Here is a 102109-nt window from a genome sequence, read left to right as displayed (position 1 = left end):
TTTTCAGTGCATAAAAAGAAAGAAAGAAATATCATTTTGTTAGGACTATTCACTATTAAAAGAGTGGAAACATTGTATGCACTATAGTCTTTTCCCCTTACTAACTGCATGCTGAACATTTGTAGATTCAGAGAAATTCTCCTGATAGGTTTTGTTTTATAAGACTTTTTCCCAAATTTATTTTAGCAATGAGCCTGTGCACCTCATTTAACAGCAATGCACACTCAGAAAGCCTTGTTAGAAGATGCTGTTCCTGCAATGGTTACAGTGGTGCTGGAGGAGGAGGTGGGTGCTCTGAAGATCAAAGGATCCTCTGGGTGATGACCTCTGTGTAACACTCACAGCCCACGCTCCCATTATGCTCTCTAATGAGAACCTGGCCTGGGCTCCCATAGGGAAAGCAAGGTGGATTCAAATAAAAACAAGAGATATTTGTGCATTGGCATATGTATTCCAAAATGTTCTTAGTTTGATGACTTAAAGTTTAAGGTTAGAAGTCTCTAGACCAGCACTTTCCAGATTCTGATTACAAATAAAACAGCAATCATCGCCACGCAGCAGATGCTCTGACAGAGATGCTGTGACACTTGAATAGCTACCCTCACATAACAGTATGAGAATCAACAAAAGTCCGTGGCTCCAGAGGCCTGAAGCAATTGCAACTCCAATTTTGAGATCCTCAGACTTATATAAACTTAACAGTTTTACCATCATTAAAATTATACTGTAAGATTGGCAGCATATTAACTGCTATTTTGAAATCTGGAGAAATGGCAGTCTTGGGAAAACTAAAAGACATTTATCACTGGGAGCATGATAGTTAGAATTACAAAGGAAGTTTTCATTTTACTAAATGTAAAACAATTCTATCTTCACTAGACGTATTTGAGGCATGTGTCAGTTTATCAGCAGGCAGGCGGGTGAATACTGTAGCGCTGTACCTCACCAGACACTCCTCATATATCACAGAGAAGACTGAGCATAGAATGAGACAAAAGCCAGAAGCAGGTTTTATTATTTGAAAATTAAACCTTCCTTATCTAAATAAGATATTTCAGGATTAAACAAAATCTTGATGCTTGGTACTGGCTTCTCCTAAGTGTCTGGACTTTTGTGTGCCATTAATTGTATGAAGACTACACCAACAATAATTCTTAAAACCTTGAAAAGTTACAGGTTTTCTTATTAATTCATGTGTGGGCAATTTTATAAAGAACTTAGCATTGCTGTTGTAAACATGACTTTGCCGTCCACAGTGTCTGTGCAATGAAGAGATTTTCATCTCCACACAAACCAAGCTAAGAAGCAGAAATTGAAATTTACTATCAAGGTAGCAGGAATGTCAAACCTCATATACTGGTTATTAAATGTTTAGTCCTGGAGATATTTTCCTTCTTTTCCTTTTTGTATCCTTTCTCCCTCATTCTTTTTAAAAGACATGTGCTTCTGGGACTACTTTTGAAATAGCCAGATAGAAATGTGTAAGGTAGTGAACTTATTGTTTCTTAATATCAACACAAAACAGAACAGACTTAATGTCAAGATCTTAGCTTTTTCCTATATTTCAGAAAAATATAGAGCCCTTTTTTCTAGGCAATATGCTTCTCTTTCCCATATTCTCTGCCTATTTTATCTCATGAATCCAGTAGCCTATTTTTCAAGGTGTCAGCCATCCCAATGCAGTTCTAAACCAAGACTCTGATCCAGTATTCAATTCATGGATATTTCAGAGGGAAAAATGGTTCTCAAACGTAGGACATTTCCAATCATTGGACACTAGGATTTCTCACCCCATGTAGCATCAGTACCAAGACAAGGGCAGAGCTCTGAACCTCTCTGCTCTGTGTATTTCCAAGTTTCCTGAGAATATGCCTCATAGGTCTGATTTTCACAGAAGGCTGAATGGTGTCACCCAATTGTAAGAATTTTTGTGTGACTTCATTTGGGAACATTATTTACGCAATGATTCATCAGCATATATAAATTAAATGTTTGATTATTTGCTGTAATACAGACAACAAAATTTACATTAAAATGAAAAGCATGTTTCTCTTCTTGGACTATTGTAGAGAAAGCTATATTCTTTAGAGTACATCGGTATCTATACTTGGTATGTTCATAATAGAAATCTCTTATTTTATTCTTTACCTTACTCATTTGAACTCTGTCCTTAGACACAGGAAACTAGTGATGAAGGGCACAGCTCTCATCTCAAATGAACAAAAGAGATGGTATATTTTAGGCTGAATTTCAATGATTGTTGCACAGGAACACCAGATCAGTTCCCCACATATTATGTTTTAATAAAATAGAAATTTCATGTGCTGATTTGTAATAGTAAAAGAGCAAAGGCAGCCACAAATATAAACACACTTTTCAAACATACCGATGGGTTTAAAATGTAGGTAGGTTATCAAAAGTGGGGAAAACTCGGCAGTAGGTCTCTGATACTATCTGTCTGTCTGTTTAGCTCTTTGGTTAATGAACACAGAAAGTCTCTTCTATTATTATTATTATTATTATTATTATTATATCATTATTATTGGTTATTTTATTTAAAATGTTCAAAATGTAATATTCAAATGTTATCCCTCTTCCTGGTTTTCCCTCCACATGCCCCCATCCCATCTCCTCTCCCCCATCTTCCATGCAGGAGCTCCCCCACTCACCAACTCCTGCCTCACCACTCTAGCATTGCCATACACTGGGACCTTGAGCCTCCACAGGACCAAGGCCCTTCCCTTTCACTGATGCCTGACAAGGCTATCCTCTGCCACATATGCAGCTGGAGCCATGGGTCCTTCCATGTGTACTCTTTCATTAGTGGTCTAGTCTGTGGGAGGTCTGGAGGAGTTTGGTTGGTTGATATGTTGTTCTTCCTATGGGGTTGCAAACGCCTTCAGCTCCTAAAGTCTTTAACTTCTCCACTGGGGTCTCCATGCTCAGTCTGATGGTTGGCTGTAAGAATCTGCATCTGTATAGGTCAGGCTCTGTCACAGCCTCTCATGAGACAGCTGTGCCAGGCTCCTGACAGCAAGTGCTTCTTGGCATCAGCAATAATAACTGGGCTTAATATCTGCAGATGAGATGGAACCCTAGGGAGGGTAGTCTCTGGATGCCCTTTCCTTCAGTCTCTGCTCCAATCATTGTCCCTGCATTTTCTTTAGACAGGAACAATTGTGTGTTAATATTTTTGAGATGGGGAAGTGGCCCCATCCCTCAATCAGAGGCTGTGCCTACCCACTGGATATGTCAGCCCAGGCTACTATACCCAGCAAAACTCTCAATTCCCATAGATGGAGAAACCATGACAAAACCAAATTAAACAGTACCTGTCCACAAATCCAGCCTTGTTAAGGATAATATGTAGAAAACTCCAACACAAGGAGGGAAAGTACACCCTACACAAAGCAAGAAAGTAATCTTAAAACAAACTCAAACAAAAAGAGGCACACAAACATGATTCTACCCCTAACAACAAAAATAACAGGAAGCAACAACCATTGGTCTTTAGTATATCTTAACATCAGTGGACTCAATTCCCCAATAAAAAGACATAAACTAACAAACTGGATGCATAAACAGAACCTAGGATTTTGCTGCATACAAGAAACATACCTAAGTGACAAAGGCAGTCACTACCTTAGAATAAAAGTCTGGAAAATTTTTTTCCAAGCAAATGGTCCCAAGAAATAAGCTGGAGTAATCATTTTAATATCAAATAAAATTGACTTTCAATGAAAAGTTATCAAAAAAGATAAGGAAAAACACTTCATACTAATCCAAGGAAAAAAATCTACCAAAATGAACTCTCAATTCTGAACAACTGTTCCACAATTGCAAGGGCACCCACATTTATATAAGAAACTACTAAAGCTCCAAGCACACATTGAATCTCACACAATAATAGTGGGAGACTCTCATCAATAGACAGATCATGGAAACAGAAGCTAAACAAAGACACAGTGAAACTCACAAACATTATGAACCAAATGGATTTAGCAGATATTTATAGAACATTTCTCCCTAAAACAAAAGAAAGTCTGTTCTTACATTCCAAAGTACTTACTCAATGGTTAGCAGGATGTTAGGTCATGTTTAGAGGAGGGAAAATTGGCTATTGGGCCTAAAGATGTTCCCAGATAATTTGTCTATGCCCTTGTGACATTCCAATTTCTCGATATGACTGACATTTTAATCAGTCAGTCTTTGCCATAGGTTCTTTCCAAGAATTCTCAGATCACTGACTTTCTGGCGACATGATGGGATGTTGTCACAGATATACAGAAATTTTATTGTCCTTTCAAAGTGAAGTTATAGACCAAGCCAGCTGTTGATAGTCAGGAGAATCTTAAAGCCCAACCACATGGTTTAAATGAACTCTTCTGAACTCATTGAACATGGGATTAAAGAAACATTTTTCCATGTTGCTAAGCTACAATCTATATTTCATTAAAATGGATTATTGATAACTACACACTTGGATTCTTCTAGTAAATGAGATAGCTTTTGCATAGCAAGAACTCCAGATTACAAATGCTTAATGATTTTTAGTGGATACACTAATGTACTTGATAAAAATCTAGACCTAATAATTACTCAACTCAGAGATAGCAAGTCTTCCTTACCAACTTGGCATTGTATATCATTTTTTTAAAAAAATTTGCTCATTTTCCCAGCCTTTCTTTAAGTTGTTAGGCAAATTCAATTAAATCCCACTAGAATTGTGCTTTATTTCCTGGTTCTTTTCCATTGACTTTTTTTCTTAATTATTATCCTCAGATAAAAGATAAGATGACCTATCAAAGAAAGAACATGGTGAAGAGGAATGTGAGCCCCAATGTTGGCTGAGCACACTTTGTTCTAATTAGATGAAGTTCACTGCCTTTCACCCCAGTCATGGAGATTAATCTTTAAACTAATAGAAACAAGAGGAGGACGTGGACAGTCCAAGGAGGAGGCTGGTTTCAAGTACAGCTAACCATGGCTATGATGCTTAATTCAGACACGCAGACACATTAATTCAATGGCAGAGAATTAGAGAACTGAAAGAAAGATGGCTTAGCATTTCTGCCCACTATGACATAATCACTCATTCATGGAACCCCATATGTCAGACCCGGAAAGGAGGCTGATGCTCTTGTAGCTCAATAACCAGTAACTTTCCTTTACAGAATCATGGATATGCCAAGAAACATTCAAGTTACCAAATGATGTGGGGCAGAGTTTGATAAGACACCTGTTAGCTCTACTAGTCACTTTGTCCAGTGGAACACTGTAAACACTTGAATAAATATGCGGTTTCCATCCACATTTTATTTGTTTGTATTTTATTTTTATATTTTATTCATTTGTCTAGGAAAGGAAAAAGTTTTATAATGCCCACCTTTTTGTTTTACCTCTATGTATTTATTAATTAGTACTATATATTTATTAATTAGACTTGTGTCTAAAAAGGAAAAGCTTAAGTATAAACATTAGTCCATAAGTAATGCGATTAATTCCCAGTGTTTCCATGGCATTCCTGATAATTTAGTTATAAAAATTAAAGATACCATTCAATTTATTACATGGTTAATAGAGTCAAAATAGAGGAAATCCTGAGCATTTCCGTAAAATGTTATCCCATGTGAGCTGGGTAGCAAGTAACATCCAGTGGTTATTTACTTTGCACAATAATCAAAGACCCTGCATATACAAAACTTTCGTCAGTCTATTAGAGAAGAACATGAATACATATTAAACTGTTTAATCATAAACTGGAACGCACAAAGTGTCTTGTGATTGATAGTAGAACAATTTACAACTCTTCTCATGGAAGAAAATGGGTTGTTTTGATGTTGTTCTTGTTCATCCTATTGGAGATAAATCATAGTTGGCTTTTTATGTTGAGTCCAATTCATGCATGTGCAGCAGGTAAGACAGGAAGTTAGCTCTTCCCTGGAAATGAGGAATAAAATTAAGAGGTACATTTTATATAATAATTAATGTCCTACACTTCTGGCCTTTAATGCTAGATAGTCAGTTTGGGAAGACCAAAGAAGTCTTGTCTTCAGAGCCAAATCATAAAGGTTAAAAACTGAGGGGGCAAAGGATACTTTAAAATTAATGGAAATGTGTTTTTTAATTTTAATTAACACTCTTGAGTAATTGTAGATTCACATGTATTTATCTTAAACAGTAGAGGGCCAACCACATCATTTTACCTAGTTACCTCAAGTGTAACAACTTGCAGAACTCTGATAGAATTTTATAAGTGGGAGAGTGAAGTCCTCGCAGTATAGGAGAAAAATAGCCATAGTACCACATAGGTCCCTAATGTTGGTTTTCAGAGACTCAGCCTGTCCCTCATCCCCATATAAGAATGACAGCAAAAGTAAGCTTGCTTTGCACTTGCACTAAAGTTTCCTAAAAAGTCACTGGGGTTCTTCAGGTCATAGAAATAAGTACTTGTCTTGTATTGAGATCTGTAATGGTTTTGTATATGGTTGGCCCAGAGAGTGGCACTAATGGGAGGTGTGGTCCTGTTGTAGTAGTGTGCCACTATGGGTGTGGGCTATAAGACCCTCACCCTAGCTGCCTGGAAGTCAGTCTTCCACTAGCAGCCTTCATATGAAGATGTAGAACTCTCAGCTCCTGCACCATGCCTGCCTGGATGTTGTTATGTCCCCATCTTGATGATACTGGACTAAACCTCTGAACCTGTAAGCCATCCCCAATTAAATGTTTTATATATATATATAAGACTTGCATTTATCTGTTCACAGCAGAATTGACCTAAGACAAGATCCAAGTCTCTCAAGCAGATCTGCTTAATTCTTGATTATCTCTAGTGGTGGAAAGATACTGAAGTACTGGCCACCATGGCAGACAACTCTGAAGAAGTGTGAAAGAAAGTTTTCAGTTTTCTCTAGTGCCTCTTTTAAAGAACCACAGTAAGATAGCCATGATCTCTCTCTTGTCATTGGCCGGAAGAACCAAAGAATCCCTGTGTCCCTCATTTTAAACACTGATCCTCAAGCCAACGTGCCCAAGTCTTTCGAAGGCCAAAGAAGTGGCCATGGTGATTGTATGATTTTCCAAAATGATTAGCTTCCTCTGTGATGACTTCCCAAAGTAAAACTATTTTACTTTGTTGCATCTCCTCCTATAAAAAGGAAAATACTATTTTTTAAGCAAAGAAACTTGAAGAAAAATGTAACAAGGATATGATAAAGTCTTGAGAGTTAATAATCATTTTATACAACAATTATGATTTGTGGGAAAAAAATCAATGACGGTTTTGAGCAAGTGAGGAATCAGGCACCAGACATTTGCATGCAGGTGCTGAAAAGGGGGGAGTAAGAAATGGTGTCAGTCAGGTATAGTGGCAGCACTTCCCCACTATTCATTTACTTAACATAAGTGAGACCATTTGTGAAATATTTTTGCAACCATATTGGTAAGCATTTATGTGTGTAACTTCTGGCATTTCTAGGAGACACAATCTCTCAGGAAATTTTCTGTTCCTTTGGCACTTACAATCTTTCCTCTCCTCTTCTGTAACGATCCCTCAGCCTTAGGTTTGGGAGTTGTGTTGTAGATGAATTGGTTGGAACTGGGCTCCACAACTCTGCATTTTGATCGGTTATGCTTGACTAATGCTCTCCACCTGTTGCAAAGAGTAGTCTCCTTGATGACAGTTGAGAACTATATCTATGGGTATAAGGATAAACATTAAGAACTCAGTTTTGGACTCTAGTGGTTTAGTGGTTTTACATTCTCCTCTAAGGTCCATAACTTCAATAAGCCCTGGGTATTTGGCTAGATTTCCACTACCAGGTATTAGTATGGTTGTTTGACCCTTAAGTACAATTAGAGAGCTTTTGATTACTGCCAAAGTGTACATGTCATTATGGCACACTTAAGATAATGGTGCCAGGCAGAGAATTCTTAATGTATGAGAGATACAGTGGCTTATCCAAGGTCACACAGGAATGGAGCAACAGGCAAAGGTTATGTTAAAATGTAATTTTATCACCTGGTGCTGCTAGGAGTATTCTTACACCTCTCATTGCCGTAGAACAGTCATGTGCATGTGACCATGTCTGGAAAAGAACGGCTCATGTCAAGCAACAGAAACTAGGGAGACTGCAGAAAGGAGAACATAGCATTGCTCAGAGGCATATGGAAGGCGAGGCTTTAAAGGAGGAGTTTATGGGAAAGTAGCAACTAATGCCACACCCAGGCTGCTATGAAGGGTGTGTTCCTCATTTCCAAAGGGCTATTTACCGTTCATACACTCGTGCTTTGTCCTCTGAATGCCTGGGTTCCTTCCCTGTTAATACTAAACAGTGTGGAGCAGGATGAGAAGAGACAGCACAGGCGTTAAAGGTATAAGATGGGGAGAGGAGCCTGAGCTGGTGGGCTCTCCCGTTGTGCATGATCCTCATCCCAGGTACCTTTGCATCTAATGGATGAACTAAGGCATCATAAGCTCACATAGTGAGAGGGTTAGAATGCCACATGGATTTCTGAGCCACATAAACAAACATTGAAATTTAAAAGAAACCACATTATTATTGAGCCAAGACTGTTTCTCCAATCAAGACTTAAGAACTCTCATGTGGGAGACTAGGCTGTCTGACTGTTGTGGGTGTTTGGATCCCTTTCCCATAGCTCTGCTGCACTGACTGGCCTCAGTGGAGGAGAATGAGATTAGTCCTGCTGTGACTTGATGTACCAGGGTCGGTGGGTATCCATGGAGGGCCTCGCTTTTTCTTAGGAATGAGAGGGAGGAATGGGGGGAGTGCATCCAAGAGTGGGAATGGGAGGAGAAGAGGAAGGGGGCCTGTAAAGTGAATAAATATAAGGATTTACAACACCCTGGAAGTGAGAGTTACAACCTGGCAGACCAGGGAACACTTGGCTGAGAAGCATGCCTCAACCTGCCTCCTTCAGAAAAGACTGGAGAGATAACAATGTTTACTTATAAGCCGCCTGTGAAAGGACAGCATGTTCCAAAGGTCAGAAAGAAAAGCAAAAGGCAGAACTGCTTTGTCATTGCAGGGGGGGGGGGGGGCGGGCAGTGTGTGTGAAGAGATTTCTGACCTCTGAGTGGGGCAGTAGGTGAAAAGTGACTGGGGAAAACCAGTAAGGATAGCAGATCACTCTCTGCAGTGACATTGTTACCTTCTCTTACTTCACTGTTTTGAGTCCAATTTGATAGGGAACAAAATACTAGATGTGATTTTTCACACAGATGGATGATGAAAATTAAGGGAGCAGGTTTAAAACACCCACCCTATGTACCACACTTTTATGTCTAAATTCTTTTAGAAGCAGTACACTGTGAGCAGCTGTGACATCATGGTGTCCAGCATTTACCAGAGATGCATTGACATCATCACTTGTACGAGTCATTCATTTCAATTAAACTCCCAGGCCATTTGGCCTGTGACAGGCTGTTTGTCAGAGTGAGGGGTTATAATAAACTGACCATGAAGTTTAACTCCTCCTACCAGAAACTGACAAAAAACCAGTCTACTAAGGCTTAAGTTTATGAATGGGAAGAGAGTTCATATACATTTAGTTCAAAGCTATAATTGTACAAATATAGAGGCTCTTAGAAGTTATGTAGACTGGCTGTTGTTATTTATTTATATTGCATCTATATTGCATTCACATTGTATTGCATATTATAAATAATCAAGACAGGATTTCAAGTGTGACAGAGGATATGTCCACATCCCACACTCTCTCTCTCTCTCTCTCTCTCTCTCTCTCTCTCTCTCTCTCTCTCTCACACACACACACACACACACACACACACACAAACACAATGCCAATTTCTATAAAGGACTTAAACACTGGTGTATTATATTATCTATAGGGTAAAACTGTATAAAATGTGAGTGACATCTTAGAGTTAAGAAAATTGCTGTCTACTAATTTCATTCACAGAGACTAAAATGTTCCTCATATTCATAAAACTTAATATAATATTTAGATGTCAAGTGCCATTTTCACATAATGACATACCTTTCATCAAGGGAACAATTATTTGTAAGGTTCAATTAGGAGTTTAGATCAAGTAAAGGCAGGGAAACTCAGCTAAACTCATCAGTTAAGTCTGGCATTTTCTTCTCCCTCATTCTCTTTCCTTGGCTACACATTTACCACCACCACCACCCCCCGAAATGACTGAGCCTGTTTCTCATTTTTTTTAGCTTGAAATCTGATTAGAACATAGCTTTGGTGAAGGGTGGAGAAATAATTTGCAGTTGTAAAATTCTCAGAAGGCTGAGACTGTTGTGATCTGGCTTTAGGTACTTTGAGTTCTATTGAGGGTACATTTTTTCTTCTGACATTTCCAATGTTGGGGTTCATGGTGCTCAGTTTCAAATGTCACCTTGACATACTTGAAATTTACCTGGAAAGAGTCTTAATGAGGAATTATCTATATAAGAATGTCACAGTTTGAAATATTAGCTTGTGGGTTATGTAAATCCCTGGTCTTTAGCTTATGGTACTGTTTAGAGATGCAGCTGGACTTAGGTGTTGGAACAGGGGCACTGTTATTGTCTCAAATAGTCAGCCTTCATTCTGGTCCATATTTCTCTGATTTGCAAAAAAGTAAAGAACCACCTCCTCATGCTCTCATCTATAGAGTGAGCAGATGCCACTGTCATAGATTCCCAGACATGCTACACTATAATCTCCTGACAGATCCTTTTCTATTTTTTATTATTTATTTTTATTTATTTATTTTTTGTTATCTCGATCTTGCTTCCTTGGCATTCTAACATAAACTATAGACTGGTCGAAGAATATCCTAGACTTCCACCTCTGTGAGCTATGTAACTACCGGATTCTCAGTCTCTCTGGTGAGCAAATATCCATTGTTGGACTACCCAAGGTCTATACACCATTCTCATAAATCCTTTCATAATATCTTTGACCCTTGTTACTCATTGGCACTGAGTTTATCATTGCAGACTCTGACTTACAGATCAGAGTTCAATGCCTGGAGACACATGCTGTCTATCTATGTGATAGAATTACGGGGACTTTGTTTTCTTCTTATTTATATCTCTGAGGTCCTCGGTCAGGGAGGTGACCAAGAGACAAAAGTTCTCACTCCACTTGGACTTCCATTGCTAAGCTGTGTTGTTTGTTACACCAGGTATATTTGTGAGGTTTTACTTAGGATATTTTCCATTTTCAATGGTTTATCAATGTTTATCAATACATCAAAGAGAGCCATATTTTGTCTGTATTGTTTCATGTGCAGCTTGGGCAATTACAGTTGACTCCTAAGTTGAATTCCTTTGAAGTCACTGGAGACATGCCCATGAAGAGGATCCTAGGATCCTGGTCCTTTTCCTCTCCCTCTTTGCTTCCTACTACTATGTGAACAGGCCTCTTCAACCCTGTCTTCCCACCATGCCATTCTGAACTATCATATACATAGCAACAGGCTCCACTAGCCATGAACTGGGAGCCAAACAAACCTTTCCTTATTTAACATGATCTCCTTTGGCCTTTGAATATAGAAATGAAAAACTAACATGAGATTTTCCAAAGCTATGTGTTTTTAATTAAATGTAACTCACTTTTAATGTACATTTTTTTTTGGTATAAGATACAGAATGGTAAAGATTTTTGATTTTTTTGTATTTCTTGTACCTCAGAGAGTTCTATGTTTATGGAATAAAACACAAAATTATGAAGGAAGGTGTTGGAAGAAGGAAGGAAGAGGGGAGGGAAAGAGGGTTGGAAGAGAAGAGTGGGATGGGAAGAGGAAGACAGAGAGTGAAAATGAAAGAAAGAATTGCTAAGAACATAGTCTGGGGGATGTCTTCATATGAGCTCAGGAAACATCATTTTCCACTCTTTGATATGTAGTGAACTCTAAACTCTCTCTGTGAGGAAACCATCTTTTTCCTTTAGAGACTTTTTTTGTACCCAGATTGGGGCATAGAACTCAAAGCAACCAAGATTTCATCCTAAATCAGAATCTTGAGCCAATGAAAGAAATATTTTCTCCCTCCCCATCTCTCTGACATTCCCACACTCAATCAGGAAATATTCTTTCTAGATGTTTGGGCAGCCTCGTCTATGAGTTACCAAAGTGTAAGGGGCAAAAGATGATAGTAATCCCTTTGGCTCATTTCCTTTGTCATAAACAAAAGTACAAATATTTCTGGATCTTTAATTACTTTTTAAGTCTAGTCCAGAAACCCAAGTGAAGGAAATGATAGCCTCTTCCTGTCAGAGTGGCTGCTGGTGTGAGAGCACCATGCCTTCAGATCAGAAACATCATCTCAGGCCTTGGGAACATGCTTTCTTTGACTCCCATTTTTTCTTATTTTCTTTTGGTTGGCTTATTGTCATTGTGCTTCATTTCCGAAAAAAGAGACAGGACAAGAGTGTAGAACAATGTCAAGAACGTTATTGACATTTGCCACTGAAATGTCAAAAATTGCAATAAGAGTGGATATTTATTAAATTCTGACCAATTTGGCATGGCGTTGCTAACTCTTTTCAGTATGGTAGAAGGACAAAATTTGTTCCCTTGTTCATAAAATACCTTGGCTGAGGATTCAGCAGAATCTGAAGCTGCCCACTATCACAGATGTTCTGACTTCTGGAAGCAGTAAAAACCAGTCACTTTGATGACATGTGAAGCCTTTTATAATATCCAAAAGATACAGGCATAGTAATAAATTCAAGACAGAATTTAAGCTGAAGTACCTCTAACTGCAAAGCCTGTGCTTTGACCTTTGTAGCACAAGCATTCCATGTTTCCTCAGGACAACTGTGCGGCTTCAGGTCAGAGTGTTCTCTCCACACATCATTCTCTAGGACAGGTTTAGCCCTTTACTGTGGAATCCTTGAAAGAATGTTTTAAAACATAACTTTGTAGGCCCTTTCTTTATCTTTGGATTGAACACTTGTAGGCATATCCACAGTACCAATGCCTGTGAATTCATCCCTTAGTAAGAGCTCTCAGACCAGCATGATGGGAGGGTGGTTGAAAACTGAACTTGAAAACAAAATAAGGTTGCACCCTCGCACAACATGGGCTGAGTAGCAAAGAGATCTACTAGCTTGTAGAGGTGACACTTCAGGCTTTGCGAGTCCTTGCTGAAGCAGAGGCTGGGCATGGCAGGATGCTTATCAATGTCTCAGATTTCTAGTCACTGCATGTTCATAGCACGTATCAGCTACTATGACAACCAAACTGTCTCTAGGCACTGATGAGCTAAGTAACCCCCAGCTGAGCATCAATGCCTACAGATATAGCTGAGGAAAGTGAAGCAAGCAAGCAAATAGACTATTAATGATGGATGTGATTTTAATAATAGAATATTTGCGTACCAATTGCTTTAGAAAACTCATCTTATTCGAATCTTAGTATCTTGAGCTATACAAAAGAGAATGTTTTCAATTTAATAGATAAGAACGTTGAGAGGAAAGAACTGACACTTGCATGAATGAATCCTACATATCTGATCGAACGATCAGTCCCTGAGACATGAAAACTTGTTTCTAACATGTTTCTATGCTTGCTCATTTTTCTCTACACATCCCCAGGTTGAATCAAGGGGTAAAAAGGGAAAATTTATGTTTTATACTTAGTTATATCCATTCATGAACACTGTAATTAATCTTGCCAGGCCTCATTGCTGCAGCTTATTTTGAATGATTTAGTCTGTGAGTCTTGCCTAGGTGCTCAAAATATATATATATTAATTCTGTGAAATAGGGTTTGAAACTCGATTCATCTTATTTCTGACAGTCAAGCTGCTTTCTATATAGGGCCAAACAGAAATCTCTAAACATAAGAAAATTGTTTAGTCATGACCAAATATAGCCAATTGTTTCTATTAAACTGTATTCCTACAACACATATAAAAAACAAACAAACACAAAACAAAGGGGTCATAAGGTGAGGGGAGGGAGAACATAAGATTTAGATGTTGTGTTCACTTTTAATAAATGAATAATGGGGACATTTAAGGATGAGACAGATATTTTCTTTTTATGTTCAAAATTCTACAATTTATTCCGAAACTTCAAGTGGAATGTTTTCTTTAGATACAGGGAATGATATAAATAGTCTATCACTGAGATGACACAGCCCTTGTTTTCCATTCACTCTGCAATGCAGTAGACCACAAACCCTTCTACTGGTGATCATTGTTATCTGTGGTCTTTTGTTTCTGTGCTCTGTTTATACCAGCCCCACAAGCAAATCAACTGAGTTACTGGACTATCACTGAGAGGCCATTACATCAATGTGATTCACTGTTGACAGTCCTTGGAATAAGAAGTGATAATACCAACTAGATATAGGATCACAGTGACTGACATGTTAATTCATAATTAGCATGGAACATTTGAAGGGCCAGAGAGAATCAGGATAGCATGGCAGGCTGCTGAGAATCAAATGTAGATAAGCATGTATGGTTATGCCATAGGTGCTCCTTGGGGCTATGTTGTGGTTTCCAGAAATTATTTTAAAAGTCTCTAACAGGTACCACACTATTTACAGGCCTAATTTAAGTTTCTTGTGCCCCTTAAGTGAGAGAGAAAAGAACATGATCTGCTAGTTAATGTCCTGCACTGAATAATTAGCTAACAAAATGCAAGGCAAGTTCTCTTCACTTTGTTGCAAATGACATTGGGAAGTAGTGTAGGAAACATTGGCTTGACAATAAATTCATTATGTCTTCTTCCTTGTACTACATAAGCAAATATAATGGCCAAATTTCAATTTAAACCGAAGTATATTTTACATATTTCTAGAGCATTGCTTCTCAGCCTTTTGGCTAAGACCGTGTGTACGTTTCTATAGCAAGGCCAAGATTTCTTCTATTTAACACACACACACACACACACACACACACACACACACATTTAAATATCTAAATATATATTTGCCCCATATTCTAAATGTTAAAATAATAGTCCTAGTGATATTATATGTATATGAAACACATCAGTTATTTCTGGTTCAGCCACCTGCTAAGCGAACAAACCTGTCTGGTTCTGAATCTGACAAACTCCTATTGTTAGGTCTACCCTTAACTGTTACTTAAAGAAATTTATTCACTAGCATCGTAAATAAAAGTAGTTTCCCATATCACTCATTCTCTTTTAAAATGTTACTTATAGCATTTAAAGAATTTATAGTCTTATATGTTTGATATTATTTGTATAATTGCTATGTCCCCTATATGTTCAGTTCCATAGTTGTTTATTTAACGGATGCAGTGAATGGGTGCAAATAATATTGACAGTGAGTCACTCCTATTCCTGGCAAACTCTAGATGTATTTTATTTATTTGTTTATTTCTTTTCTAAATCTCTGTGGCATTCATATTCTTTTTTCTTGAACCACCTGGAATAAATTTTTCTTTGAAGCAGAAGTGGGAGTCCTAAGTCATTTCCATAAATGAAGTCTTATTGGCACAACAATCAAATATGGTAACACACTGGTATCATCACATGAACTTCTGAAGTTTGACTCTTCAGTAAAGTGGTCTCTACCTCCACCTGGTAAAGACTCACTAGTCAGTACAAATAAGCAACAATTAATGAAATCAGAGGCAATAAATTTAAAAGTGCTTACACCAGGTGGAGTCGGAAGACAGATTATTAAAGGGGTAACTTTCAAATGTTTGGTTAGTGTTTGTCTTCTTGCAGGATGAGAACACTTGAAATCACTAGGGAATGCATCTCTTTTGTGGATGGCTCTGTGCTGATGTATTTTATGTTAATTTTGCTCTCCTAGGAGAGGTTGTCTGGAATGAGGAATGAGTCAGGTACTCAGGTAGCTTCTTGTGAACCAATCTCCTAATGAATAAAGGAGCCAATCACTGGGCGAGTAGGTGGGATTTCCGGGTTGGACAGAGGAAAAGAGGAAGCAGGAGAGAGTTATGTCCTTTTGGAATGGGACAGCAGAAGGGTAAGATGTAAGTGCTAGAGTTTCTCTGTGCAGATCCTTCACAGAGCAATCATATTTTCTTAAGGTACACAAAATTAGGTTTGAGTTGTTGCACACAGTTTGAGTTACCTTCGTTTTTGAACTAAGTTTGTGTTGCATATTCCTTGGGGTTGGCTTGTCTGGGTTCAAGAAAGATATGGTGGCGGAAGCGTGGGTTTGTGCACCACAAAGGCAGTGGGGGATTTGAAGCATGGGGCTGGCATGGTAGTGACCTTCCAATGGGAACCTAGGGAGCTGGGTGGAGAGATTGTGCAGTTCAGAGTCAGAATCTCCATGAGATAAATCTCCCTGGTCAGGCCACCAGGACAGAATTGGAGGCATGGGCAGAGGAACATGCCAGTTAAATTTTTTAATATTTCTACAACACTTCTCCTATCCAGTCGTCTTGCTGGAGCTTTGGTTGTTGTTGTTGTTGTTGTTGTTGTTGTTGTTGTTGTTGTTGTTGTTGTTGTTGTTATTGTTTGGTTTTGTTTCATTGTTATCATCATTTCTCTTTAACTGTTATGTTACTGTGTCCCCATCTATGACTGAGAATGCATTCACTGTGAATAAGAGGTCTCTCCATATATTAGAGAGTGGCTGCTGTCCAAAACCCCTAACAGCCAGGACACTTGTGACTGTGGGCAGGCAGGCTTCTATTCTGCCACATGGCCAGCTATGTCTTCTATGAATGGTAGAATGGGAAACTTCTTATGTATTGCTAAAAGCATAGAAAAAAAAATTTGATAAATATTAGTACTATTTGTACAATAATTACATTTCAGGTGAAAAGATAAAAGAAGAGAAGAGAATCTCTACCTTGTCCTTTTCTCTCTTGCATTTATTCAACACCAAAGAATGCCAGGAGAAGAAATAAAATAAAGAGAACTAAAAAGAAAATCAAAAGAAAGCTGGATCCAAACAGAAGCATTTATAAAAACATTTTCTGCCATATTCCCAAGAGCATAAAATGAATTTAAGCTTTGTTCGGGTGGAATGCCCTGCTCTTGCAACCTCCTTGGCAGGAAGAGACCTCGGTTCTTTTTCATTCCGTTTCAGAGTCAGGCTTAATATTAGTAAATTATCCCAGGAATTTCTTTGTCTTTTCATGGGACAAAGATAGGAGAAGGGGAAATACGTCTCCATTCCTAATCCAGAATCGATATCCAATTTATAACCACTTGCAAAGGAAAATTTAATTTCCTCAAATGACATCTCACTGCTGTTAAGGGCAGGCCGCATGCAGAGCAGTAGATGGCCACTACAAACATATTAAATAGCATCTTGTCATAGACTGGCCCTTAAATCCAATTGCATAATGTTGGTTATTCCCACAAGATTTGTGTTGCTGTGTGCATGTAATCAAGGTCTTACATAGTAAGTATACACTGACTTAATGAAAGGGAAGCCAGGCAAACAGCAAAGAGATTTAAGTAGCGATTGTATGGAGAATCCAAGGAGGAACATAGGTATGTGGATACTGCTGAACTCAACTAGTCTTGAATAGAAAGCTTTTCTTTTTCTTTTTTTTTTAATTTTTTTTTTTGCCACATATCCAATCTCCTATTTCTTTGACTGACACTGTGATAGCAGTTCTTAGATGATCTATAACAGCCATTTCCTATGTTAGTGCTAGGGCAGAGTTTGTATTTAACATCCACTCTTTTCCAGACCATACTTTAAAAGAATAGATACATCAAATAGAAGTACATATTTTTTTAATTTTTAAAATTTGAAATATTTTAAAGTTTCAAAAATGTTACAGCATCCAACCTAACAAAAGCTTTTACCTACTTCCTTGATATTTAATGATTGGTATTAAAAGAGTATGTCAATATAATATTATTAAACAAATAAAAAGACTTATATTTTTAAAAAAAATGAAAAGAAAAGGACATCATAATTGTTGTCACCTCTTGACCCCATCCAATTTGTGGGTCATAGATGAAAATGGCCAACCATGGAGAAGTGATATTTGCCAAGTGCATAGCAAAGCACACATAGCAATACAATGGAGAGAAAATAGAATTCAGGTTTGAACGAACTTGTAGGTCCACACATAAAATAGAGGAATGGTTTAGGATTCATTATTAACTGAAGAAAAGAACAGAGGGATGAAAAAGGAAAGAATATTTATAGCTTTACAATAGTAAGGCCTGGATATATTAATAAAATTTGAAGGATTTTATTGGCACCTCTACCACTCCCAACTGCCTTGAGTTCTTGAGATTGAAAATTAACACCATGTCTAGAGGGTAAAATTTTAAATCCATAGCTCTCACCTGGAAGAGGTCCCCAATTATATCCTTCTTAGCTTTCATTTCCTTTTTGCTTCTCTTTCTTTATGCCATCTCTCCATCCATTTATCTCCCTTCCTTTCTATTCTTTCTTCTTCCTTAACCCTTCCATCATAATTGTATGCTTTCTTTCACAACTATAGAACTTCTTCAAATGCTAGGAATGCAAATGGAGAGAAATACCTGCCCTTCTGTTGTTTTCACAGAAGAAACTCTATGAATTAAAAGTGAGTCACATTTAAAAAAAAAAAAAGCATTACTTGGGAAAAGATAATCTTAGCTTTCTGTGGTGACAAAAGATGCAGGAAAATCATCTTAAAGGAGTGGAGGGATTTTTACCTCCCATTCAGACCTATCAGTTCATGGTTGGTAGGATCAATTGCTGATCAGGTAGTAGTTCTGAACATCATGGTGGAGAATAAGGGAAGATGAGGCCTGTTCCTATCATGATAGCCCCAAAACAAAGAGTGACAGGAAAGGAGTAGGAACCCAAGGTTTCCTTCAAGGGTATGACCCAGTGACCATACTTCCTTCTACTAGGTTTTAACATCTAAAGCTTTAACCACCTCTCCATAACACCAGAGGTAGTCCTAGAGCATTCAGAACAGAGGTTTTAGGGGAACATTCCAGATTTATGCCATGACAAGGAGATCAAAAGCAGATAAGGATTATGGAGAAGTTGGAAAAGATAAGGGATATCAGATCGAAGTAGGGGTGACTTGGTGACTTTATTTGGGTTTTTCACCATTGGCTTCTGAGAGACATTGACATTGGGTTAAAATCCTAAAGGTAATGGAGTAATGTCATGAACACCATACTGGGAAGACTGATACACTAGAATTGTCATTGCTAAGGCTATGGAGTACATGGAAAATACAAAGACAATTTTTGTGAATGGAATGGATGAATTAGTTTGTACGTTAACTTGGTTAACTTTGTCCACTTTGGTTGTAGAGCTCGGGGTAACTTTACCAATTGAAGAAAGGCATTCAGGTTAGGAGACAAGTATAATGAACCAAGTAGCAAATAAAACAACATGGATTTCCTCATTTTATTCATCATTTGTCATTTATCATTTATCATGATGTAGCACATGGAGAAGCATATGTCAAGTGGAAAATATTCTAAATTAAAAAGTGCAGACATACATCAAATGTAATGCACACCACAGCTTAGCAATGGAGCCCAGTGCGAGGTGAGGTGCATTTTTCCTCATGGTACAAAACTGACTGAGGATACATCTTGTTCTTGTTAACCACTACATAAGAGCTGCTTCCCAGGACCAAATGCCTATGGAATGAATGACACTCAAAAATCCCAGATATTGTCACTACTGAGTGTGCATTTTCACACCATTGGCAAGGCAAAGTGTTTGTTATTAGTATATGATAAGCAAGTTCTAATGTAAAAATTGCAGCTCTGTCTCTCTCTAAAAATAGTTTATGCTGGAATACTTTTGAATAATCATGGCCCAAGAACACATATTTACATTACTCCAAATGTAGAGTCTGTTTCCTAATATATGACAGAGTAAAAGAAGGTCACATATCAATACAAGTTTAAGACACATTGCTGGCCACATCAGAGGTGGTTAAAGCAAGATGGGAAAACTTTCTATAGATCTAAGATATTTTCTGATGACATAGCTAGCTTTAGGCATCATGGGAGTTAGTGATCTGCTGAGTTAATAGAATCCAAAAGGTTTCAGTTAATAGAATCCAAAAGGTTTCTGTTATTTACAAGGTATTAGTTAAGGCATGGTGGTGGTGGACACACATAGCTGTTCTGGTGGGCTAGAGTGACTCCAAGACAAGGGAATTAGTTTCTGGACATGCAGCATTCTAATCCCTCCACAGCCCTGAAATTCTAATCAGTCCACCAGTCTCTACAGACACTTCTATGCAGCAGAAGTTTTCATTCACACAGTGAATATTCTTGATATCTATAGAGGTTCTGGAGGCTCACATTCTAAAGATATTTTGCAAGTGGATCAAGCTTAGCTTCTTTTTATTGTTATTAGAGACCTGAGACATAAAGAGGGAAGAGTTGTGGAAGAGTAAAGTCAAGGAGGTCAGAACTGAGTTTGGATGTGAATTTCTCAGAGGGAAAATTTGCTGATGAAGTTGGAGCCATGCCAAGGAACCAGCTCTGAGCTTAATAGACGATATTGAATATGTAAATTTTTAAATTCCTGATTTGTTTACAGATAAAACATTTAGAATCTTCAACATAAAAGAACAGCTTTGCTATAATGTCTTCCCTGACTGTTTCTTCTTTCTGGTTAAGTTAGATGAATTGCCTCTGTGGATTTCACAGAATTTAGGTTTTTAGTTATATATATATGTGTGTGTGTGTGTGTGTGTGTGTGTGTGTGTTTATGTGTATAATATATATGTATATAGATGTATATAAATAAACATTTATACTTTACAAAAACATTTATCTACCTAGTATAGGTTTTATTTCAGTCTCCTTTTTGTTAAAGCACTGATTACTTACAGAATTGCATGGTATATAAAACCAGACTCAAAATGAAGTTTGTGAGTGTCATCAAGCCTATCAAATTTCTTTTGGGGAATTACAAAGAGCATTAATAAAACTTTTCTAGGGTGTTGGAGATACTTAGTGCTAAGTAAAATTCTTGCTGCATCCCAGGGCAACTCATAATTTGAATCTCTGTTCTGATGATACTTATACTTTTATATTTTTAAATTTTATTTATTTTTTATTTAATATACATTTTAGTTTTTTTATTCGATATATTTTTATTTACATTTCAAATGTTTTCCCCTTTTCTGGCCCCCCACTCCCCGAAAGTCCCATAAGCCCTCTTCCCTCCCCCTGTTCTCCCACCCACCCCTTCCACTTCCCTGTTCTGGTTTTGCCCTATACTGCTACACTGAGTCTTTCCAGAACAAGGGGCCACTCCTCCGTTCTTCTTGTACCTCATTTGATGTGTGGATTATGTTTTGGGTATTCCAGTTTTCTAGGTTAATATCCACTTATTAGTGAGTGCATACCATGATTGATCTTTTGAGACTGGGTTACCTCACTTAGTATGATGTTCTCCAGCTCCATCCATTTGCCTACGAATTTCATGAATTTATTGTTTCTAGTGGCTGAATAGTATTCCATTGTGTATATATACCACATGTTTTGCATCCATTCTTCTGTTGAGGGATACCTGGGTTCTTTCTTCTGGATATTAAAAATAGGGCTACTATGAACATAGGGGAGCATGTATCCTTATTGCATGCTTGGAAATCCTATGGGTATATGCCCAGGAGTGGTATAGCAGGATCTTCTGGAAGTGAGGTGCCCAGTTTTCTGAGGAACCACCAGACTGATTTCCAGAGTGGTTGTACCAATTTGCAACCACACCAGCAGTGGAGGAGTGTTTCTCTTTCTCGACATCCTTGCCCACACCTGCTGTCTCCTGAATTTTTAATCTTAGCCATTCTGACTGGTGTTGGGTGAAATCTCAGGGTTGTTTTGATCTGCTTTTCCCTGATGACTAATGAAGTTGAGGATTTTTTAAGATGTTTCTCCGCCATCCGAAGTTCTTCAGGTGAAAATTCTTTGTTTAACTCTGTACCCTATTTTTAATAGAAATAAACCCACACACCTATGGCCACTTGATCCTCAACAAAGGGGATGAAAACATCCAATGGGAAAAAATAGCCTTTTCAACACATGGTGCTGGTTCAACTGGAGGTGAGCATGCAGAAGAATGCGAATTGATCCATCCTTATCTCCTTGTACTAAGCTCAACTCCAAATGGATCAAGGACCTACACATAAAGCCAGACACTCTGAAGCTAATAGAAAAGAAACTGGGGAAGACCCTTGAGGACATTGCTACAGGGGGAAAGTTTTTGAACAGATCACCAATAGTGTATGCTCTAAAATCAAGAATTGACAAATGGGACCTCATAAAATTACAAAGATTCCGTAAAGCAAAGGATACCATCAAAAGGACAAAATGGCAACCAACAAATTGGGAAAAGATCTTCACCAATCCTACATTAGATAGAGGGCTAATATACAATATATACAAAGAACTCAAGAAGTTAAATTTTATTTTTATTAAATTATTTATTCACATTCCAAATATTGACCCCTTTTTAAGTCCCCTTATCCCAGAGTACTTCACCACATCCTTCCTCCCCATTGCCTCTGAGAGAGTGCTCCCCACAACTACCCACCCTCACTCATTCCCCACAACCGCCCACCCTCACTTATTCCCCACATCATCTTCTTTCCCTGAGACATCAAGTCTCTACAGATTTAGGCATATCATTTCCCACTGAGGCCAGACAAGACAGCTACATATATGCTGGGGGCTTTGAATGAGCCCTTGTATGGCTTATTCTCTGGAAGATCTGAGAAGTCCAGGTTGGTTGATACTGTTGGTCTTCCTATAATAAAGGGGTGGCAATACCTTCATCTCCTTCTATCCTTCCCCTACCTCTTTCATAGGGGTCCCTGATCTCAGCCCAATGGTTGGCTGTAAGTATCTGCATCTGTCTCAGTCAGCTGCTGGTAGAGACTCTTGTATCAAATGTATTAATTTTGTTTTGTCCAATTGTATTGAGCCTTCTTCTAAAGATGTTTATGTCATACTCTGTCAGCCACCTTATGTTTTATTGCCTGTTAATGTTACTGGCTCTTGGTTTTCTAAGTCTAGAATTGAGGCTCTTCATCAAGACACTTCAATGCTTAAAGGATCAAAAGGATTTATGACATCCCTAAGTGCAGTGATCCTTAGAGATCACTGCATTAATTGGAGTGATCTCTAGTTTTGCATTATCCACCAAATCTTTGGTTAGGGAAGTTCTTACTGCTCACCATGTCAATCAGTTATCAAAAAATGTTTCAATGGCTTTACTGTTACAAGAGACAATTGACAGTGGTCTTCAGAATAGATATCTTGGAGGAAGCAGTTCCCTTTACAGGAAATCAAAATCAAAATATTAAGAATGGCCTTTCACTTCATCGTTCCACAGGGTCTGTGCGACTCTTTAGAGTATAATGTTTCTGAGTATGAATGGAATAAAATTCCATCTCACCTTAAAGGATTATGGAAAAAATATTCAATTGTCTGTTGACAGTCACCATCTCAATTGAAGAATAGTTGAGATAGGTGACACAGACACTGGATCTACTTCCGTGGAAGAAGTATCTGGTGCCTTTGGCTTTGCTTCTGTAATGAGTGAACACATCTCCTCATCATTCTGTAGATTAATGGTGGAATTGCTCTGGGCTTATTTCTTCTTGTATTGTTTCTTCTTCATCAAGGAGATCCAGTGTACAGTAAGTTCACTCACACTGGATTTACGTGCTTCCACATTAAAACAAAAAGGGCAAAATTCCAGGTCCGGCAAGGCTGTATAAGGGGAGGTGTGACATAGTTCCCACCCCTGGAAAACCACCAGGCCATTGATCCCATGGACCTTACGTGTGCTGATGACTGCTATTGCCCCAAAGATGATCTGCTATCTTTACTACTCTACTTTCTTTCTGGGGAATAGACTTTCCTTGTTACTCAGGCTAATCATACCATAGTTAATTAGTTAACAGATGAGGGTTTCCAGAAGGAGGAATGGAGATGATCATGGGGCTGTGGAGGATGAGGAACAGGCCCTCTGCTTGGCCTTCAGGGTCATAGGAAAGGATCTAGACAATATAATCATAAGGGCTATAAAAAGCGTACATGTTCCTTTTTGGAAATGGTTCATTGCCAGACTTGGCCTTGAATTTGGAATTATGAGGAAACGTGTACCCCCTGGTCCAATTACTGCTGCATTGATTAGCCAGGATTAATTAAGAGACATTAAGGATAGAGAGTTAAATCACATGGAAAGTAAAATAGAAATTTATATATGATTTAGGAATAAATAGTATTAGAAGGGAAGTCCATGAGGCTATGGAATTGCTAGGATAAGGCAATGAAGAGTAAAGAATTAAAAGATTATGTAAAAACATATAAAAGCTAGTGTTCTGTTTTTCTAGCTGATTGAAGAATTGAAAATAACAATGCCTGAAAAATTATTAGAGAGACTAATAATTTAAACTGTTTTACTGTTTTACTTATATAAATGCAAAACTTTATAAGGAACTACTTTAATTTTAGTTGTTTGTCATTTTCCTATTCTTTCATGGAAGCAGTTACTAAAGACTGCTGTCTGCTGTACCAGAAAACTAAAAGCTGTGGCCAGCTACCGTAAAGAACAGGCTGTGGAAACTGACCAGGAAATGTGCTTTTGCTTTGTGCTTGGTTTTGCTCTAACGAAACAGGGGCTGGGAGTGCTGATCCAGAACTTACATAGAGTTTATGTAAATTTAAGAATTCCTGATAATTATTAACAATGATCAAAGCCTTGATGGTGTAGCTTTAGTAAATAAAAGACTGTGTTCAGGCTCTCTCTGAATGAATTAGGATCAAGATAAATAATAAAGACTAGTCAGGGAACAGAGAGTGTACCTGCCGCTTGCACCTACCATTGAATATGAATCATTATTGAATCAGCATTGTTCCAATTCCCACTTTTCTCAAGACCTTCCTCATGCTAAGGCAGCACCTTGGCAAGAGGACAGCCAGACTGGGCTTCTGTCTGCAAGCACAACATGGCAACAGTAGTATCAGGGTTTGGTGCCTGTGTATGGAATGGATCCCATGTTGGGCCAGTCACTGTATGGCCTTTCCTTCAGTCTCTGCTCCATTTTTGTCTCTGCATTTCCTATAGACAGAAATAAGGATGTTGTATTACGGGTATTCTATACTTTTTGGCTAATATCCACTTATCAATGAGTAAATACCATGCATGTCCTTTTGGTTCTGGGTTACCTCACCCAGGATGGTATTTTCTAGTTCTATCCATTTGCTTACAAAATTAATGATGGCCTCACTTTTAGGAGCTGAATATTATTTCACTGTGTAAATAAACTATATTTTCTGTATCTATTCTTTGGTTAAGGGACATCTGGGTTGTTTCTTCCTTCTGGCTATTACAAATAAGGCTGTTATGAACATAGTAGAGCATGTGTCCTTAAGTATGCTAGAGCATCTTTTGGGTATATACCCAGAAGTATAGCTGGATCTTCAGGTAGAACTATTCCTAATTTTCTGAGGAATCACCAGATTGATTTCCAGAGTGGATGTACCAGTTTGCAACCTCACCAGCAATGGATGTGTTCCTCTTTCTCTACATTCATGCCTGCATATTCTGACACTTAAGTTTTTGATCATAGTCATTTGGATTGGTGTAAGGTGGAATCTCAGGGCTGTTTTAATTTGCATTTCCCCGATGACTATAATATTGATAAGGGAAAGAACTTTTGAATTACTTCATGGGTAATCGTAGTTAACTGGCTTTTTATTCCTTGGTCTTGGGTTCAGAGTATTATGTGCAGTGTTTTATTTATGTAATGTCTGACAGGATGCCAGTAAGTTTTTTTCCATGTTGTTTTCAGAAAGACCAATAAGAATATTATGTTTGTCATAAGTCCTTTCGTGTTTCTACTTTTAAAAGCAGAATCTTTTTTTTTTCATAAGTTTTAGCAATACTAGTCCAACTCCCTCATTTGTAGCTTGTGGAATGTTTACAATGACCTACAGATCTCATAACTTCCCTGAATGACAGGTTAATTCTCAAAAATATATTAGTATGTTTTGACAATTTGAGAGACTGTTTTAAGGAGAATGTTGATAATTTGATGTAAAAAAGTAAGTCAATGGTATACTATAAACAACTGTTACAGAATAATAAATGTTTTCCACATTTATTTTATTCTTGTGATACATACCTTGTATCATAGGTATGTGATACAGGGAAGAAAGAAAGAAGAAAAAAGAGGAGAAGGATCCCAATTCAAGATGACCTGTTATAAAATGCAAATATATGCCAGACATGGATTTTAAAAACTACCCATATGGAGGATAAGGCAGGGTAGATTGAGATTTTTAAGCCTGCCTGCTACAGAATGAGTTTAAGAAAAGCATGGACAAAGTATTAAAAAAAACAAAATTTGAGCTGGGAATTTAGGTCTGTTGTAGCGTGCTTGCCTAGCACACATGAGGCTCAGAGTTCAGCCTTTGGTAAAAAATTTACACACACACACATGCACACACACACACATGCACACACACATGCACACACATACATGTACACACACATGCACACACATACATGTACACACACATGCACACACATGCACACACACATGCACACACATACATGCACACACACATGCACACACACACATGCACACACACGCGCGCGCACACACACATGCACACACACATGCACACACACATGCATACACACATGCACACACATACATGCACACACATGCAGAGAGAGAGAGAGAGAGAGAGAGAGAGAGAGATTGGGTCAATATAATAATGTGTGCAAATATGCCTCACGAAAGCCCAGTTTTGACAATGTTCAGTGAATGACTGCACTGCCCACTGCTCACCACTATGAGCCACGCCTTACAGGCAGAGCCACCTGGGCTGTTAATTGTGAGCATCAATTAAATCCTTACACTAATTATCTTGTACAATCCTCTGAAGAGTGAGCTACTGATCCTCATTTTACTGATCAGACAGGAAAAAGAAAACCTGTAATTATTCTTTTATCCAAAGTAGCACCCTTTGCCCCAATTGGGAAAAAAAAAAAAGTAGGGCTGGCTCTGTTAAGAAGTCTTTGTTACCAGAGACAAATCTTTTATGGGAGCTGGGTTTATTTAAATGACGTGATACCTCCTTGTGTAATGGTGGTGTGTTTCTGATCTGATTATTCTTGTCTGCCTACTGCCTCTCCAATGAGTAATCCAAGAGTTGATATTCAGTGGGCCAGACTCTCTTTCAGCCTCTGCTTCCTGGTGGCTGGTGTCCACACTTTTGTATTATCCCCATTTTAGTAATTTTAGGAAGAGAAAATGGAAAAAAATGGGGCTCGTGGTAAATGCCATCCAGGAGTTTTATATGTAAGGTATTTTTAGAAATGTTACTCATTATTGGCTAAAGACCAGGACATTAAGATATAGACTTACTTGGAATGCTTTGTTTGTTACTGAATTATGAAAAGGAGTTAGGCTCTGTGCTGGAGCTGAGAATGTAGAATTATGTATGTCTTTATGTCTCAGTCTGTCATGTGCTTAGTCCAGGATGTGAAAAAGAACAAGAAATAGGATGAAAGCTGAGAAACTAAAGACTTGATAATAGATTAGCTGAGTAAGCCATAGAGCACACAAAATTCATATAACTAGAAGAGGAGAGAAAAGAGACAGATGGGAAGTCTGGGTGAAATTCACTATTCACTTGGATATTAAAGTCAGAAAGAATCCTTCCCCTTTAATTAGGTGCATTTCTTCCTCTACAGTCTGTGCATACAACACCTACCCTCTCCATTGACTCTATTTCCCCACTGTTTAGTTCCACACTGGTTTTGTTATTAATCATAATTTCACTAAAAGAAAACATCAACTATAAAGATGCTTTCCCAACTTCTCTACATTTTGTCAAGAGTTTCACAAATATTGGGATTGCCTTATTTTTTTTTTTTTTTGGAGAGGTGAAATCAACATGTTTTTTCCTTTTAGAAGTCATCAGAGAACCTTCATGATTTTAAAATGTTACTGAGACTCTATAATCATATCTCTCCACCCCAAATAAAATAGGACACTCAAGAAATCGTTGTTCTAATGAAGGAACACAGGGACCTTCAGAGTCCTAAGGGCAAACGATAAGAAAAATGGTGGTATACCATTACTCTCCTTCATGAAAGGGTGCTCCAGAGAAAAGCAAGAGCATTCTCCCACGGCTCTTTTTTCCCATGCCTGACTTCTCTCAGTAGATCTGGTTGCCAGAGGAGATCATTAAGAACAGAACAGACTTACCACTTACCTGAGAGATCAGGCGTTTAACAAAGAGAAGAAAAGTATACTATTTCTATAATCTTAAAAGTACCACTGACTTTTCAGAAAATACTAATACAAAAGGACCAAGTTTTGTTTTGTTAGCTATGTCTTAAGGACGAGGGCAAGGAACGCAAGTCTTGTCTGAAAGCCAATAGCAGGGACCCAAATGGTGCTGGAAGTTTTCTCTTCCTGGACTGTGAGGATTTCAGAATTTCTCTTATGAAATTCTGCTACAGTTTAGTAAATCATTACAATTGGAGAAAACTGGTAAAATGTATGTGATTCCATTCTATTATTTAAGATAAATACATATGAAGCTAAAATTATTTAAGAGCAAAAATAGAATCTATTTCAACCTCAGTGAAATTAACCTATTCATTTTTAGGTTCCTCGTTGTCTCCCTAAGGTTTATAACTTAGTTTTAAATATAAGACTCTTATATTCTTCGCCACAACTTTGCATGTAGCATGAGGAGCAAACCAGCAGGACATATCTCATGTAAAACACACCTTTCCCCTCTGAATCCTCATCTCTAGGCTAGAGCTGACGTTTTCCTTGTTGCATATGCTTCAGCTACACTTGATGCCAAGGCCAGGCCATGTGATTCCTATGTAATGAAATCAGACAAAATTTCTTTTCTTCTACCCAAGTAATTGCAGATTTTTCTTATGAGCAATCACAAAATACTATGTTCATTCTACATTATAATCAAATAGGTTTGTATGCATTTTTCTTCTTTTAAAATAGATTAAAGCACTGAGCATACAAGATCTTTATTTTTATGTTTACTGAATAACTTCTCTGAGTATCACTACCAAGCCCACCTAGGACAAGGACTTCACACCCTGCATTTCCTCTTTGATTCTCAGTATTCCCTCCATGGGCTTTGTCTCCTCACTGACCATTCAATAAACTTAATGAAGTTTTAGCTTTGTAACTAAATTACTCGAGTAAACAATCTGATTTTAAAAGGAGGCTGCCTTGCCTCAGAGGCAGGCACCACTATGATGGACAAATATGAGATGGAGAGATGGGAAACACAGAAAAACAGAGCATCTCAAGCCCTGTGTAAAGACTCTGAACTGGAGACATGACGATAGTGACAGGAATGAGAGCAGGATGAGGTCAACAGTGGAATATGCCTTGCCTAGTAAGGTCCGCGGGGCAGTGTGCAGCAGCCTTGAGTTTATGCAGATGCAGACGCAGCTTCTGAACAGTCTGCCAAGCCATGGGATCAACCTGGCTCTAGGCAACAAAGAAGGTTCCAGATGAGGAACAGGTCACTTTGAGGATTGTATCTCCTCAAAGGACCACCATGATCCTTGATGTCCCCCAAGGTCATGTGGACATCAGTGGTCCATGCTGTTGCCCCAGGACATGATGAAGCCTGAGGTCCATGTGGATGTATGTAGTCTAAACTGCTGACTCTACCCTTGATGATGTGCTCAGGCATTGCTGAATGGGATGTGGATGGAGTCATGCTGATGTGAGTGGTCTGTTCCTCTCCACGGAGTTAATAATGACTATGCTCCATGAGTCTATAGATTGTAGAAATTAGACTCAGATTTTTGTTTGTTTTACTTTTATTTTAGGAGAAGAGATCACAATGGGGGTGCAGACATGGAAGAACTGGGAAGTGTCTGTGATCTAGTTGCATAATGTGAAATTACCGAAGAATTAATAAAAATATTGTTGTTCAAGGAATAAAAATAGGTTTCTAAACCAAACCAACTTCTAAACTGGGGTGAAATTACCTCAGAGTGATGCAACATCAGCCTTTTAGGAACATCTCTGTTATCATAAACCAGAATCAGAATGTTCACACTACATTCCCATGAAACTAGCTAACACCTTGTGCTGAGGTACATGTTTGGACATTGCATTTTCTTTCCTGTAGCTCCTTCACAGAGCAATGCATTTAAATGTGTAATCATTGAGGAATTTCCATCCATAGCTATGGAAAAGAACAATTTACCTCTGGAATAATAAGAATTTAAAGATCAGTTTCTAGACATGATCTGGAGTTTCCTCCAGTCCCAAAGTGAACTCTGACTTTATTCTCCTACATTTGCTCTCCACATGCCCAAAAAATGTCAGCCTGATCATGGAACTGGGCATTTCTCCTTAGTGTCTTTATCAAGATACTATGTTGCATAGTTTCACTGTTCTGGTACCACAACAGAAAATCTTCAGACCTTCCTCCAATTCCTGACACTAGGGAGTTTAGCCACTACCTCTAACTCTTCCTGCTAGACAGTATTTGACCATTAAAGTGGGAAAGCAAAACTGAATCTCCATAGACAAATTAAAAAGTGAAATCCTAACAGGAGATTTGTCACATAAAAATGTAGCTTGGTTAATTTATTGTATTGCAAGGATGCAACACAGGAGCAAGTTTGCGACTCTAGTTATACATGCACAAGTACACAGCTTTTGATTTGGATCAATTCCAACAATAACAACAGAACAAAAACAAAACAAAAAACCCCATAGCTGCTGGCTCAGTGGGTAAAGGAACTGATTTCAGGAGTCCTTTCACCTGAAAAGAGAATCAGTTCCTCAGAACCTATTAATACATGGAAATGGAGACATCTGGCTAACCAGACCAGACAAGTCATTATATCTCTGATTCAAGTGGGACACCCTGCTTCAGTATATAATGTGGAGAATAAAAGAGGCAGACATGAGATATCAATTTATCGTCTCAACAAGCATATAAACACAGTCCAAGGAGCATGTGTATCTGCACACATACAGCTATGAACAGGCACATATATGTCCATGCATGTTACACATTTATATGTAAGCCATAAAACCCTTTACAAACCATCAAGAGAAGTGTTTAATTTTATTTTCTCACTCCTTTAACTATAGAAAGATATTCATAGTTGGATAGATCTTATATTGATAACAAGAAACAGATGCCTGCCCAATTTTTGTCTACTTCAAGATAAATCCACAAATGTGTACCTTGACAAGTAATGAGGGCAAGGAAAAGAAAGAAAGGAAAAAAAGAAAGAATATCTCATAAGTCAGGCTACTTGAAAATTCATATCTTGTATCTTATGCTACCTGTGCCTGAACAGTGCAATCTAGTTCTGGCGATGAGTTTGAGCTTCCCAAAGAGAAAAACTGTTTTGTCCCATCATTATTTGTGTATAACAAGATCATATTTATGATTCCTAAATGAAATTCTTGCTCAACATTGCTTACCTATGGGCTGAGAAGAAATTCTCTAACTTTACAAAGTTTTAAGATTTACTGCTGGTATGGATTTGAAACAAATAATGGAACATAAATAATTTTTAGAGAAATAGTATGACACAGTCTGAAGCAGATACTTTCTGTTTAATCCTGTAATGTCTTATTTATATGAGAAAGATTTAATTCTGAGTGTTCAGGCATGCTTCTGGCTCTTGTCTCTCTCTCTCTTGTGATATATGAAAATGTCTAGGTGCAGCTATGCTATTCTCACATGCTGTGTTACCCTGTATACACTGTGTCACTCCCACTTATGGACCCACAGCTTAAACAAACCACTCAGTTTTAGGAAAATGAAACCTGTATTTGGGCATTTTTCACTCTCATACCCTGTGATTCGTTCAGCTTATAAAATAATGATCAGTCTGAAATCTTACAATGCAAATGAAATTGCAATTCTTATAGGTTTCTACAGTTTATGAAAGTTGACAAAATTCCTCCCGTACTCGGGAGCCATAATCTTTCATTGATTCTCATACCTATTCATAAAAAAGATGGCTATTAGGGTGTCAGAACATCAGTGACACAAGGTGTCTGCAACATGGAAATTACATGCTATTTTACTATAGGATCACAGTCTGGAAGTTGCTGGTCAAAAGATTCGGGTTTTTTTATGCTTAACAGTTTTAATTTTTTTCTATATTCTTTGTTTAGTATACATTCCATATGATTTTCCCTTTCCTGGTTCTCCCCTCCCCATAAGTCCCATAAGCCTTCTCCCCTCTGATTTTAACTTACCGAACTAAGAACATTTTAGAACACATACACCAATGCACAAATGTCTCTTGTTTTCATTTGATCTCACCTTTCTTTCCACATGGGAGCAACCCTGAATCAAAAGGACCTGATGAAGAGTAGAGTAGGGGTGGGTGTGTGCTGGGAGGACCCCACCCCAGAGATTCCTTTGATCTTGAAGGTGCTCCCTCCTCCAGCTTCAGTGCTTCCCACAGAGAGAGCAGCACCTCCCAACGAGAAAGGCCTCCAAGTGTTCATTGGTGACGAATGGGGCAAGCAGAAAGGTGAGTTTTGTTTTGTTAAAATAAATATCATAATGTAACAAAACTAAGCAGGTTACAAGACTTCTCAAAGCCCACAATATCTTTTCACTTAGTGTAACTTGAAACGACAAGGAAAGTGTGGAGAATATCTCAGATACAGTTCTGTGAGTTGTCATGAGAAATGGCAAATGTTGTCTTGCCCTTTGTACACTGAAAAATCAACTCATCGTAAAATTCATAGACTGTCAAATTTCATTCATGAAGCTTTTTCGGTTTCCTCAGATGCCATCTCAGTTTCTTTGCATGTTACTGCACTCGGGGTTTCTACACCTTTCTTGTCCATTACACATTCCCCTCTTTTTACCCAGCTGGGTATTTTTCCATTTGAAACACCTCGAGACAATGAACCATTTACTATTGACTATTCAATGTAACACTTCTGAACAGATCTGTGCAAGACTTTGGTGCATGTTTATAAAAGACTAACACAGTAATTGTCATTTCTGCACAGTTTTTTGTTTTTCATTTTTACTTTCTCTATTTCTCTATCAAATGAAAAGGTTCATTACCCTTTTGGGAATCAGTTAATTAAACTTTTATTTGTAATGCTTTTTTATGACCAATTGAATACTACTTTGCAGTAATAGGATAATTTATCATCATGATATAAATTTGCACCTAAAGCATTCAATCTAAGTTTATGTTTATTAAATATTTTATTCCGATTACAGTGCATCACTTGATAAAGACATGACATTCTCTTTTCTTTTTTATTATTTGTTTACTTATTCTCTTTACATGGGGCTCATTGCCCCCTCCTAGTCACCCCTCCCACAATCCTTCCCACTTCTCCTCTGAGTGGGTGGGGATCCTCATCTTGGCACATCAGATCCCTTGAAGGCTAGGTGCTTCCTCTCACACTGAGGCCAGAAAAGGCAGATTGGCTATAAGAACATATCCATGTACAGGCAACAGCATTTTCATTGCCCTGCTTCAGGTGTTTTGGACCCACATGAAGAGCAAGCTGCACATTTGTACATATGTGTGGGGAGTCCTAGGCCCAGCCAGTATATGTTCTTTGGTTGGTAATTCAGTCTCTGAGAGCCCAGATGGTCCAGATTAGTTGACTCTGTTGGTCTTTCTGTGGAGTTCCTATCCCCTTAGGGGCTACCACCCTTCCTCCTGTTCTTCCATAAGAACTCCATCCACTGATTGGCTGTGGACAAACAGGACATTTTAATAAACATCTTGAGACTTATTAAAGACCTAACCAGTGGAAACATACCAACCTTTTCAGCAGTTATAATACATGTTGAATAATCCAAAAAATCTTTAAGAGACAGATGCTAAAGAGCAATTAACCCCCTTTATCAAATGAATATTCTAAACAAGTGGCTGCAATAGAAAACACCTGATATCCTAATCTATCCCTTTAATTGGACATAGGACTGTGGCCACATGTACTTTTCAAGAATAAGTTTTTCTATGTGTATTACTATAGCTACTGATTTAAAGTTTTAGAAGCCAAAAAGAGAACAAATCTGTGCTTACACTGATTATAATTAATCATTTCATGAAATTTGTAGCAATTGAAGAAAGGTAGCTCTCCACTAATGTGAATCCCTTATGTGTTCTAAAATGTCTTCATTGTCCTTGTCCTGAGCTTTGTAAATGGGCAAGGACAATACTCTCTTATAGAGACAAGGACACAGAAACCAGGTAAACATCATTACATGCAGCTGTGCTAATGAATGACTGGTCCTGAATTTTTTGTCTTACATACATGGCCAAGGACAATAGAAAGTATTTGCTTAAACACAGCCTTTTTTGTGAAGGACCTAGCTGACTATAAGTGATCTAGCCATACAAATCCCCAGGTAGACACAGCTATTTTGCAATGCTTTCATTATATGCTCTGTTAATGTCTATAGAATTCGTTCGACCTGCCATTATTCTGGTTGACTACAAAAACTCCCCAAAAGACAATATAATTCAACTTGAAGTTTATCAATCTTCATTGTTAGTTTTTTTCCTCTTGGCAGATATGCCTGCATTTATGTCAACAATAATCAACTTGGGAAAGAGAGTTTAGTTTGTTTTGTAACTTATAGCTCATTATCCAGGGAGATCAAGGTGGGAACTAATGCAGAGGCCATGGAGGAGGGCGACTTATCTACTTGCTCTTCAAGGCTTGGCTCAACCTGATTTCTTATATGACCCATAATCACCTATCCAATGTGCATGAATTTTTCTTTTGTTTAGTATATTCATAGAAAAGCACCTATTATACTACATTGAAACCCACACTTTAAACCAACTGAATTTTAAAGACATTATTTCCTCTTTTTTATGAGGATTGAGCATGGAGTCTAAGAAATATTAGGCAAGTCCTTTGTCTCTCAGTCATATCTGTAGTTCTTTCCTCTTTAAATTTGAGCGTTTTGGAACACAATTTAATTTATTAATTTGAAAAGGTACATAACAGTACTCATTAGCTTAGTGATCAGATATTCATTCATTCAACTGAAGGAGAAGATTGGCTTGTTTTAAATCTGTAATAGAACAAAAGTCCTGGCATAAAGAATTGTTCGTGAGACAGAAGTTTAAGATGGTGTAAGAACCTTAACACTGGAAATGCTTGAAGTACAAAGGTAAATGCCTCCAGGGGAACTCAAAGTGCCCAAGGAAAAACTCAGCCCACTGAAATCATTTACAATCACAAACTACTTAACCTTCTACCCCAGACAATCTTATCTTAGATTTCAACCTAAAGAATGAAAAATGAGCTCAGCTAATGAAGTAATATCAATTTTGACTCCTTCAATAGCTTAGCTTTTGTGTTTCAGAAGCCCCCATTTGATCATAACAAATAGTGGCTTTGAAGAAAGATAGGCACACGTGTAATAAATGCTCCTTAACATCTTAATATTGTGTGAAATATTACCTGCATAAAGAACCATTAGTGTCTTTGTTTTTTTGTTTTGTTTTGTTTTGTTTTTTTACAGGACATGATTTCTCTATGTAAGCCTGGCTATTCTAGAACTTACTTTATAGACAAGGCTAGCCCCAAACACAGAGATCTGCCTCCCTCTGTGTCCCAAGTGCTGGAATTAAAAATGTGTGCCACAACCCCCTGGCTCCATTAGTGTCTCTAAATGAAATTAGTGCATAGTAGCTATAATGCACAGTTGGTTCCACCTAAAAGTCTGTTAAATGTCTTCCCATTCAGAAACTTAAGCCAGTTGGCTGCTGGGAAGGATTTGTGAAAACCTAATGGAAGAAGTTTGATATTGTGGTCATTTTATTCTAACTTCCCAATTAATTTTATGGCAAACAAACCTTCTACAGTTAAACCATTCTGGGAGTTTAATTAAAGTGAATGACTGGAAGATTTGATGTGGTGCTTTCCTGGCAGCTGCTGGGCACCATCTTGTTAGAGCTACTTGTCCTATCTCACTTCTTTTTTTTTTGTTTTGTTTTGTTTTTGTTTGTTTGGTTGGTTCACTTTTTTTTTTAAATTTAAGCTGTCAATAGATTTCTTACACACACACACAAACACACACGTGTGTGTGTGTGTTTGTGTGTGTGTGTGTATACATATATATTCTATATTCTTTGTTTACATTCCAAATGATTTCCCCTTTCCCAGTTGCCCCCTCCCCATATGTCCCATAAGCCTTCTTCTCTCCACCCATTCTCCAATCACCTCCCTCCTTTTTCTCTGTCCTTATACTCCCCTCCAATGCTAGATCAATCCTTTCCAGGATCAGGACCCTCTCCTTACTTCTTCATGGGAGTCATTTGTTATGCTAATTGTGCCTTGGGCATTCAGAACTTCTGGGCTAATTAATATCCACTTATCAGAGATTGCATTCCATGTATATTCTTTTGTGATTGGGTTACCTCACTTAGGATAATATTTTCCAGTTCCAACCATTTGCCTAAAAATTTCATGAATTCATTGTTTTTAATTGCTGAGTAGTATTCCACTGTGTAAATATTCCACATTTTCTGTATCCATTCCTCCATTGAGGAACATCTGGGTTCTTTCCAGCTTCTGGCTATAATAAATAAGGCTGCTATGAACATAATGGAGCATGTGTCCTTACTGAATGCTGGAGTATCTTACTTCTAAAGGACTTTAGATCAGAGAAGGTCCAAGGGAAGTTTCAAAAGGTCAGTAAAACCACTCACTTACATTTCATCATCAACCTATGGGAAACCCCACCCAGGATTTTCTTGTTGTTTCTCCCTCCAAAATGTGTCTCACAATGACAAGAAAAACAAAGTAACAATGGTCTGTTATCCCTTACCATTCTCCACCAGTTCTCTGCCTATTGTGGCGCTCCGAGGTCTGAGATCTTGCCACCCCAATAGCTCATTAGAGTGATAAAGCTGGGCTACTTTATTTTGTCCTTATTCAGAAATTGCAGTTACCCCACAAGCTGGTTGTAACTAAACATTTTCATCTGCCCCAGCTCTTTCAGCTGGAAGGATGGGACATGCCTCTTAACTAATGGTTCACTGATCTTCTGGGACATAGCTCTTACCTCCAGGGTGTTCACAACTGTGTATTGAGGAGACCCTGTAGCTCTCAGATAATGATTCTTTAACTTGCAATTATTTGTCTGTAAGACTCAGAAATTCTTGCAGTATTCTACCCTTTCCACACTCTATGTGTGTTTTCATGTCTTTATCATGACGCAAAGGTACCTGTCTCTCAGCCTTGACTTCTTTTTTTTCTTTCCAATAGTCTTCTTTCTTCCTGCCCCTTGACACTTGTTTAGTTCCTGACATTATCGTCTGAGACAATATAGTTGCACTTCAGTACAACCTTTGCCTGTTATTCCATTTCTTTTTGAACTTGAGCAAATTGTTATGTCTCTTAGACATTAAAACCTCTTATCTAGACTTCAATACAAAGAAAAACAAGATAAGGAAAAGATATTATTTCTACCACCCGAAAGCTTAACACAACATGTTATAAAATGAAAATACATTCTGAGTCTTTTAGATGAGGGCTGTTGTGCCAGCCAAGCAGGGGGATGAGGCAAGTTCACGGCCTTCTGGGTTGCAGACAGACGTCCTAGCAAGTATGTGAAAAATTCAGAACAAAATCCCAATGGTTTGAAATGAAACATCAATGCAGAAGAACAACGATAACTTTCTCCAGGCACAGGTCAGTGGCAAGGGTGAGATGTTCAGGGTCTACCCTGAACACCAACACCAGGGACTCCTGAAGCACGGGGCCTGTCCCATCCTGGTAGGCCTCAGTGTCTTACTTTTGAAATTCTGTCAGTGTTTTGCAAGTTGATACAACTAGGAGAAACTTGGCAAAATATATATGGTTTCACTGCATTATTTAAAAGAAATACATGTTAAGTTCAATGTCAACATATTACCAAACCATTTTAGAAGACCGTTTTTTTTTTGTTGTTGTTGTTGGTGGTGGTGGTGGTGGTTTTTTTGTTTTGTTTTTTGTTTTTTTTTTTTTGTTTTTTTTTTTTGTCTGACTGTTAAGATACTTGACTTTGAATGCAAATAGTATTATAATTTTCCAGTCTTTCCATGTAGTATTAAATACCAAATACATAGGAGATTTACTATATAAATTTCACCTTCCTGATTTTATTTCTCATTTCTAACCTACAGTATGTTTCCTTTGTATGTTTGGGTTACACTCACTGTTACAAGGGTAGCTATGGTTGCCCTTCTGTGAAATCAGAAAACATTTTTTTCTGATGAAAATAATTATAGTATTTCTTACCACTAATCATAAACACTGTGAGTTCTACTTTTGATTATCCAATTTTGAATGTATTTCGCACCTTTTCTAGTACATTTAACCATTGTACATGTAGGATCTTTCATTTTCATGCGAAGAATGTCATCTACATTTCTGAATGTCATCTACAAACAAATTCACATTAGACAAGAACTTTCACACCTAAAGCTTCCTTTACACTTCTGTATTCCCTCTACAACATTTTGATTAGTCACTGATTAATCGGTAAATTTGATGAAACTTTATTTTTTAACTAAATTATCAAGAGTATAAAAAATTAATAAGGAAAAGAACACACAAAAAAATCTCTCACTAAACCAGACATTTTATGATCTGTATCAGAGGTCTGAAACTGCCCTGGTTTGAATATAAAATTTCAATTTCTGTCCGTTAGCTTTCTACTTGTGAAGATGAAAATTCTTTTGTTCTATAGACATTGTGGGCAATGAAACCATGCTTATAATTGCAAAACTAAATTCTTTGAAAAATTCCCTACATAGAGGCTAGCAATAAATTCTGTAACTTTCCAAAGTTTTAAATATTAATGTTGGTGTGTCTTTCATTTGATTAAAGAAATTCAAAATTCAGGACCAGACAGTATAAAGCAGATTTTTTTTGTTTAATCCTGTAATGTCTTATTTAAACAGGGAAGATTTAACTTTCAAATAATCAAACTGCTCCTGGCTTTTGTCTTATTCTGTGCTTGGCATTCTCTGTAATATCTGAGAAATGACTTTGTGGGCTGCATTGCCGCAGTCTTCTGGCTGACATAGTTATATATGGCTAAATAATGTGGCAAAAACCTGTGTAAAAGTATAGGCAATCTTTGGGACTGAGAAAATGTAATCCTCTTCTATATTTGAATAGTTTTCATTCTCAGTGACAAAATACCTCTCAGTTTTTCAGTAACTTCCATTTCTCCAATTTTTAAAATGACAGTCATTATGTTCCAAATCTTAAAAGGCAGCAAAATAGAAAATGTTTATGTTTATGTTTAACAAGGCTTGAAGTTGAAGTTACCGTTATTTCAGGAACAGGTGACTTTATTATTTATTATTACTGCTATATGTGACTAGAGCAGCATTAGTGTTTCAACCTCACTGTCACACAGTATCTGCTATTTGGAAATGATAAACCATTTCCAGACTCCAAACTTAAGTCTGGAAACTGCTAGTCTAAAGATTCCTAACAATAAATGTTATGTCAGTGAAGTAAGAGTATTTTAAAATAAGTATATCGACACACAAATAAGTATTCTCTTGTTTTTACTTGATCTCACCTTGTTTTCCCCATGGAAGCCCAGGCCAAAATAAGAAGGTTCTCATTAGAGGGTAAAATGGGGGCATGGGCTGTGGGTTTTTCACAGAGGATATCAACCAGAGGATATCAACCAGGAGCACCCCTCCTCCAGCACCATTGCTGCCACTGCAAGAACAGCACCGCCAGCAAGGCTTCATGAATGTGCCTTGCTGTCAGATGAGGCAGGCAGAAAGGTAAACTTGTTGCTAAAGCAAATTTAGGAAAATGTTATCATGAAACAAAACTAAGCGTGTTCTAGCATTTCCCAACCTCTAGAATGTTCTTACTGTGTAACTGCAACCTCCAGAACACAGCATGTGGAACGCCTCCAGAAATATTTCCATGAATCAACCTGAGAAAGGACAATGCTCTCTTTTTCTTCATGCTCTGAAAATTAACTCACTGTTAAGGTTCCTATACAATCGTATTTCCTGCAATAATTCATCCTCATTTCCCTCAAATATAGAGCCCTTTATGCATTACTGCACCCAAGGTTATAGTCACCTCATTTGATAATGTTTTTCCTTCCTATATTTTTTACATGTAAGGATTGATTGTGTGACTGTTCTCCAGTAAAATAACCTTGGAAGTGCCATAGTAGTATAACATGTGTGACTAGTGTAGGTACCCAAGGCCTGCAAAGCTTGTGACGCCATGCAAAGCAAAGTATAGGTCTGTTGCCTAGGCAACGGCTGCCATTTACCCAGAATTCCATAGCCCACCTTTACCTGTAATTACATTACCCCCGGTATATAACTGAGCAGTGCTCCTTTCCTCGCTCTCTTTCTTTCTCTTCCCCCTTTCCTTCCCGCCTGCTACCCCTTCCCCTTCTTAAATAAAGCCCACGTGGAGCTATCTGGTCTAGCGTGTCTCATTGCGGTTCACGGTTCCACCGCGGCCCGCAGCCCGGTGCCCGGGGTGCGCACGTGTGAGCCGGGTGGGCAGAGGCAGCCACAACGCAGGGAGCAGACAGGACATTCGAGCGAGCACAGAAATCAACGCAGGAACCAACGACTAGAACTTCACAGTAATTCAATAAATGTTTATCAAGTACTGATTCCATCGGTCTTAAATACATACTATTTACTCCAAACGTTATTCTGACAAATAGAATGTTTCTTTGCTGGACTGAAGATGGATAGATAACATTTTATTTACTCAGATGGGCTCTGCTTTTTGGTGATCAGATATTTTATCACCATAGTTTAATCATACACTTTAGAATTGGATGTCGTGGCCTGCTAGGTGGCTCAAGAAGTAAAGGTGCTTACCACCAAGCCTGAAGACCTGAGTTAAACCACTGGGTTCCATATGGTAGATCAATTCTCCCAAGATGTTCCCTGACCTCTGTGTAGCACTTACACACACACACACACACACACACACACACACACAAATCACATCCTAAATAAACTGGAATTAAAATGTTCAAGTTGGTACTCCTAAATAAGATAGACTTACAAGCCACACTAGAAGTGGCTGACTATAATTATGGAAATTAAAGGAACAGGAATATTTTATCACTCCATGAGCTGCTTCTCCAGTCCCTAGAATCCATTTCATGAAATGCCAACCATGGTTCTCTGTCATTAGATTGGACTTATTGATGAGACATCATTTAATATAGCTATGTGATCTGGCAGACTCTAGTAAGCTGAAAGACATACACCAAGAATCTTCAAAGCTGTCCCTCTGGGGATTTCACAGAAGGAGTCTGCAGTGATTGCTATCCTATCCCAACCATTCTAGCAATGGATCAAAAAATTCGAGAAGCTAAGCATGAGCTCTAAAACCTGCTTTAAGCACCACACGCCTTCCCTTTGTTGCTATCCAAACAGGGTCATATCAACTGTGGCTCCACACACTTTGCCTAAGCTGCTGGAGCTCACTGACAGAAAGATGCTCTGCCAGGAAACTCAAGCAAAATTGGAGCCTGGAGTTCACAAGAGAAGAACAGCTCTTGCAGAAATCAGCAGTTGGAATATCCTGAACAGGTGCTGGGGAGATAATGTAGCAGATCTGCCAAACACATGGAAACAGCATCCAAGGCAGTGAGTAATTTCCAATCAGCTCTCTATACCCGCTCCAACACTTAGAAAACTAACACTGTTCCCTAAAGTTCACAACTTCTCTGATTTCTGCTGTCTCTATTTCTGTCTCCTTTCTTTCCTTTCATACCCTACATCCTTTCCTCCTAGTGTCACTTCTCCCAAAGCCAAGAAGCAAACCTTGTTTATGATGCCTGGGCATAGATCTTAATCCTTCTTTTTAGTCTACTGTTAACCAAGACGTAAATGTCTTCACCTCTTGATTACTTGATTTCTATTCTTTCTGCTCCTAAATGTGTCTGTTGTCTATATTTTCTATCTAACAAACTAGTATTATCACAAATACTAATAACAAATCTTCCCAGGATGCTTCACATTCTTTTCTTTTCCTTTCCACACATACAATAGTAACTGACATATTGACAATCTGACATTGTCAAGATTGTCAATTAGTCAGAGTGTTATCAAGATCCTTTTACTCCCCCAAACACTCAGTATTTACAAGTGATTGTCTTGTCACCAGCTGCCCCTCTGTTTGTCAGAGCAGGTTAACAACTGGATAGTGACTTTTGCTGAAGACAATACTCATCTCCAATAAGTGAACTACAGATAGAGCCTACTGCCTGGAACACAGTGGTAACAGAGGTAAATACAGCCGTCTCACAACCTAGTATTTCTTGAACACTACTGGGAGTGGGAGGGGAGAAGTAACTTGGAAGAGTATAGGAAGGAAAAATAATAATCAGGATATGATCTTCATTCCCAGACTGACCAGACAGGCAACACCAGGTATACAGAAATACCCCGAGTTTAACATCGCTCTGGACACAGCTCCCCCAGGCTTATGCCTACACCCAAGGAGAAGCTCTGAGGGTATGCCAGCTCTGTCATGGTACATTTGACCTGCAGATTGACCAGCATGTGGAGGGTGTTCCCACAGCCCCCGCCATCTTCTTTCCTGTACAGACCAGGCGGGCAGCACCAGGCACACAGAGATAACCCAAGTATAACATTACTTGAGGCAAGGCACACCAGGGCCCCAACAACACCCAAGAGTAGGGCAGTCCATCAACAATCTCTTCCAGGGGAAACTCAGTTAACCAGTGGTGCTGAAATAGCCTTACAGGCCCACAGGAGGTTCAAGTACCAGCCAGTGACAACAGGACCAACTAATGCCAGAGATAACCATATGGCAAAAGGCAGACATAGGAACATAACTAACAGAAATCAAGGCAATATGGCAGCATCTGCTGTTGTTCTTCAACAATAGCAAGTCCTGGATATCCCAACACACCAGAAAAACAAGATTTGGATTTAAAATAACATCTCATGATGCTATTAGAGGATTACAAGAAGGACATAAATAAATCTCTTAAAGAAATACAGGAGAACATGAATAATTTAGAAGCCCTTACAATGGAAACACAAAAATCACTTAAACTCAGGAGAACTTGGGTCAACAGGCAGAAGTCATGAAAGAGGAAACACAAAAATCTCTTAAAGAATTATAGGAAAACACAAAAAGTGAAAAAAACTGTACAAAACCATCCAGGACCTAAAAACAGAAGTAGAAACAACTAAGAAATCTTTGGAGATAGAGAACCTGGGGAAGAAATCAGGGGTCATAGATGCAAATAACAATAGAATACAAGAGATAGAAGAAAGAATCTAAGATGCCAAAGATACCATAGAAACCATTGACTCAACAGTCAAAGAAAATGGAAAATGTAAAAAGCTTGTAACCCAAAACATATAGGAAATCCAGGACACAATGAGAAGACCAAACCTAAGGATTATAGGTATAGATGAGAGTGAAGATTTACAACTTAAAGGGTCAGCAAATATCTTCAATAAAATTATAGAAGAAAACTTCTCTAACCTAAAGAGAGAGATGCCCAACAATATACAAGACCCTACAGAACTCCAAACAGACTGGACCAGAACAGAAATACCTCCCATCACATAATAATAAAACCCCAAATATACTAAACAAAGAAAGAATATTAAAAGCACTAAGAGAAAATGGGCAAGTAACATATAAAGGAAGACCTATCAGAATTACACCAGACTTCTCCCCAGAGACCATGAAAGCTAGAAGATCCTGGGCAGATCTCATATAGACTCTAAGAGAACACAAATGCCAGCCAAGACTACTATACCCAGCAAAACTCTCAATCACCATAGATGGAGAAACCAAGATATTTCATGATAAAACCAAATTTACACAATATCTTTCCACAAACCCAGCCCTACAAAGGATAATAGGTGAAAAATGCCAATACAAGGAGAGAAACTGCACCCTGGAAAAAGCAAGATAGTAACCTTCTTTCATCAAACCCAAAAGAAGATAACCACTCAAACATAAAAATAACATAAAAAATAACAGAAAGTAATAATCACTATTCCTTAATATCTCTTAACATCAATGGACTCAATTCCCCAATAAAAAGACACAGACTAACAGACTGGATAGACCTCAGAAAATGGAAAAATCTTTCATGCTCGTGGATTGGCAGGATTAATATAGTCATAATGGACATTTTGCCAAAAGCAATACACAGATTCAATGCAATTCCCATCAATTTCCCAACTCAGTTCTTCATAGAGTTAGAAAGAGCAATTCTCAAATTCATCTGGAATAACAAAAAACACAGGATAACTAACACTATTTTCAATAGTAAAAGAACTGCTGGGGGAATCAGTATCCTAGACCTCAAGCAGTACTACAGAGCAATAGTGTTAAAAACTTCATGGTATTGGTACAGTGACAGGTAGGTAGATCAATAGAATAGAATTGAAGACCCAGAAATGAAGCTACACACCTATGGTCACTTGATCTTCGACAAAGGAGCTAAGACCATCCAGTGGAAAAAAAGATAACCTTTTCAAGAAATAATGCTGGTTCAACTGGAGGTTAGCAGTCAGAAGAATGCAAATCTATCCATTCTTATCTCCTTATACTAAGCTCAACTACAAATGGATCAAGGACCCCCACATAAAACCAGACACACTGAAACTAATAGAAAAGAAACTGGGGAAGAGCATTGAGCACATGGGCACAGGGGGAAAGTTCCTGAAAAGAACGCCAGTAGCTTATGCTCTAAGATCAAGAATTGACAAATGGGATCTCATAAAATTACAAAGTTTCTGTAAGGCACAAGACACTGTCAAAAGGGCAAAACAGCAACCAACAAATTGGGAAAAGATCTTCACCAACCCTACATCTGACAGAAGGCTAATATCCAATATATACAAAGAACTCAAAAAGTTAGACTCCAGAGAGACAAATAAACCTATTTAAAAATGGGGTACAGAGCTAAACAAAGAATTTTCACCTGAAGAATTCTGAATGGCCGGAAAAAAAAGCACCTTAAGAACTGTTCAGCATCATTAGTCATTAGAGAAATGCAAATCAAAACAACCCTGAGATTTCACCTCACACCAGTAAGAATAGCTAAGAATGAAAACTCAGGAGACAGCAGGTGGCAAGCCTGTGGATAAAGAGGAACACTCCTCCACTGCTGGTGGGATTGCAAGCTGGTACAACCATTCTAATCAGTCTGGTGCTTCCTCAGAAAACTGAGCATGACACTTCCAGAGGACCCTGTTATACCACTACTGGGCATATATGCAGAGGATTCCCTGGCATGCAATGAAGACACATGCTCCACTATGTTCATAGCAGCCTTATTTATAATAGCCAGAAGCTGGAAGGAACCCAGATGTCTCTCAATGGAGGAATAGATACAGAAAATGTGGTATCTATACACAATGAAGTACTATTCAGCCATTAAAAACAATGAATACATAAAATTCTTGGACAAATGGATGGAACTGGAGAATATCATCCTAAGTGAGGTAACCCAATCACAAAAGAACCTCAAGGTATGCACTTACTGATAAGTGAATATTAGCCTAGACACAATTCACATATGAAATGATGTCCAAGAAGAAGGAAGGAGAGGCCCCTGGTTCTGGAAAATCTCAGTGCAGCAGTGTAGGGGAATACTAGGACAGGAAAGTGGTAAGGGGTGGATTGGAGAACAGGGGTAGGGAAGAGGGCTTATGGGACTTTTGGGGAAGGGGGATCCAGGAGAGTGGAAATTATTCCAAATATAAAGAAAGAATATATTGAAAAAAAGGCTGTATTTAAAAATATCTATGGTGACAATGGTCTTCAAAGACACCAGCTAAGTTAAGGACCATATAAGCATTACCACTTTCAGCACTACTATCAACTATAATGCTTAAGTTTATAGCTAGAATAATAATAGAAGCAAAGGAAATGAGGGAATATAAGTAGGAAAGAAAGAAGTCAATGCACTCCTTTTCTAGGTGATATAATTCTATACATGAGAATTTCCAATAACTGGCAGGTAGATCTCCTAAAGCTGATAAACAATCTCACTACAATGGCAGGCAGATTGCAAGATTAACATAGCCAAATTTGTTACTTTCTTATATGCCAAAGACAGACAGACTGAAAAAGAAATCAGAGAAACAATTCCATTCTTGTTCAAATCAGTTCAAATCAAATACTTTGGAATAACCCTAACCTGGGAAATAAAAGAGCTATATAATGAAAACTAAATCATTGAAGAAAGAAATAGTAGAAGACAACAGGAGAGGGAGAGGTCACCCATGATCATGGGTTTGTAAGACAAATAGCATGGAAATTGCCATGTTACCAAAATCAATCTACAGAACCCATCAAATTTAAAGATAATCTTTTACAGAAATTGAAAAATAAATCACAAATTTTACATAGCCAGCACAATTTAGAGTACTACTAACACTGCTGGAGGTATCAGCATTCCTAATTTCCAGGTATAGTGTAGTGCCACCATGGTAAAAGAAGCATGGTGCTGCCATAACAACAGACACACTAATTACTCAAACAGAATTGAGGATCTTGAAATATGATTTCATGTACCTATAGCTAGAATATTAACAAAAAGGCCAAAAAAGACATATTGAAGAAAATACAACATCTTCATCAAATGATGGTTAGAAAAACAGATTATCTGACTGGGAATAATCAGTCTTGTCCTAAGCAAAATTCAATTCCAAGTAGATCAAAGATCTCAGTGTTAGACCTGAAACTCTTAAAGTACTAATTTAAGGAACCGGAAGAACACTTCGGGCCACAGGTTCAGGTGTTATAAGAAGGGCCAACTTCAACTAAGGAATAAGGATGTTTGAAAAATCATATGAAACCTTTAATTTTACAGCATCATATGTATATGTGGTTCAGGACTGGGATACCCTCTTCACGTTGTTGATCAGGGAGGGAGTCTCAAAGAATCCTCAAACAAACAAATATATATATATTTGTTTGTTTGAGGATTCTTTATCCTCAAATATATATATATTTATATATATATATCCTCAAATATATATATATTTATATATATATCCTCAAATATATATATTTATATATATATATATATATCCTCATATATATATATATATATATTTATATATATATTTATATATATATATATTTATATATATATATATATATCCTCATATATATATATATATTTATATATATATATATTTATATATATATGAGGATATATATATATATATATATATATATATATCAAAACAAAACAAAAGATATAACCAAATCTTCTCTGGTTGCCCATCAGAATGCCAATTTACTGCTGAAGACAATGCACACTTCAATCACAAGAAGTTGAGGAATCAAGCTGGTAGCAGGTTTCTTTCTGCTGTCTACCTTTCAAAGAAAAGAAGGTGCTATGAACATTATTTGGGAGAAATGTCATCCCAATTCCTATCCAGCTTTGAACCATGTGCTCTAATACAAGCTAAGAGGATGAGTATCAAACTTCCTCCAAAGACCCTTGCACCTAAATCAGTGCTTACCCCAGTCCTCTTTAGGGAAGTTTCCTCTTCAGAGAATGACAACTGATAGATTCACAACTGGCTAATGTGCAGAGGATAAATCTCCACAGAATGCTTAGCCATAAATGGGGCTTGTGTAGTAACATCCCCTCTCCCCAAGGCCCAGGGAACATAATGGAAGAGGGGTAGAAATATTGTAATGGTCAGACGTCAAAGAAGACTGCTACAAAATAGTGCTTTCTAAATATGACAGGTTCATTGTACTCATGAACTCATGGTGGTTGTGGTTGACTACACAAGACCAGTACAAGGAAAAGACAGTGAACAGTATAGCATGAATGGAGGAAGAGCACACGAGCCTTCATCCTAAGTGGATCTATTAGCTGGTGATGGCGGCCAGCAGAGGGAAAGTCAGTTTTATGCAGAGTAGTGGCTCCTGATAGATTAATAACGCCCCAGTGAATGGCTCCACACTCATGTGCACGTGGGCAGCATTACTGGATTCCGTGTGTCACAAGAAATGTAAAAATACATGAGACTGGGGTGTGGATGTGCATGGATGTAGATCTGGGTGGAGTCAGAGGGGAGAGTGGGGTTTATATGATCACAATACATTGCACACATATATGACACTTCTCAAGGAGTACACATTTTAAAAATTCAAGCTGAACAAAATCATGTGAGATTGCCTTTATTAAGCTTTGCATTCTAATTACAGGTAGGCATGTCAGTTGACAAGCAGTCACGGCATTCTAGAAAATAGTTCACAACACTCAGAGGAATAACCCCGAGGAAGAGAGCAGCTGGCTTTTCAGTTGTCCTGCATGGTGAGCAGCTGAAGGAATCAGTGAGGGAAAGGGGCTTAAATCACGACTGGCCCTCCTCACCAAATGAGTACTCTAGACAAGTAGCCACACTGGGAAGCACCTGATCATGAGAGTTACAGACAGAGAGCTTGAACCTACATGTATCCTTTTGATCTGGGATGTGAACTGGGTTCACAGATTGAAAAGTAAATGAATCTGTCAGAATAAGCTGCATCTTTTCCGTGAGTAACAGTAATACAGATGAAGTAATCAACAGAAGAAATTATAGTAAAACACCACTCTGCTGCTGACTATAGACGATGTGTAGCCATTGCTGAGAGTTTCTCTTCTCTGCTGGCTTCTTTAGGAGTTCTTCTGAGATATTTTCATTACAACTGTCTTGAGCTCAGTGTATTCATGAAGACCATGTTCACCCCTAGAGAGGGAAGAAAATTGCCAATAAATATGATTGTGTAGTGCAGTGTATGTAAGTCAATATAATCCCTAGTAATTTGGTGCTAATTTTTTCTTGCTTATCTGACTAGGGAAGATGGAAAATACTGAATACACAGTAGTGTATTCCTCACTGACTATTCGCTTTATGACCAAGAACAATATTCTTAAATCTGTCTCTTATTTTAAATAATGAGGTTCTTGGCTTATTTTAAGAGAAGATACCTATTGTTTATACTAGTCTCCTTGATCATTCATCTACTACTACATAACTCAACCTGACCAGATTTCATCAGACCAATAACTAAGGGTGGTGAAGTTCATCTTGCACTTTTTGGTCACTGAAGAGGAGGAAAATAAGCCACCAGCTGCATTGGAGCCCGCTCACCATCTGCATAGTGCAAATGTTGTAGTGGTGAACAGATAGAGAATTACAAAGATTCACTTTCATTCAGGGTGTTCTGTTTTTCTAAAACTGTAGTTTCCACAGTGTCTTCTAATTCTGGGACACAAAGACACCTAATCTTTGTTGGTGGTGTGTTTTTTTTCTTGTATTCCCTCTTAAGAAAGAGTAAAACTACAGACTGGTCTGGCTCAGTCTTTTCCAATTTCAGGTCTCTATCACTGAATATTGCATGATACGCTTATAAAATAATCAAGCCAACCCCAACTGTAGAGAAACTGAGTCAAGTCTCTTTGTGGGTACCATAGTAACTTAGTAGGGCTTTACCTGAAACCAATTTTGGAAATTAAGATTTGTTTCCTACCTGGGAAATGATTTAATTTAGAAGGATTGCACTCAGTTATTTTGTGTTGCTTGGACATGCAGATTAAGTTACATGTATACAGGACTATTCTCAGGATCATAAAAATATACATGCATAAGATTGTAAAGGAGCTTCATTGTGGTTCTTCCCTACCAAATTTTCCCCTGATTAAGTAATATATATCAAATATGTCTTATTCTCCTAAGCAATCGGTAATCCCTATATATTGTTTTTGTGTATGATTTAAACTACTTAAAGTATCATTTGAAAAATCCCAATAGCATGTTTTTCAACATAATTAAGGACCTTGACTAACTTGTCTAAAGTTCATTAAAATGTAGTGCTTTAATAAATAGTTTATGTCCAAGAGGCAGACAAATTAGCCTATAACTTTGACCAACTTGCTTTCCATTGTATTTAGGGTTATTAAAGCACTGGGCTCTCTCAGTAGATTTATAAGTGTATTGTCACATTGAGGCTGACCTGAGTCCTCTTCCTCAGAAGTACTGTACATGTACTATTTTAATGCAGACCACAGGAGCATCTATCTGCTTACATTTCTCATTAGCTGAGAAAATTCTATACATTACTAGCTCTGGTTTCTAAATCTTTTGTACACAAGTCACCTGGACTAGGCATCAACTATTGATTGTAATTCAGTGTATCTAGATGAGGTCAAGGTTTTGCTTCTAGTAAACCTGCACACAGCAATTGAGCTTCTCATGACAGTCCACATGATGTGTGTGAGGCTAAGCTATGTCTGCCTCTACTCAGTGGCAAGAAATATGCCTTAATTTGTTCAGACAAATGTTTGCCAAACTGATTTTACTGATACAGTCAAGAAAATAAAAAAAAAATTTCACCCAAGTTCAATATAGGAGGCCCTTTGGAAACCTTGCTTCTAAATTTGTTAATTCTATTTGTCTGCCTTTTGGAATGAATTACATTCTTGCTCTTAGAAGGAGTCGTTAGCGGTCATCACCCCAACAATTGCAAATAGACAATTTGCAGCAAATGGCTTATTTAACAGATGCATCATTGCTGTTAGATAGCAGTCACCAGAAGCATGTCAGTTTGTGGTCAGGCAACCCTCATTTATTTAGGATGTATATTTGAATACCTGGAGTGTTTCAATATTTAATTACATGCATCTCAAGATCATGTTTGCCCTTTTACCTACTTTCTGAAAATGTTTCCCAAATAGCTTCTACTCACATATACCATAGGCCATTCTAAAATCAGGCAACAATTTAGGTATCAAGTTGCAGTGTACTTAGCACAGCTATTTATGGTTGTAGGAGCATAATAAATTATATTTGATATGCTATTGCTTCTGCACTTAGGGATTACTTACAAAATTTAAAATACTATTCAGTACTAAATATGAATGGAGTTTACCTAAGGTAGTGAAAATAGTTTCTTGGGATTGGTACTCCTTTTCAGAAACTTAGGTATTTATTGTAATATAACATTTAACTTACAGTTCTCGCCCATTTCCTGACATCTTGAATCCACCGAATGGACACTGGACAGGGATAGCCAAATAACAGTTCACCCTGAAACAAAGAAGAAAAGCCTACTATAGAAAATAATTAACTCATGCTATAATTTCTAAACTGAAAATTTAAATATTCAGAGATCACCTTAAGAATTCCTTTGTTTCAACCTAATATGATCACTGAGATAAAAAGCACTGCTATAATTTATAATGTGGAAAATATCCACATATTACCTAGAAATGAATAATATAACTATATGTATGAACAGCTCTTTTTTGTAAAGTCAGTTTGAATCATCACAGAGGGAAGAATCAATATACCATAAATGGAAGTGTCTGAGGCCAGAATTGAATGGTATTCTTTAAGGCCCTCTATGCAGGAAGCTTTGTAATGATCTTGAAGTTTATAATATTCATCAATATTTATTTCATTGATCAACAGATGGTTTATACAGAAGTAATGGCAGAAATTGGGCCTAATTATTCAATCTGGTAACATATTTAGAAGTATCTTTGAAGATGTTTCTACAGAAAAAAATAGTATAAAATAGGTAGAGAATTAAAGAGAAGATTAAAAATAGACCAAGGTAATGTGGAGGAGTGGTGACAAGGTGCAATTTTGCAGGCCAGGACCAATTATTTCAATGATATTGTAGAAAGGATAATGTTTTATAATTTATAGTACTCCTGTTGACCTCTGCAAGATGATTTATTTAAAAAATACATTGTACACAGCAAGTAAATGTAGAATATGAATATGTGTGAGTTAGTAACACTGAATTTACTAGTACTTTTATCATAGGAGAAAAAATCTGTTGATCATTACTTTTGCTAACTAAATGAGAATTCTATTTATTTCCTTTAAGAAATGTACAGTACTTCTGAGGAAGAGGACTCAGGTCAGGGAGCCCTGGAAGGACAGAAGCCCCTCGACCATATCGTGCCTGCAGGGACACAAAAGGATCACTAGGTACTGTATCACCCTGAGCTTTAGATTTCTGCCTGCACTCAGGAACTTAGCACATAGGCGGTTCATCTGCAAGCCAGTCCATCGCAAGACCTGTGTCCTATGTGAGAATCAACAGAGGGAGTGACCCCCACCACAACTTCTTCCCTCCATAATAGAGCAGACAGAGAACACCTGGTTGACCTTGACAACCTAAGTATAGCATTGCTTGAGGCAAGACTGAGAAGGGCTCCAAAGGCACAAAAGAGGAAGCCAGCATGTCAGTAATCTGTGCCAGAAGAAACCCAGTCATCCAGTGGTGCAGAGATAATCTTAAAGATCCATAGTAGGTTGAAGCACCAGCCAGTGACAATAAGACCATCTAACTCCTAGGAGAACCAGATGGCTATAGGCAAACATAGGAACATTACTAACAGAAACCAAGGCATTATGGCAGCATCTGAACCCAATTCTCCAACATTAGCAAGTCCTAGATACCTCAACACACCAGAAAAATAAGATTTGGATTTAAAATCACTGGACATGATGCTAGTACAGGAACACATGAAGGACATACTTAAAGAAATTCAGGAGAAAATGGATCAAAAATTAGAAGCCCTTACAAGGGAAACACAAAAATCATTGAAAGAAATTCAGGAGAATACAAAAGCCAATAAGGAGGAAATGCAAAAATCACTTAAAGAAATACAGGAGAACCTTGATCAACAGGCAGAAGTCATGAAAGAGGAAACACAAAAATTGCTTAAAAAATTAGAGGAAAACACAAACAAGCAAATGACAGAACTGAGCAAAAATTTCCAGGATCTAAAAACAGAAGTAGAAACAACTAAGAAAGCACAAAGGGAGACAACTTTGGAGATAGAAAACCTTGGGAAGAAATCAGGGACCATAGACGCAAATATCACCAACAAAATACAAGAGATAGAAGAAAGAATCTCAGATGCCGAAGATACCATAGAAACCATGGACTCAACAGTTAAAGAAAGTGCAAAATGCAAAAAGCTTGTAACCCAAAATATCCAGGAAATCTAGGACACAATGAGAAAGCCAAATCTAAGGATTATAGGTATTGATGAGAGTGAAGATTTACAACTTAAAGGGCCAGCAAATATCTTCAACAAAATTATGGAAGAAAACTTCCCTAACCTAAAGAGAGAGATGCCCATTAATATACAAGAAGCCTACAGAACTCCAAACAGACTGGACCAGAACAGAAATACCTCCTGTCACATAATAATCAAAACCCCAAATGTACTAAACAAAGAAAGAATACTTAGGGCAGTAAGAGAAAAAGGGCAAGTAACATAAAGGAAGACCTATCAGAATTACACCAGATTTCTCACCAGAGACCATGAAAGCTAGAAGATCCTGGGCGGAGCTCAAGCAGACTCTAAGAGAACACAAATGCCAGCCGAGACTACTATACCCGGCGAAACTCTCAATTACTATAGATGGAGAAACCAAGATATTCCATGACAAAACCAAATTTACACAATCTCTTTCTATAAACCCAGCCCTACAAAGGATAATAGGGGGAAAGCACCATTACAATGAGGGAAACTATATCCTGGAAAGAGCAAGATATTAAGCTTCTTCCATCTAACACAAAGAGGATAACCACACACATATAAAATTAAAATAAAAAATGTTAGGAAGCAATAACCACTATTCCTTGATATCTCTTAACATCAATGGACTCAATTCCCCAATAAAAAGACATAGACTAACAGGCTGGTTACATAAACAGGAACCTACATTTTGCTGCATACAGGAAACACACCTCAGTGTCAAAGACAAAAACTACCTTAGAGTAAAAGGCTGGAAGACAATTCTAAAAGCAAATGGTCCCAGGAAACAAGCCGGCGTTGCCATTCTAATTTCAGATAAAATTGACTTTCAACCTAATGTCATCAAAAGAGACATGGAAGGTCACTACTTGCTGGTCAAAGGAAAAATCCAACAAGAAGAACTCTCAATCCTGAACATCTATGCCCCAAATACAAGGGCACCCTCATTCATAAAAGAAACTTTACTAAAGCTCAAAGTACACATTGCACCTAACACAATAATTGTGGGTGACTTCAACACTCCACTTTCACCAATGAACTGATCAGGAAAACAGAAACTAAACAAGGAGACAATGAAACTAATTAAAGCTTTGAACCAATTGGAGTTAACAGATATATATAGAACTTTTTATCCCAAAGCAAAAGAATATACCTTTTTCTCAGCACCTCATGGTACCTTCTCCAAAATAGATCATATAGTTGGTCACAAGACAGACCTCAACAAATATAAGAAGATCGAAATAATCCCATGCCTCCTATCAGATCACTATGGAGTAAAAGTAGTCTTTAGTAACAGTAAAAACAACAGAAAGCCCACATACACATGGAAACTGAACAATACTGTACTCAATGATACCTTTGTCAAGGAAGAAATAAAGAAAGAAATCAATGATTTCTTACAATTTAATGAAAATGAAGGCACAACATACACAAATCTATGGGACACAATGAAAGCAGTGCTAAGAGGAAAACTCATAGCTTTGAGTGCCTCTAAAAAGAAATTTGAGAGAGCTTACATTAGAAGATTAACGGAACAACTGAAAACCCTGGAACAAGAAGAAGCTAATTTACCCAGGAGGAGGAGAAGACAGGAAATCATCAAACTCAGGGCTGAAATCAATCAAGTAGAACCATACAAAGAATCAACAAGCCCAAAAGCTTGTTCTTTGAAAAAATCAACAAGATAGATAAACCGTTAGGCAGACTAACCAAAGGGTACAGAGAAAGTATCCAAATTAACAAAATTAGAAATGAAAACGGAGATATTACAACAGAAACCAAGGAAATTCAAAAAATCATCAGATCCTACTACAAAACCTATACTCAACACAACTGGAGAATCTGGAGGAAATGGACATTTTCTTAGACAGATACCAATTACCAAAATTAAACCTGGATCAAATAGACCATCTAAATAGACCCATAACCCCTAAAAAATAGAAGAGGTCATAGATAGGCTTCCAACCAAAAAAAGCACAGGACCAGATGGATTCAGTGCAGAATTCTATCAGACCTTCAAAGAAGACTTAACACCAATACTCTTCAAACTTTTCCACCAAATAGAAACAGAAGGAACACTACCCAACTCCTTCTTCGAAGCCACTATTATGCTGATACCAAAACCACACATAGATCCAACTAAGAAAGAGAATTTCAGGCCAATTTCCCTTATGAATATCGATGCAAAAATACTCAAAATTCTTGCCCAACAAATCCAAGAACACATAAAAACGATCAGCCACCATGATCAAGTAGGCTTCATCCCAGGGATGCAGGGATGGTTCAATATAAGGAAATCCATAAATGCTATCCACTACATAAACAAACTCAAAGAAAAAAACCACATGATCATTGCATTAGATGCTGAAAAAGCATTTGACAAAATTCAGCATCCTTTCATGCTAAAAGTCTTGGAAAGGACAGGAATTCAAGGCCCATATCTAAACATTGTAAAAGCAATATACAGCAAACAGGTAGCCAATATCAAACTAAATGGAGAGAAACTTGAAGCAATCCCACTAAAATCAGGAACTAGACAAGGCTGCCCCTCTCTCCATATCTTTTCAATGTAGTTCTTGAAGTCCTAGCTAGAGCAATTAGACAACAGAAGGAAGTCAAAGGGATACAAATTGGAAAGGAAGAAGTCAAACTATCACTATTTGCAGATGATATGATCGTATACTAAAGTGACCCTAAAACTCTACTAGAGAACTCCTACAGCTGATAAACAACTTCAGCAAAGTGGCTGGCTACAAAATCAATGCAAGCCAATCAGCAGCCTTTATATATTCAAAGGATAAGCAGACTGAGAAAGAAATTAGGGAAATGACCCACTTCACAATAGCTACAAACAGCATAAAGTATCATGGGGTGACTCTAACCAAACAAGTGAAAGACCTATATGACAAGAACTTCAGATCTCTGAAGAAGGAAATCGAAGAAGATCTCAGAAAATGGAAAAACCTTCCATGCTCCTGAATTGGCAGGATTAATATAGTTAAAATGGCCATCTTGCCAAAGGCAATCTACAGATTCAATGCTATTCCCATAAAAATCCCAACCTAGTTCTTCATAGAGCTAGAAAGAGCAATTCTCAAATTCATCTGGAATAACAAAAAACCCAGGATAGCTAAAACTATTCTCAACAGTAAAAGAACTTCAGGGGGATTCAATATCCCAGACTTTAACTCTACTACAGAGCAATAGTGATAAAAACTGCATGGTATTGGTACAATATCAGGCAAGCGGATCAATGGAATAGGATTGAAGACCCAGAAATAAACCAACACACCTATGGTCGCTTGGTCTTCGACAAAGGAGCTGAAAGCATCCAGTGGAAAAAAGATAGACTTTTCAAAAAATGGTGCTGGTTCAATTGGAGGTCAGCATGCAGAAGAATGCGCATCGATCCATTCTTATCTCCTTGTACCAAGCTCAACTCCAAATGGATCAAGGACCTCCACATAAAACCTGACACACTGAAACTAATCGAAAAGAAACTGGGGAAGACCCTGGAGGACATGGGCACAGGGGAAAAGTTTCTGAATAGAACACCAATAGCTTTGCTCTAAAATCAAGAATTGACAAATGGGACCTCATAAAACTACAAAGTTACTGTAAGGCAAAGGACACCGTCAAAAGGACAAAACGTCAACCAACAAACTGGGAAAGGATCTTCACCAACCCTAAATCCGACAGAGGGCTAATATCTAATATATACAAAGAACTCAAGAAAGTAGAACCCAGAGAACCAAATAACCCCATTAAAAAGTGGGGTATGGAGCTAAACAAAGAATTGTCACATGAAGAACTTCGGAGAGCTGAGAAACACCTTAAGAAATGTTCAACATCATTAATCATTAGGGAAATGCAAATCAAAAGAACCCTGAGATTTCACCTCACACCAGTCAGAATGGCTACGGTCAAAAACTCAGGAGACAGCAGATGTTGGCGAGGATGTGGAGAAAGAGGAACACTCCTCCACTGCTGGTGGGATTGCAAGATGGTGCAACCACTTTGGAAATCAGTCTGGCGGTTCCTCAGAAAACTGGGCATGTCACTTCCTGAGGACCCTGTTATACCACTACTGGGCATATATCCAGAGGATTCTTCAGCATGTAATAAGGACACATGCTCAACTATGTTCATAGCAGCCCTATTTGTAGTAGCCAGAAGCTGGAAAGAGCCTAGGTGTCCTTCAACGGAGGAATGGATATAAAAAATGTGGTATATTTACACAATGGAGTACTATTCAGCCATTAGAAACAATGAATTCATGAAATTCTTAGACAAATGGATGGAGCTGGAGAACATCATACTAAGTGAGGTAACCCAGTCTCAAAAGATCAATCATGGTACGCACTCACTGATTAGTGGATATTAGCCTAGAAACTTTGAATGCCCAGGACATAATCCACAAATTAAATGATGTCCAAAAAGAGTGGAGGATTGGCCCCTGGTTCTGGAAAGACACAGTGCAAGAGTATAGGGGAATTCCAGAACAGGGAAGTGAGAAGGGGTGGATGGAAGAATAGGGGGACGGAAGAGGGCTTATGGGACTTGCGGGGAATGGGGACCCAGAAAAGGGGAAATCATTTGCAATGTAAATAAAAAAATAAAAATAAAAAAATATAAAATCTATAGGGTTATAGGAAAAAAAAACAAAAAGAAACTTGAGGAGAAATGCCACTACTAAAAGAAAACAAAATTTTGAGCTATAGTGCCTAATGCTAATTGGATATTAACATTATACAGCAGTTTGGAAAAGTTTCATTGAATAAAAGACCTATGCAAGAGTAAATCACAGAGACATACTATGACTGAGATGTTTGAGTTACAACCTTGTCCCTCATTTGCTTGTTTATGTACATTTTTCATCTATTGTGTGTGTATGTTTGTGTGTGTGTGTGTATGTGTGTATGTGTAGGCGTATGTTATGTGTATGTCTTGTTATATGTATGTGTATGTATTTATGTGGTATGTGTTTGGTATGTGTATGTGGTATGTGTATGTATGTATGTGTGTGTGTTCATGTACATGTACATATGTGCATATTCGGGAAACTAAATGGAGATTACAGGTAAAGCATTTGTTTTGTTTTAGTTTTTCATTGTTTCTCTATCTTACCTTTAGGCTACATCTCCCACTGAGCCTGGAGCTCACCAATTTAGCAAAATTGCCTGACAAATAAACTCAAGGTATGCTTCTATCTGCAGCTATAGCCACAGACTCAGAAGCACAGGCCAGCATGTCTGACTTTTCCATGGAATCTAGACTGAAACTCATTTCTTGTGCTTGCACACCAAGCACTTTCCTTGCTGAATCATCTTCTGCTCAGCCCACATTACATGTATTGATGCTCTTAGATGAGTATTTCTGCTCTGAAATGCATGGGACCACAAGTGTCTCATTCTTGAAGGGAGCAGTTCAGACTCTGAACTACTCACATAGATTTTACTGGTTAAAAGTCCATATTTGAAAATACCAAATTTGAAACAATCCAAAATACAAAACATTACAGTTCCATATTTCAGATCATTTTAGATTTGACATTTTAGGGTCATGCTGATTAAACTTGTACATGGTGAACATTAAGAAGGTTTTTCTAGAGTGCTGAAGATCAGCCTCCCATTACTACAATCGTTGTATGATCTTGATAAGTTACTTAATCTCAAAAGTCTCCTGGGTTTGGTTTTTGTTCTGGTTTTTACACAGATAAAGTTTGGGATAGCAAATAATAAGTTTTCAGGTAAGATAAAATGGTGAATAAAGAAATACTTTGCATCTTTGAGCCAATAGTTTGCTAGGAGAAAAAGATTCTTCAGGCTATCAAGAGGACCAAGAACTGCTTGGCTGTGTCCTTTGGGATGCTTTTCTGTGCCTCATTTTCCTTAACTGGACTAGGTGGGAGAATGAAAATACCTTGTGCTGTATCTGGGACTGAGAGAAGGGAGGCTTGGTGAGAGAGGGGCACTGAGGAAAGAGACCAGAAGTGGAACACAGCCTTTGCTAGGCACAACCTGAGAATGTGTAAAGTCAAATTATAAAATTCAAATAACAAGGACTGGAGAATTTGCTCAGTGGTTAAGACTATTGACTGCTCTTGCAGAGGTCCTGAGTTCAATTCCTAGCAACCACATGATGGCTCACAACTATTTGGAACGTGATCTGACACCTCTTCTGGTGTGCATGATGATAGCTTACTCATCATACTCAAGATAGCTTAAAATCTATATAAGTAGTTCATACATTAAATAAATAAATATTAATTTTTTACAAGAAATCAAATAACAAACTAAGTCAAGAGCTAGAGAAAAGGGTGAAGAGATGACCTAGAGTTAATAGTACTTGCTGCTCTTATTAAGGGCGTGAGTTGGGTCCCAGTACCCATATTCTTGTGGTTTACAACTGTCTGTGACCCCAGTTCCACCTAATCTGATGGCCTTTTCTGACTATTGCATGCCCTAAGAACTCATATGATGTACAAACACACGTGCAAGTCAAATACCCATATACATAAATTCATTTTTATAAAGAATAGCATCATACCCAGGCCAGCTACTCACGTGCATGATGCAGGAGAGTAAGACATCCAATGCTGGTATGGGCAACAGAATGAGTTCAAGGCCAGATTGATCAACAAAGTGAGTTCCTGTCTTGTATTAGAAAGCACCTTCCTTACTTCAGCTGCACTTACCACACTACCCCGGCCTGCAGAGCGGAAGACACAGTGACGGCCCTATCCAGGTCTTTCGTGAAGAGTCCTGCTGCTAGACCATAGGTTGTGTTGTTTGCTCTCTTGATCACATCATCTGTAGATTTAAACTTCATGATTTGCTGCACTGGTCCAAATATCTACCAAAGAATGACAGAAAAATAGGTTACCAGTATAGATACCAAATATGCTTTAAACACACAGTACATGTGCTTGCCCAGAACCCATTCTACATTGGCCAAGGTGCTGTCTTTCATCTAAGACCTATGTATGAGAATTAGAATACGTGGCCTTGACCCGTGGACATAAAAAGAGGTTGTGACTGTGTGTGACATTCTATGTGGAGCAGACACCAATTGTTATAGCGGCATTTATTCTTACTTTATGTGATAGAGCTGCCCAAAATGGAAGAACTGAACATCAACTCACTAGTTGCATCATTTTCTTAAAACTTAACTCCAGTTTTCTTCATTTTTTAAATTACTAGACAAGATAACAAGACCAAGAAAGCAGTACTTTGCTTGGATAGACAATGATTGAGAACAATGTTTATGTTTTAAACACTAAGGTATCATTAATTTAAATATCATTCAATGTAATACTTGGATGATTTTATAAAACTTGGCAAAAATACCATATAGCGCAAGTTTTTACACAGATTCTAGTAGTCACCCAACCATATACAGCACTACCAACAAAGAAACAAACAACCAAACAAAAGATTCATCACTAGAAGCCTAACTCAGAACCATCCTTTCTAACCAAAGCCTGAAATCTGTGTCAAGGGCTGGAGTTACAGAACAGGAAAAAAGAGTCCCAGCTTGTCTAATCCAATGTGAGTCAGCATTTTACTTCTACTGGAATCTAGTCAGTAAAACTCTCACACAACTCGGTTTATATCTCACCTTCCTAGTAAGAGAAAACACTTGGATTTTCTCTAGACATTAATTTTCTATCTTTTAATAAGATGTTAATCAAAACTAAATAAATGGGAGGCTTCTTTGAATGTTACTACGATTACCTTGTAAATGTGAACATAGATTGTTAAAAATTGGTTCTGAGTCTATTTGACTTGAGAGCAGTTAGGGACCATTCCCTAAAGGCTGGGATCCTGATCCTGAAATTCTAAACTGTCACAACTGGGAAACACAACAGTGTGAACATTGGAAATGGGAAGCAGGTGGAACAGGGCTGCTGTAGGTTTATACAGAGTTGCAGCAATTTAGCTGACATGGTATAGATTCTTGGCTCCAATTTTGAAATAGCAAATGTGATATTCCTACTGGGTACATTATAGGAGCACAATAAATGTTTCCTTGAGTGAAGACTCTTTTCTGCTTTCTTATCTTTCCTACACTTGTCATTCAAGTTCTACAAGAACATTAGCCCTAATCAAAGAATTGCCAAATAAATACAGAAATTCAAATGCAGTTGAGGAGCAAATTCATGCAGACAACCACATATGGTGGATGAGTATCCACAGATTTTTATTTCTGTTCTTTATATTTATCTCCTTTTCTTACTGTACAGAGCCATATTGGGGCAGTCTTGCACTTGGTCAGAGTTTGACTTTGGTCAAGGTTAACTTCTCCCAGTTAGCCAGGATCCTGCTCCACCTAGGGTGGAGCGCTCGTAGTAAAGGTTAAGTTCATTGTTCCTCCAGGTATAGGGATTCCTGAATTAAGCAAGTGACCCACCCAGCTGCCGGAGCAGTCAAGACGAAGACCTCCAAGAGAAGCTAGACAACTTCCACCGGAACTCAGCCTGGAGTCTGGGGGGAAGGGTTTGCCCGAACTGTTAAAAGGTCTGGCGCCATTAAAGTTTACGGCTTTGATCGGTGAACATTGACTTGGCCGCACGTTCTTTTCGCCCCTCTTCCCTATGACCCCAAAATTCTCTCAACAGGTAACCCGGTTTACATGTGGCTGCAGGCAGCAACATATTTGGCGCCGGAACGTGGGAAGACCTGGCACGAGAGAATTTCCTGAGGTAGCCCTATCCAGCGAAGCTTCGCAGAAAAAGGTGAAAATTAATGGTATCCGCACGGTAAGCAACATAGAGGTCAAAACTAGCGCTAGTGAATTCGTGTCTATTGTTGTGAGTGCAAGGAAGGGATACAGTTTTTCAAGCATACTGTGTGGACCCAGCGCAGGGACTGCTTGGGTTGATAAGATAGGGAAATATGGGGAAGGAATTTGGTAGGCATTTGCCCAAAGCTCGTAAGAGCTGATTTCGGCGAAAAGAAAGGGGTTTTTAAAAATAGGCATATGTCCACAGCTTCTAAGAGCTGTTTAAAGAGGAAAATGGATGCAATTGCTTAACAAGCACGCTTAACTTTCTGGGTATCTTTCCGTGTTTGTCCCGGTGCACCGACTGTCTATGTGTATGTTTATGTCCTCTCTGTGTCTTTGTGTGAATGACTGTTTCATGTTAAAAAGAAAAAATTGGTAAAGATTACATCTGCTGGTAACCTCTTGAGCTAGCCACAGTTTGTGTGGGGATTGATTCAAAGCCACGCCGCGACAGCGCAGCTCACTCAAGAGGCAAACATGGCTGGGGAAAAAGCCGCTCTTAAAAGCCCAGAAACCTCGAGATTTGGGAAGACCTTGGTTTGGCTTGTGAAATTCATGTAGTCGCTTTATACTTGTTTCTAATTGGTTTTAATGATATAAGGCTTTACATTTCTTGACTAAAGAGTTATAAATTAATTGGTTATTATGTAAAAGGTATAGTGTTATTAAGAAAAGGTTAGTTTAAAACTGGTGATTCAGTGTTAGAGCTATCTTAACTAACTACACGTGGCCTAATGCCACTCATGCCTTGTTCTTGTTTATAATTGGATTTAAAGGTATATTTTGCATGACTAGACTATAGAGTACTGGCTTAAGTCACTGGACATGATTTAAAAGGTATAATGTTATTAACAAATGTTAGGTGAAGGCTGGTAGTTTAGGGTAGTCGCCATTTTGAACAACACCACGTGGCATGACGGTTAAGGCTGGTAGTTTAGGGTAGCCGCCATTTTGAACACCACGTGGCATGACGCAATCCAGGAAATACAGGCCTTTGGGACGCTCCTAAATTGGCATGGTGTTTCATGTGAATCTTGGCCTGGAGATTAGACTTAATGAAGATTAAGATTTAAAATATTGTCTCTTTAATAAGTTACACTGTTATACACTTGAACATAAGAACTGGCATACAAACCTTGTGCTGTAAATATGTGTTTGCCATTAATTTTAAAGAAAATAGATTGTTTAAAATTGAGATTTGCTTCCAAAATTACAATTGTGCTCTAATATTGCAAGAAAACATTGAGTTACAATAAAAATCAGTGTGTTATTGGCTACAGTTTTCAGTTTGCAGGCTCGTAATTGTTAACATTTTGTAATTAAGATAATTTTGAGAGTGATACAGCTATGGGTTTTAGAGGCCCATTGCCACTTTTCCACAAGTTTATAGGCTACAATGGTAGGAGCAAAATTTAACCCTCCAAGATTAAAAAGGATATCTCTGTAGAAATGTATTTGATATCAAGTAGGTTCCTTTGACCATGAAATTACAGGTTTCTTTTGTTTAATCCTGTCTTAGTTAAAAGGCTCAGGTCTAGTCCTTGCCAAGGACTAAAGGTAGATCCTAGGGCAGATAAAAAAAAAAATGTGTGTTTTGTCTCTGTTTCAATACTAGAAGTTAAGATCTTAAAATTTTCAGTGTATAATGTTCATAGAATGTTTGTTACAGGCCCTTGCTCCTATAGTCTTTTAGAATTTTTAGGTAAATGGCTTTCAAAAGTTGTTAGGATATATTAATTGGCTTTATCTTATTTACCTCATTTTAAGCTTGCCACAGAAGGTCTTAAACCTCTGTTTTCAAGGTAGGAAACGTTTGTTCCTTGCTTCAAGCAACAATCAAATTTATTATTAATGGTTGGTCTATTACATGGCAAGCATTTTTAGGCAAAATTAATAACTGTTATCCAAAAGATAATTTGTACTATCAGATCACATGTTTATTCCTTTAAGTTTCTCCCTGCTTCAACACAGATACCTGAATTGGATGCTATAGCAGCTATTTTTAAGATGTGAAAGGTCAAGCTTTTAATAATAGTAGATATACATAGCTCATGGTTTATAATTGCTTAAAATTGGTCCATTTTTAATACTGCTAATTCTTAATTTCTACAGTTTATACAAATGTGATTCAAATTTCTAAGAACAAAGGATATGTTCTCTAAATGACTGTCCTTTAGGTATTTGAAATAATTTTATATTTTGTGCACATCAAATTATAAAGATTTGTTCTTGATGTCCTCAATTTCTACCTCTACCACGTAATGGTGTTAATCCTAGAGGACTTAGTTATTACAGATAAATGATATTCATATTTCTAATTTAAAAGATTAAAAAAAAATATGTACATGTGACTAATGATTCATTTTTAGGCTGTCTAGTTACAACTGCTCTAACAGAAAAAGCAACTATATTTTATATAATTACATAGTTATTGCCTATGTTATGGTTTATACTTTGTGTTCCAACTTAAATTAATAAAACAATATCTTCTTGGAAGAAAGAAGAGAGGGGAAATTGTGTCCCTGTGCATATAATTTAAATTATGCTTGCATGTTTTTAAGAAAATTTTAAAATTTAGATGCCAAGAAACTCCTTGCTAAATGTATATGACATCTTATAATTAGACATATTGATGTCTAGGTGAAATGAAGGAATTCACTTACTAACATATGCCATGATCCTGATTTAATATTGGGGGAGAAGGCATGTCCTCTGTTTTTTCCACAGAATGCTGCAGAAGATATGCTGACTGTGTGCTTGCTGAATGCCCAGACCATGGTAACATAAGAGCTATATTGGGTATATGTTCTTGACTTACCTTAATTGTTAAATGTCCCAGGTTAGATAAATTGCCTAGCTTCAAGCTTTTAGACTTTGTGGGACAGAACATGGAGACTGTTATGCTAGCTTAGGAAAAATTAATCTAAAGAAGAGTTAAAATGACTCTTCTCCTTATTGTGTTCAGCTGACTCAACCATAGACTGGTCTAGAAATAATTCCAATATTGAAGATTCCAATTTTGAGGATGGCTAACAATCTTCAGCCAGCTGTGTTAATTTAACATATAGTCTCCACTTTTCCTGAGAAGTAACAGCATATCTCTTGATACACAAGGCTACCTCTACCATCTCAGAGGCCAAGCCTTGGGTCCTTAAAGTTGTTAATTTACAACTGAATTGGATACTTCTGAGACAAGTTAATCCTATTCCACCTTTAACTCTTGACCTTGTCTGTTAAGCAGACTGGCTGTCTCCACCCAGGCTCACCTGGATGGAGAGATTACATGTCTGTTAAAGACACTTGCAGACCCCCCTGGCTTCAAAACTTACACAAGTGGATCTCCAAAGGGGGAGCCACATAGAACTCAGATCTATGTGTGTTTGTTTTTGAACAAACATGGGTACCAGCGAGACGTGCGAGGCAAAGCACTGCATGGGGAGGTGAATTTCTGCTTCTGAGTCCCCAGGAAGTACACCTAATTGCATAGGGGTTAACGTCGAGAGGCTGTCCTTAAAATAATAAGGGAGCCTATTACCCCTCCTCTGAAAAAGACGTTATACAATATTTAAGAGGAATTACGGTCAATGCTTCCCCTCCTGGTTAAGGCCCGCCTTCATATGAAGGATATTTATCCACTTGTTTTCTACCTCCTCGTGTTCAAATTAATAAAAAAAAGGGAGGACATGTACAGAGCCATATTGGGGCAGTCTTGCACTTGGTCAGAGTTTGACTTTGGTCAAGGTTAACTTCTTCCAGTTAGCCAGGATCCTGCTCCACCTAGGGTGGAGCGCTCGTAGTAAAGGTTAAGTTCATTGTTCCTCCAGGTATAGGGATTCCTGAATTAAGCAAGTGACCCACCCAGCTGCCGGAGCAGTCAAGACGAAGACCTCCAAGAGAAGCTAGACAACTTCCACCGGAACTCAGCCTGGAGTCTGGGGGGAAGGGTTTGCCCGAACTGTTAAAAGGTCTGGCGCCATTAAAGTTTACGGCTTTGATCAGTGAACATTGACTTGGCCGCACGTTCTTATCGCCCCTCTTCCTTATGACCCCAAAATTCTCTCAACAGGTAACCCGGTTTACATGTGGCTGCAGGCAGCAACATCTTACAAAGATAAAATATACCCTTTATCTCTTTATTTGTTAATACCATGGCGGTAACAAAAATAATCTCTCAGAACCTCTGTCACATCAGGGACATGAATATAAATTCATTGAATGGGAAATTATGATTCCATGTATTTGAGTCATAGTATCTTCTTACTGTGGTGTGGTACATGACACTTCCATTGTCCAAGAACATTTATAATTGCTTATATTAAAAGCCTTTAGAATTGTGAAGTATATTAGTTGCCATTTTAATCACACACTAGTCCTTCTTATATCTTGACTATCTGGGTACTGTACTTACTGATGCTCCTTAGATCGTGCTCCTAAGAGTCGCCCTCATTTCCCTTACAAAGCCAGTCCACTCTGTCTCTCTGAGGTTAGGTTGGCTTTTTTATGTTCTTATAAGGGAGATCAGTCAATTCTTGTCCTTCTGTGCCTGGAAATGTAACTTAATATGTGTATAGTTGTTCCTATTTTTACAAATGACAGCATCATTTTCCGTTGCTTTAAAGCTGTGAATGAAGCACTTATAAAAGCTGTTGTGACTCATTGTGTGTTTGATAGCTCTTTGTAGGCCTATTGGATTCCTCATTGTTCAATCCTGTTCACAAAATTTTTAAAACTTTATCATCAATCATTTCAGGAAAATGATATTCAAGAAGCTGAGCTTTCAGAGGGACACACAGCTTATACACAGAGAGAACATGTCAAGTGCAGCAACAGAACCATGGGGGAACATTACCTCCTCTTTGGCAATGCGCATCTCATCGGTCACATTGGAGAAAACTGTGGGCTGGACAAAGAAGCCTTTGTTCCCCCAGCGTCCTCCACCACACTCCAGTTTGGCTCCTTCTTTCTTCCCACTCTCAATGAGATCAAGTATTTTATTATGTTGTTCTTTGTCAATCTAGTTGAAAGAAATCACAGACAGAGGAGCGATGATAAATATAACATGCTATGAATGAAGGCTTCAAAAATGCCAGGATATTTTTATTGAATCTTATCCTTCAAAACAGGTGACATACATTCATCTTATCATCCAGTATGTTTTCTGTCTCAGTAATTTTCAGGAAAGAACATTTGAATGTCTTTAACTTTAATACAGTTGTGAAAGAATAGAAATTAGCAACATGAGAATACATGAAACCTTCATACAACTGGTTATTGTTCACATTGGAAGAAAAAAGTAGTTTATGATTGAACACATTGGTTTGATCTCTTAGTCCTGAGTGAGAAAACGGAAGGAAGTAAGACAAAGAACTTTGAATTAGGTCCAATGGGTATATCACTTGAGAAGCAGATGCTTTTGATGGTCAGAGACCCCTTTTCTTCAGAGACAGAGACAGTGCACCCCGAAACCATACATGGCTTGGCATCTCTAGTTACCATAGTTTGGGATCATCCTCAGTTCAGTTCAGTAGGTTGATCCCAAGAGCTAACACATTCTATTTATCCTCTTTGTAGCAACAGATTAGCTATGGCAGTTACCATGAATGTTCAACAATTTTTATTAGATATATTACTTATTTTACATTTCAAATGTTATCCTCTTTCCTGGTTTCCCTTCCACAAACCCCTATTCCATCTTCCCTCCCCCTTCTTCTATGAGGGTGTTCCCCTACCTACCTACCTCCTCCCACCTCACCACCCTACACTGGGCATAAAGCTTTTACAGGACCAAGGGCCTCCCCTCCCATCGATCCAATATTTCAATAATATTTTACATAAGGAAAAATGAAAAGGAGGTCAGAGTTCTGATTGGTGATATCAGAATTATCCCACTCTCTTCATACTGCATTGGAATATGGGGTCATCCCCTTACCTCAGCCCTCATAGAAGGCGTAAATTATTATCTCTTAGATCTCACATTATTGGTGAAAACAGGCTATCTGAGGTAAGATAGTACAGGGAGGGAGTATGCTAAAAAAAAAAAAAAAAAACAGAGATCAAAGCACTAAGAATAGGTTTAGGTTTCTGCCTATTCACCATGTCTCTTTCAAGTCTCTGACTTGAAATGGCATTCTTCATGTTCTTGGGCTCTGTCAATTTCAGTCTTTCAAGGATCAGAAGAGATTCCATACATGTTCTCTAATTGTCCTTAACAAAGTTCCACCATGCAAGTAGAATAAATGCTACCATAATCAGTTATAAGTTTAGAAACTGGAACAGTATGCTGTACCATGTTTCTGTAAAGTTTCTTGTATATGTTACTGAAAAGGATTCCCCCCCAAAAAAAACTCTTCATTTCTACCTATTATGGAATTCTAATGGTTGTTTTAAAATGAGGATCATTGTCATCACTTCATAACAATTAATATAACAGGCCTAAGTGTCATTGCTATTAGAGCTGCTCAATACGGACATGTACAGTATGATTTGCAAGGTTTCATATTGGCTAGTGATAATATTAGCTTTCTGTATCAATATTTGGCCACATTCAATGATAGATGTGTGTAGAAGTGACCTTTATTGTTTCATGGCCAGTCTAGGAAAGTGCATAGATAATGATATTATTATAATGGTATATAATTATATCCTTTAATTCCTTGAATATAAAATTTTCTGATTCTTTAGATTTCATATACTAAAAATCAGATAAATAATAATAAAGCTACATGCATATCTATGGAAAACACAGTTGGTACCATAGTCCAACAAGAGCATTGAAAATAGAAATTAAAATATATTAATTCAGTTGATACATCTCAATACAACCCCTACACTATGGCCTGGGAAGCATTGTAAATAAAGATCCAGGGATTTTATAATAGACATATTATTATTTAAATAAAAGGGAAGCAGAATCTTTGTAGTGTGAAAGTGTCTTCTATATACAACTTGGAAGCTGTACCCATGAAATCTCCAAAATGAATTTAGCTAAACAAGACCCACACAATGACAAAAATCATGGGACAAGCTGACATGGATAGAGGAAATCTCACAACAACCTACACCACAGGAAGAACCACAGGAAATGAATAGCAGATGCCAGAGGAAATCAGTTTTGCCAAAGAAGAACCCTTGATAGGTTTTCCAGTCCCAATCAGTAAACTCTCATCACATATAAGGTACACCTAATGTACTCAACAGGCTATATACATAGTATTTAGATATGTGCAGCAATAATTAAAGAAGATACGATTCAGGTAAAGTGGAGGGGGAGACAAGGGAAGAGATGGAGGGGAGAAAAGAGAAGAGTAGAAATGCCTCACATAAAATTCTCAAATACAAAATAAACAACACACCTATTATAGCTTCTGTAAAACTCAAATACATTTACTTGGTAATTTTTAAAAAACTAATCTGGAAAATTGTAAAAATTTCTTCTCATATTCAGAAATAAGGCCTAAATCTCTCCATACCAATTTGGTTGTGACTCAGTATGAATTCCAAAACTCTGTTTAGAAAGACTTGGTAACTCAGCCCACAGTAGATGAGATGCTAAGCAATAAGCAAGAGCTTGGTCAATGTGTAATGTGTATGCGTGTCTCTTATCATAAGCTCATTTTTATTACAGGTGTGTGTGTGTGTGTGTGTGTGTGTGAGAGAGAGAGAGAGAGAGAGAGAGAGAGAGAGAGAGAGAGAGAGAGAGAGAGAGAGAGAAACATATAAGCATTTATAAGTGTTGTTAAATCTGGGACTTCCAAAACCTTGTGTTGGTCAAAGTCCTAGGGTACCATCTATCTACTTTCTATATCTTCTGCCTTCTCATCATATATCTAATAATAAAAGTATTTTATGTTTATGTAGACAGACAGATAATTATAACAAGAAATAGTAATGACAAACACTCAAAATTACACATTTTTATGGATTATGAGACAAACTTAAGTACAAATTTGAAAAAAAAATTACCAAATCTGATAAAAATCAGCAGCTACTTCTATATAATCTCTGAACTCAATGCTAAAACATTCAATGATATTGATACAAAACAATAATTGCTTCACTGACAGTTACCTTATTGCTTTGGGTTTTCAATGCTTGTCAATGGTTTTGTCCTAAGATTTTCCTATTTGGGTATTTGTGCTAAGTAGAAAATTCTGAAACAGTCTTTCAAATTAATTGGTTCCAGAGAAACCTGTGACCAAGTCTCCTTTAAATGTTATGGTTTTCTCAGACTCCTCTCTCAAGGTAGAGTTGGTAACAATGTCCTTCAAGATTTTGTTAATTGAATTTAGGTTATACTTATTTTAAAATTTAATGAAGTTTGTGTCAGTAGTGAGACACACTGTAGGAGATTTAATGTGACAGAGTGACCATACCATCGCTCTCAGTAGCGATTCTACTGGCATTTAGAAAAACAAATACTGTTGTGAGGTTTCCTGTTCACTGTTCAGTGCTCAGCAGCATCCCTTCTTGTGTTCATTAAATGTGAGTAGACCTCCTCACCTTGTTAGAACAACTCAGTCTCCAGATAAGGTCAGTGTCCCCTGTGGGTGTGTGGAATACTGCCTCCAGTTGAGGATCACTGATTCAGGTCAGGATCCAGAGGCAGGAGTGAACTCAGAGCCACAGGTCCAAGAGCTTGAACCATAGAGCAAGAACAAAAAGAAACGGTGACCTTCGAGTGAGAGAAACAAAGACATTCATATTTACAGTGGATCTAACTAAGAAGAAGAAACCCGGAGACCTGGGAATTCCTGGCTTTTGACAACTAAAGAGAGAAGCCTGTCAGCAGCCCAGAAAACAAGAACACCAAGGACCACCTCTAATATCATTACATCATAGAAACTGAGGAACCTGCAGAAGATTCAGTAATGTTCTACTGCTTAGACCTGTAGAATGGCAACTGATAGGAAAGATTGGCTATGAGAGTGAATTAGCAGTCATACGGACAATTTTCCAGACTAAGAATTGACTGTAGGAATTAAGTTTTGCCAATTGACTGAAATGATAGCATTTAAAAATTTTTCCATCTTTTTGGTGTGTATATGTAAGTGTGCTGTGTAGGTGTGTGTATTGGCATGTATGTGAGCACAAGCAGAAGCAAATTCTGGTACATCTGTGTATACCTACATGTATAAAGGTACATGCACATGTGTGTGGATGCCAAAGGTTGACACTGGGTGTCTTCCTCAATGGCTTTCAGTTTTGTCTACTGAGGCAGGCTCCTGAACTCATAGTCCCAGTCTAACCAGCTAGCTCACCCTCTTGAATACTGGGATTTCAGATGTGCTCCTAGACACATCCAACTTTTATGTGAGTGGTAGTTCAGAACTCAGGTCCTCAGGGATATATGAAAAATGTTTTAGGTATTGATCCATTTCCCCAACACTTCTTTTGATGCAAAATTCCCCCATGTCTCCTAGAATGTTTTTAGATACTTAAAAAAAAAAAAAAAGGCCAACATAAAACCAAATCATGTCTTTGCTGTTGGAAGTTAGATTCTTTAAACACCAGATGAAGAGAATATCAGATAACAATGAGCATAAATAAGAAGTTATACTTACTCAATCAAAATTAGGCTTAAAAAATTGGTTTTCCATCTGACATGCTGTCATTCTAATGTTTACTCACCTGAGGACCTTGATTAATTTCTGAATTCAAAGGATTTCCAAGAACATATTTCTTGGCCCGCTCAACACTCCTCCTCACAAACTCATCATAAATTGACTCCTCAACGAAAATCCTGGATGCTGCGACACAAATCTGACCCTGGTGGAAGAACACTCCTTGGTGTGCAAACTCAACAGCACTATCCACTGCAAAGAAAACAATCACAAGAGAAAAGAACTATTTTCTAAAGAATACACTCACAATTATATTTCTCAGATGCAGTATGATAACAGGAAAACAATAATTCACTTGATTAGACATACTCAATATATTCCACCACGTAGAAGTTAAATAATAAATTAAACTTTATTTACAAAAGAAATGATAACAAGGGAAATCTGAAAATATGGTATATCTGGCTTCTGAAGAATGTAGATTTGATAATACCAAATATTATTGCAAATAATTCATATTTATTTCAATTTTAATTCTTCAGGCAGTCATATTTCTTTTAGGTGTCATGTTTTAAGTAGTTGACAAAGAAATCTGAATTACCTACTATGTTTAATAATGTCATAATATTATTGAATATTTTAGTCAACAGAAAGTGCTATTTTTCTGAAAATGACAAATAAAACTCACTACATTAGAATAAATAATCCCATCCTTACTCTACAAAAAAAAAATTCTAAAACCTAACTCAAGCCTAAATCATACAAATTCTTCACTTAGTTTAGATGGTACAACATGCCTACATTTTTATAATAGAATATTGTTGACTCTAAATAAAAATAAGTGGTATTTTTAATGTATGTGTCAATTTTATAAATGAGGAATATTCAATTCATGGTTGTAGAAATTTGTTGTGAATCTGTGGGCTAAGAGTAGATGTTGAAAGTGTAGTAAGAATAGATTACAGAGTGAAAGATTAGAAATCTTGTTAACCAAGCAGTACATTCAAATATCTCCAGTAAAGATCACAATAGTGACATCAATAAATTTCATGAATAGCAACTTTCTGTGATATGGAATTACCAAAAACACGTTTTAGATCCTAGATGCAGCCCATTTATGCTATCTCTGATTGACAATGGAAAATCGGAATCTATTCCAACCCAGAAAAAAAGTCGTATCTACGTTTAATTTATCTACATTATGGAACAATGTATAAGCCTTCCAGAGTTACCACAGGTGCAAGTTAATCCCTTTCATTTTGAAGGAGAGTCATTTGTAAGACTCTAGTTGACTGTGCGACAGTACCAGACATCAGGGGGAAGAAGGAGAGATGGTAATAAAGTATTTGTACTCACAGTCAGCATCTGCAAACACAATGCAAGGGCTCTTTCCCCCAAGCTCCAGGGTGACCCTCTTTAGATTGCTTTTTCCTGCAGCTTCCTTGATTAATTTGCCAACCTGAAATCCAACATTGCAAAGGAGGGAGCTTAGCATATTCCTGTATAGATAGATTCATTTAATACTTTCAATTTATAGGACACTTCTGCTACCATTCAATTTTATTTGGAAGAAACATTAAATGGTTTGGTTCAAGATCAGTCATCTTCAGCTGTAAAAGCTTCCATCATCAAGTCTAAAAATGCAAGATAAATCAGAAAGTGCTCATGGGTAGTAGAGCAGACATCTCAACTGTGAGAGGTGACTTCATGTGTGGGCAGGCATCAAGTCTGTAAGTGCTGACTTCATGTGTGGGAAGACAAGAAAATTTTCATTTTCATCAGAACTTCCTCTCTGCATTTGATCAGGAATACTCAGCAACACCTCAGGTGGTTTTCATCCCTCTAGTGACCTTCAGAAAACTCTGTCCATCCAAACTAGCATTCTTTCTGATCTGCCTCAATGTTGGTCCTTTATTTGGAATCAGCTCCTACCACAGATCTTTCTTAAGCCCTTTTCTAATAATTCTACATGGATATGATTTTTTCCCTCTGGTCTCCTGAAGAAGCACATGAAGAGGTATCTGAGTCAGCCTCAAACAGCATCATGTATATCTGTATTAAAATCCCAGATGAAAAAAAAAATCCCAGATGCCTATTTACCTATTTACAACAGTGGGTTCATTCCTCCTTCCCCACACCTCTGGCTCCCTCTTCCTTCCTTCCTACTTTTCTTCTTGAACACACAGTGGACAGAAGATGGAGAGAGAGAGAGAGAGAGAGAGAGAGAGAGAGAGAGAGAGAGAGAGAGAGAGAGAGAGAGAGAGAGAGAATAGCTCTGAGGTGTGGGGTTTACCTCATTCATCTTGAATCCCAGGATTCTCATTTCATCTTTAATTCTAATTTTTTTCAAAAAATACATTTCTTTTCTTTTGTTTTATTTTATTTTGGTTTTATATCCTTTCCTGTCTAGATTATTACCTATAAGAGTTTTTGGTTTTGATTTCTGAATCCTGGTTTAATTATTATTGATTCTGAATTTTATATATAGTGAGAGCACAATAGGCTAAAGTGGTTTTTTATGTTGTTTTTTCAGTGGTAACCTTTTTTGATTTTCTGGCTTTCTTTTCCTACTCTATATACTGCACTGTAATGAAAGGTCTCTATTTCATCAGAACAATACGATAATATTGTTGATATGGAGGCTGAACTGCTATTGTGTAATAGACAACAGAGAATTAATGTACGAAGATTTTTCACTCTAAAAGAACTGCAGGGACAAAAATGGAGAAGAGACTGAGGGAAATGAGGCCATCTGAGTGCTCTCACTTTTGCTGTGTGAAACTGTAGAAAGGAGGTATTATAGTGTTGTTCTTTTCAAATACAGAACCTCGTGCTGGGAAGGACTCTTCTGGTTTCTCAGACATATCCCTCCATTTGAACATAGAAGTTGCCTAGCCTTCTAATTCTGTTGTTTCTTTTTCAGAAGGTAAATGGGCATAGGAATAGCATTAAGGGAATGACAAAATAGTACAGAGTTGAAGATTAATTAAGACAGTCACATGATTAAAACACTGTCAGGCTCAAGGAGAGACAAACTGAAGAAGTGCCCTTATGATCTGAACTTAGAAGCTTCTCGCATCCACTTTGTAGATGGTGTAGGATTCCAGTCTTCTAGCCTGCCTCTTCCTTCTGCTGTGATCTCAGCCTTTCCTGCTGCATCATGATTGCTAAATTTATCAGCACGTGATTTTTTACAGAAAATCATGAATATGTGGTTGTTTTTTTCCCTATCTTGATCAGAGATTTACATGATACACTATTTTTCTCCTGTCTGTGAAAGACAAATACACAGAGAAACACAAACACATACATTTGAAATGATGAAAAAAGTCTTTTGAAATCAATTCTCTGTGAAGTTTTAAAATAATGTTGATGTGCCTAACTGTAATGATAAGGAAATTAACTTATTCTCAGTTCACTATTTAGAATATTTTCTCTTCAGTCTTAAAGTAGCTAAAACTAAAAATATTCCTTAAAACACCTTGAGCAAGTTCTATGTTTGAATGAGTTTTCCTTCCTTTGATCCCTCAAATAGAACTTTTTAAGTATCCATTCACCTTCTCCATCCAACTTGTTTCTTGTGACAGTGGCTTAGTCAGCTCTATCCACTTTCTCCTTTCATGCCTTGTCAATGACTCATGCAGTCTCTTTTCTGTTGGAAAGCTAAACACATTACAACCTAGTACAGCTTTACTTGAAACAGCATAATATCTACATATACATTTGTTCATAACAGAAACTCATGCAATTCAATGAATTATATGTTAAAACATGGCTTTGCTTGAAACTACATACTACCTACATATTCTTTTGTTTGTAACAGAAACTCATGCAATGCCCAGGATTATATATTCTGCACCTCTTCTTTTAGTCTCTTTGCTGAGTCTTATTATGGCTTGTTATGGTTGTGGCTGGTTCCTGATTTTCTACTTTGTATCTCTCCACAGAGGAGACAGACACACTGAGAAGTGAGGCTCTTCCTGCAGAAACATGGAAGGAAGCAGATTTGTCTCCCTCTCAGAGTATGCTCAGTAGACAGGGTCCCAAACAAGAAGCTAAGGACAGGACTGTACCATTTAATTTTCTTAATCAAGAAACAGTAATTCATATGAGTCACTGTGGTCCAATTTGTAATTTCTACCATACAGTTAGTTCATTAATCATCTGACATCCTCAAAGGCTATTTCTTCTCTAAGAGATGGTAGTGATTACACTAAAAACTTGTTTACTGTAATCATTCCAAATTAGTAACAAGTATTTTTTCTATCCAAAATATGTTCACTTGTGTTTCATAAACATATTTGGAGACTAGAATAAGGAACAAACAACTAAGCATCTTTTTTAAAGAACATGTTGGCTAAGAAACAGATGCAGAGAGCATGCATCTGCTTATTAGACATGAGAGTTCTGAAAAATGGCCCTACCTCTGTTGATCCTGTGAAGGCTACTTTGTCGATGTCCATATGAGAGGAGATGGCTGCCCCTGCAGTTGGCCCATAACCAGGGACAATGTTAACCACTCCAGGAGGAAATCCTGCCTACAAATTAAGAAACAAGCAATTAACAGATCAAAAATTTAATTCACAAAAGATGTAAGTGAGATATCATGTTGTTTCATATGTTCACCTTGGGAGTTCTTGTATCAAGAAAACTCATCAAGGCATATTTTTTGTTTCTTCATTGCTGTTTTTAATTTCTCAACCATATGAACATCCAAAGATCATGATACTGAAGGACACTATGCTATAGGAACAAGTCTGTCATAACTTGTATTAGTTGTTCCATGTTTGCTGCGATAAAAAATTGACTAAAATAAACTTGGAAAGGATGGGGTTTATTTGGTTGATAGGTTATAGTCCACCGTTAACGGAAGCCAAGGCAGGAACCTGGAACTAGGAACTAAAGCACAGACCATAGAAGAATGCTACACATTACCTTAATTTCTCTGGCTGGCTCAGCAACTTTTCTTATGCAGCCAAGGCTCACCTGCCTAGGAATAGCACTGTCCACAATGAACTGGGCCTTCCTACATCAATAAGCAAACAAAATGCCATACAGACATAGCCACAGGCCTATCTGATAAGGACAATTTCTCAACTGAGGTACTCTTTTCTTAGATGTGACATGTTGGCAAAAACATTGTAGCAACTGAACATCACTCAAAGGTTAAATTTTATAAAAGGAACTCAATTGGAAGAATTTAGGAATATATATTAAATTACCTATATAGAAAGGTAGAATTTATTGTCTCCACCAACAAAACTAGAAACATATTGGCATAGTAGCCTTCAACCTTTAGAGATATTAAAACTAATATAACCTTTAAATAGTTTACAGAAGCACCAAGCCAGTTATAACCTGGTGGTGAAGATACAGCTCAACATTTTGGCATTTGAAAATAAGGTTGTAATCACTCATGAACTTAAGTTCATGAAGTTTAAGCAATATAAGTCACAGTTTACACAGCGACTGGCTATAAAATTCTGATTTGTATGGACAGACTTTTGTGCTGACTAACAGACACCTCAGCCTTTAGCGCTGCTGCTTTCATCTGCAAGACTGAGCAGGAGCTGTATGTGAACAGTGAAGCTCACAGCACATGTGAACGAGGCCTGTAAGGTAAACTGGGGATCCAGAATCTACCTGCATATTAAGACTCAGGAAACTCACCTCTTTTATTAAAGATGCCATGTGAAGAGCTGTGAGAGGAGTTTGTTCTGCTGGCTTGACAATCACGGTGTTCCCACAGCTAAGGGCAGGGCCTATCTTCCAAATGAACATGAGCAATGGACCATTCCACTGAAAATCAAAATTGAACAATGGATTCTTTGCATCACTCAATACCCCCTTTGTTGTTAATGCTTGCCACCCTGATAAAAGGACAATAGACTTCAGAAGTTGTGTGCAATTGTCTAGTTTATTTTATATAACTTTGTAAAAGAAACTAGTAAATAACAGAAAGCTTAAAACCATCCATAGAGAAGAAAGGAACAGAGAGGAACTACAGAATTTAATCAAGTCCTGTTATTTTGAATTCTTAAGAAAATACAAAAAAAAAAGTACTGCATGGTTTCACATGTAGTTAAGCATATTATAAGTTACTCATGTTTTACATGTGTAAATGTTCTTATTTCCCCCTAGAAGACACTTAGTGTATTTTATTCAATATTATAATTAAAAAATTCATATCCAGGAGATTTTGTGTATATGTATGCTGAAGAGTGATTCCTGGACTTTAAACATGTTGAACATTTTCTTGAAATTAGAAACCTAGGATCAGCAAAGGATAGACAACACTGTTGAAGACACAGAAGTGTCACATCCAGAGGGTGAGTGCTTGAGTTTGGATCCTTGCAAACCAATTGGCTGGTTGTCAAAAGTCAGATACATGACTCCTTCTCTATTTAATTCATTCACCATCCATGAGTGGCAAAGATGATTCTTTCTACTTTAGAGGGATGTCCTCAGGATTAATCCAAAAATTTAGATCTGGGGCATAGTACATGCCTGGCTAACATGTGTGAAGCTCAGCGTAAGATTCTCCAAAACAAAAGAACAAAATAGGAGTTGCTAATATCTAGACTTATCCAATGCTACTTGCTGGTAGGGTGATGTAGATGTATTTGAGTGTTTTTAAGCTTTTGAAATAATTAGCATTTCCATTAAATACATTGATATTTAATGGAAATATTCAGTGTCATAAAACAAAACTAACTCTCATTCTGAAAAATATTAGGACACTTCACTCTATCTTAATTTAGACTTTTAAATTATGGCAGCTATATCTAGCCAGTGTCTTTTGTATTAAACTTAGAGGAAATCTGGTTTCATCCAGAATATCATTTTCTGCCAGAAGAATTTTGAGTACCCAATCCTGCTAACTAAAGGTACAATACAGGCCATACAGTTTTCCAGTTGTCATGGAGGTTCTTACTCCATTTTTTTAAAAAATATTTTTTCCAAGATTTGAACAATCTTTCTGTGTTACTACCAATGATGAGAAGTCTCAAGGCAGAGACAGAAGTGCTAGGACTGCTGGGTCCTGCTGTATCCTACTAAAATTGAGTCCCAGCACAGAGGAGCCATGATGATGTTTTTTTTTTTTTTCCATATGCTTATAAAGCACAGCTAAGGAAATCAGAACATAGACAATTTCCAAAGCATTCCATGAAGTCAATACTGAGGGCTTATGTGAAAAAACTGAAATGCCTTCCAAGGGCACAGCAGTACATCAAAGGGTTTTTGGACCAGCAAGCTCATATTCAAGAAGCTCAGTTTAGGGTGATAAGATTCAGGAAGTCACGCCTGTTGAATTTACTTCACACATAACCATCACATATGCTTCATTTGTGTGGGAATGGGCTTCATCACCAGATCAATGAAATTAGTCCCTTCTTTCCCATATTGGGAATCAAGAAGGAGAACTTACAGGGATGATTTGGCCACACACTCCAATAGGCTCACGTCTTGTATAAGTGAAAAGGTCTCCATCTGAAAAATAAAGCACACACACCACGTTAAAGGTGAAGGGCTATGTAGGCACTGCACGGAGATGTGAGGTTGGGATGAGTAGCAAAAGGAAAATGACAGATTCTATTTACAAAGCTAATAACATAAATGATGGAGCCCTCAAAGGGCAATTTGGATCTAAAGACTGAGGTATATGAATCTAAGAGACAAGATGGGAAAACGTGACAGACTATTAACTCCATTCCTTTTGTATCAAGATGTATGTCTTCAGCATTACCCTCATGCACGAAGTGATGCATGAGGAATGAGCTAGAAATGATGTCCTTTCCAGGTAAGGGCTAAACCACATGCAAATGATTACAATATTTCAAGTCTTCCAGGAGTGTGAACTTTTAAAAGAAAAATGATTTAAAATAGTAAAAATGTAAGCAGTCTTCCTACTAACAGAATTGTTGGTTTTGTATCTTTTACCTACCTAACACAAATGCAATGTCTTTTAGTCTATGGAAAACAAATAAAAACAAAAACAAAAAATGGCTTAAGTGAAACATGGTTCTATCCCATCTGGATTTGGCCAAGTCCTGTGCCTTACCCTGATGTGGTTCCCTGAGAAAATTTGTCGCTCTGTTTTGTTCTGACTTCCACAGGAGCTTACTGCTACCACAGCAAGTACTGTTCATATCAGAAACCACAGGTGCTTTAAGCAGTTTCTTCTATGTTTCCTAAGAGTGGAAAAAGAGCCACGAAACAGCCCCCTTCATGGTACCTCTGTGTTCTCATTCTTATCTTCTAACTTCCTGGTGACCACCTTCTATACTGAATCCTCCAGTTAGCTTGGCAGTGTCCATCATGGACAGCACTGGAAGTGGTTTATTTGAGTTCCTAAAGACTTTACAATTCAGATGTGAAACTGATTTACTCCATTTCAAACTGGTTCTTTCTTCACATGGAATATTCATCATACCTGTACTAGTACTTGCCTACCTTACTAAGAAATACTTATACAACATTTCCACAGAAAGATTGTTAACTCAGCTAGAAATCATAGTCTCATCTTGTTTTGAAGCTTTTGAAATCCATTGTTGTGAACTGGGTTGTTGAATAACAATGGTCTAAGTACACCAGGCATGAACAGGCACAGATATGTCTTTATGGGAATGAAGCTCAAATAAATAATTTCAATAGCCATCTTTGAAAAGTTTCAACCCTGAAACATCTCACTCTAGTTAGTCATTGAAATTATGATACTGTTCTTACTTTAATACTGTCTCAATTATGCACATGTTGACTCCTAACAGAACTTCCATCATCATAACTGTGTTGGTACAAAATGAAGAGAAAAGTAATTATTTACCTAATTGATTGATACTTCTATCAGGGAGAATTTGAAGGTACTCAACTCTGCAACAGTGGCTTCTCCTCTACTACCATGCCAGTAGTTTCCCAAATGTACTTACCACTTGGTATCGTTTGGCCGTGGATCTTGTCGGCCCAGCCTGCAGCATACCTTAATGCTTTTATGCTCATCTCTAAATCCATCAGGTATGCATGAGCAAAGACTTTTCCAGCATTCATTGATTCCATTGTCTGGGAAAAAAAGAATATCAAAGTCTAAACTAAACTTTCAACAATGAAAATTGTTTCAAGAATATACAGTGAATGATTTTTAGCAGTTATATACTAGAGAGCTTTAGAAATGTAAGGAATCTTAATTCTAGTCATTTTGTATTAAACACTTTGAGAAATAGTCAAACAACTTATTTCTGGTCGCATAGCCAGATCCTGGTGGGAGAGACTGTAAGATTCTGACTGTCTGATTCTGGTCCCTTTTCTGTCAGGTTCTAAATGTGTCCTGGTTAAGCAGTGTCTAAGGACTGGTCACAGAAGTACTCAGCTGTAAAAATGACTGTTAGTCTCTTTGTTCTATCAGAGTTCCAGTTAAATTGTACATGATATCTGCCTCTGGCAACAGTTTGCTGTTTGCATCTATTCACAATGTCACATTAGTTATCATATTCTCATAGAAATAGTCACTTCACACAATTATAATGTGCATTTATGTCTATTAACACAATTGTAACACTGGCATCTTTTATTATGGATTTACCATAGTCAACTATAAACCTATTTCGGAAATTGTATCATAGTTATTTCAACAATGCCTCCCCTCAGAACTCAGGGAACCATGCAGTAGAGAAGACAGAAATAATGCAAGAGCCAGAGGGAATGAGAACACCTCCTAAATCACCTGAACTCACAGACACTGAAGCAGCAAGCCCAGTGGCTTGATTGGTCTACATCAGGTCCTTGGCATAAGTGACAGCTTTTAGCTTTGTATTTTCATAGATTCCTGTGAGAAAAAATGGGTCTCTGACTCCTGTGTCTGCCCTTCAGATTTGTTTCCTCCTGTCGGGTTGCCATGACCAACTTTGATATGATATTTTCTGTCTCATTAGTTATATTTTATCATGTTTGGTTGTTATCTCCAGAAGTCTGTTATTTTCTAATGAGAGACAGAAAGGGGGTAGATCCACAGGGGAGGAGAAAGGAACTGGGAGGAATTGAGGGAGGACAAACAATAACCAGGATTTTTGTATGAGAAAAGAACCTATTTTCAAAAGAAGGAGGTGGGGGAAATTCTGAAATTGCACATTTTCTTATCTAGCAGTATCTTCTTTTCCTCTGCCATTTTGTGCAGACTATTTAGGATGCTTTGAAATCATACATTTCAGTGGGTGCTCACAAGCAAGATGCACAGGTTTGATACTGCCCACTACTATCCTAAAATTAAATCAAATCTGACTTTCTTTATATACCTGTTCTGCTCTCCCTGTGGTTCTCATGCTGATGGAGGAAGTAACACTTTTGACTACACAATTAAGACAAAGGAAAGAGCTAAGCTGTAAGAAATGCTCATTTCTTCCAATAGAATATCTCAATTACTATGCATTTATTACAGAGGTATGGCTTTTACTTTTACATGTTTTGAACAATGCAGAATCCTCAAGGAATAAATGTTTATTAATAATTGGTGAATTGCTGATACTTTCTAAGAAAATTAAGGTGGGAATCTCATTGTCACTTAAGAGTCTAAAGCTAATGTAATTTATTCAGAATTGAACCTGGGTACCACTTTGTTTTCAATTGACTTTACTAAAATTCAAAGCTGAAAAGACTAGTAAATGTATCCTCCACCCATGATGGAAATCTATAATGACTTCTATAAGTATTAAAATGAAAGTATATAGTCTCTGAGAGCATAAGAAGGGTTTGATAAATATAGTGAAACTGGATTCTGGATTCTGAGTAGTTCTAGAGAAAAGCAGGAAGGTTGTCTTCATATTCTTTAAACCAGACTGGCTGGTCAGTTGAAACACTGAGTGCCCTAGGGAGCTCTCCCATGTTTCCCATTGACCTAGATGGATTCTCACCGCCAGCAGCAGCCGATCTCTCTCCATTAAGTCAGCCAGCTTGTTCAGCAGGCGGCCTCTCTCTGAAGCATCCATGGTGCGCCATGGGGAGCCAATCTGGAAAGCTTGTCTTGCGGCCTTCACAGCTTTGTCAACATCAGCCTAGAAATCACAGATCAATCCATTCAGAATATTCAAAATACTAGATGAGCAAATATAACATCACAACCTTATAAAATACTACGCAGTCCTCACCAACAACAGCTCAGTCTCTATACCTCACCATAAGATGGTGAGATGGTTTCCCTTGAAGTAGTTAGAATATGTTCCAGTTGTCTATCAAATAGCTAAACTTTTAAAATAGAGATCGTATATTTTAATGGTTGTCACCTTATCCTGTAATGGGATACTTTATTTTATTTGAAATAATGTTCTAGTTAATTTTCACACATTGGGTCATTTGTTTCAGAAAATGCAATGGGACAAGTTCATTCCTCCTTTTACAAATGGAGAAGATGAAGCAAAAAGAGACAGGAGATCTCAGGACTAATATATTGGTGGTAAGCCACATGCCCTGCCTCATGGTGCTACATCTGTCATGCAGAACTTCATGTCCACAATGATGCACAGCCTGCCTAAGAGACACACAAACTTTGTGACAGATGTATAAATATATGAGCTTTGTGTTGGATGTTTCACGTTCAAATCTAAGCACTGTATATATGATAAGCGCCTTATTTCCAAACTGTGTGCAAAGTCATCCACTCTAGTACCTTTAGGCCCTGATTAACTAGAGAAGATGATTTCCTTTATTAATCATATACTGCTTAATAGAATTAAGTCCCACCCATACTGCTTAGCTTTCTTGGTTTTGCTCACATACTTTTATGACCACTGAATTTCTCTGTTAGGTTTCCTGAGCTACTTCCCTGCTAAACGTTTCCATGGTCCCTCCATTCCTTGGTAGATCCCTTATTCAGACCACTCTAGTCTCTTCCAGTGTACTGTCAGCATCTCTGCTCCTTCGGTTGCTATTTCATGTGCTTTTTCTTCTTTATCTAATCAATGGCAAATAGCATGTATGGGAAGACTATTTTGTCTATGGGAATCATTGGTTCATGGAACCCCCATACATCCAGATGATCAAAGAAGCAGTGGGCTTCATCTTTTTTGTAATGAGCCTTGAGAATAATATCACAATGGTTTTTAAAACCACGCAGTGCAGTTTAAACTAGTGTTTAAATGCCACTATCCAATTATAAACACAGGCCTCCCTTAGTATTCCAGAAGAACATTTCCCCAAGTCACTGAAAAAACAACCTGAAATCATGAATGGTAAATGTGTGTAGTATTTACAAATAACCCACAGACATTCTTTGCATAACTCTACTTCTGATGCTGTGTACAAAGTCTAGGTAAGAAGTTGGTAAATGGTACTGTTTTAGGAATAATAGCCAAACTAGTCTGTGCACTCAGTGTGCACACATCTGAGATATGCCTCTTGACACCCTCTCTGTCAGCAGCTACATATTTCAGATCCCAGGATTGAACTCACCAGAGTGGAATCTGTGGATGCAGCAGATGCTCCACTCTATTCTAAACTAACACATGTTGTGCCACAACAGATTTGAGGCATTTTTTTCTTATCTTTAAACTCACAAAAAGCTGTGTATGTCTCATCTTCTATGTGGCAGACATGCCAAATGCTCACAAGGTAGAGTTAACTGTGATCCTAGAGTACCTGGTGTGAAAATGGCTACAGTATCCTAGTCCATTGTAGCACATCCTTTCAGCCTTTCTATCCTGGACTACATAGATCTTTACTGCTGTACATTGTAAACAGCCTCTTATTCATTCTCTTCTCTTCCCACTATCTCCATAAGGCTGCCAGGCTTAATCTTCGTGTCATTTATCTTATCGTGTTCCTTTGTGCACTTGCAACTGCTGGCTTCATCCACAGTCTTAAGGGCAAAGCTCTCTGTTTGGTTTTCAAGGTCCAACATTTTATGACCTGACTTTTCTTGGTTAGACTTCCTGCCTACATTTCTCCTTCTCCTTCTCCTGCTCTCTCTCTCTCTCTCTCTCTCTCTCTCTCTCTCTCTCTCTCTCTCTCTCTGTCTCTGTGTGTGTGTGTGTGTATGTCGCTCTGCCTCTCTCTCCCTCCCTCCCTCTCTCTCTGTCTGTCTCTCTCTCTCTCTCTCTCTCTCTCTCTCTCTCTCTCTCTCTCTCTCTCTGTCACCCACTCTCTTCTTTGCTCCTGAAATTCTCTTTGAATATACAATGATCTACCAGCATAGACTTTGCTTTCAAAGTCTTCCCCAAAGCTTGGTTCAGTGTAACGGTCAAGTTCAATAATCACCAGAAAACCACCTCAATGGCAAATGATAATCAAGAGCCATCTAAGCACCAAGAAGAAAGACAAGCTCTCTTTGACACAAGTTACTATTATACTTAGGTATCATGTGCCCTGTTTTAACTGATAAGGAAGGAAAACTTATGCTAGTGAAACACAGCAGAATTTGAACCAACATTTTATGCTACATCTGACATACACATTCAATTATGTTGGCAAGAATGATCAATAGGGCTGTTTTACTAAATATTCATTGCTATTGAGTTGCTCCATGTAATATACAATAGTATTTTTATTCAGCCTGTGCATTGGTCTATAAGAGTACATTTTATTGGCAGCTTTTGACTTGATTTTGGGCAGAAGGATGACTGTAGCCCCTAGGTGGATCCACAAATTCCACCATCTACAACTTATCCACCACAGATTGATAAATTCTTTACTCCTGGCAATAGAATGTGAACCATCCTATAAGGGTACTGGGAAGAATTAAAATTATGTGGGCAAGTGGACATAATAAAATGAAATAATAGAAAGTATTCCCAAGAGCGTATCAGATACCCAGGAAAGAAGGAACTCCCTTGCTTGGACCCCATAAAATAATGGACACCAAAGACTGAAACAGCATGGCCTCTGAATGAGCTATCATCTGATATTTGGGATCTGTGTCAAAGATGAAGGACTATTTGACTCAGCTGGGTCTCTGCTGTTGAAGCAGCCTCCTGGACTGCCAGCTCATGCACACATTTACCTCTCTCAAATGCCATTTCCTGCTCTAGACCCAATTTGTCATCTGACTCTAGCTATTCTTCTAGAAGTTCTCTCAGCACTGGTATGGTCCCTTACAGATTCTTTAGAACCCATTTCTGAACCTCTTGATCTATACTGACAGCTTTGTGACTTGTATTCACTAGCAACTCATATATTCATATACAGAAGCACAAAGATATTTGCTGTGTGATATGTGATATGAAAATTAATGTTAATAATACTGGAATAACAAATGTCATTCCCCTCTTGCAGGCTGCTAAGGTGGTTGGCTTTGATGCCAAATTCCTATAATTTAAATGGCTACATCTTGTAAATTTTTTGTTATTAAATATAGTTTGGCAGCATGGAAATACACAAATATTTATTTATGTTTTAGATAAGGCACATAACCTCATACAACTTATTCTTATTGATATGTATAAAAATAATCATACTTTAAGGAATTGTTTTCCATTATGTGACAACATTTTTGCATTATCCAAAACTATTAGTGACAAATGTTTTTATTGCTTGTAGAATTTTTTTAACTTCAACATGCGCAATTTCTAGATTTTTGTTCAGGGGCTAGCATTTTAAAGATATTTTGGAATTAAACAGAAAACAGTGTATAGGTTAACTTTGACTTGCTAGCATCTAATCATATGGACTGATGAAAACAAAATATTCCAGTTTTGAGGTCAGAGCCCGTAGGCTGAATGTATATAGACACTTAGAATGAAAGTGGGAAGTCAAGAGACTCTTAACTTAGTTAGGGAGGGTCTGAATGCTTCCATCTCTCCTGGAATGTATACCCCCATATTAACTTCACTGAGAGATGGAGAAAAATAGTAATCTGATCAGTTTCCTTTCACACCTGTCTGCAGCACTTACTTAAATGGCAATTTAGTATTATCCCTCCAATTACAGATTAGCTCACGCCCCAGAATTAGTCAGTGTTTCCTAAAGGAGGAACTGAAGTGAAAAAAATCCCTTCCCACCCACAGGCAGGCTTTACTTTCTAACATGCATTTGCTCTGGCCCCTTCCACACCCTTGTGATATCATGAAAGGCAGGATGTGGCCCGTTTGCAGAAGCATTCTGCTGTAAATGGATTTTCCAAAACCAACCTTTAGCCTGTGACCTAATGAGTCAGTCTAGCATATCAGGTTTCTTGTGACTGTGCACTTTATCAGGTTAAGATCTTTCACTAAGTCATGGTAGCCAATCTTCATTATATTCCTCACAAATTGTTTCAGAATCAACTATTTAAAAATGCAAGTTGTTTAATAATTCCAAAAAGGAGATACGGATACAGGAATGTGATTAAGAAACAAGCTCTTGCTTATCACTGACAATTTCCTTAGAGGAACCATTTACCCCGCCAACCAGACTGGCACTGTGACATGACTTGCACTATGGCTGGGTATGGATTTGTCTCTTTGATCTCTTCTATAGGAAGAGCAGTTGTACTAAGCACAGAGCAGATCAATGCTCACAGGAAAGGTAGTGGGATCATCACCTGCTTTCCTTTCTGAACCTTAGGAAGAAGGTAGACCTCCCTGACTGCCCCAGCAAAGTCTCAAAGTTTCTACTGAACCCAGGCAGAGAATTTTGTATTTCTGGTGCAATTAATCCCATTGCCAAAGTAAGATGTCTCCTAGGAGCTAAGTATTAAAAGTTTCATCATTAAAGCATCAAGGATATGACGTTCTGTTAACTGGCATCAAATAGAAATCAGACCAGTGTTCTTTCACACCTGTCTGAAACACTTTAATAGATATTTAGGTTTTTTTTTTCTTCTAATTATCAATTAACTCATACACAGTCTTCGTGATAGTCATTTTTTATCTACATGGAGAAAGAGTAAGCAGCTGAAAGTCTTAGTCTATGCACCCTAAGTATATTTGCACCCTAAGTATATTTCTATTTTAAAACTTTCCCCATACTATTCAAAACATTTCCCATATCAAACGTTAATGCTAACCCTTAGGAAAAGAGATAAGTTATTTAATAGTTATGCTTCACTGTGTTACTGTAGCCTCAGACCATTGGTATTTTGGTTGCTATCCCCCTCTTCTCAATTCCCAGGTTACATTAGAAACACTAACATCAAATCAATAGCCTGAGGTTTGTTTGTTTGTTTGTTTATTAAGTTTCTTTTTCTCTTAATTTTAGCTTCTTCGGTTCTGTGTATTATGGATATTTACTCTCTACCAGGTGTACATGTGGCAAATTTTCTTGATAAGAACAAATGAAAATGTACCCAATTGCCTGAGCAGTCACCTTCTCACGTCTTTTTTTTTAATTCGATATATTTTTTATTTACATTTCAAATGATTTCCCCTTTTCTAGTCCCCCACTCCCTGAAAAGTCCCATAAGCCCCCTTCTCTCCCTCTGTCCTCCCACCCACCCCCCCTTCCCACTTCCCCGTTCTGGTTTTGCCGAATACTGCTTCACTGAGTCTTTCCAGAACAAGGGGCCACTCCTCCTTTCTTCTTGTACCTCATTTGATGTGTGGATTATGTTTTGGGTATTCTCACGTCTTTTGTTGAATTTTTAGTGGGCTTTGAGTTCAAAGTTTGAGAAACAAAGGCTCTTGATGCAAAGTGGAGCTGAGGGTGCTGGGCTCCTTACCTTGTCCCCTTCTTCCACTTGGCAGATGACCTCCTCAGTTGCAGGGTTAAGGACAGGAAATTTCTTGCCACTCACTGAACTGTGCCATTCATTGTTTATGAAGATCTGTAGAGATGCAGCAAAGACATAAAAAGCATTTAAATACATTGTAGGTTTGAGAGTCCTATAGAATAAAGTTGAGGTATTAAATGTTACCTAAATGTGTGTCTTTCCCTGTCTCAAAAATGTTCATGCTGTGCCATTTAACAGCTCTAGATACATAGAGGTTAGACACTTGTGAATTGTCTTACTATTATGTCACAAAGTCATAGCGTCTATGAGAGATTTCCTTAGATCATTTGGAAAAGTCTTAATTTCAATATCTGCACCCTGATCTTCAGTTTCATTAAAAACTATTTTTAATATGCATTTAACTCCACTCCTTCTGTATAAAGAACAGCTTAGTTCTGTAATAGGACCACTGTGAGAACTTTGAAAGAAACACTGTAGTTTATTTCCTGTGTGCACAAAAATTGTTATTTGCCAATGAAACATTTTTTAGCATGAAAAGTATATCACTGAGTGAGTTAAATTCTTTAAAAAGATGTGTATTTTTATTTATGTATATGTGCATGCCTGTGTGCATTTTGTGTACCACATGCATTGTAGGTGCCGGTGGAGGCCTTAGAGGCTTGACCGCCCTGCCATTGGAATTACAGAGTTCCTAGTCAATTAATATTTAAGAAGTGTGCAATGAGAAAGGTAAGTGAGTTACCAAATCCTAGAGACAAAACTCTTCACACCTGAATTCCTTGGAAAGAAAACTCAGAACTTCTCTCTAATGAAGTCTTTGTCAGAACATGACTGTGTAAGACAGATTGACAGAAAATTAGGACAAAATAAGAAGAGAATGACATAGTGTGATACAAATTTGGAAAAATGAGGTAAGAACATTCTAGAAGTTGGAAACTATGCACAAAAATACATTGACCTAAGATGGCTAATATTAGTCAATCTTCATGAGCCAAAGCCTGCCTCAACTGTTTCTTACCCATTGGGGTTATCTGAACATACTTTACCCAGGGAGTGTCACTATCAGGAGATATGGCCTTGTTGAAGAAAATGTGTCACTGTAAGTGTGAGCTTTGTGAGCTTCCTCCTAGTTTTCTCCTCTTTGCTTTTAGAACAACATGTAGAACTCTCAGTTCCTCCAGTGCCATACCTTCCTGGATGCTTCCATGCTCCCTGCCTTGATGATAATGCACCGAACCTCTGAATCTATTCACTAGCCCCAATTAAATGTTGTCCTTCATAAAAGTTGCCCTGGTCCTGGTGTCTCTTCAAAACAGTGAAAACCCTAAGACACCAATTAAATATGGAGACTGTTTATACCATCCCAGGAAATGGGACTTTTCATTATCCTATATCAACTGTAAGGAAGCAGAGACATGTGGAGGTGATAGAGTTGACAAGGGGTCCTGTAACTTCCAAAGGAGGTGCTCATGCAAAAGCTTGGGAGCAGGGAAGAAGGACACCTGGAGTGTTTACTCACAACCCCTAAGGGGAAGGACAGGGAGATGCCAGATACACTTGGACTTAGTAATTATAGAGGCTTCAAATACAAAAGCTTTTGCATTTTACAAAAAATAGTTCTTAAATTCCATTTCATCTACCCCATCAAAGAGGAATTGAAAATGAGCCCTAAAAAGATGATGCTTCAATGGCTTGCTTTGTTTGGAGACAAAAACACTCTTAAGGATAAGATTATACAACTCTCTAACTATAGGTGTTTTTCTTTTTCTTTTTGTAATTAATATGCTTATCTGTTCCTTTCCCAGTAAACCAAACACTGTTAGAATAAGAAAACAAAAAACAAAAAGTTTTTAGTCAAGAGAATACACTCCCTGCCCAGGATGAAGAGTTACCATTACAGTTGGACTGGTTCAATCTCTTTGGAAAAAAGACCACCCCTAGGAAACTGGGCTCATCTTAAGCCAAACTAAGTGATAAGTGGAAAAAATAGTCCTTTAGTGGTATGCTGTACTTTCCCTTCCCCCAAATCCCCACCCCCAATGCAGAAGTTTAGACCATGTTTGTAGGGTGCTAAGTCTGATTACTCTTTGAGCTATTCAAAAAAAAAAAAAGAAAAAAGAAAAGAATAACTTTCTTTTCCCTTCTTTCTGAGCATACTTTTCTGAACAGTTTATTTTTTTTCCTCCCAACATTTTGGGCTTTGCAATTCCTTTCCTGAAAAGGTCCCTGCCTGTAACATGGCTCCTTATTGGCCATGGACTCTACTTTCCTGCAAGCTTGAACAGCACAGGTGCTCCCTGCCCTCTCCTCTTCTTCCCCTGGTCAGCTGCTGAGGTTCTAAAGCTGTCATGCCCTGGGTTTTCCATTGAAGTGCCAATCAATTTCATTTGATCTCATTCTAAAAGTATTCCACTAAAGATACCGGGAACCACCCACCCCAAGAGATGAGCCTACATTTTCGAGTATCGAGACCGATTTGGTTCTTTCTGTAATAAAGAAGAAGGGTAAAACCATAGGGAAAATAATTCAGAAATTAAGACACTGGTCAGGCAAAGCAATTTTACAAGTACTTCTAACCTTCCCCTTTCAAGCTTTGCAATCAGGAGCTGAGTTAAATGATTGTTTCCACTCCTCTTAGGAGTGGAAATGTAGTACAGGTCTCCAGCGGGAGATGCAAAGGCATACAGAAAGCCTCATTGAGATTTAATTGTATACACAAATAGTGTACTACAAAGTGTAAAAATCCTGTAACCAGCACATCAAGAAAATACTTACAGAATAGACCAAATTTATATAAAATATACATAGAGAAGATGCATAGAAAATAAAAACCCACTGAGTGGTGTTGCTTATTATTGACTAGGGAAGTACTTGAACACTGTCTTAGTCCAGGTTTCTATTCCTGCACAAACATCATGACCAAGAAGCAAGATGGAGAGGAAAGGGTTTATTGTGTTCACACTTCCATCCTGATGTTCATCACTAAAGCAAGTCAGGACAGGAACTCAAGCAGGTCAGGAAGCAGGAGCTGATCCAGAGGCCATGGAGGGATGTTTCTTACTGGCTTGCTTCCCTGGCTTGCTCAGCCTGCTCTCTTATAGAACCCAAGAATACCAGCCCAGAGATGGTACTACCCACAAGAGGCCCTCCCCCCTTGAGCACTAATTGAGAAAATGCCCCACAGCTAGATCTCATGGAAGCACTTCCCCAGCTGAAGCTCCTTTCTCTGTGATAACTCCAGCCTGTGTCAAGTTGACATACAAAACCAGGCAGTATAAACACCAATCGAAAATGTAATTGGTTCTTAAAACTTAGGTTTGTCATCCTTCCAAGATGTGCTTATGCAATGTCTTCGAAGTAAAGAGGTTTCTATCTGGAAACTCTGTGTTAAGGAGTTGCTAGTCCTGTGTTTGTACATGGAACATTAAGGAATACCTCATTTTCCTAGTACTTTTACCTTGATCTTAATTAATAAGAGCTAAATGAAACAATTTGGACAAAAGATAGTTCACTTTAAAACTTCCTTGAGCTACACACACACACACATACACACAATCTCAGCAAAATTCAAAAATGACAAGTTGAATAAAGGAGGTGGGGTAACCCGACATGAAAATACCTTTCCAGTTGGAACCATGCAAACCAATCTCTTCTTAGTGATTACAAAGCAACAGTATAAGCTGGGTTGACAATTCTGATCTTCTTAAAATAGTTTGAACATATATATTTTGATGGGAATTTCTTCCATGTGAGAAAGACAGAGGGCATGAGACTGGCATCTGTGGTACATACAAACTGTGAGCTGTTGGAGATTGTGGACAAACCACATTTTTTGCATTCTCATTTGTCAGTATCTAAATTGAAAAGCATGTTTCTATCCAGTGAAACCTGGTGAAATCATGACTCAGGGAACTTCTAGCTACTTGCCGGCCATCGCCAAGACTCACTCCTTGTAAGGAATAAATGTAAGCAATACAAAAGAAATTACATGACTGAGTGTGAAATGTGATAAGGTAAATGCCCTGACTCAGTGAAAGCCCCAATTTTAATTGACTGAAAAGATACCATGAAGACCAAGTCTGGTGTGTGTGTGTGTGTGTGTGTGTGTGTGTGTGTGTGTAGCTCAAGGAAGTTTTAAAGTGAACTATCTTTTGTCCAAATTGTTTCATTTAGCTCTTATTAATTAAGATCAAGGTAAAAGTATGGGAAGGGGAGATGATAAATCCTAGTGTTAAAGTGGTGTTGAGGGTCTGAGCTGAAAGACACTTAAAAGCCCTGGCCTGGCAGCTAAGGTTTGGTTCATTCCTGAGAGCTCAAAAGGAGACTCTTCATGTTGAGACTGACTTCATTGCCAGAGCCAGCCCATTTCTGGACCAAGGCTCCAGCGGGGATCCAAAGCAAGATGAGGAAACATGGCAGGCCTTACCTGCACTTCTATAGGAACTAGGCTACAACACTAGACTAGAGGTGAGTGTGTGTGTGTGTGTGAGAGAGAGAGAGAGAGAGAGAGAAAGCATGTGATCCCTTTTCTCTTTGTATTTGTTCATTGTTGCTTATGAATAAATATTAGCTTAACTTGATTCAGTCATTGGTACTTTCTTTCTCACTCTCAGCTCCATCCCTAAACCTGACTCTTGGCACTCCTCTATGTAGACTTGGTCCTAAGGAAAGAGCCCATAAGCCAGGAAGCTCCCTCAATTTGGGTGCTTTGGAAAATGCATAAAGCTTCAATGTTTCAAGGCCACCTCCATTTGCTCAAAGGAAAAAGAAATAACTGATATCATCAGGCTCTCCTCATTAACTTTAACACATTCTGGTTTTATTGTTTAGTTCAGAAGTCATAATGACTGTCACCAGAGTTGAACAATTAGTCTCTCACTTTATAATCTTCATACCATAACATGGCTGATTTTAAGTGACTGTCCTAATAATATGCATGGAGGTATGTGTGATATTGATTTCTTAATTTTGGAATCCTAGGATCTGTGACAAAAGTAGGCATTTAACTATTCAGTAGGCAAAATTAAGATAGCGCCTCAGGACCACCCAGCTTGATCATTTGCATTTCCTGGCTGCAGATTTAGAAGCCTGGCTCAGGCTCCTGCTCTGTGGCTCTAAATATTTATCAGTTGACAATGAGTTCTCCAACAACAGCAAAGTTGCCTGGAGAAAAAAAAACAAGTACAGTTTACATCTCATAAAAGGAAAAGTAACTCAAGTCTACTTGAGAGTTTTAGCAACAGCCTCCAAGTCACTGTGCCCTCAAATATATGGTCATATTATCCTGGTTAAGTGTGCTTGAGAGAGAGAGAGAGAGAGGCCCTTCCCAGATGCCTGGCTCCTTCCTTCTAGTAAGTTCTCTTGTTTGTCTGTCTCACCATTAAGTGCCCACTGCACAGAGTTAACAGAACACACTGGTTCACTGCACTCTGGCTCAAGAACCTTGAATACAAAAGAAAATCCTTCCCTTGGATATATGTCAAGAGATAAACTTATGAGCAGTTCTCTGTTGCGGTTTAAAATTTATTTAAAATTTACTACTTAATCAGGCCACTAAGGTTGCAAGCCTTTTGTCTTCCTGTTTGAAAAGAGCTCTTAAAGAGGCTTCAACCTACCTGTGCTTTAACCAGCGCCCCCCCTCGCCCCGCCCCGGAAAAGTGTAGCTCATAAAACAGTCACCAAACTCGACACTACAACAAGAAGTGTGTACCAAAAGTAGCATGCCATGGCTGTCTCCAGAGGGGCCCTGCCAGAGCCCTACAAATACAGAGGCAGAAACTAGCAACCAACTATTGGACTGGGCTTGGGGTCCCCAATGGAGGATCTGGAGGGTGGTCCCGAGGAGCTGAAGGGGTTTACAGCTCCATAGGAAGAACAATGACTTCGGACACGCAGACACCCCAAGACTCCCAGGGACTGAACCATCAACCAAGGGGTACACATGGTTCCAGCCAAAACTGTGGCAGAGAAATGCTTGTTGGGCATCAGTGGGTGGAGTGGTCTTTGGTCAGGTAAAGGCTCAATAGAGGCCCCAACAAAGGGAAACAGAGGGGGAGGGAGGAGGAGGAAGGGGAGGGAGGAGTGTGTCTGGTAGAGGGTCATATACATGGAGGCAGAGGGTGGGAAGAGGGGTAGGGAATCTTTGGGGAGGGGGGCTTTTGGGAGGGGAGGAAATTGGGAGAAGTTTTACCATTGGAAATGTAACTGAAAAAGATACTCAATAAAAAATAATAAGTGACTTACCTTGGTGTGTTGAATCTTCAAGTCGGCCAGCGGGGCAGGGACTGCAGGTTGTGCAGGGGAAGACATTGCTGGTTTGGATCCTGGAACACAGGGTGACAGGCTCTGCAAACTGGTTCTGAAAGAGCACTTGTTCCTGTTTATCTACACTCACTAAGGGTCATTTGCATAACTGGATATGATTGGATGGGCAGATCAGGGCGGGGCAGAAAGGGCACAGCTCCATCTGGAGGCTGTTGGCAGAGGAATTAATCTACCAAGCCAAATCTGTGTTAAGGGTGTGGATACAACTGCTGTGGACACTCAAAGCCAGTTATAATTTTCTGGACTTTTTAAGACATTTTATATTACTGCATAACTTTTCCTTCTCTGTGATAGACTGACTGGAAAACAGGAAATTTGTGAAATGAAAAAGAAAAGTCTTTTCCTCAGAAGGAGCTAGGGTGAAGGACCGTGAGTCTTTAGGTCAAAGCTGCCAGAATATACAATAACCCAGGTCAGGATGCTCCTGGAGAGAAAGGACCTCTCTCTAGGGTCTGCTTTTGGCCACCTTTAAATTTTCAGCCAATCAGGTCTATTTTCTGTCTGGCTAAGCAGACTTAGTGTGAAATTGAATCCTCAAATTGTCTTTGTCTTTTTGGTGGGAACAGAAAACTGTGCATGACTTTTCAATCAGAGTTCACTGTTACTCACAAACCCTCAAAGATCATTATGCCAAGGTCATTTGTGGAGATTCTTTTAGAGGGAAAGTAATGTCGGATTTTGGGAAGGTCTCTACCTGTGAATTCTTACAGTAAGGCAGCAGTTCTTAACCTGTGGGTCATGACTCCCTTGGAGGTTGCATATCAGATATCCTGGGCATCAAATAGTTATATTACAGTTCACAACAGTACCAACATTACACTTATGATGTAACCCTGAATTAATTTTATGGCTGGAGGTCACCACAACATGAGGAACTGTATTAAAAGGGTCTCAGCATTAAGAAGGTTGTGAACCACTGAGCTCTACTAGAATCTAGGACCTAGAGCCTAGACAGTGTACAAAGAAAGACTGTAAATAGCACTCCCTAAGAGTTTGAACTCTGAATGTTCTGGGAACTTGGTAAAGGACAACTTTTAACTCAAGCGTTTTCATTTTGAATACAATGCTTCTCTGTATTGAAGCTTCAGCACAAGATATGGAAGGAACTCAATACCATTCTTAGGATGCTCTGGTTAATAAGAATGGGCGATAACTTCTTCACAGGGAAACTGCCACCTCCCCCACCCCTGACCCACATGGAAACAGGAACAGGGGTTTGAGGAACCTGTTTCTCTTTCTGCCTTGGTCCTGGCTCCTCATTTTTTTAAAAACAGAGAATAATACATTTTATGATCACTACCTTGCAGTAGAAGGCTGAAATCTTACTTCAGACAAAACATCCCCTGCTTCTCATTCCTCTTTTCCAACTCTACCTTGGTATCCATAAGATGATCCCCACATAGGCACAGGTTTATCAGAGGGTCTCCCAGTGGGTAACCACTAGGAAATTATGGTTAACCTTTTGTTCATCCTAGCAGGGTATGGCAAACTTTTTTCCGTGAAACAGTTAGGAAATGTTTTCATCTTTCTGGAACATATCAATTCTGTTGTAACTACATCTATGCTGATTAAATGGAACAATTGACAAAAAAGAATGAGTGGTAATGTTTTTAAAATATTATGTTTGGCAAAAATAGGAAGCAGGTCAGGTCTGGAGTACAGCCCATTCCTCTAGATTCTCAAAGACTACCTTTTAGATGTCTTTGAGCACCCTGCACCTCTGATTTGAATTATTGGGCTAGAAACTTCTGTTCTTCCTATCTAAATCTTATCTATCAATCTGTCAATCTATTATCTATCTATCTATCTATCTATCTATCTATCTATCTCTCACCTATCTCTATCTCTCCTTATCACTTTGAAAACTTCTTTTTCCTTTTACAAAGACCTTTTGAGGTGAATACAGTATATTTCAACAGCTATAATATAACATGCAAAGTAATGCTCTGGATAATACCCACATACCCACACAGCTGCACTTAGTTATTTGTAGATTCAAAGCTTGATGCCCTGGAGTGAAAGAAAGAAAGAAAGAAAGAAAGAAAGAAAGAAAGAAAGAAAGAAAGAAAGAAACAAACAAACAAACAAACAAACAAACAAACAAAGAAAAGAAAAGAACAGGTTACAAAAGCATTCCTGGCATCTTATTCTCTGAATGGATACATAATTCATCACCTTTCAAAGATAATTATGTAATAAGGCAGTTCATAAAGCAAATATCACTGTATGGAGCTAAAGGAAAATTTAGAATCAATTACCATGCCTGTCTATTACTTTTCAACAAGTATTTACCAAGCATTATGTTTGTACCAGTCATTCCTGAACTTTTGCTTCCTTTGCCCAGCTGCTTTTTTTTTCTGCTTAAACCTGCCAAGCTATGACAGGTATTTCTGAGGTAACTGTTACCAAACCCAGAACTTACTTTGTAGAAAAGTAAGTTCTAGAGATGGTTACAAAAACCAAAGACTTTTTTCCCATTCTTCTCCCTTAAAGAGGAAAAATAGGGTTTTAGTATAATTAGCAGTTCTTGACCTATGGGGTCACAAACATTTGGGAATTGCATATCAGATATTCTGCATATCAAATATTTACATTATGATTCATAACAATAGCAAAATTACAGTTATAAAGTAGAAAAATAAATTTGTGGTTGGTGGTCACTACAACATGAGGAACTGTATTAAAGGGTCATAGCATTACAAAGATTGAGAACCACTAAAATGATGGGAACCAGGTAGGACCTCTTCAAGATAAGACCCAGAGTGACATATTTCCTTTGATGGCTAAACTGGTACTTCATTCAACATGGGATCCTGGACAAAGAATATTTAATCATTTTCTTCTCAGTTAAAATCAAAAGTACACACACACAAACACACACACACACACAAACACACACATGAGATTATATTTAAGCAATGGCTCTTGTCAATGCTGTAATTATCTCAAGAAATGTATAAACCATGACTTCTCCATCACTGAAACCAGCTCAGCAGCCAACACGTTTGTACACAGTGCCATTGAAGGAGCAGTTTCTGATGAGATCAAAGGTCTTCCCTAGATGGTTCCTTGAACTTTCAACTAAAATAAATACTAGAAAACGGGTTCTTGAACCTTCTAGTAATATAAATAATAGAAATTAGATATTTGGTAATAACACATAACTGAATAGTGTAAATAGTGAAATGAATAATTCTGCAATGGGCCAAATATTTGCTTCCTCTCAAAGTGCAAGTGCTGAAATCATGACACTCAATGTGAGGGTGTGAGCAGTGGGGGTGTTGGGATGACGTAGGTCATGTAAGGGAAGCCTCTTATGTATAAATATATTGTTGTTTTTTAGCAGTTTCTTTGGGGAACATACTATGAATTGTAACATAATCTGTAAATTTATGATAATTATTTTCAATGAGATATAAAAGGGTTATTCTTATAGGGCTTAATTACCTCTTCCTTTATTAACTACTATTATTGTTAGGCACCTTGCATTTGTTTATTTTGTAAAATCAAAACACAATAATATTTCATTACAAATACTATTCTCTATGTTTTTCTGATGAATAATCTAAGATGAATGAATATAGATATAGTGTTTATCATATTAATATCTATGTGCACCAGTGCTATTATCTTCATTTCTGTATTTGTGTTCCCATGTACTGTTACTTCTTTATTAAAAAATAGCTTTTCAAAAAAAAAAAAAAAGATTAGTGGCCTTATAAGAAAGAACCTAGAAACCCTCTTGTGAATTTTGCTGCCCCCCACCGCCCCCGACTTCATTCCTTATCTCCTTGCTTTTTATGTTTCCTTCTCTTTCTTTCCTGGTATCATGGTTAGAACCCACAGCCTCATGCATGATAGGCCAGCAATCTAACATCTGTGTCACCAACTTCTCCTACCAATATCTTCAATGTGAAGATCCATGAAAAAAATCAGGAGTCTGGTACCACAAAGTGGGTTCCCACACAAGGTGATCATGCTAGAACTTTGATGTTTGGCTTTTAGCCTCCAGAACTTTTAGAAATAAATGTCTCTTCTTTAAAAGCTATCCAGTCTCTGGCAATTTATTGTAGGATCATGGATAGTCCGTGGAACCCAGAATCTTGCTCTGATTTATGCTATACCCCTTAAAACCATGCTTCTTTCAGCGTGGATGAGTTAGTTTATGATGATTATGCCTTTATGTTTTTTAATGACTATATTTTATCTGCTACCATATCATTCTTATGTCCGTTTAGGGTTTAGACTTAAATGCTTTGTACAAAATATCCCTGCTGCCTGTATGAGATTTAGACTAAGTGGGTCACTTGGAAGGGCATTATTACTGTTCAACATGTTGAGTTGCCTTCAGTCTGTGCAGTGTTCCAGCTTTCAGGTTTATGATCTATCAGCCAAGCTAGGGTATATATGTTAGTGATACAGCTGTCTTTGAAATGTTTATTCTGCTGTAGTAAACTATCTCTTGTATTCTTATAAGTGACTACAATAAAACACATTGGTTCACCAATTTGGACTTTTGGTGGTATCTGTACTTTGCTCTGTTATAGGCTGCCTACAACCTGTACCCATAAAAAGTTCCTGAAAACACTTGCAAATTGTGACTTGCTTTCAGTGCAAACTGAATGAAAGTTCTTGAACCATAATGAATCATGTTTCACTCAAGAATACTAACCTGTCCCTAATTTTCTTTGAAGTGAATGATGCTTTATTTGGCAATTTTGATGACTTAACACAATCCACCTTGTCTATAAGAGTTATGTGGACCCAGTTACAAGGAGGAACCATTTGTGCACAGACTGATGGAGTTGTGCAGGTAAGTCATCTTCTGTAGGGCCTATTCTTTCCTTTGGTTTGATAGAGAGATAATTGGTTCATCCTGAGCTAGTTGGATACAATTTCGTTTTTCACACAGTGTTCATTTTTAACCAAATAATCCAATAATCAAATAATTACCAAAGCAAATTTGCTCAAAAGTTTCAAATCAATCAAGTGGGTTCTTAAGGACATCACTTCAAAAATTAAAATACAGTAGAATATAATATGAACTGGTGCACTGCATGTTCTGTAGGTCAATATAATTTCATGAATTTTTCTTCAAATACACATCAATGACAAAAGAATGTGTGGAATTGTAAGTATATGATATATTAAAACAACATTAAAATATATACCCTATAGATTATCTCAATAAGTATTTGTTGGAAATAATGTTGTTAGAAGTCATAAACACAGGAAATTAAATGTCAGTTTGATTAACATCCCAGAGTAGAATCTAACAGAGAAATCACATGGGTCATGGAGTAGAGCAAACTTCTAGGGAGGGAAGTAAGAGCTTCTTGATCAGCAGAGTCTTCTGGAATATTTATGTCTTTTGGTCATGGCAACAGGTGATAATGATCTATTAGTTCTACAAATCTCACAGTAAAAATAGTTATGTGGAAGAGTTCTAATCAATGCTGTGGTCTTGGGGGACCAGTCCCAGCATCAGAATTATAAGTTTCTTTCAGTCCTTTTCCCTACCTAGTTCAAGGTGAGGCTGTAGGCCAGCAACGTTCACAGATACATTTCACACATTGCCACTGTGATCTCATCCATGAACCTGTCTGAACCAACCCAGCTTGTTTTTTAAAAGACCTTTCAGGAAAACATAGTCATCCTTAGTTTTGATATTATCTATTGATTAGAAAATGGATGAATGGCCAACATTGGTTAATATTTGCTAAAGATTACAAGCTAACCAAACCTTAATGCCATAAAGATTAAATCTACATGTTAATAATTATTTTAAGACTTACTCATACAGCCTTTTAAAGAGTTTCTCATTTACTGACCAAGGGGCAACAAAGTACATCTGAGGAATGTGCTCATGAACTGCTACAAGTCAACCCAGTTATTGGCATGGGAGACAAAGGAGGATGATAAATCACAGAACTTTCTATTGACGTCAATGTCCTGCAATAAGTGTCCATTGCAAATTATTTTTCCAAGGTGTCTGATATTCCCTAACTCTTGTGAATATTTCTTTCTCAGAGAGTTCATTATAATATAAAATTGTTACTGATTTCTATATACTGTTTTTTAAACCCTGCAACTTAACTAAATTTGTTTCGCCACTGCCCTTCGGTGTGTGTTCATGTGAAGTGGGTGAAGTCTTTATGTTTTAAAATTTACAAAATCATCATACTCACAAATAGAAATCATTTGACCACCACTTTTCTATTTAAGATCTTCATTTATTTTTCTTGCTTGTACTTTGAATAGGACTTGCAATATGTCACAGAATCAGAAAAATGGGAGGGAACATCCTTCCCTGTGTCTTCTTCTAGAGGACAGAACTCACATTTCCCTTCAGCAGGATGCTAGCTAAAAGTTTGATGAGTTTCTCTTTTTTTTCATGTAAATCTTCAATTTTATCAGAAATTCTTTGTGTTTGATGAGTTTCTATGGAACAGTTTTCTCTGCTTCATATGTTGTTGTTTGATCATTAAAGGATGTTAAATTTTATCACACTTTTTCGAATCAAATAAAAAGATGCTTTTTTTTATCCTTTCTGTTAAACAGGACCATTTTACATTCACTGTTGTATATGGTAATTCATCATTGTAAGTGGTATGTTGACAATCTATCAGTAGAACAAAATTCTGGCTCAAGTAGATAGTAGTATCCTTATTCAAATAGGCAGCTAGGGTTCTGGGACACACCTTCCAGAGGTAGAAAATATGGGACTGAGTAAGAGATATGAAGCTTTGGTATATCCCCACATGCTTCTGGTTATAAACAGTACTTTCAGCTGAGAAGCCTGTATTTCAAGATCTACAATAGATACTTTCCTTTGGACTTCATACACTCAAAATTATTTTCGAAGTACATGTTTGCCATAGACATAATAATCAGAATTCTATTATACATCTAAAAAAATAAAAATCACAAAGATGAGCATTCTCTTTTTCACAACCTAAAAACTATTGTGCATAACTCAGTGATTGATCTTGATTGTCAAGGTAAGGAAATTAGAAATGAACATGTAAAAAAATCTTTGGATATGTCTGTGTGGAAATTTCTAGATTCAATTAATTGAGGTGAGAATCTGGTTGGCAATGTCCCATGGGCTGAGTGCCCAGAGTTGGGGAAAAGAAACCAAACAGAGGAGAAAGAGGGCAGAGAAGCACCTTTAGTCCCTCTCTGCTTCCTGCATGTGAAGGCAATGTGAACCAGCTACCTCAGGCCTCTGCTAACATGATGACTGCATAATGAAGCATGCCTTAGAACTGGGTAAAAAGAAACCCTTCCTTGCTTCATATGATTTGGTGAAGTGTTTTTTCAGAGCATGAGAGAGAAAATTAATATGCATATAAATGATTAAATAACAAGGGACTAATACACTCTCATTTTAATGATATGTGGATGGTCAGTTCTTGCCCATAGCCATATTAGTGTGCACATAAAATTGTTGATCTTTGCTTACCTTGTTGGAAAAATATGAAAAAACTATAACAAAAAATTTTTTAAGAAGAATCTTTGTTTTAAAGCCAACAGGTACCTGATAATTTTCACTTGCTGGCATTATGGGCAGTGAATCTGAGGGTGATACCTTCTGTGATCAGGATAACAGTGACCAATGGCATCACACCTTTGTAGAGAATGAGTTGGAAGCTGGTTGTACATTCATAGTGTCAGTTGATGAGCATTGATAACATTGATGAGTGCTTATCTTGAAAATCCTGCCCCAGTATATTTTTGAGTAATGCTGAATTCAAATTGCTTTGTCAATAGGCAATAACTGGGGTCATGGTAGTTT

The 102109-nt window shown here is 37.8% G+C and overlaps 1 protein-coding gene across 1 annotated transcript; it reads right to left on the bottom strand.

Moving 5' to 3' along the window:
• Positions 1-48130: 48130 nt before the first annotated feature.
• On the bottom strand, positions 48131-94361 carry LOC127689150 (aldehyde dehydrogenase, cytosolic 1-like). Its single transcript, XM_052188480.1, has 13 exons — positions 94231-94361; positions 87976-88080; positions 82262-82402; positions 80288-80417; positions 78790-78851; positions 77031-77159; positions 75785-75898; positions 72717-72819; positions 71428-71612; positions 66650-66814; positions 59711-59868; positions 50963-51037; positions 48131-48697 (listed from the first exon to the last, which is right to left on the bottom strand). Exons 1-13 carry the CDS (start codon positions 94294-94296, stop codon positions 48625-48627), a joined length of 1506 nt encoding a protein of 501 aa, XP_052044440.1. The 5' UTR covers positions 94297-94361; the 3' UTR covers positions 48131-48624.
• Between the last annotated feature and the right edge of the window lie 7748 nt (positions 94362-102109).

This window comes from Apodemus sylvaticus, chromosome 1 (genome assembly GCF_947179515.1).
Source record: "Apodemus sylvaticus chromosome 1, mApoSyl1.1, whole genome shotgun sequence".
Lineage (NCBI taxonomy): Eukaryota > Metazoa > Chordata > Mammalia > Rodentia > Muridae > Apodemus > Apodemus sylvaticus.
Note: the sequence above shows the minus strand (reverse complement) of the source record. Positions and strands in the feature narration are given on the sequence as shown.

Bases quoted from the DNA above. Each gene is read 5' to 3' on its own strand.
- LOC127689150 (XM_052188480.1), bottom strand. From the start codon at position 94,296: ATGTCTTCCCCTGCACAACCTGCAGTCCCTGCCCCGCTGGCCGACTTG. The intron at 77,160-78,789 runs GTAAGTTCTCCT...TTTGATTTTCAG, and splicing joins TGTGTGGCCAAATCATCCCT to TGGAATGGTCCATTGCTCAT. The intron at 66,815-71,427 runs GTGAGTAAACAT...TCTTTCAACTAG, and splicing joins AAATTAATCAAGGTCCTCAG to ATTGACAAAGAACAACATAA.